Source organism: Chiloscyllium plagiosum, unplaced genomic scaffold (assembly GCF_037043375.1).
Source record: "Chiloscyllium plagiosum isolate Xiang-an unplaced genomic scaffold, Cpla_swu_hap1 HiC_scaffold_14, whole genome shotgun sequence".
Lineage (NCBI taxonomy): Eukaryota > Metazoa > Chordata > Chondrichthyes > Orectolobiformes > Hemiscylliidae > Chiloscyllium > Chiloscyllium plagiosum.
Genome location: NW_028270152.1, coordinates 86,924,419 through 87,068,597, shown reverse-complemented (window position 1 = coordinate 87,068,597; position 144,179 = coordinate 86,924,419). Strand labels below are relative to the sequence as shown.

Genomic DNA, 144,179 nt, shown 5'->3' with positions numbered 1-144,179 from the left:
ATTTATCTGCTTATTCAGAGCAAATGCTGAAAGCTGCCTCTAAATTTACCTTAGTGTGCTTTCTATTCACTAATGTTCTCACGTTAATTACTCCTCAATTTCTTCTTCAATCTGAAACAAATCTCGAAAATCTGAACACAACAAAAGTTATATCAATTATATATTAGCCTGTACATTTGCATAAAAAATGAATTCCTTCCAAAAAAGACTCTGCACATCTCTGACTCTTTCAATTCATAATCCTGCAACTAGATTATAATTGTCTTTTGATCTCTCTTAAAGAATATTTAATCAATGTCACTGTAAACTGATTAAAAATATTGAATTGTTTTATTTGTTAAAATGATTTAATTATCAATTAATTATCAATTCATTGTTACAACAATAAGTGAACCACATTTTATCTATTCACTGAGGTCGAGTGAACTGTGCCCCGTACGTGAACATTCTAAATATTCCTGCAGCTGGAGAATTCGGAACGAAAAAGTGTCAAATTAAAGCAAACAGTAGGAAAAATAAATCAGCTCCAGAAAACAGTGGAAACCCAGGTCAAAAATGTCACAACCAGCCCGAGAGTTGTGTATTAGAGAGGTTGAAGCAGATTTCCTGACAACTTGACTACCAGCCAGTGCCTCCCTTGACAATGACAACAAGTGAAGGGTATTTTGCATAAAACCCATCGGATGCTTCGAATCTAGAACTTTGTCAAAATGTTGTTAAATATTTTCCAAATCATGAAAAACATCTCAACACTATTGAAAGCGAAGTACTCATAATGGTCTTCAAGACCACCTTATTAGTGTTCGTGAAAAACTCTTTGTCAGAATCATATTGTTCTCAGGATGAATAACCACAGCAAACATCACGCTCTCACCAGATCCAAAATATGTAAGAGATACCTTCTTGTAGTTTACACACTATATCTTTCCCAACCCAAAAATCACACTTTATTACTTACGACTGAGTATGCTAATAGTAACATGTATCGAGGTGAAGAAAGTCCTTAATGTAGGCATGTTTCTTGCAGTTTCCAGTCCAATCATAACGACAAAAATGTAATCACAGCTCAGTACATCAGTAGCTGAAAATGTTTCAATCATATCCCCATTAAATTTGTTCATCTGCTTTTTCAGAGACAATATTGAAAATACTTCCTCTGTACATTCTGTTGACTGCATTTTTCTATGATCCCCATGTTCTTTATACATTTATTTTATTCATAATTCTGACTGAAATGTGTAATATGGATGACATGAAAATGACATGATATATATACTATATTTCTCCAAAAGAAAAGCAGACGCAGGAAGTACAGAAAACTTGAATATCCTAGAATTTTGAATGATAAATCAATTCAAATCAATAACCAGTGAATATCTGATATTTTTTCCAAGTCATCATGCCAGCATTTTAGTTCTCAGTTCACTGATCCTAATAAATATATAATAAACATCAGAGCAAGCCCGTTTGGAAATATTGTATCATTTCCTTTGCCAGAGTTCTGACATTTCTTACCAATTCAATGTCATTCCAACAGTCATACAGTAATTCAGTTTAGGATTTTTAACACACATCGCCAGATTTACATTTTAATTTAATCCATTATTTCTTAGTGCCAACATTACAGTCAAAAGTGGATCTTTTATTCCGGGTGAACACAGCCAGCAACCAACCTATGATTTCTCCTCCAACATTCACAACATGTATCTGATCTTTTCTCATTTGATTGTTCACAGAAATCATTGGATTAGTACTCGGCTTTCTAAACGAAGACACTGCGCATTGTTTTGCATTCCAGTGATTACTGTTCATTTGTATAAATAACGGACAGAAATATGAGATTTCTAGTCATTTTTTTAAGTTTGCTATAAACTATTTATAAGTCTAATTGATGCTTATATCTAATATCTAATCATTGCTCAAGTCCAATATATCCAGCTTTATGTGTGTAATTATGGGTCAGTGTCGGAATCATTTTGCAGTGTACCATTTACCAATGCTAGCGAATGCTGACTTACATTTTAACAGTGGTATCATAATTGATATGCTTTGATTAAATTTCAATTCAATACAAACATTTATTGTGTATCAAATGATCACGTTAAGAGTGAAATATTTTTCTGGTTAAAACTGTTTTAAATTTCTTTTTATTGTGTTCAATTAAACAATGGAGTTGCATCAATTTGTTGTTTATTTAAACTAGCATGAAATTTTGAATTTTTGGAAATACTACAATGTGGAAAAACGTTTAGTCGTCAGCTAGCATATTAAATGGAGCTTTGACTTTTAAAGTCATGTGCATCCCAAAATGATTTTATTTTCATTTTATTACAAGTAAAGATTGCTTTGATGATGTGAGCATTTTTAAAAACATTTTTATTGCAACGTTAGTTGACGATGAACATTAATCACACATTTATCAGAATTCCCTTTTATATCAAATGTCCTTGATGGCATTTTTTGTTCAATGGAATACTCACTTTCACTGTCTACTTATATCCTTCCTAATTCTGACACAAATGTCTAAACATTCATCATGATAAAAATTACATAAATTAAATACACATGTCTCCACAAGAAACTAGATCCAGGAAATATATGACTGCTATGTGGCCGAAATTTTTGAGCAGAAACAATTTTGGTCAATTATCGATGAATTGCTTTTTTTTTATATTTCTCTAGCTACCTTGTGTATATCATTTATCAGTTTATCAATTTGAATGAGTAACCGATTAACATCAGAACAAAGTACATTCAATATGTTGAATCAATTTATCCGGGAGGATTCTCAGACCAATCATAATTTCATCGGCATTAGAGTAATTACTGAAACTTTAAATTATTCTTTGTAACAAATGAACTTTTTTTACTTTATCGATTATTTCTTTGAGTCAATGCTACAATATAAATACCCGTTTTGTTTTCATGCCAACATACCCACAAAAAACATCAATGAATTCGATTTCAAGCCTCATTGTAAATATATGATTTTTAATCATTTGAATGGTCACAGTAATCTCAGCCTTATAAATTCAGAGAAAAGCATTCAATATTTCTACATATTGCTCAGGGAAGTAGCAACCTCATTCATCTTATTTTCACTCATAACATTTTAAAACTATATTTGTTGCTCATATCTAATTTCTAATAATTGTTCAATCCAGCAAGGTGTATAAATGTGGAATAATGTTTCCATCCAATAACTAATGTAAAGACATTGCAGTGTATAATCTCCCAATCATTGTGATTTTTTTTATTTTAAACGTGGGATTATTGTTGAATTGATTTGATCATATTTTACTTCAATGCTACCTTTTATTATGTTTCCAATCACAATAACATTTAACGTTACCTCATGTGATAATTACCCTAATGTCAATTTTTCAAAATACGCAAAAAAGAATCTACATCTCAGTTGTTCCATTTAACAATGACAGTAAATTTTTAATTCTTGGAAAATTTGGAATTTTTCGAAGGAACCAAAGTTGTCCTCAGCTGAATAGTCACATTGAATGACTACTTCATTATTTTTACCAGTTCACATGTTTTGCAAAAGCTTTTTAAATTTCTTTTCATCAAATGACAAACTGTTTTGAACATGTGGAATTATTTCATTGATTATTATTTATCAGTGTGCAGCAATAATGCAATTATGTCAAATTGTCTTTTCAGGAATTATTACAAATTTCATATGCAATTCAGGCATTTATTGACTCATTCCAATGTTATGGTGAATAACCCTTTACTTAATTCCCAATAGAATTATCTACTTAATTCCCAATAGAATTATTATGCTAAACATCAGATTTGTTTTCACTTGAGTAACCACAGTAAACATGTGATTATTGTCTTGCTCTTCCTGGGAACATTATGAAGGATTCCTGTGGAGATCTGGTAGTGTCTCTCCTACCAGATCAGGAGGCATGTTCTCAATTCCCATCTTCAACAGAGGATTTCCACAGCAGCTCTGAATGTTGACTAGAAAGAATCAAGAATTGAGTGAACTGCTTTTCAATTCTACACGAGATATGTTACCATCTGTTGTTCATTCCTACAATCAAAATATCTCCTGTGTATTTCCGTCAGGTCTCCAAAAAAATGTATACATCCATTTCCGCTCATTCGAAATTGCTTGGAAAATATTTGAGAATGTTGCTGTCTTAAAAATGCAAGAGTCGAAGTAATGATATTTACTGATATTATTTTTGTCCAAAGGGCATAATTCAAACAATTTCAACGCATAAAATCTTATGCTGCAATGTTATAAATCAGAAAAAAATGATTTATTCTTCAGTGTAATAACCATATGTCCTTCCTATTAAACATTAAATAGCTGATTTCCTACATTTATAACTAAATATTGTAATTTGTCTAATATTTTATACACTTTGATCAAAGTGAATATTCAATTATTGTTCAGTTTATGAATTGTCTGAAATTTGTTTTGACTTTTCCATTCACCTCTTGATATGAATTTAAGCTTTCAAAATATCAGAGAGTGCTCCTTTATAAACTTACTTTGCGTATCGCGCACAATCACTAATTGCATGATGCGTTTCACATAGCAATCCTGGTAAATATCAAAAATTGATTAATTTAAATCAGATCTTTGACATGCAGTTTTGAGTCTGTTTCTAATTCACATAAGGTATCTCAAAATGATTGAAATCAGTGATCACACAAAACACAGCATGAGGTGTAACAAAGGTCTTCACGAACATCTAATAACTGTTCAGTAGAATTACTTAAGTTTCTTATTGTTCTTGAGCACAATCACCACTGTGTTTGCATATTTTTCACCAATCTAACTTATTACACGATTGTTAAAGTGCATTTGACATAGCAATCTGCTTCTAATTCACATGAAATATTTCAATGCTATTGAAAATCAATGCTGACACAAAATACTGCGTGTAAAACGACAGAACTGTATCCATGACCATCTAATTACTGCTCAGTAGAAAAATCTGAGTAGCTATTTTATTGTTCCTGAGAGCAATCACCACGGTAAGCACTTGTATATGACTTGCCCCAAAAAATATAACAACTGGCCTCTTATATTTTAGTTCAGGAAGTACACACGATACTTGTTATTTATGGCTGATGATGCTAATTGTAACATGTTTCAGATGTAGAAAGTACTGAATATAGGCAAGATTTCCGATGGGTTTCCACTCTAAAAAGCACAATTAAAATGCAATTGTGGTTCCGTATTGTGAACAGACCCTCATTAAACTTATTTATCTTTTTATTCAGAGACAATGCTAAAACAATTTATTCGATAAATGTTGTTGACTGTGTTTTTCTCTGATACCCATGTTCCTTATCGACTTATTTTCTTTGCAATGATGACAAAAGTATAAATGTTGATGAATGAAAAATTGCATGAATCAAATATAATACATAATTTGTTCGAATGATACATAATATTTCTCCAGAAGAAAGACAAAGACATCAATTATAGAATTCTTGAATATCTCAGAATTTTGAATGAGAAATCAATTCTGATCAATGTTCACTGAACGTCATATGTCTTTTCCAAACCATCATGCCAGCATTTTAATTCTCAATTGCCTGTTCTTAGTAAATACATAATAAACATCAAAGCAAACCCGTTTGGAAACATTGAATCATTTACTTTGACAGAGCTCTAAAATTTATTTTTATTTCCGTGTCATTCAAAAATCAAACAGTAAATCAGCTCAGGTTTTGTAATAAACGTTTTCAAATTCACATTTTGATTTCATTTATCCTTTCTTATCGCGAATATTACAAAGAAAAAATGGATCGTTACCTCCAGTTCAACACAACCACAAACTAAACACTGATTCCCTAGTCAACACTCAAAGTAAATATCTGTTCCTTTATCATTTGAATGTTCACAAAAATCATTGGAATAATGTTCCACCTTACAAATTAAGACAGACCTGATTGTTGTATAATTACTGCCCAATAATTACTGTTCGTTTCTACACATTGGGGACAGCAATATGAGATTTCTAATCATTTTAAAGCTTACTATGAACTGTTGTAAGACTAATTATTGCTTATGTCTAATATTTAATAATTCATCAAATGCAGTATATCCAGCCTTAAGTGTGGAATTATGGCTCAGTGAAGTAAACATATATTGCACTCCTCAGTTTACTAATGGTAGCGAATGATGATTTTTATTAAAGTCCTGGAATCCTTTTTGATTTGCTGTTGTAGGGGTGGCCTGCCTCCTTCTGAAACAGAATGGTCCTTGTTGGCTCACACAAAATGCCCGACAAACAAAAAGAGGCAGCTACCTTAGAATTAAAATACGAGGTGGTCGAGGGGAAATACGCAAGACTAACATTCTGTTGTAGCATTTAACTTAAGAAAAGCAAGAACATTTTGAACTCCAAGGCCATGAATGCAGCATTCCAGACAGCTGTTGAAATGGACATTCATATCATTTGCCGGCACACAGACGAACGAGCAGCTCTGACCTTCATTAATGAAAGAATAATTGTCCAAGTGAATGAATAAACATCAGGTGCAGGATACAGCTCAGTTAATTCCCTAAGTCAGTATCGGGAAAACAGACTAGGGTCGTTTGTCAGAATTCATTATCATTTTAAAGTTACTCAAAACATAAAAGATAGTTCTAATTACAAATTGTTTAGAATCATAGCCTTAATTTGCAGTATAAAATAAATACATATTCCCAATGCTTAAATAAGATTTTATCGACAAGCATTATGCCTCGAAGTGACGTTAACTCGCTTCAGGTAATAAATTCAAGTTAGGTGGTTCACTGCTCATTAATAACAAAGTCCTGACAGTAAAAGTGGATGCAAGATTTTACACTGTTTCACTAACTTTATAATACAAGTTCATATGACTAATCTTACAACAAGTAAGTTAAAATTAACTTTATTTTGTATTTCTTTGTGCATGTATATTTCGGACAGTGGAAAATATGAGGAATAATTGACTGTGATAAAAAGTGCAACGATTAACAGAAAACAAAATGGTCTACACCTGAACCTGAGGGGCACCAGTATCCTTGGGGGGAGGTTTGCTAGTGCTCTTGGGGGGAGTTTAAACTAACTCTGCAGGGGCATGGGAACCCAGATTGTAGCTTCAGGGTGCAGGGCCTGGAGTGTAGGGAGGTTAGGAACATGGCATCAATTTCAAAGGAGGGTGCCTGTAAACAGGAAAGTGGCTTGAAGTGTGTATACTTCAATGCAAGAAGTATACGAAATAAGGGAGGTGAACTTGCAGCGTGGGTTGGTACCTGGGACTTCGATGTTGTGGCTATTACGGAGACATGGCTAGAACAGGGACAGGATTGGCTGTTGCAGGTTCCAGGATTTAAATGTTTTAGTTGGGTCAGAGGTGGGGGTAAAAGAGGGGGAGGTGTGGCATTGCTTGTCAAAGATAGTATTACATTGGTGGAAAGGACGATGGATGAGGACTTTCCATCTGAGGTAGTTTGGGCTGAGGTTAGGAATAGGAAAGGTGAGGTCACCCTGTTAGGAGTCTTTTACAGGCCTCCTAATAGTCCTAGAATCATTGAAGAAAGGATAGGGAAGGTGATTCAGGAGATGAGTGACAGTAATAGGGTGGTTGTTATGGGGGACTTTAACTTTCCTGATATTGATTGGGAAAGCTATAGCTCAAGTTCGTTAGATGGGTCAGTGTTTGTTCAATGTGTGCAGGAGAGTTTCCTGACACAATATGTAGACAGGCCAACAAGAGGTGAGGCCATACTGGATTTGGTTCTGGGTAACGAACCAGGCCAGGTGTTAGAATTAGAGGTAGGTGAGCACTTTGGGGATAGTGACCATAATTCGGTGATTTTTACTCTCGTGATGGAGAGGGATAAGTGTGTACTACAGGGCAAGAGTTATAGCTGGGGTCAGGGAAATTATGATGCGGTGAGGCATGACTTAGGATGTGTGGCTTGGAAAAGTAGACTCCAAGGCAAGACTGTAAATGATATGTGGAGCTTGTTCCAGGAGCAACTATTGAGTGTCCTTGATAATTATGTACCTGTCAGGCAGGGAGGAAAGGGTCGTGCGAGGGAGCCGTGGTTTAATAAGGAATTGGAATCCCTTGTTAAATGGAAGAGGGCGGCCTATCTCAAGATGAGACGTGAAGGTTCAATTGGGGCGATTGAGAGTTATAGGGTAGCCAGGAAGGACCTGAAGAGAGAGCTAAGAGCAGCAAGGAGGGGACATGAAAGGTCCTTAGTCGGTAGGATTAGGGAAAACCCTAAGGCTTTCTATAGGTATGTTAGGAATAAAAGAATGACTAGGGTAGGAATAGGTCCAGTCAAGGATAGTAGTGGGAAGTTGCGTGTGGAGGCGGTAGAGATTGGGGAGACACTGAATGAATACTTTTCTTCAGTATTTACTCAGGAACAGGGCATTGTCGTCGATGTGAATACTGAGTCACAAATAAGTAGAATGGATGGCTTTGAGGTATGTAGAGAAGAGGTGTTGGAAATCCTGGAAAAGGTGAAAATAGATAAGTCCCCTGGGCCTGATGGCATTTATCCTAGGATTCTCTGGGAAGCAAGGGAGGAGATTGCAGAGCCATTGGCCTTGATTTTTATGTCCTCTTTGTCTACAGGAGTAGTGCCAGAAGACTGGAGGATAGCAAATGTGGTTCCCTTGTTCAAAAAGGGGAGTAGAGATAACCCTAGTAACTATAGGCCGGTGAGTCTCACTTCTGTTGTGGTCAAAGTCTTAGAGAGAATTGTAAGGGATAGGATTTATGCACATCTGGATAGGAATAATGTGATCAAGGATAGTCAGCATGGTTTTGTGAAGGGCAGGTCGTGCCTCACAAACCTTATTGAATTCTTTGAAAAGGTGACGAAGGAGGTTGATGAGGGGAAAGCGGTAGATGTGGTATATATGGATTTTAGTAAGGCTTTTGATAAGGTTCCCCATGGTAGGCTACTGCAGAAAATACGGAGATATGGCATTGAGGGTGAGTTGGAGGTTTGGATTAGGAATTGGCTGGATGGAAGAAGACAGAGGGTAGTAGTTGATGGCAAAGTTTCTTCATGGAGTGCCGTCACTAGCGGTGTTCTGCAAGGATCTGTTTTGGGACCATTGCTGTTTGTCATTTTTATAAATGACCTGGAAGAGGGGTTAGAAGGTTGTGTGAGCAAGTTTGCGGATGATACGAAAGTCGGAGGAGTTGTTGACAGTGAGGAAGGATGTGGCAGGTTACAGCAGGATATAGAGAAGCTGCAAAGCTGGGCAGAAAGGTGGCAAATGGAATTCAATGTAGCTAAGTGTGAGGTGATTCACTTTGAGAAGAATAACAAAAAGATGGGGTACTGGGCTAATGGTCGGATACTTGGTAGTGTGGATGAGCAGAGGGATCTTGGTGTCCATGTACACAGATCTCTGAAAGTTGCCACCCAGGTAAATAGTGCGGTGAGGAAGGCATATGGCGTACTGGCTTTTATTGGTAGAGGAATTGAGTTCCGGAGTCCTGAGGTCATGATGCAGTTGTATAAGACTCTGGTGCGGCCGCATCTGGAATATTGTGTGCAGTTTTGGTCGCCATACTATAGGAAGGATGTGGAGGCATTGGAACGGGTGCAGAGGAGGTTTACCAGGATGTTGCCTGGTATGGAAGGAAGATCGTATGAGGAAAGACTGAGACACTTGGGGCTGTTTTCATTAGAGAAAAGAAGGTTTAGGGGTGACTTGATTGAGGTGTACAAGATGATTAGGGGGTTAGATAGGGTTGACAGTGTGAACCTTTTCCCGCGTATGGAGTCGGGTATTACAAGGGGGCATAGCTTTAAATTAAGGGGGGGTAGATATAGGACTGAAGTTAGGGGTAGGTTCTTCACTCAGCGAGTCGTAAGTTCATGGAATGCCCTGCCAGTAGCAGTGGTGGACTCTCCCTCTTTATGGGCATTTAAGCGGGCATTGGATAGGTATATGGAGGATAGTGGGTTAGTATAGGTTAGGTGGGCTTGGATCGGCGCAACATCGAGGGCCAAAGGGCCTGTACTGCGCTGTATTCTTCTATGTTCTATGTTCTATGTTCTAAAATGCCCCTACAGGTAAGACAGCCTGAAAGTTCCCAAAATGTGTAGCAAATAACTGTGAAATCCGAATGAATAAGATCAATCTAAAGATGCAAACGCCTGGAGTTTATAGTAACTGTTAAACAACATGAAACGTAAGGAATCTGGGACTAGTCTTTAGGTGATTAGGTGTATTACAGGATTGGCTATCTGTATGAGGAGGGAAGGGCTGTTAGCACAGTGCATATGACCATGTAATACAGAAAGTGTATAATGATACTTTACACGTTACAGTATGTCATGGACCTCCCTTCTGAGGTTCGCCTCGGGGGATGATACCTGTATTAACTGGTTGCAGCATGAGTAAACATCCTCCACTTGTCTGAGCTCTGCCTGCCTCCTGAGTCTTCATTCTCTGTCAGGGGAAATACTCCTACAGCTATGATGTAATTTCAATTCAACACAAGCATTTATTGTGTGTACAATCATTATGTTCAGTGATATAATTTTCATGATAAAATGGTTTCAAGTTTGCTTTTGTTGCGTGCAAAAAGACAAACGAGGTACATGCATTTGTTTCTTAATTTAACACTAAATTTTAAATTACTGAAAAGATACAATGGGGGAAAGTGAACTTATCTTCAGCTCAATTGTTACGATAAATGACTTTCATTTTTCCAAATCATATAACTTCTAAAATGACTTTGATTTTAATTTCATTATAAGAATAAAATACTGCTTTGTAAATGTTGAGATCTTTCCTTTTTTTCTTGCAACAGTAGTTGTCAATGAAACAGAAGCACACATTTATGAGAATTCCTTTCTGTACCAAATGTCATTGACTCCATCTTTTGATCACGATAATGCTCACTTTCACGGTCCAATTATTTTCCTCCTAATTCTGTCTAAATAATAATGTTTAACATTTTTCATGATAAAAATGACATAAATAAAATTGACATAACTCTATAAGAAAACTATTCGAAGAAAGCATATCACTCTTGCATTGCCTTAATTTTTGAATAATTAACAATTGTTTTCAATTGCTGCTGAATGTTTTTTTCCCAATTCAGAAAGCTACCTTTTCTATTTTAATTTTCAGTTTATCAATCTGAATGAATATTCAATCAACATCAGAACAAAGTGTTAACATAATATTAAATCAGTTCATCTGTCAGGATTCTAGAATAAATTATCAATTACAATAACAGCACTTTAACTTAGACTTTGGTACAAGCATATTTTAAAAACAAAACATTTTTTTAGCGCCAATGCTACATTATGAAAACGTGTTTGTTCAGGCCAATACATGCATGAAAACACCAACAATTTCTCTTGCAACATTCTTTGTAAATAAGCTGATTTTTGCTCATTTGAAACATCACAGTAATCTCAGCATTTGAGATCCAGGAAACTCAAATTACTGTTGTCTGCAATATTATTCTTTATTTCTACACATTGCTCCGTCGAACAGCAAGATGGGACATCTCATTATTATCACATTCATTAATGAAGCTTTTTAAATCAATTTGTTGCTAACATCTAATATTTAATAATTGTTCAGTCCAATCAAGATATAAATGTGGAATTATGGTTGGGTGGAATGACTAATGCAAGGACATTGCAATGTGCAATCTCTCAGTCAAGGTGAATACTTTAAACTTAGAAACATTTTGAAATTGATTTGTTTATAATTTGCTTCACTGCTAGCATTTATTGTGTTTCTAATCACAATAACAATTGATTATTTTTTATGTGCAAAATGATTTAAATTCACATGAATTTTTGTTGAAGTACACAAAAAATGGATTGCCATCTCTCTTGTTTCGTTAAACAATCACAGTAAGTAGTGGCTTCCTAGAAATCGTACATTTTCAGAAGGAATGAAAGTTGCCTTCAGCTGAAGAGACACATTGTCTGCCTAATATATCATTCTGTTCCAATTTGCATGTAATGCAAATTCATTTTAATTTCCCTTTCATAAAATGAGACACTGTTATGAACGTATAGAATGATTTTTTTTTATTTATCAATGTACAGTAATTACACAATTCTGTCAATTAGTCTTTCCCCAAATTATCATGGACTTCATATTTGATAAAGATATTTGTTGACTCATTTCACCATTTTTGTAAACTAATATTTCATTTTCAGTAAGGAACCATCTAATTAATTCCAATCTAATCATCACAATAACCGTCTGATTAGTTTTCACTTGAGTAACCACTTTGAGCATGAGATTATAGCCCTGGGAATATTCTGAAGAGATCTTTGCAGCTCTAATAGTGTCTCTGCTACCAGACAAGGAAGCACGTGTTTCAATTTCCACCTTGCACAGCGTTGTGCCAGAACAGCTCTGCAAGGTGATGAGAAAATATATAGCAATCGATTGAATTGTATTTCGATTCAACTTTAGATATGCACCATCTGTGTTCATTCCAACAATCACAGTATTTGCTATGCATTTTCTTCAGGTCACTAATATCAATATGTATCTTATTCCAATCAATCTGTTTTGAAGAGATTCAATCAAACAACACATACAACTTGATGCTCCAGTCCTGTAAATATGAGAAAAAAATCAATTCCTTCTTTCGTAAAATAAACAAATGCGTCCTCGTAGTATTTACCAATGTTTTATTATTGACCTGTTTATGAATTGTCCGAAGTTTGCTTTACTTTTCCAAACACCTATTTAAATTGAATGTGAGATTGAAATGCTTTGAAAATATCAAGTTGTGCCCATCTGAAAACTGACTTTGCATATCTCTCACGTATATCATTTATTTTTGAGGGTTGAAGCATGTTTCACTTAGCAATCCTAGCTAATATCAAAAAGTGTCATTCTGAAAATAAGATCTTTCACACTCAATTATCAATCTGTTCCTAATTCATGTAAATATCTCAATTTCATTGAAATCAATGTTCACACAAAACATTGCCCAAAGGTCTTAATGACATCTAACTACTGCTCAGAGAATAATGTCAGTTAGTATCTTATTATTCCTGAGACCTCTGACAACAGTAAGCATTTGTTTAGTATTCCATACAGTAAGTGCAATGCTATCTTATATTTCAGTTCAGAAGTTAAAGACGATTTATGTTGATTAAAATAATAATACTAATTTATCACAGATGTTGATTGTAATACAATCACACAAACAAGTAAACGTTTATCATTCTAAAAATCTTTAAGTTTTCTTTATTTTAATTTGGCTGCCAGAGAAATTTCAAATTACAACCATTTTTGTTGCATAATTCAACAAACACTTTTTTTTGTGAAAGTCCTCCAATTTTACAAGAAGGAAAATAATCTTAAGTTTTCTGACACATTTAGTGACTGCTTTTCCAAATCTTGTGCACTGCAAAATGATTAGTGGTTTAAATTAATTGTAAGAAAATAACTACGTTGAACATGATTGTTTTTGTCATTTCTATTCAAAATTTATTCATCATTGTATAATAAAGACCACAATTATTACAATCACTTGATATACGATATGTCGCTGACTGCATCGTTTGTTCACTTTCAAGTTCACTTTCATTATATATAAACTATCTTCATTATTCTGACACAAATATCTAAATATTGATTATAATATTAATTGTACAAGTTAAAGTAATGTCTCCACAAGGAAACCAGTGAATGGAAATTCATTATTCTGGTTTTACCTGCATTTTTGAGTAAAAAAAAAACAAGGATTTTGTTCAATAATCACTTAATGGCTCATTTGTTTTTCAATCCATGAAACTAGTTGCTATATGTTGTTCCTCTGTTTACTGATCTTTATAACTATCCAATCAACGTCACAATAAAGTGCTTTTGAAGTATTGTATCATTTCAGTTGTTCATATTACAACAATAATTATTATGTCGTTGTCATTACAATAATTGCACAATTATTTAAGAATACTTTTGAACAAGCATAGTGAGATTCACATTTAAATTTAATCCATTGTTTCCACATACTAATACTACAGTACGTAACTGCGTTTTTTTTTTCATGTCTTGTATCCCACAATGAAACTTCCCTTCCAACATGCATTGTAAAATATCTGATGTTTGCTGGTTTGAATGATCACTGTAATCACAGCTTTTAGTTCAGACAACTTTAATGATTTTTCAATGCTATAATTCCTGTTCGTTTCCACACGTTCCTCAGTGACATTGCAAAATGAGATATCGCATTATTTCTAAATTCATTAATAAAATTTGAGAATTCGATTGTTGCTGATATCTAATAATTAATCAGTCCAGGATGTGATATACATTTAGAATTACAGCTCAGTACATGAACTACTGTAAATATATTGCAGTGGACAATCACTCAATCATTGTAAATATTCAATTCTTATTTTACCCGTGGAAACATAATTGAATTAATTTAATTATGTTTCACTTCAATGCTGACATTTATTGCATTTATAGTTACAAGACTTAAGAATTTTTCATGCACAGAATCAAGTAAAATACATGTGTTTTTGAAGTCAAATGAAAAAGAATTAGCTTCTCTCCATTGTTTCATTAAATAATGACAATAAATTTGAATTTTGGAAAATTGAACATTTTTGGAATGAAGAGATGTTGTTTGCAGCTAAATACTCGCATTGAATGGCTAATTCACAGTATCTGCTGTTTATTCTCTTCGAGTTACCAAGAAAAGAAATTAACCATTTCAGATGGTTGTATATTCCTGGAAAATCATTTCAAATGTTGTGATCTTAAAGATGAAATGGCAAGTTATCATACTGATTTAATTTTTTGTGTTTTAAATAGCTTAATTCAAACATTGCAAACACATGAATCGTTATTTTGTAGTGTTGCTAAGATGAAAAACAAGTCAATTTCATCATCTGTAAAATAAAGAAATGCTACTTCCTATGTTTCATTAGTCAGCTAATTGCCTACATTAATCACGAAACATTGTGATTAGTCGAAATATTGTTATGTCCTTTAATCAAATTAAATTTCTAATTGTCTTTCATTCGTGATTTGTCAAGAATATGTTTTCTTGTTTTCCATTCAGCTATTCTTATTGAATGTAAGATTGACGTGCTTAGACAATACTGCAGAGTGTTACCTGTTTCTCACTTCATGCTCAAGATAGCATGATAACTGCATACTGCTGCGTCAGAGCACCAGAGACCTGGGTTCGATTCCATGTTCAGTCGACTGTCTGTGTGGAGTTTGCATGTTCACTCCGTGTCTGCATGGCTTTATTCCGTTTCCTCCCTCAATTAAAAGATGTACAGGTTAGATGATTTGGTGACTGCTAAGTTTCCCATTGTGTTCAGGGACGTATAGTATAGGTGCATTAATCAGGAAGAAATGCAGAGTAATAGGGTTGGCAAATATACTAGATTAGATTACTTACAGTTTGGAAACAAGCCTTCAGCCCAACAAGTCCACACAGACCCTCCGAAGAGGAATTCACCCAGACCTATTCCCTTACATTTACCCCTTCACCAAACACTATGGGCAACTTAGCATGGTCAATTCACCTAACCTGCACATTTTCGCATTGTGGGAGGGAACCTGAGCACCCGGAGGAAACCCATGCAGATGCAGGGAGAATGTGCAAACTTCACACAGACAGTTGCGTGTTCAGTTGAAACTTGACTTTGCATGCCTCTCACTTCCTGTACAGGGTGGCATGGTGGCTCCGTGCTGAGTTTTTGTGGATCACAGTGCCAAGGTTTGGTTCTATCCTCAGGCACGTTCTCCCCATGTCTCTATGCGGCTTTGATCTGGTTTCCTCCAACAATCCAAAAATATACAGGTTAGGTGAATTGGCTATGCTAAATTGCTTGTTGTGTTCAGGGATATCTAGGTTAACGCCTTAGCCAGGGAGAAATGCCGAGTAGTAGGGTTGGAGAACAGACTTGACTGAATTATCATTTGGAAGGTCAGTATAACCTTGTTGGGCCAAGAGGTCTGGTTCCACACAGACCACATCCAATAATTGCATTTTGCTAAGCACAACTAACTGTTTTTTTTTTAAATGCTGACTTTATATAATATCGTTAACACTCGATTATCAACTTGTTCCTAAATCTTGTAATATATTTCAATGTTTTTGCAGTCAATGCTCACACAAAATACTGCACATAGACAACACAAAGGTCTTCATGACCATCTAATTACAGTTCGATGGAAGAATCACAGTAATTATCTTATTGTTCCTGAGATCAATCACTACTATGACAGTAAGGATCTGGTTATCATTCCCTCCAATGATTGCAATAGCTGTCCCTCTGCTATTTCAGTTCGGTAACTACACATGATACTGGTTGTTCAGAGCAGTGTTTATTCTTTATTATGAGTGGCCAAGGTTTCCAATGGTAAGAGATTCTGTTAGTTCTGATTTGTTAAATGTTCCAACAGGTGTTCCGTCTAATTATTGCAAAGAAATAGTGTAAATTTGGTTTTGTTCAACTGCCAATGCTTAAAAATTTTCAGTTCATTACCACTGAAAATATTTGGAGAAAGTGAGGAAAGCAGATGCTGGAGATCAGAGTCAAGAGTGTGGTGCTAGAATAGCACAGCAGGCCAGGCAGCATACGTGGAGCAGGGGAATCACCGTTTCGGGCACAAGCTCTTGAGCAGGAATCTTTCCTCACGAAGGAAATATGCCTGAAATGTCGATTCTGCTGCTCCTTGGATGCTGCCTGGCCTGCTGTGCTTTTCCACCACCACCCTCTCGACGTTAAACATATTTGTCTGCTTATGCAGATAACATGCCGAACGTTTCCTCTGTAAATTGAATTTACTTCGATTTGTATTCATTAAAGTACTCATGTTAATTGCTCTTCGTTTTGAATTATACATTATCATCCTTGACAAGTGAACCTATGGATGGCTACACTGAATTCTTGAGCAGCAGTGTTTATTCTTTATTATGAATGGCCAAGGATTCTAACGGTAAGAAATGTTGTTAGTTCTGATTTGGTGCATGTTCACAAACACGTTTTCAGTCAAATTATTGCAAAACAAGTGTAAATGTGGTTTTGTTCAACTGCCGATCCTAACATTTTGAGTTCACGTCAACGATCAATATTTGGAGAAAGTAAGGAATGCAAATGTTGGAGATCAGAATTAAGACTGTGGTGCTGGAATAACACAGTAGACCAGGCAGGATCTGAGGAAGTGGAGAATCGATGTTTTGGACATAAGCCGTTCTTCAGGAATCTTTCCAGATGAAGGACTTATTCCCATATCATCGATTCTCCTGCTTCTTGTTTGCTGCCTGATCTGCTGTGCTTTTCCAGCACCACCGTCTCGACATTTAAAATATTTGTCTTCTTATGTAGAGCAAATACTGAAAGCTGCCTCTGTAAGTTTCATTTACTGCGCTTTCTAATCACTAATATAATCGTAATAATTCGCTAAAATTAATGGTCAAACTCAAGGAAACAGTTACAGGAGTAAATCAGCTCCAGAAAACAGTATAAACCCATTTTGAAGAGGTCACAAAAGTTCAGGAGATCCAGCTACAACCAGTCTGAAAGTTGTGTATTGGAGAGGTTGAAGCAGACTTCCTGGCACCTTGACATCCAGCCAGTGCCTGAGCATTATACACCTCTCTTGGGAATGACAACAAGTGAAGGGTAGTTGCATGTAACCACTGGATGCTTAGAATCCAGAACTTTGCCAAAATATTTTCCAAATCATGGAAAAATGATTGAAATCACTATTGAAATCAAAGTACTTGTTATGGTCTTCACCTAATTACTGTTTAGTGAAAACTCTTTGTAATTATTGTTCTTATTGTTCTTTATTGTTCTAAGAATGAATAACCACAGCAAACATCACGGTCTCATCAGATTCAAATATATGCCAGAAATACCTTCTTATAATATACACATTGCATCTTTCCCAGACCAATACTCACACTTAATACTTATGGCTGAGGATGCTTATCGTACCATCGTTCAAGATGAAGCGACTCCCGAATATAGGCAAATGTTCTGATAGGTTTCTAGTACAACAGTAGTGATAAAAATGTTTTTGTGGTTCAGTACATTTTGAACAGATCCCCATTAAACGTATTCATCTGTGTATTCAGAGACAATATTGAAAAAAGTCCACATAAATGCTGATGACTGTATTTTCCTATGAAAAATGTTCAATATTGACTTATTTTCTTTATAAAGCGGACCCAAATGATTAAATATTGATGATATGAAAAATGCATGAATTAAACAGAATGCATAATTTGTTCTAATTGTATATTACATTTCTCCAGAAGAAAAGCAGAGAAGCCAAGTATAGAATTATTTAAGATCTGAGAAAATCGAATGCCAAACCAATTCTGATTCATGTTCACTGAATGTTTAATGTTTTTTTGTCGCAAACCATCATGCAGCATTTTAATTCTCAGTTGACTGATAATTATAAAAACCTAATCAATATTAGAGTCAGCCTGTGTTGAAATATTGAATCATTTACTTTGTCAGAGATCAAAACTTTTTTATCCATTCATTCTCATTCCAAGAATTACACAGGAATTCAGTTTAGGTTTTGTAACAAACATCGTCAAATTCACATTTTAATTTAATACATTACTTCTTAGTACAATATTACAAAGAATAATAGAACTTTATTCCAGGTCTACACAAGCAAAAACCAACCAATGATTCCCCATCCAACACTCGCACTTAACATTTATACATTTCTCATTTGAATTTTCACAGAAATCATTGGATTAATATTAATATTCAGCTTTACAAATTAAGATAGGTCTAGTTGTTTTACACTCCAGTAATTGCTGTTCATCACAGACACCAGCATGCGATTTCTAACCACTTTTTAAAGTTTGCTGTGAAAATTTATTAAGATTAATTGTTGCTTACACCGAATATTTAATAATTGATCAACTCCAGTATAGCCAGCTTGAAATGTGGAATTATGGCTCAGGGACGTATACATATTGGACTGTACAGATACCAAAGGTAGCGAATGCTGATTTCGATTTTAATACTGGAATCCTAGTTGATTTGCTGTTGTAAGAATGGCTTGCCACTATCTGGAACAGAATGGTCATTGTTGGATCATACAAAATGCTCGCCAAACAAAAAGAGACAGCCATCCTGAAAGTCTCGAAGGAGTGCAGCAATAACTTTGGAATCCGAGTGTATAAGATGCATTGAAAGATCCCAAAGCCTGGAGATTATAGTACCTGTTAAACAACATGAGGTGGTAGGACCGTGGAGCTATCCATTATAATAGCCATCTGAGATTATGTGTTTGGATTGGGTGCCTGGATGAGGACTGGAGGACTGTAACCACATTGCATGTGAACATTGTAATACAGAAAGAGCATAAAAATGCTGTTTTTTACTGTACACGTTAATGTGTGTCATGAATCTCCTTTCCGAATTTGGCCTCGGGGGTGGGTGGGGAGGTGGGGGGGGGCTGATCAACTGGTTCCAGGATGAGTAACATCTTCCACTTGCCTGAGGTCTGCCTGTCTCCTGAGTCTTCACTCATTGTCAGGGGAATACACTCCTTCAGCTATGATGGAACTTTAATTCAATATAAACATTTATTGTGTATGAAACGATTACGTTCAGAGGGATATCATTGTCATGACGCAATTGCTTTACATTTGCTTTTTTTTATGTGTGGAAGAAAACAGTGGAGTTACATCCATTTGTTCTTTAGTTCAACTAACACTGAATTTTAAGTTATTGAGACGACGACAGTGGAGGAATAAGAAATTAAATGACTGTCTCCTTTTTTTTCAAATCGTGTGCCCTCCAAAATGATTTTTATTTTAATTTCATTATAAGGAAAAAATAAAACCTGCTTGGAAAGGGTTGACAATTTTCTTTTTTCTGCAACATTAGTTGTCAATGGACAAGAATCACACAATTATCACAATTCCTTTCTGGGACAAATATGATTGACTCTATCTTTTGTTCACAATAATAGACACTTTCACAGCCTAATTATTTTCCTCCTAATTCTGACATAAAGCTCTAAACATTTATTATGATAAAACTTACTTTAATAAAATTATCATGACTCAAGAAAACTAATGGAAACAAGCATATAACTCTTGCGTTGCCTGCATTGTTGCTTTTTTTTCAATTCATAAAGTGACATTTTATATTTAATTTTCTATAAATCAGTTTTAATTAATATCAAATCGACATCATAGCAAAGTGCTTTCAAAGTAATGAGTCAATTTATCTGTCAGGATTTTTTAAAAATAAATTCTAATAATTATACAGCAAATTTAACTTAGACTTTGTAACAAACTTAATGTATTTTTTCTATTTCATTCATTATTTGTTATTGTCAATGCTGCAATATTAAAACCTGTTTGTTCAGGCCCATGCAAACACAAAAAGACCAGTAATATCATTTGTACAATCTTTGTAAATATATTATTTTTGTTCATTTCAAAGATCACAGTACTCTCAACCTTTGGAATTCAGAGAACACCAATTAATTTTCCCTGCAATATTACTCTTCATTTCTACACATTACACAGTCTAGTATCAATATGAGATATGTTGTTATTTGTTTAAAAAAACACTAATATAATTTTTACAATGCATTTGTTGCTATGATCTAAGATCAAAAAATTGTTCAATCCAGGAAGGGTTTCAAATGTGCAATTAATGTTTTGTGCAATAAACAATGCAAGGACATTCGCAATATACAATTTCTCTATCGTGGTGAATATTGCATTTATTTTAAACTTGGAAACATTTTTGAATTGATTTGTTTATAATTTACTTCAATTCTAACATTTACTATGTGTTTAATCACAATAGCATTTGACTATTTACCACGTGTAAATTTATTTGAAGTACAGAAAAGGATTGGCATCTCTATTGCTTCATTAAACAATCACAGGAAATGGTGAGTTCTTAGAAATCACACATTTTTAAAAGGAATGAAGGTTGTCTTCAGCTGAATAGTCACGTTGAATGGTGATTTCATCATTTTGTTCCAAATGACAGGGAGTGCAAAAACATTTTAATTTTTATTTCATAAAATGAGAAACTGTTATGAATACATAGAATAATTTTATTCATTTCTATTTATTAATGGACTGTAATCCCACATTTCTGTCAATTTGTCTTCCAACAATTATCATCAATTTCACATTTAATTAAGATATTTGTGAACTCATTCAATAATTATTACAATTAATATTTCTTTTTTCAGTCTACTACATACAGGGATCACCTAATTAATTCCAAACAAGTTATTACAATAAACATCTGATTAGGTTTCACTTAAGTAACCACATTGAGCATGTGCTTATAGCCCTGCCCAGCCTGGATGGGATCATTATGAAGGTACCTTGTTCATCTCTGTTAGTGTCTCTGCAACTAAACCAGGAAGCATATGTCTAAATGGTTTAAATTTCCAGCTTTCACAGAGTTGATTAGAATATTGATAAGAAAAAATCTAAGAAGCGAATGAATTGCCTTTCAATTCAACATTAGATATGCTTCCATTTGTTGTTCATTCCAATAATCACAGTATTGGCTATATATTTTCTTCAGGTCACTTATAGAAATATGTATCTAATTCCAATCAATATTCCTCGGAAAATATTTGAGAATGTTGTAGTCATAAAACTGGAATGTAAGAAGTAATCATAGTAATTAATTTTCTTTATTCTGATGAGGTGAGTTCAAACAGTGCATAGAACTTGATGCTTCAGTGTTATAAATATGAGAAAAATCAATTACTTCTTCAGTGAAATAAACAGATGCCACTTGTTATTATTTATCAATTTATAATTGTGGATCTGTTTATGAATGGTGTGAAATTTGTTTTGAGTTATCCATTCACCAATTTATTGTCACCTTGAACACCCCTCACCTCACTTCAAGGTCATCGACATCTGTACCCCCTCACACTCACTCCATCAGCCTCACCCTGCCCACCTCACACTCACACTATCACCCTCACCCTGACCCCCGCACACTCACTCATCACCGTCACCCTGCCCTCCTCACACTTACTTCATCACCGTCGCACTGACCCACTCACACTCACTCCATCACCGACACACTGACCCCCTCACACTGACGGCATCACGATCACCCTGACCCTCTCACACACACTCCATCTCCGTCACCCTGCCCACCTCCCACTTACTTCATCACCGTCACCCTGACCACCTCACACTTACTCCATCACTGCCACCCTGACCCCCTCACACTCACTTCATCACCGTCACACTGACTCCCTCACACTCACATCATCACTGTCACCCTGACACCCTCACACTCCATCTCCGTCACCCTGCCCACCTCCCACTTACTTCATCACCGTCACCCTGACCACCTCACACTCACTCCATCACCGTCACCCTGCCCACCTCACACTTACTTCATCACCGTCACACTGACCCCCTCACACTCACTCTGTCTCCGTCACACTGACCCCCTCACGCTCACTCCGGCTCTGTCACATTGACCTCCTCACCCTTACTCCGTCTCCGTCACACGGACCCCCTCACACTCACACTGTCTCCGTCACAGTGACCCCCTCTCACTCACTCAGTCTCTGTCACACTGACCCCCCTCACACTCACTCCGTCTCTGTCACACTGACCCCCTCAGACTCACTTCATCACCGTCACCCTGACACCCTCACACTTACTTCATCACCCTCACCCTGACACCCCACACTCTATCCATCACCATCACACTGCCCACCTCACACTTACTTGATCACCGCCACCTTTACCCCCACACACTCACTCCATCACCCTCACCCTGCCCACCTAAAACTTACTTCATCGCTGTCACCCTGACCCGCTCACACTCACTCCATCACCATCACCCTGACCCCTCACACTCACTCCATCACCGGAACCCTGTCAAAATCACACTCACTTCATCACCATCACCCTGACCCCCTCTGACTCACTTCATCACCATCACCCTAACCCCCTCACACTCACTCCATCACCGTCACACTGAACCGCTTCTCACCCACTCCATCAACATCAGCCTGACCCCCACACATTCACTCCATCACCGTCACCATGCAGACCTCACACTTACTTCATCACCGTCACCCTGACTCCCTCACACTTACTTCGTCACCGTCACCCTGACACCCTGCGCACCTAAAACTTACTCCGTCTCCATCACACTGACCGCCGCACGCTCACTCCGTCTCCGTCACTCTGACCCCCTCACACTCACTCCATCACCATCACCCTGACCCCCTCACACTCACTCCATCACCGTCATCCTGCCCACCTCACACTTACTTCATCACTGTCACCCTGACACGCTCACACTCAATCCATCACCGTCACCCTGCGCACCTCACACTTACTTCATCACCGTCACCCTGACCCGCTCATACTTACTTCATCAACGTCACCCTGACCCCCTCACACTCACTCCATCACCGTCACACTGCCCACTTCACACTCACTTCATCTCCGTCACACTGACCCCCTCACACTCACTCTGTCCCCGTCACACTGACCCCCTCACACTCACTCCGTCTCTGTCACACTGACCCCCTCACACTCACTCCGTCTCCGTCACACTGACCCCCTCACACTCAGTCCGTCTCTGTCACATTGATCTCCTCACACTTACTCCGTCTCCATCACACGAACCCCCTCACACTCACACTGTCTCCGTCACAATGACCCCCTCACACTCACACCATCACCCTCACCCTGACCTCCTCACACTCACTCCACCGCCGTCACCCTGACCCACCTCACACTTACTTCATCACTGTCACCCTGACACCCTGCGCACCTAAAACTTACTCCGTCTCCGTCACACTGACCCCCGCACGCTCACTCCGTCTCCGTAACTCTGACCCCCTCACACTCACTCCATCACCATCACACTGACCCACTCACACTCACTCCATCTCTGTCACTCGGACCCCCTCACACTCACTATGTCTCTGTCACACTGACCACCTCCCACGTACTTCATCACTGTCACACTGACCCCCTCACACTCACTCCATCACCATCACCATGACCCCCTCACACTCACTCCATCAACGTCACCTTTACCCCCACACACTCACTCCATCATCATCACTCTGCCCACCTCACACTCACTTCATCACACTGACACCCTCACACACACTCCATCACCGTTACACTGACCCTCTCACACTCACTTCATCACCGTCACCCTGACACCCTCACACTTACTTCATCACCCTTACCTTTACCCCCACACACTCACTCCATCACCCTCACCCTGCCCACCTAAAACTTACTTCATCGCTGTCACCCTGACCCGCTCACACTCAATACATCACCGCCACCCTGACCCCTCACAGTCACTCCATCACCGGAACCCTGTCCAAATCACACTCACTTCATCACCATCACCCTGACCCCCTCTGACTCACTTCATCACCATCATCCTAACCCCCTCACACTCACTCCATCACCGTCACACTGACCACTTCACACTCACTCCATCAACATCAGCCTGACCCCCTCACACTCACTCCATCACCGGCACCCTGCCCACCTCACACTTACTTCATCACTGTTACACTGACACGCTCACACTCAATCCTTCAACGTCACCCTGCGCACCTCACACTTATATCATGACCGCTACACCGACACACTCACACTCACTCCGTCTCCGCCTCACTGACCCCCTCACACTCACTCCATCACCGTCACCATGCGCACCTCACACTTACTTCATCACCCACACCCTGACCCCCTCACACTTACTTCGTCACCGTCACCCTGACCCCCTCACACTCACTCCATCACCGTCACACTGCCCACCTCACACTCACTTCATCTCCATCACCTTTACCTCCTCGCACTCACTCCATCACCGTCACACTGACCCCTTCACACTCACTCCATGTCCGTCACCCTGCTAAACTCACACTTACGTCATCAACGTCACCCTGAACCCCTCACACACACTCCATCTCCATTACTCTGCCCACCTCACACTTACTTCATCACCGTCACCCTGACCACCTCACACTCACCCCATCAGCATCACACTGACCGGCTCACACTCACATCATCATTGTCACCCTGACCCCCTCACATCACTCCATCACCGGCACACTGTCCACCCCACACTTACTTCATCACCGTCACCCTGACCCCCACACACTCACTCTGTCTCCGTCACACTGACCCCTCACGCTCACTCCGTCTCTGTCACATTGACCTCCACACACTTACCCCGTCTCCGTCACACGGACCCCCTCACACTCACTCTGTCTCCGTCACACTAACCCGGTCACACTCACTCCGTCTCTGTCACACTGACCCCATCACACTCACTACGTCTACGTCACACTGACCCCCTCACACTCACTCCGTCTCCGTCACACTGACCCACTCACACTCACTCCATGTCCGTCACACTGCCTACCTCACACTTACTTCATCACCGTCACCTTGAGGCCCTCACACTCACTCTATCACTGTCACCCTGACCCCCTCACACTCACTTCATCACCGTCACACTGTCCCCCTCACACTCACACCATCACTGTCACCCTGACCCACTCACACTCACTCCATCACCGTCACCCTGCCCACCTCACACTTACTTCATCACCATTACACTGACCCCCTCACACTCACTCCATGTCCGTCACACTGCCTATCTCACACTTACTTCATCACCGTCACCTTGAGCCCCTCACACTCACTCTATCACTGTCACCCTGACCCCCTCACACTCACTTCATCACCGTCACACTGTCCCCCTCACACTCACACCATCACTGTCACCCTGACCCACTCACACTCACTCCATCACCGTCACCCTGCCCACCTCACACTTACTTCATCACCATCACACTGACCCCATCACACTCACTCCGTCTCCGCCACACTGACATCCTCACACTCACTCCATCTACGTCACCTGACCCCCTCACACTCACTTTACCACCATCATACTGACCCCCTCACACTCACTCCACAAACGTCATCTTTACCCCCTCACACTCACTCCGTCACCGTCAACTTGCCCACCTCACAATCACTTCATCACTGTCACACTAACCCCCCTCACTCTCACTCCATCACCGTCACCCTGCCCACCTCACTCTTACTTCATCACAGTTACCCTGAACCCCTCATACTCACTCCATCACTGTCACCCTGACACCCTCACACTCACTCCATCACCGACACACTGCCCACCTCACACACACTTCATCACCATCACACTGATCCCCTCACACTCACTTCATCACCGTCACTCTGACACCCTCACACACACTCCATCACCGTCACACTGACCCCCTCACACTCACTTCATCACCGTCACCCTGACACCCTCACACTCACTCCATCACCGGCACGCTGTCTAACTCACACTTCATCATCATCTTCCTGACCCCCTCTGACTCATTTCATCACCATCACCCTGACCCCCTCACACTCACTCCAACACTGTCACACTGACCGCCTCACACTCACTCCATCAACATCACCCTGAACCCCTCACACTCACTCCATCACTGTCAACATGACACCCTCACACTCACTCCATCACCATCACCCTGACGCCCACACACTCACTCCATCACCGCCACACTGATCCCCTCACACTCACTCCATCAAAATCACTCTGACGCCCTCACAATCACTCCATCACCATCACACTGGTCCCCTCACACTCACTCCATCACAAACACGCAGACCCCCTCACAATCACTCCATCACCAACACCCTGAACCCAACACACTCACTCCGGCACTGTCAACCTGCTCCCTCACACACACTACATCAACGTCACCCTGACTCCCTCACACTCACTCCATCACCGTCACACTGACCCCCTCACACTCACTCTATCACTGTCACCTGACCCCCTCACACTCACTTCATCACCCGTCACACTGACCCCCTCACACTCATGCCATCACTGCCACCCTGACACGCTAACACACACTCCATCACCGTCACCCTGCGCATCTCACACTTACTTCATCACTGTCACCCTGACCCCCTCACACTCACTTCATCACCATCACACTGGTCCCCTCACACTCACTCCATCACAAACACGCAGACCCCCTCACAATCACTCCATCACCATCACCCTGAACCCAACACACTCACTCCGGCACTGTCAACCTGCTCCCTCACACACACTACATGATCGTCACCCTGACTCCCTCACACTCACTCCATCACCGTCACACTGACCCCCTCACACTCACTCTATCACTGTCACCTGACCCCTCACACTCACTTCATCACCCGTCACACTGACCCCCTCACACTCATGCCATCACCGTCACACTGACACGCTCACACACACTCCATCACCGTCACCCTGCGCATCTCACACTTACTTCATCACTGTCACCCTGACCCCCTCACACTCACTTCATCACCAACACCCTGACCACCCACACTCACTCCATCACCGAAACACTGCCCACCTTACACTTTCTTAATAACTGTCATCCTGACCCCCTCACACTCACTCCATCACCGTCACGCTGACCTCCTCAGACTCGCCCCATCACCGTCACCCTGCGCACCTTACACTTACTTCCTCACCGTCACACTGCGCACCTCACACTTACTTCATCACCGTCACACTGCGCACCTCACACTCACTTCATCACCGTCACCTTTACCCTGTCACACGCATCCATCACCGTCACACTGACCCCTTCACACTCACTCCATGTCCGTCACACTGCTCAACTCACACTTACTTCATCACTGTCACCCTGACCCCCTCACACTCACTCTATCCCTGTCACCCTGACCCCCTCACACTCACTTCATCACCGTCACACTGACGCCCTCACACTCATACCATCAGTGTCACCATAACCCACTCACACTCACTCCATCACCGTCACCCTGCCCACCTCACACTTATTTCATCACCATCACACTGACCCCCTCACACTCACTCCATCTCCGCCACACTGACCCCCTCACACTCACTCCATCTCTGTCACACTGACCACCTCACACTCACTCCATCACCATCACCCTGAACCCATCACACTCACTTCATCACCATCACACTGACCCCCTCACACTCACTCCATCAACGTCACACTGACGCCCCTCACACTCACTCCATCACCGTCACCCTGCCCTCCTCACACTTACTTCATCACCGTCGCACTGACCCACTCACACTCACTCCATCACACTGACCCCCTCACACTCACTCCATCAACGTCACACTGACGCCCCTCACACTCACTCCATCACCGTCACCCTGCCCACCTCACACTTACTTCATCACTGTCACCCTGACCCGCTCACACTCTCTCCGTCACCGTCACCCTGACCCCTCACACTAACACCATCATCGTCACCCTGACCCCCTCATTCACTTCCTCACCATCACACTGACCCCCTCACACTCACTTCATCACCGTCACACTGACCCCTCACATTCACTCCATCAACATCACCCTGATCCCCTCACACTCACTCTATCACTGTCACCCTGACCCCCTCACACTCACTCCGTCACCATCACCCTGACCCCCTCACACTCACTCCATCTCTGTCACACTGACCCCCTCACACTCACTCCATCACCATCACCCTGACCCCTCACACTCACTCCATCACTGTCACACTGACCCTCTCACACTCACTTCATCACCATCACCCTGACCCCCTCACACTCACTCCATCACTGTCACACTGACCCCCTCACACTCACTCTATCACCATCACCCTGACCCCCTCACACTCACTCCGTCACTGTCACCCTGCTCCCTCACACTCACTACATCAACGTCACCCTGACCACCTCACACTCACACCATCACCGTCACCCTGCCCACCTCACACTTACTTCATCACTGTTAACTTGACATGCTCACACTCAATCCATCACCGTCACCCTGCGCACCTCACGCTTACTTCATGACCGTCACACGGACCCTCTCACACTCAATCCGTCTCCGTCACTCTGACTTACTCACACTCACTCCATCACCATCACAGTGACCCACTCACTCTCACTCCATCCCCGTCACACTGACCCCCTCACACTCACTCCGTCTCTGTCACACTGACCACCTCACACTTACTTCATCACTGTCACACTGACCCCTCACACTAAGTCCATCACCATCACCCTGACCATCTCACACACACTTCATCACCATCACACTGACCCCCTCACACTCACTTCATCACCGTCACTCTGAGACCCTCACACACACTCCATCACCGTCACACTGACCCCCTCACACTCACTTCATTACCGTCACCCTGACACCCTCACACTCACTCCATCACCGACACCCTGTCCTACTCACACTCACTTCATCACCATCACACTGACCCGCTCTCACTCACTTCATCACCATCACACTCACCCCCTCACACTCACTCCATCACCGTCACACTGACCCCCTCACACACACGCCAACGAAAGCACACTAACCCCCTCACACTCACTCCATCATTGTCACCCTGACCCCCTCGCACTCACTCCATCACCATTACACTGACCCCCTCACACTCACTCCATCAACATCTCCCTGACCCCCTCACACTCACTCCCTCACCATCACACTGACCCCCTCACACTCACTCCATCAACATCAGCCTGACCCCCTCACACTCACTCCATCACCATCACACTGACCCCCTCACACTCACTCCATCACCATCACACTGACCCCTCACACTCACGACATCAACGTCAACCTGACTCCCTCACACTCACTTCATCACTGTCACGCTGACCCCCTCACACTCACACTGTCTCAGTCACACTGACCCCCTCACACTTACTTCATCATCCTCACCCTGAGCCCCTCACACTCACATCATCAGTGTTACGCTGCCCACCTCACACTTACTTCATCACTGTCACCCTGACAGGCTCACACTCACTCCATCACCGTCACCCTGCGCACCTCACACTTACTTCATCACTGTCACCCTGACCCCCTCACACTCACTTCATCACCGTCACCCTGACACCCTCACACTCACTCCATCACCGACACACTGCCCACCTCATACTTCATCACTGTCACCCTGACCCCCTCATACTCACTCCATCACCGTCACCCTGCGCACCTCACACTGACTTCATCACCGTCATCCTGCCCACCTCACACTTACTTCATCACTGTCACACTGACCACCTCACACTCACTTCATCACCGTCACCCTGACACCCTCACACTCACTCCATCACCGGCACACTGCCCACCTCACACACACTTCATCACCATCACACTGACCCCCTCACACTCACTTCATCACCGTCACTCTGACACCCTCACACACACTCCATCACCGTCACACTGACCCCCTCACACTCATTCCATCACCGTCACACTGACACCCTCACACTCACTTCATCACCGTCACCCTGACACCCTCACACTCACTCCATCACCGACACCCTGTCCTACTCACACTCACTTCATCACCATCACACTGACCCGCTCTCACTCACTTCATCACCATCACCCTCACCCCCTCACACTCACTCCATCACCGTCACACTGACCCCCTCACACTCACGCCATCGAAAGCACACTGACCCCCTCACACTCACTCCATCATTGTCAACCTAATCCCCTCACCCTCACTCCATCACCATCACCCTGAAGCCCACACACTCACTCCATCAGCGTCACACTGCTCCCTCACACTCACTCCATCACCATCACCCTGAACCCCACACACTCACTCCGTCACTGTCACACTGCTCCCTCACAATCACTAAATCAACGTCACCCTGACCCCCTCACTTTCACTCCATCACCATCACACTGACCCCCTCACACTCACTCCATCAACATCTACCTGACCCCCTCACACTCACTCCCTCAACATCACACTGACCCCCTCACACTCACTCCATCAACATCGGCCTGAACCCCTCACACTCACTCCATCACCATCACACTGACCCCCTCACACTCACTCCATCACCATCACACTGACCCCTCACACTCACTACATCAACGTCAACCTGACTCCCTCACACTCACTTGGTCGCCGTCACCCTGACCCCCTCACACTCACTCCGTCTCAGTCACACTGACCCCCTCACACTTACTTCATCATCCTCACCCTGAGCCCCTCACACTCACATCATCAGCGTTACGCTGCCCACCTCACACTTACTTCATCACTGTCACCCTGACCCCCTCAAACTCACTTCATCACCGTCACCCTGACACCCTCACACTCACGCCATCACCAACACACTGCCCACCTCACACTTACTTCATCACCATTACACTGACCCCCTCACACTCACTCCATCACCGTCACCCTGCCCACCTCACACTTACTTCATCGCTGTCACCCTGACCCCCTCACACTCACTTCATCACCGTCACACTGTCCCCCTCACACTCACACCATCACTGTCACCCTGACCCACTCACACTCACTCCATCACCGTCACCCTGCCCACCTCACACTTACTTCATCACCATTACACTGACTCCCTCACACTCACTCCGTCTCCGCCACACTGACACACTCACACTCACTCCATCTCTGTCACCCTGACCCCCTCACACACACTTCACCACCATCATACTGACCCCCTCACACTCACTCCACCAACGTCACCTTTACCTCCTCACACTCACTCCGTCACCGTCACCCTGCCCACCTCACACTCACTTCATCACTGTCACACTGACCCCCTCACTCTCACTCCATCACCGTCACCATGCGCACCTCACACTTACTTCATCACCGTCACCCTGACCCCCTCACACTTACTTCGTCACCGTCACCCTGACCCCCTCACACTCACTCCATCACCGTCACACTGCCCACCTCACACTCACTTCATCTCCATCACCTTTACCTCCTCGCACTCACTCCATCACCGTCACACTGACCCCTTCACACTCACACCATGTCCGTCACCCTGCTCAACTCACACTTACGTCATCAACGTCACCCTGAACCCCTCATACACACTCCATCTCCATTACTCTGCCCACCTCACACTTATTTCATCACCATCACCCTGACCACCTCGCACTCACCCCATCACCGTCACACTGACCCGCTCACACTCACATCATCATTGTCACCCTGACCCCCTCACACTCACTCCATCACCGGCACACTGTCCACCCCACACTTACTTCATCACCGTCACCCTGACCCCTACACACTCACTCTGTCTCCGTCACACTGACCCCTCACGCTCACTCCGTCTCTGTCACATTGACCTCACACACTTACCCCGTCTCCGTCACACGGACCCCCTCACACTCACTCTGTCTCCGTCACACTAACCCGGTCACACTCACTCCGTCTCTGTCACACTGACCCCATCACACTCACTACGTCTACGTCACACTGACCCCCTCACACTCACTCCGTCTCCGTCACACTGACCCACTCACACTCACTCCATGTCCGTCACACTGCCTACCTCACACTTACTTCATCACCGTCACCTTGAGGCCCTCACACTCACTCTATCACTGTCACCCTGACCCCCTCACACTCACTTCATCACCGTCACACTGCCCCCCTCACACTCACACCATCACTGTCACCCTGACCCACTCACACTCACTCCATTACCGTCACCCTGCCCACCTCACACTTACTTCATCACCATTACACTGACCCCCTCACACTCACTCCATGTCCGTCATACTGCCTACCTCACACTTACTTCATCACCGTCACCTTGAGCCCCTCACACTCACTCTATCACTGTCTCCCTGACCCCCTCACACTCACTTCATCACCGTCACACTGTCCCCCTCACACTCACACCATCACTGTCACCCTGACCACTCACACTCACTCCATCACCGTCACCCTGCCCACCTCACACTTACTTCATCACCATCACACTGACCCCATCACACTCACTCCGTCTCCGCCACACTGACACCCTCACACTCACTCCATCTACGTCACCTGACCCCCTCACACTCACTTTACCACCATCATACTGACCCCCTCACACTCACTCCACAAACGTCATCTTTACCCCCTCACACTCACTCCGTCACCGTCACCCTGCCCACCTCACAATCACTTCATCACTGTCACACTAACCCCCTCACTCTCACTCCATCACCGTCACCCTGCCCACCTCACTCTTACTTCATCACAGTTACCCTGAACCCCTCATACTCACTCCATCACCGACACACTGCCCACCTCACAGACACTTCATCACCATCACACTGACCCCCTCACACTCACTTCATCACCGTCACTCTGACACCCTCACACACACTCCATCACCGTCACACTGACCCCCTCACACTCACTTCATCACCGTCACCCTGACACCCTCACACTCACTCCATCACCGGCACGCTGTCTAACTCACACTTCATCATCATCTTCCTGACCCCCTCTGACTCATTTCATCACCATCACCCTGACCCCCTCAAACTCACTCCAACACTGTCACACTGACCGTCTCACACTCACTCCATCAACATCACCCTGAACCCCTCACACTCACTCCATCACTGTCAACATGACACCCTCACACTCACTCCATTACCCTGACACCCACACACTCACTCCATCACCGCCACACTGATCCCCTCACACTCACTCCATCAATATCACCCTGACCCCCTCACAATCACTCCATCACCATCACCCTGAACCCAACACACTCACTCCGGCACTGTCAACCTGCTCCCTCACACACACTACATCAACGTCACCCTGACTCCCTCACACTCACTCCATCACCGTCACACTGACCCCCTCACACTCACTCGATCACTGTCACCTGACCCCTCACACTCACTTCATCACCTGTCACACTGACCCCCTCACACTCATGCCATCACTGCCACCCTAACACGCTCACACACACTCCATCACCGTCACTCGGCGCATCTCACACTTACTTCATCACTGTCACCCTGACCCCCTCACACTCACTTCATCACCAACACCCTGACCACCCACACTCACTCCATCACCGACACACTGCCCACCTTACACTTTCTTAATAAGTGTCATCCTGACCCCCTCACACTCACTCCATCACCGTCACGCTGACCTCCTCAGACTCACCCCATCACCGTCACCCTGCGCACCTTACACTCACTTCATCACCGTCACCTTTACCCTGTCACACGCACTCCATCACCGTCACACTGACCCCTTCACACTCACTCCATGTCCGTCACACTGCTCAACTCACACTTACTTCATCACTGTCACCCTGACCCCCTCACACTCACTCTATCCCTTTCACCCTGACCCCCTCACACTCACTTCATCACCGTCACACTGACCCCCTCACACTCATACCATCAGTGTCACCATAACCCACTCACACTCACTCCATCACCGTCACCCTGCCCACCTCACACTTATTTCATCACCATCACACTGACCCCCTCACACTCACTCCATCTCCGCCACACTGACCCGCTCACACTCACTCCATCTCTGTCACACTGACCCCCTCACACTCACTACATCACCATCACCCTGAACCCCGCACACTCAATTCATCACCATCACACTGACGCCCCTCACACTCACTCCATCAACGTCACATTTACCCCCTCACACTCACACCATCACCATCACCCTGCCAACCTCACACTCACTTCATCACTGTCACACTGACCCCCCTCACACTCACTCCATCACCGTCACCCTGCCCACCTCACACTTACTTCATCACTGTCACCCTGACCCCCTCACACTCACTTCATCACCGTCACACTGACCCCCTCACACTCATACCATCAGTGTCACCATAACCCACTCACACTCACTCCATCACCGTCACCCTGCCCACCTCACACTTATTTCATCACCATCACACTGACCCCCTCACACTCACTCCATCTCCGCCACACTGACCCGCTCACACTCACTCCATCTCTGTCACACTGACCCCCTCACACTCACTACATCACCATCACCCTGAACCCCGCACACTCAATTCATCACCATCACACTGAACCCCTCACACTCACTCCATCAACGTCACATTTACCCCCTCACACTCACACCATCACCATCACCCTGCCAACCTCACACTCACTTCATCACTGTCACACTGACCCCCCTCACACTCACTCCATCACCGTCACCCTGCCCACCTCACACTTACTTCATCACTGTCACACTGACCCCCTCACACTCACTCCATCACCGTCACCCTGCCATCCTCACACTCACTTCATCACTGTCACCCTGACCCGCTCACACTCTCTCCGTCACCGTCACCCTGACCCCTCACACTAACACCATCATCGTCACCCTGACCCCCTCATTCACTTCCTCACCATCACACTGACCCCCTCACACTCACTTCATCACCGTCACACTGACCCCTCACATTCACTCCATCAACATCACCCTGATCCCCTCACACTCACTCCATCACTGTCACCCTGATCCACTCACACTCACTCCATCACCATCACCCTGACCCCCTCACACTCACTCCATCACTGTCACACTGACCCCCTCACACTCACTCCATCACCATCACCCTGACCCCCTCACACTCACTCCATCACTGTCACACTGACCCTCTCACACTCACTTCATCACCATCACACTGACCCCCTCACACTCACTCCATCACTGTAACACTGACCCCCTCACACTCACTCCATCACCATCACCCTGACCCCCTCACACTCACTCCGTCACTGTCACCCTGCTCCCTCACACTCACTACATCAACGTCACCCTGACCACCTCACACTCACACCATCACCGTCACCCTGCCCACCTCACACTTACTTCATCACTGTTAACTTGACATGCTCACACTCAATCCATCACCGTCACCCTGCACAACTCACGCTTACTTCATGACCGTCACACTGACCCCCTCACACTCAATCCGTCTCCGTCACTCTGACCCCCTCACACTCACTCCATCACAATCACAGTGACCCACTCACACTCACTCCATCTCCGTCACACTGACCCCCTCATACTCACTCCGTCTCTGTCACACTGACCACCTCACACTTACTTCATCACTGTCACACTGACCCCTCACACTAAGTCCATCACCATCACCCTGACCATCTCACACACACTTCATCACCATCACACTGACCCCCTCACACTCACTTCATCACCGTCACTCTGACACCCTCACACACACTCCATCACCGTCACACTGACCCCCTCACACTCACTTCATTACCGTCACCCTGACACCCTCACACTCACTCCATCACCGACACCCTGTCCTACTCACACTCATTTCATCACCATCACACTGACCCGCTCTCACTCACTTCATCACCATCACCCTCACCCCCTCACACTCACTCCATCACCGTCACACTGACCCCCTCACACACACGCCAACGAAAGCACACTAACCCCCTCACACTCACTCCATCATTGTCAACCTGACCCCCTCACACTCACTCCATCACCATCACCCTGAAGCCGACACACTCACTCCATCAGCGTCACACTGACCCCCTCACACTCACTCCATCACTGTCACACTGACCCCTCACACTCACTCCATTACCATCACCCTGAACCCCACACACTCACTCCGTCACTGCCACACTGCTCCCTCACAATCACTATATCAACGTCACCCTGACCCCCTCACACTCACTCCATCACCATTACACTGACCCCCTCACACTCACTCCATCAACATCTCCCTGACCCCCTCACACTCACTCCCTCACCATCACACTGACCCCCTCACACTCACTCCATCAACATCAGCCTGACCCCCTCACACTCACTCCATCACCATCACACTGACCCCCTCACAGTCGCTCCATCACCATCACACTGACCCCTCACACTCACTACATCAACGTCAACCTGACTCCCTCACACTCACTTCATCGCCGTCACCCTGACCCCCTCACACTCACTCCGTCTCAGTCACACTGACCCCCTCACACTTACTTCATCATCCTCACCCTGAGCCCCTCACACTCACATCATCAGCGTTACGCTGCCCACCTCACACTTACTTCATCACTGTCACCCTGACACGCTCACACTCACTCCATCACCGTCACCCTGCGCACCTCATACTTACTTCATCACTGTCACCCTGACCCCCTCACACTCACTTCATCACCGTCACCCTGACACCCTCACACTCACTCCATCACCGATACACTGCCCACCTCATACTTACTTCATCACTGTCACCCTGACCCCCTCATACTCACTCCATCACCGTCTCCCTGCGCACCTCACACTGACTTCATCACCGTCATCCTGCCCACCTCACACTTACTTCATCACTGTCACACTGACCACCTCACACTCACTTCATCACCGTCACCCTGACACCCTCACACTCACTCCATCACCGACACACTGCCCACCTCACACACACTTCATCACCATCACACTGACCCCCTCACACTCACTTCATCACCGTCACTCTGACACCCTCACACACACTCCACCACCGTCACACTGACCCCCTCACACTCATTCCATCACCGTCACACTGACCCCCTCACACTCAATTCATCACCGTCACCCTGACACCCTCACACTCACTCCATCACCGACACCCTGTCCTACTCACACTCACTCCGTCTCCGTCACACTGACCCCCTCACACTCACTCCGTCTCTGTCACACTGACCACCTCACACTTCCTTCATCACTGTCACACTGACCCCTCACACTCAGTCCATCACCATCACCCTGACCCCCTCACACACACTTCATCACCATCACACTGACCCCCTCACACTCACTCCATCAACGCCACCTTTACCCCCACACACACTCCATCATCATCACTCTGTCCACCTCACACTCACTTCATCACCGTCACTCTGACACCCTCACATTCACTCCATCACCGGCACCCTGTCCTACTCACACTCACTTCATCACCATCACACTGACCCGCTCTCACTCACTTCATCACCATCACCCTCACCCCCTCACACTCACTCCATCACCGTCACACTGACCCCCTCACACTCACGCCATCGAAAGCACACTGACCCCCTCACACTCACTCCATCATTGTCAACCTGACCCCCTCACACTCACTCCATCACCATCACCCTGACGCCCACACACTCACTCCATCAGCGTCAAACTGACCCCCTCACACTCACTCCATCACATCACACTGACACCCTCACACTCACTCCATCACCATCACCCTGAACCCCACACACTCACTCCGTCACTGTCACACTGCTCCCTCACAATCACGACATCAACGTCATCCTGACCCCCTCACACTCACACCATCACCATCACACTGACCCCCTCACACTCACTCCACTAACATCACCCTGACCCCCTCACACTCACTCCCTCACCATCACACTGACCCCCTCACACTCACTCCATCACCATCACACTGACCCCCCTCACCCTCACTCCATCACCATCACACTGACCCCTCACACTCACTACATCAACGTCAACCTGACTCCCTCACACTCACTTGGTCGCCGTCACCCTGACCCCCTCACACTCACTCCGTCTCAGTCACACTGACCCCCTCACACTTACTTCATCATCCTCACCCTGAGCCACTCACACTCACATCATCAGCGTTACGCTGCCCACCTCACACTTACTTCATCACTGTCACCCTGACGCGCTCACACTCACTCCATCACCGTCACCCTGCGCACCTCACACTTACTTCATCACTGTCACCCTGACCCCCTCACACTCACTTCATCACCGTCACCCTGACACCCTCACACTCACTCCATCACCGACACACTGCACACCTCACACTTACTTCATCACAGTTACCCTGACCCCCTCATACTCACTCCATCACTGTCATCCTGACCCAATCACACTCACTCCATCTCTGTCACATTGACCTCCTCACACTCTACTCCGTCTCCGTCACACTGACCCCCTCACACTCAATCCGTTTCCGTCACTCTGACCCCCTCACACTCACTCCATCACCATCACAGTGACCCACTCACACTCACTCCGTCTCCGTCACACTGACCCCCTCACACTCACTCCGTCTCTGTCACACTGACCACCGCACACTAACTTCATCACTGTCACACTGACCCCTCACACTCAGTCCATCACCATTACCCTGACCCCCTCACACACACTTCATCACCATCACACTGACCCCCTCACACTCACTCCATCAACGTCACCTTTACCCCCACACACACACTCCATCATCATCACTCTGTCCACCTCACACTCACTTCATCACCGTCACTCTGACCCCCTCACACTCACGCCATCGAAAGCACACTGACCCCCTCACACTCACTCCATCATTGTCAACCTGACCCCCTCACACTCACTCCATCATCATCACCCTGACGCCCACACACTCACTCCATCAGCGTCAAACTGACCCCCTCACACTCACTCCATCACTGTCACACTGACACCCTCACACTCACTCCATCACCATCACCCTGAACCCACACACTCACTCCGTCACTGTCACACTGACCCCCTCACACTCACTCCAACAACATCACCCTGACCCCCTCACACTCTCTCCATCACCATCACACTGACCCCCTCACCCTCACTCCATCACCATCACACTGACCCCTCACACTCACTACATCAACGTCAACCTGACTCCCTCACACTCACTTCATCGCCGTCACCCTGACCCCCTCACACTCACTCCGTCTCAGTCACACTGACCCCCTCTCACTTACTTCATCATCCTCACCCTGAGCCTCTCACACTCACATCATCAGCGTTACGCTGCCCACCTCACACTTACTTCATCACTGTCACCCTGACACGCTCACACTCACTCCATCACCGTCACCCTGCGTACCTCACACTTACTTCATCACCATCACACTGACCCCCTCACACTGACTCCATCAACATTACCCTGACCCCCTCACACCCACTCCCTCACCATCACACTGACCCCCTCACGCTCACTCCATCAACATCACCCTGACCCCCTCACACTCACTCCCTCACCATCACACTGACCCCCTCACACTCACTCCAACAACATCACCCTGACCCCCTCACACTCTCTCCATCACCATCACACTGACCCCCTCACCCTCACTCCATCACCATCACACTGACCCCTCACACTCACTACATCAACGTCAACCTGACTCCCTCACACTCACTTCATCGCCGTCACCCTGACCCCCTCACACTCACTCCGTCTCAGTCACACTGACCCCCTCACACTTACGTCATCATCCTCACCCTGAGCCCCTCACACTCACATCATCAGCGTTACGCTGCCCACCTCACACTTACTTCATCACTGTCACCCTGACACGCTCACACTCACTCCATCACCGTCACCCTGCGCCCCTCACACTTACTTCATCACCATCACACTGACCCCCTCACACTCACTCCATCAACATCACCCTGACCCCCTCATACCCACTCCCTCACCATCACACTGACCCCCTCACACTCACTCCATCAACATCACCCTGACCCCCTCACACTCACTCCCTCACCATCACACTGACCCCCTCACACTCACTCCAACAACATCACCCTGACCCCCTCACACTCTCTCCATCACCATCACACTGACCCCCTCACCCTCACTCCATCACCATCACACTGACCCCTCACACTCACTACATCAACGTCAACCTGACTCCCTCACAGTCACTTCATCGCCGTCACCCTGACCCCCTCACACTCACTCCGTCTCAGTCACACTGACCCCCTCACACTTACGTAATCATCCTCACCCTGAGCCCCTCACACTCACATCATCAGCGTTACGCTGCCCACCTCACACTTACTTCATCACTGTCACCCTGACACGCTCACACTCACTCCATCACCGTCACCCTGCGCCCCTCACACTTACTTCATCACCATCACACTGACCCCCTCACACTCACTCCATCAACATCACCCTGACCCCCTCACACCCACTCCCTCACCATCACACTGACCCCCTCACAATCACTCCATCAACATCACATTGACCCCCTCACACTCACTCCCTCACCATCACACTGACCCCCTCACACTCACTCCAACAACATCACCCTGACCCACTCACACTCTCTCCATCACCATCACACTGACCCCCTCACCCTCACTCCATCACCATCACACTGACCCCTCACACTCACTACATCAACGTCAACCTGACTCCGTCACAGTCACTTCATCGCCGTCACTCTGACCCCCTCACACTCACTCCGTCTCAGTCACACTGACCCCCTCACACTTACGTCATCATCCTCACCCTGAGCCCCTCACACTCACATCATCAGCGTTACGCTGCCCACCTCACACTTACTTCATCACTGTCACCCTGACACGCTCACACTCACTCCATCACCGTCACCCTGCGCACCTCACACTTACTTCATCACCATCACACTGACCCCCTCACACTCACTCCATCAACATCACCCTGACCCCCTCACACCCACTCGCTCACCATACACTGACCCCCTCACACTCACTCCATCAACATCACCCTGACCCCCTCACACTCACTACATCACCGTCACCCTGACACCCTCACACTCACTCCATCACCGACACACTGCCCACCTCACACTTACTTCATCACCGTCACCTTGACCCTGTCACACTCACTTCATCACCGCCACAATGACCCCTTCACACTCACTCCATGTCCGTCACACTGCCCACCTCAACTTACTTCATCACCGTCACCTTGACCTCCTCACACTCACTCCATCACTGTCACCCTGCGCACCTCACACTTACTTCATCACCATCACACTGACCCCCTCACACTCACTCCATCAACATCACCCTGACCCCCTCACATTCACATCATCACCGTCACACTGCCCACCGCACACTTACTTCATCACCGTCACCCTGACCCCCTCACACTCACTTCATCACCGTCACCTTTACCTTGTCACACTCACTTCATCACCGTCACACTGACCCCTTCACACTCACTCCATGTCCGTCACACTGCCCACCTCACATTTGCTTCATCACCGTCACCTTGAGCCCCTCACACTCAATCTATCACTGTCACCCTTACCCCCTCACACTCACTTCATCACAGTCACACTGTCCCCCTCACACTCACACCATCACTGTCACTCTGACCCACTCACACTCACTCCATCACCGTCACCCTGCCCACCTCACACTTACTTCATCACCATTACACTGACCCCCTCACACTCACTCCGTCTCCGCCACACTGACGCACTCACACTCATTCCATCTCTGTCACCCTGACCCCCTCACACACACTTCACCACCAGCATACTGACCCCCTCACACTCACTCCATCAACGTCACCTTTACCCCCTCACACTCACTCCGTCACCGTCACCCTGCCCACCTCACAATCACTTCATCACTGTCACACTGACCCCCCTCACTCTCACTCCATCACCGTCACCCTGCCCACCTCACACTCACTCCATCACCTTCACCCTGACTCCCTCACATTCACACCACCACACTCACCCTGACCCCCCTCACACTCTCTTCATCACCGTCACTCTGCCCTCCTCACACTTACTTCATCACCGTCACACTGATCCCCTCACACTCTCTGCATCACTATCACCCTGACCCCCTGACACAGACTCCATCTCCGTCACCCTGCCCATCTCACACTTACTTTATCACCGTCACCCTGACCACCTCACACTCACTCCCTCACTGTCACTCTGACCCCCTCACACTCATTTCATCACCGTCACACTGACCCCCTCACACGTACATCATCACTGTCACCCTGACCCCCTCACACTCACTCAATCACCGCCACCCTGCCCACCTCACACTTACTTCATCACCGTTACACTGACCCCCTCACACTTACTCCGTCTCCGTCACACTGAACCCCTCACACTTACATGATCACTGTCACCCTGACCCCCTCACACTCACTCCATCACCGCCACCCTGCCCACCTCACACTTACTTCATCACCGTTACACTGACCCCCTCACACTTACTCCGTCTCCGTCACACTGAACCCCTCACCCTCACTCTGTCTCTGTCACACTGACCCCCTCACACTCACTCCGCCTCTGTCACATTGACCTCCTCACACCTACTCTGTCTCCGTCACACGGACCCCCTCACACTCACTCTGTCTCCGTCACACTGACCCCCTCACACTCACACCATCACCCTCACCCTGACCTCCTCACACCTTACTCCACCACCGTCACCCTGCCCTCCTCACACTTACTCCATCACCGTCACACTGATCCCCTCACACTCACTGCTTCACTATCACACTGACCCTTCACACTCACCCCATCACCGTCACCTGGAACCTCTCACACTCACTCCTTAACAGTTACACTGACCCGTCTCACACTTACTCCATCACCATCACACTCATCTCCCCACACTCACTCCATCACCGTCACCCTGACGCTCTTACACTCACTCCGTCACAGTCACACTGACCCCCTCACAATCACTACGTCACAGACTGCCCTAAACCCCACTCACCCTCACGCTCACACCACTCACCACACCACAAACACACGCGCTGCCACACAACCCCCACCGTCACACACTCACCCACTCACTCCACCACCATCACATGTACTGCCCCACTCCACCCTCACCCCCACACATCCCACCACCGTCACACACTACTCCCCACCTCCCTCACCGTCACACTCAACCCCACACATTCTATAACCCTCTCACACACTGCTCCACACCACCCTCACGGTCATGCTCACCCCCATACATTCTAACACCAACATCACACACATTGACCCATACAAGCTCCCCTGTCTCACACACATCCACACACTCTACCACCATCACACACACTGCCTCACACCACCCCCACCGTCACGCTCATGCACTCACACTCCACCACCACCACACACTGCCCCACACCACACACTGCCCCACACCACACCCACCGTCACGCTCATCTCGACATACTGCACCACCATCACAGAACCTGGCCCACATCACCCTCGCCGTCACGCTCACGATCAGACACACCACCACCCTCACACACACGGCACCACAACACCCCCACCATCAGACACACACCCACACACTCCACCACTCTCATACACACAGCCCCACACCACCCCAACCATCAATCTCATACCCCCACACTCCACAATCATTACACACACTGACCCACACTACCCACATTATCACACTCACCACTACACACTCCACCACCATCACACACACACATCACTCACCGTCACGCTCACCACAACACACTTCACCACCTTCACACTCACTGCCCCACACCACCCCCACCGTCACGCTCATCCTGACACACTGCACTAACATCACACACACAGCCCCACACGACCCCCACCGTCACTCTCACCCCCACACAATCCACCACTATCAAACACACTGCACCAGACCACCCCACACTCACCACCACCATCACACCCTGCACCAGAGTAATCTCACCATCACTCACTACCTCAGACACACCACCACGATCACACTCACTGCCCTACACCACACCCACCGTCACGCTCACCACCACACACTACACCACTATCGCACACACTGCCCCACAACACCCCCACCATCACGCTCCACCCACACACTCCACCACCATCACAAACACAGCCCCACACGACCCCACCGTCAATCTCACCCCACAGAATCCAATACTATCAAAAACACTGCACCAGACCATCCCCACCGTCATGCTCACCAACACACACGCCACCATCATCACACACACTGCCCCACTCCACCCTCACCATCACGCTCATCCCCCACACACTCCACCACCATCATACATACTGCACCACTCCATCCTAACTATCACGCTCACCCACATACACTCCATCACCATTATACACACTGCCACACACCACCCTCACCGTTACGCTCACCACAACACACTTCACCACCATCACACTCACTGCCCCACACCACCCCCACCGTCATGCTCATCCTGACACACTGCACTAACATAACACACACAGCCCCACACCACCCTCACAGTTACGCTCACCTCCACACGCACCAACACCATCACAGACACTGCCCCATACCACCCTCACCATCACGCGCACCCCCCACAAACCACACCATCACACATACTGCCCAACACCACCCTCACCATTCCGCTCTCCCCCGCACACTCCACCACCATCAAACACGCTGCACCACACCAGGTCCAGCTTCACGCTCATCCCCACAAAAACGCCACACCCTCACACACTGCCTCACACCACCACCATAGTCACGCGCGCCCCGACACATCCCACCACCATAACAGACAGTGCCCCACCCCTCCCCCAATGTCACGCGCACCATCAGACACTCCACAGGCCTCACACACACTGCCCCACAGAAACCCCACCGTCACGCTCACCCACACACACTCCACCACCCTCACACACACTGCTCCACACCAACCTCATTGTCATACTCAAGCCCTCGCACTACACCACCATCAGACACACGGCCGCACACCACCCCCACCGTCACGCTCTCCCCCACACACTCCACCACCATCACACTCACTGCACCACACCATCCCCACCATCACGCTCACGCCCACACACTCCACCACCATCATACTCACTGCACCACACCATCCCCACCGTCACACTCACCCCCACACACTCCACCGTCATCACACACACTGCCCGACAGCACCCCAACCGTCACACTCACCCCCACACACTCCACCACCAACACACACAATGCCCCATACAAGCCGCACAGTCACGCCCACACCCACACACTCCACAACCATCACAGACACTGCCCAACACCACCCCCTGTGTCACGCTTTCCCACACACACTCCAGCACCCTCACACACGCACTGCCCCATACCACCCACAGCGCCACGCTCTCCCTCACATAGTCCACCATCATCACACATACTGTCCCACTCCACTCCCACCCTTACGCTCACTCCCACACACTCCACCACCATCACACACACTTGCACACACCACCCCCACTGTCACACTCACCCCCACAAACTCTACCACGATCACACACACTGCACCACACCAATCTCACCATCACGACTACTTCCACACACTCCACCATTATCACACACACTGCCCCACACCACACCCACCATCACGCTCACACCCACACGCTACACTACCCTCTCACACACTGCCCCACACAACCCCCACTGTCACGCTAAACCCCACACACACCAGCACCATCAAGCACAGTGCCCCACAACACCGCTACCATCACGGTTGCCACCACACACTCCACCACCCTTGCAAACACTGCCACACACCACCCCCACCGTCATACTCACCCCCACACACTCCACCATCATCACACACACTGCACCACACCACTCCTACCCTCACGCTCACCCCCACACACGCCACCACCAACACATACAATGCCCCACAGAACCCCCACCTTCACGCCCATCCCAACACACTCCACCACCATCACACACCAAACAGTAATCACATGCACTGCCCCACAACATCCCCACAGGGACGCTAAACCCGACACGCTCCACCAGCATCACACACTGCCCCACACCACTCCCACCGTCACGCTTACCCCCATACATGCCAGCACCATCACCCACTGCCCCACACCACCCTCACAATCATGCTCACCCCCACACATTCCATCACCATCACGCACAATGCCCTACACCACCCACAACATCACGCTCATCCCGACATCCACACACTCACTGCCCCACAAAACCCCCACAATCACACTAACCCCCACACACTCCACCACAATCACACACACTGCTGCACACCATCCCCACCATCATGCTCACCCCACGTACTCCACCACCATCAAACACACTGCCTCACACCAAACCCCGGCGTCACGGTCTCTAACACACACTCCACCACCCTCACACACACTGCCCCACACAACACACAACATCACGCTCATCCCCACGCACTGCACCACCCTCACACATGCTGCCCCATGCGACACCCAAAGTCACACTCAACCCCACACACTCCAACACCATCACACACACTGCCCCATAGCACCCCCAGCGTCACACTCTCCCCAAACACTCCACCACCATCATATAATCTGCCCCACACCATTCCCACCGTTACACTCAGCACCACACACTCCACCACCATCACACACTCTGCCCCACACCACCACCACACTCACACTCACTGCCCTACACCAACACCCGTCACGCTCACCACCACAAACTATACCACTCTCACACACACACTGCACCACACCACCCTCACCGTCATGCTCCACCCACACACTCCACCACCATCACACACACAGCCCCACACGACCCCCACCGTCAATCTCACCCCACAAAATCCAACACTTTCAAACACACTGCACCAGACCACCCCCACCGTCATGCTCATCACCACACACGCCACCATCATCACACACACTGCCCCACTCCACCCTCACCATCACGCTCACCTCCACACACTCCACCACCATCACACTCACTGCCCCACACCACTCCCACTGTCACGCTCATCCAGACACACTGCACCACCATCACACACATTGCCCCACATCACCCTCACAGTTACACTCACGCCCACACGCACCAAAACCATCACACACACTGCCCCATACCACCCTCACCGTCATGCGCACCACCACACACTCCACCACCCTCACACTCAATGCCCCACACTACTCACCGTCAAACTCACCCCCACACACTCCACCATCCTCTCACACACTGCTCCACACCACCCCCACCATCACGCTCACACCCACACACTTCACCACCCTTACACACACTGCCCCACACCACCCCCAGAGTCACGCTCACACCCAAACACTCCACCACCATCACACACCAAACAGTAATCACACGCACTGCCCCACAACACCCCCACAGTTACGCTACACCTGACACGTTCCTCCAGCATCACACACTGCCCCACACCATCTCCACCGTCACGCTCACCCCCACATACTCCACCACCATCACACACACTGCTCCAAACCACCCGCACCATCACACCCAGCTCCACACATTCCACACCATCACACACATTGTCCGACACCACCTCACTTCACACTCAAACGCACACACTCCATCTCCCTCACACACACTGAACCACACCACCCTCACTGTCACGCTCACACCCACACACTCCACCACCATCAAACACACTGCCCCATACCACCGCCACCGTCGCGCACATCCCGACACACTCCAACACATCACATACACTGCCCTACACAACCCTCACCGTCACGCTCACGACCACACGCACCACCACCATCACACACTCTTACCCACAACACCCCCACCATCACGATCACCACCACATACTCCAAAATCATTTCACAAAGTGCCCCACACCACCCTCATTGTCACGCTCACGCCCACACACTCCACCACCATCAAACACACTGCCCCATACCACCGCCACCGTCACGCTCATCCCGACACACCCCAACACATCACATACACTGCCCTACACAACCCTCACTGTCACGCTCACGTCCACACGCACCACCACCATCACACACTCTGCCCCACAACACCCCCACCATCACGCTCACCCCCACACACTCTAAAATCATTTCACAAAGTGCCCCACACTACCCTCACCGTCACGCTCAGCCGCACACATTTCACCACCATCAGAAACACTGCTCCAAACCACCTTTACCGTCACGCTCACCACACCACACTCCATCATCCTCACACTCAATGCCCTACACCACCCACGCGGTCACGCTCACCTCCACACACTCCAACATCCTCACACACACACTGCCGGACACCACCCCCACCGTCACACTCACCCCCGCAAACTTCACCACCATCACACACACTGCTCCAAACCACCCTCATCGTCAATCTCACCACCACAAAATCCACCAGCATCACCCTCAACGCCCCACACCATCCCACCGTCTCGCTCACCCCTACAAACTCCACCGCCATCACACACACTGCCCACACCATCCTCACCGTCATGCTCACACCCACACACTCCAACACCCTCACACACACAGTGCCACACCGTCACGCTCACTGTCACGCTCACGCCCACACACTCCACCACCCTCACACACAGTGGCCCATACTATCCCAACCATCATGCTCATCCCCACGCACTCCACCACCATCACACACACTGCCGGACAACACACCCACCGTCACGCTCACACTCACACGCTCCACCACCAACACACACACTGCTCCAAACCACCTGCACGGTCACGCTCACCCCCACACACTCCACCACCCTCACACACACTGCCCAACACCAAACCCCCGCGTCACACTCTCTAACACACACTCCACCACCCTCACACTCAATGCCCCACACCACCTACAACATCACGCTCATCCCCACGCACTCCACCATCCTCACACACGCTGCTCCACGCGACACCCAGAGTCACACTCAACCCCACACACTCCAACACCATCACACACACTGCCACACAGCACCCCCAGCGTCACGCTCTCCCCAAACACTCCACCACCATCACACACTCTGTCCCACACCACCTCCACCGTCACACTCACCAGCACATACAACAAACCCCAATCACACACACTGCCCTACAACACCCCCACAGTTACGCTAAACCCCACACGCTACACCACCATCACACACACTGCCCCACACCACCCCCACCGTCATGCTCACCACAACACATTCCACCATGCTCACACACATAGCCCCATACCAACCACACCATCGCATTACACCACCATCACGCACACTGCCCACACCACCCCCAGCGTCACACTCACCCTCACACACTCAACCACATCACACACACTGCCCCATTCCACCCCCACGGTCACGCTCACCCCCACACATGCCACCACCCACACACACACACTGCCCCACTCCACCCTCACCGTCACGCTCACCCCCACACACTCCACCACCATCACATACTCTGCCCCACACCATTCCCACCGTTACGCTCAGCACCACACACCCCACCTCCATCACACACCCTGCCCCACACCACCCGCACCGTCACGCTCACCCCAACACACGCCACCACCATCACACTCACTGCACCACACCATCCCACCGTCACGCTCACCTCCACACACTCTACTTCCATCACACACTCGTCCCCACACAACCGCCACCATCACGCTCACCACCACTCACCTCACCACCATCACACTCACTGCACCACACTATCCCCACCGTCACGCTCAACCCCACACACTCCACCCCCAACACACACACTGCCCCACAACACCCCCACTTTCATGCTCACCCCCACACACACCACCACCATCAAACCCACTGCCCCACACCAACGTTACCGTCACACGCACACTCACACTCTCCAACACCATCTTAAACACCACCCCACTGCTCCCCCACCCTCACACTCACCCCCACGCAATCCACCACCTTCACAAACATTGCACCACACCATCCTCACCTTCACGCTCACTGACACACATTCCACCACCATCACACACATGGCCCGACACCACCCTCACCTTCACACTCAACCCCACAGATTCCACCACCCTCACACACACTGAACCACACCATCACCACTGTCACGCTTACACCCACACACTCCACCACCATCACACACACTGCCCCACACCACCCCCACCATCACGCTCATCCCGACACACTGCACCACCATCACAGAACCTGCCACACACCACCCTCACCGTCACGATAACGATCACACACACCACCACCCTCACACACACTGCACCACAACACCCCCACCATCACACACAAACCCACACACTCCACCACTCTCACACACACAGCCCCACACTACCCCCACCATCACTCTCATACCCCCTCACTCCACAATCATTACACACACTGCCCCACACTACCCACAATATCACACTCACCACTACACACTCCACCATCATCACACACACAGCCCCACACGACCCCCACCGTCACTCTCACCCCCATACAATCCACCACTATCAAACACACTGCACCAGACCACCCCCACCTTTACGGGCACCCCCACACTCACCACCACCAACACACACTGCACCAGAGCAATCGCAGAATCACACACAACCCCACAAACACCACACACTCACACACACTGCACCACACCAACCCCACCGTCACGCTCAACCCCACACACTCCACCACCATCACGCACACAGCCCCACACCACACACATTGTCACGCTCACAAACACACACACTCCACCACCCTCACACTCAATGACCAACACCACCCCCACCATCACGCTCACCCCCACACACTCCACCACCATCACTCACACTGCAAGACACCACCTCACCTTCACACGGAAACCCACACACTCTACCACCTCACACACAATGAACCACAACACCCTCACCATCACGCTCACACCCACACACTTCACCACCCTCACACACACTGCCCCACACTTCCCCCACCGTCACGTTCAACCCGACACACCCCACCACCATCACATACACTGCCCCACACTACCCCCACCCTCACGCTCACAACCACACACACCTCCAACCCCCCACACACTGCCCCAAAACGCCCCACCATCATGCTCACCCCCACACACTCCACAATCATTACACACACTGCCGCACACCACCCACAACATTACCCCACACATTTCACCACCATAACACACACAGCACCACATGACCGCCACCGTCACGCGCACCCCCACACGCTCCACCACCATCACACACACTGGCCCACACCACCCCACCGTCACACTCACCCCCATACTCATTGCCCTACGCCACACCCACCGTTATGCTTACCACCATACACTCCACCACCCTCACACTCAATGCCCCACACCATCCACAACATCACGCTCATCCCCATGCACTCCACCACCATCACACAGGCTGCCCGACAGCACCCCCACCATCACGCTCACACTCACACACTCAACCACCATCACACACGGCTCCATACCACCCTCACAGTCACGCTCACCCCCACAAACACTCCACCACCATCACACACACTGCCTCACACTACCCCCAGCGTCACGCTCTCCCAGAAACACTCCACCACCATTACACACACTGCCCCTCAGCACCCTCATCGTCAGGCGTATCCTGACACACTCCACCACCATCACACACTCTGTCACACACCACCCCCACCGTCACGCTCACCGGCACACACACCAAACATCAATCACGCGCACTGCCTCACAACACCCCCACAGTTATGCTAAACCCCACACGCTCCACCACCATCACACACACCGCCCCACACCTCCCCCACCGTCACGCTCATGGCTACACACTCCTCCACCATCACACACACTGCCCCGCACCACCCCCACCAACATGGTCACCCCCACAAACTCCACTAGCATCACACTCACTGCCCCACACCATCCCCACCGTCACGCTCATCCCCACATTCTGCTCCACCCTCACACAATCAGCCCCACGCCACTCCCACTTTCACACGACCCCTCCCACTCGAGTACCATAACACACACTGCCCCTCACCACACTCACAGTCACACTCAGCGCCACACACCCCAACACCATCACACACACTGGCCCGCACCATCCCGACATGTCACACTCACCCCCAAAACTTCATCACCATTACACACACTGCTGCACACTACCCGCACCGTCACACTCACTCCCAAAAACTCCACCACCATTACCCACACTGCCCCACACTACCCCCACCGTCACGCTCATCTCCATACACTCCACCACCACCACACACTGCCCCACACCACCCTTATCATCATGCTCACCCCCACACACTCCTCCACAATCACACACATCGGCTCACACCACACTCACCGTCACATTTACCGCCACACATTCCACCACACACACACACTGCCACACACCACACACACCGTCACACACACTGCCCCACACCACCGTCACAATTATGCATCCCCGCCACACAATCCACCACCCACACACACCGCCCCACACTACCCCCACCGTCACGTTCACCCCTCACACTCCACCACCTACACACACACTGCCCCACATCACCGTCACCGTTACGCTCACCCTCACACAATCCACCATCACACACACTGCCACTCACCACCCTCACCGTCACGCTCACCCCCACACACTCCACTACTATCACAAACACTGCCGGACACCGTACCCACCGTCACACTCACCGCCACACACTCCCCCACGATCACACACACCGCCCCACACTGCCCCCACGGTCACACTCAATCACACACACTCCACTACCATCACACACACTGCCCCACATCACCTCACCTTCACGCTCACCCCACACACTCCACCACCATCACACACAGTGCACCACACCACGCTCACCGTCACGCTATCCCCCACATACTCCACAACCATCACACACAGAACACCACACCGCGCTCACCGTCACGCTATAACCCATACACTCCACCACCATCACACACACTGCCCCACACCACTCCCACCGTCACGCTCACCACCACACAATCAACCACCATCACACACACGGCCCCACAACACCTTCACCGCCTCGCACTCCACACCATCACACATTCTGCCCCACAACACACCCACCGTCACGCTCACCCCCCACACACTACCACCATCACACACTCTGCCCCACAACACACCCACCATCACGCTCACCCCCACAAACTCCACCACCATCACACACTTGCCCCACACCACTCTCACCGTCAGGATCAACACCACATACTCCAAGGCCATCAGTCAATGCCCCACACCATCCTCACCATCACGCTCAGCCCCACGTACTGCACCACCCTCTTACACTCAGCCCCACGCCACACCCACTTTCACGCGACCCCACCCACTCCAGCAACATAACACATACTACCCCACACCACCCTCACCATCACAGTCAGTGCCCCACACTGCACCATCATCACACACACTGGCCCACACCATCCCGACTGTCACACTCACCCCCACACACTCCACCAACACCACACACAGCCCCACACCACCCTCACCATCACGTTCACTCCCACACACTCCACCACACACACTGCAATACACTACCCCCACCATCACACACACTGCCCCACACCTCCGTCACGATTACGGTCACCCCAACACAATCCACCACCCACACACACTGCCACACACCACCCTCATCGTCACGCTCACACCCACACACTCCACCACCATCACACACACTGCCGGACACCGCACCCACCATCACACTCACCGCCACACACTCTTCCACGATCACACACAACGCTCCACATTACCCCCACCGTCACACTCAATCCCACACGCTCCACTACCATCACACACACTGCCCCACACCAACTTCACCGGCATGCTCACACCCACACACTGCCGCACATCACCCACATTACCCCACAAATTCCACCACCATCACACACACAGCACCACATGACGCCCACGTCACTCTCACCCCCACACGCTCCACCACCATCACACTCACTGCCCCACACCATCCCCACCATCAAGCTCACCTCCACAAACTTCACCAACATCACACACACTGCCCCATACCATCCTCACCGTCATGCTCACCCCCACTTCCAGTACCAAACTCACACACACTGCCCCACGCCACACCCACTTTTACGAGCACACCGACCCACTCCAGCACCATAACACACACTGCCCCACACCATCCTCACCATCACGCGCACCCCTGCTTACTGCACCAAACTCACACACTCTGCCCCACGCCACACCCACTTTCAAGTGCACCCCCACACGCTCCACCACCATCACACTCACTGCCCCACAGCATCCCAACCATCACACACTCCCCAACCATCACATACACTGGCCCACACCACCCCACCGTCACACTCACCCCCACACTCTATGCCCTACGCCACACCCAGCGTTATGGTTACCAACATACACACCACCACCCTCACACTCAATGCCCCACACCATCCACAACATCACGCTCATCCCCACGCACTCCACCACCATCACACAGGCTGCCCGACAGCACCCCCACCATCACGCTCACACTCACACACTCAACCACCATCACACACACGGCCCCATACCACCGTCACAGTCACACTCACCCCCACAAACACTCCACCACCATCACACACACTGCCCCACACTACCCCCAGCATCACGCTCTCCCACAAACACTCCACCACCATCACACACACTGCCCCTCAGCACCCTCATCGTCAGGCGTATCCTGACACACTCCACCACCATCACACACTCTGTCACACACCACCCCCACCGTCACGCTCACCGGCACACCAAACATCAATCATGTGCACTGCCCCACAACACCCCCAGTTATGCTAAACACCACACGCTCCACCACCATCAAACACACTGCCCCACACCACTCCCACCGTCACGGTCACCCCCACACACTCCACCACAATCACTCTCACTGCCACACACCACCCTCACCGTCACGCTCACCTCACACTTCACCACCATCACACACTCTGTCACACACCACCCCACCGTAACGCTCACCGGCACACACACCAAACATTAATCATGCTCTCTGCCCCACAACACCCCCACAGTTATGCTAATCCCCACACACTCCATCAAAATCACACACACTGCCCCCAAACCTCCCCCACCGCTACGCTCACACCCACACACACCACCCCCATCACACACACTGCCCCACACCTCCCCCACCGTCACGCTCACGGCTACACACTCCTCCACCATCACACACACTGCCCGGCACCAGCCCCACCATCACGCTCACCCCCACAAACTCCACTAGCATCACACCCACTACCCTACACCATCCTCACCGTCACGCTCAGCCCCACATTCTGCACCACCGTCACACACTCAGCCCCACGCCACTACCACTTTCACGCGACCCCACCCACTCGAGTACCATAACACACACTGCCCCTCACCACACTCACAGTCACACTCAGCGCCACACACTCCAACAGCATCACACACACTGGCCTGCACCATCCCAACATGTCACACTCACCCCCAAAACTCCACCAACATTACACACACTGCCCCACACTACCCCCACCGTCACGCTCACCTCCATACACTTCACCACCACCAGACACAGCCCCACACCACCCTCATCATCATGCTCACCCCCACACATTCCTCCACAATCACACACACCGGCGCACACCACCCTCACCGTCACGTTCATTCCCACACACTTCCATCCACACACACCGCCCCACACTTCCCCCACCGTCACGTTCACCCCTCACACTCCAACACCCTCACTCACACTGCCCCACACCACCGTCACCGTTACGCTCACCCTCACACAATCTACCAACACACACACTGCCACACACCACCCTCACCGTCACGCTCACCCCCACACACTCCACTACTATCACAAACACTGCCGGATACCGCACCCACCGTCACACTTAACGCCACACAGTCCTCCACGATCACACACACCGCCCCACGCTGCCCCCACCGTCACGCTCACATCCACACACTCCACTACCATCACACACACCGCCCCACATCACTCTCACCGTCACGCACACCGCCACACATTCCACCATCATCACACACAGTGCCCCACACCACGTTCACCGTCACGCTATGCCCCACATACTCCACTACCATCACACACAGTGCGCCACACCGCGCTTACCGTCAGGCTTTAACCCACACACTCCACCACCATCACACATACTGCCCAACACCACCCCCACCTTAATGCTCACCACCACACAATCAACCACCATCACACACACAGCCCCACACCACCTTCACCATCACACTCACCTCCTCGTACTCCACCGCCATCACACACTCTGCCCCACAACACACCCAACATCACGCTCACCCCACACACTCCACCACCATCACAGACTCTACCCCACACAACACTCACGGTCACACTCATTCCCACACACTCCACCACCATCACACACTCTGCCCCACACAACACCCACGGTCACACTCACCCCCAAAAACTCCACTACCATCACACACACTGCCCCACACCAGTCTCACCGTCAGAATCAACCCCACACATTCCACGACCATCACACTCAATGCCCCACACCATCCTCACCGTCACGCTCAGCCACACGTACTGCACCACCCTCTCACACTCAGCCCCACGCCACACCCACTTTCACCCGAACCCACCCACTCCAGCAACATAACACATACTGCCCAACACCACCCTCACCGTCAAACTCAGCGCCACACACTGCACCAGAATCATACACACTGGCCCAAAACATCGCGACTGTCACACTCACCCCCAAAAATTCCATCACCATTACACACACTGTCCCACACCACCTTCACCGTCACGTTCACTCCCACACACTCCACTACCATCTCACACAGTGCCCCACATCACGCTCACCGTCACGCTATACCCCAGACATTCCACCACCTCACACACACTGCCCCACACCACCCTCACCATCACTTTGACGCCCACACACTGCATCACCATCACACACACTGTCCCACACCTTCCCCACCGTCACGCTCACCCCACACACTCCACTACCATCATACACACTGCCCCACTTCACCCTCACCGTCACGCTTTCCCCCACATACTCCAGCACCCTCACACACACTGTCCCACACAACACTCACTGTCACACTCACCCCCACACACTCCACCACCATCACACACACTGCCCCACACCACCCTCACCGTCACGCTCACTGCCACACATTCTACCACCATCACATACACTGGCACACACCACCCCCACTTTCACAGTCACCCCCACAAACTCCACCACCATCACACACACTGCCCCAAACCAGTCTCACCGTCACGAACGCCTCCACACACTCCACCACAATCACACTCACAGCCCCACACCACCCTCACCACCACGCTCACACTCACACACTCCACCAAAATCACACACAATGCCCAACACCACCCTCACCATCACACAGACTCCCACACAATCCACCACCCTCACACACACTGCCCCACACAACCCTCACCGTCACACTCACCAACACACACACCATCGCCCTCACACACACTGCCCCTGACCACCCCCACTTTGACACTCACCCCCAAAAACACCATCATTTTCACACACACTGCCCTAAACCACCCCCACCGTCACGCTCACCACCACACACACCATCGCCCTCATACACACTGGCCCACACCACCCCCACCGTCACGCTCACCACCAAACACTCAAGCACAATCACACACACTGCCCAGCACCATCTGCACCGTCACGCTCACTGCCTCGCACACCACCACTATCACACACTCTGCAACACACCACCCCCACAGTCACGCTCACTCCACACACTCCAGCATCATCACACACTCTGCCCCACAACACCCGCACCATCACACTCACCCCCACACACTCCAGCATCATCACACACTCGGCCCCACAACACCCCCACCGTCACGCTCACTCCCACACACTCCACCACCATCACACACACTGCCCCACTCCACCCTCACTATCACGCTTTCCCGCAAACAGTCCAGCACCCTCACGCATACTGCCCCACACAACACTCACCGTCACACTCACCCCCACAAAATCCACCACCATCACACACACTGCCCCACAACACCCTCACCATCACACTCACCCCCACACACTCCAGCATCATCACACACTCGGCCCCACAACACCTCCACCGTCACGCCCACAGCCACACACTCCACTACCATCACACACACGGCCACACACCTCCCCGACCATCACGCTCACACCCACACATGCCAAAACCATCACATACACCGCCCCACACCAGCCCCACCGTCATGATCACACCCACACACTCCACAACGCTCATAAACATAACCCCTCATCACCCACAACGTCACGCTCACACCCACACTCTCCACCAACATCACACACACTGCCCCACACCACACTCACCATCACGCTTACTGCCACACACTCTACCACCACAACACAGACTGGCACGCACCACCCACACGGTCACACTCACCCTCACAAACTCTACCACTATCATACATATGCCCCACAACACACCCACTTTCACACTCACCCCCACAAACTCCACCACCATCACACACACTGCCCCACACCCTCCTCACCGTCACGCTCAGCCTCACATACGACACCACCCTCACACACTCACTTTCATGCGACCCCACCCACTCCAGCACCATAGTACGTACTGCCCAACATCACCCTCACCATCACACTCAGCGCCACACACTCCACCACCATCACACACACTGGCCCACACCATCCCAACTGTCACACTCACCCCCAAAAACTCCACCACCATTACACACACTGCCGCAACTACCCCCACCGTCACGCTCACACCACACACTCCACCACCACCATACACAGCCCCATACCACCCTCATCATCATGCTCACCCCCACACACTCCTCCACAATTACACACACCGCCCCACACCACCCTCACCGTCACGTTCACCCCCACATACTCCACCAAACACACACAATGCCCCACACCACTGTCACCATTACGCAAATCCCCACAAAATCCACCACTCACACACACCGCGCCACACCATCCTCACTGTCACGTTCACCCCTCACACTCCACCACCCACACACACACTGCCCCGCTCCACCCCCACCCTGACACACACTGCAGAACACTACCGTCACCGTTACGCTCACCCTCACACAATCCACCATCAAACACACTGCCACACACCACCCTCACCGTACGCTCACACCCACACACTCCACCACCATCACACACACCACCCCACACCACCCTCACCGTCACGCTATCCGCCACACACTCCCTCACCATCATACACACTGCCCCACACCACCGTCACCGTTACGCTCACCCTCACACAATCCACCATCACACACAATGCCACACACCACCCTCACCATCATGCTCACACCCACACACTCCACCACCATCACACACACCGCCCCACATTACCCCCACCGTCACACTCAACCTCACACACTCCACTACAATTAGACACACTGCCCCACACCATCCTCACTGTCACGCTATCCTCCATACAATTCACTACCATCACACACACTGTCCCTCACCACCCTCACCGTCACGCTATCCCCCACACACTCCACTCCCATCTCACGCAGTGCCCCACACCACGCACACAGTCACACTATACCCCACACACTCCACCATTTTCATACACACAGCCCCAAACAACCCTCACCGTCACGGTCACCCCCACACACTCTATCACCATCACACAAGCTGCCCCAAACACCCTCACCGTCACGGTCACCTCAAACACACCACCACCATCACATACACTGCCCCACATCACCCTCACCGTCATGCTGACCGCCACATACTCCACCACCACACACACACACTGCCTCACACAACCCTCACCGTCACGCTCACCCCCACACACTTCACCACCATCACACACACACTGACCCACACCACCCTCTCCATCACGCTCAGCGCCACAGACTCCACTACCCTGACACACACTGTCCCACACCACGCTCACCGTCACACTCACTCCATCCCCGACACACTGACCGCCTCACACTCACTCCATCACCGTCACCCTGATCCCCTCACACTCACTCCATCACCGTCACCCTGACCCCCTCACACTCACTCCATCAGTGCCGCCCTGACCACCTCACACTCACACCATCACTGTCACCGTTAACCCCTCACACTCACTCAATCACCGTCACGCTGACCCTCTCACTTTCACTCCAACACCATCACCCTGACTCTCTCACACTCACTTCATCACCGTCACTCTTAACCCCTCACACTCACTCCATCCACATCGCACTGAACCCCTCACACTTGCTTCATCCCATCACCATGACTCACGCACATTCACTCCATCACTGTCACAACTAACCCCTTAAACTCACTCCATCACCGTCACCCTGACCACCTCACACTCACTCCATTGCCGTTCCTCTGACTCCCTCACACTCACTCCATCACTGTCACCGTGACACCCTCACACTCACTTCATCACCGTCACCCAGACCCCCTCACACTCACTCCATCGCCGTTCCCCTGACCCCTCATACTCACTCCATCATTCTCACCCTGATGCCCTCACACTCCCTCCATCACTGCCACCTTGACCATCTCACACTCACACCATCACCGTCACCCTGACCCCCTCACACTCACTGTATCACCGTCACACTGATCCCCTCACACTCACTCCATCACCGCCACACTGACCCTCTCACACTCACTGCATCGTCGTCCCCCTTAAACCCTCACACTCACTCCATCGCTGTCACCCTGACTCTCTCACACGCACTTCATCGCCATCACCCTGGCCCCCTCACACCCACTCCATCATCATCATCCTTAACCACTCACACTCACTCCATCACCGTCACTCTTAGCCCTCACACTCACTCCATCACCGTCATCCTGACCGCCTCACACTCACTCCATCACCGTCACCCTGACTCCCTCACACTCAATCCATCACCGTCACCCTGACATCACAGTCATACTGACCCCCTCACACTCACTCCATCACCGACACCCTGACTCCCTCACACTCACTCCATCACCGTCAAACTGATCCCCTCACACTCTCACCATCACCGTCACCCTGTCTCTCTCACAATCACTTCATCACCATCACCCTGACCCCCTCACTCTCATTCCATCACTGCCGTCCTGACCACCTTACACTCACACAATCACCGTCAACCTTAACCCCCCACAATCACTCCATCGCCGTCAATCTGACTCCTTCACACTCACTCAATCACTGTCACACTGGCCCCCTCAAACTCACTCCATCATCGTCAGCCTTAACCCCTCACACTCACTCCATCACCGTCACCCTGACTCTCTCACACTCACTTCATCACCATCACCCTGACCCCCTCACATTCACTCAGTCACTGTCACCCTGGCCGCCTCACAGTCACTCCATCACCGTCACCCTGACCGCCTCACACTCACTCCATCACCGACACCCTGACTCCCTCACACTCAATCCATCACCGTTAAACTGATCCCCTCACACTCTCCATCACCGTCACCCTAACCTCCTCACACCCACTCCATCACCGTCACACCGACCCTTTCCCACTCACTCCATCATTGCCACACTGCCACCCTCACACTCACTCCATCACAATCACCCTGACGCACTCACACTCACTACATCACTTTCACCTTGACCCCCCTCACACTCACTCCATCATGGCCACCCTTAAACGCTCACACTCACTCCATCGCCGTCACCCTTAACCGCTTACACTCACCCCATCACCCACACACTTAAACCCTCACTCTCACTCAATCACTGTCACCCTGACCCCCAAACTCACAATCCATCACCGTCACGCTGACCCCCACACACTCACTCCATCACCGTCACACTGACCCCCTCACACTCACTCCATCATTGTCACCATGGCCCCCTCAGACTCACTCCATCACCGTCACCCTGACCCCCTCTCACTGACATCAGCAACGTCACCCTTAACCCCTCACACTCACTCCATCGCCGTCACCCTCACCCCGTCACACTCACTCCATCACTGTCCCACTGATCCATGCAAACTCATTCTATCACCGTCACACTGAGCCCCTCACACTCACTCTATCACCGTCACACTGACACCCTCACACTCACTCCATGACCGTCACACTGACCAACTCAAACTCACTCCATCACCGTCACCCTGACCCCCTCACACTCACTCCATCACCGTTCCCCTGACCGCCTCACACTCACTCCATCATCGACAATCTTAACCCCTCACAGTCACTTCATCCACGTCGCAATTAACCCCTCACACTCACTCCATCACAGTCACCGAGACTGCCTCACACTCACTCCATCACCGTCACCCTGACCCACTCACACTCACTCCATCACCGTCACCATGACCCCCTCACATTCACTACATCATCGTCACCCTGACCCTCTCACACTCACTCCATCACCGTCACACTGACCCCCCACACTCACTCCATCGCTGTTCCCCTGACCCCCTCACAATCACTCCATTACCCACGCACTGAAACCCTCATACTTATTCCATCACTGTAACCCTAATCCACTCACACTCAATCCATTACAGTCACCCTGACCCCCGCAAACTCACTCTATCACCGTCACACTAACCTCCTCACACTCACTCCATCACCGTCACCCTGACACCCTCGCACTCACTCCACCGTCACCCTGATCCCCGCACACTCACGCCATCACTGTCAACCTGACCCCCTCACACTCACTCCATCATCGTCACGCTGACCCCCACACACTCATTTCATCACCGTCATACCGACCCTCTCACACTCACTCCATCACAGTCATCCTGACCCCCTCAAACTTATTCCATCACTGTCAACCTGACTCCTTTGCGCACACTCCATCACCGGCACACTGACCCACGCAAACTCACTCTATCACCGTCACACTGATCTACTCACACTCATTCGAGCTCAGTCACCCTTAATCCCTCTCACTCACTCCATCACCCACACCCTGAAACCTTACTCTCACTCCATCACTGTCATACTTACCCCCGCAAACTCACTCTATCACCGTCACCCTGACCCCATCATACTCACTCCATCACCGTCATACTGACCAACTCAAACTCACTACATCACCATCACCCAGACCCCCTCACACTCACTCCATCACCGACACACTGATTCACTCACACTCACTCCATCACCGTACTCTTAACCCCTCACACTCACTCCATCCACGTCACACTTAACTAGTCACACTCACTCCATCGCCGTCACCCTGACCCCCTCACACTCACTCCATCACCGTTACCCTGACCCCCTCACACTCATTCCGTCACTGTCACCCTGACCCTCTCACACTCACACCATCACCGTCACCCTGCCACCCTCACACTCACTTCAGCACCGTTCCCCTGACCGCCTCACACTCATTTCATCAATGGCACACTGATCGTCTCACATTCACTCCATCATCGTTCCCCTGACACCCTCACACTCACTCCATCACGGTCACACTGACCCACTCACACTCAAAAAAATCACCATCACCCTGACACCCTCACTCTCACTCCATCATCATCACACAGACCCGCTCACACTCACTCCATTGCCGTCACCCTGAACCTTGTCACACTCACTCCCTCACCGTCACACTGACACTCTCACACTCAGTCCATCATTGCCACCCTGCCCCCCCACACTCACTCCATCACCGTCACCCTTAAACCCTCACACTCACTCCATCACCGTCACCCTTAAACCCTCACACTCACTCCATCAACGTCACGCTGACCCCCACACACTCATTGCATCACAGTCATCCTGACCCTCTCACACTCACTCCATCTCTGTAAACCTGACCCCTTCGCACATACTCCATCACCGGCACACTGACCCCCGCAAACTCACTCTATCACCGTCACACTGATCTACTCACACGCATTCGAGCTCAGTCTCCCTTAACCCCTCTCACTCACTCCATCACCCACACCCTGAAACCCTTACTCTCACTCCATCACTGTCATACTTACCCCCGCAAACTCACTCTATCACCGTCACCCTGACCCCATCATACTCACTCCATCACTGTCACACTGACCAACTCAAACTCACTACATCACGATCACCCTGACCCCCTCACACTCACTCCATCACTGTCACACTGATTCCCTCACACTCATACCATCACGGTACTCTTAACCCCTCACACTCACTCCATACACGTCACACTTAACTAGTCACACTCACTCCATCGCCGTTACCCTGACCCCCTCACACTCATTCTATCACTGTCACCCTGACCCTCTCACACTCACACCATCACCGTCACCCTGACACCCTCACACTCACTTCAGCACAGTTCCCTTGACCGCCTCACACTCATTCCATCAATGGCACACTGACCCTCTCACAATCACTCCATCACCATCACCCTGACACTCTTACACTCACTCCATCACCATCACCATGACCTCCGCACACTCACTCCATCACCGTCACCCTGACACGCACACTCTCACTCCATCACCGTCACACTGACCCCCTCACACTCACTCCATCGCCGTTCCCCTGACCCCCTCACGCTCACTCCATCACCAACACACTGAAACCCTCACACTCGCTCCATCACAGTCATCCTGACCCACTCACACTCACTCCAGTACTGTCACACTGACCCCCGCAAACTCACTCTATCACCGTCACACTGACACCCTCACACTGACTCCATCACCGTCACCCTGACCCCCTCACACTCACTCCATCACCGTCACCCTGACCCCCACTCACTGGCTTCAACAACGTCACCCTTAACCCCTCACACTCACTCCATCGCCGTCACCCTCACCCCCTCACACTCACTCCATCACTGTCACACTGACCCATGCAAACTCACTCTATCACCGTCACACTGAGCCCCTCACACTCACTCTATCACCTTCACACTGACACCCTCACACTCACCCCATGACCGTCACACTGACCGCCTCACACTCACTCCATCACCGACAATCTTAACCCCTCACAGTCACTTCATCCACGTCGCACTTAACCCCTCACTCACTCCATCGCAGTCACCGAGACTGCCTCACACTCACTCCATCACCTTCACCCTTAAACTCTCACAGTCACTCCATCGCCGTCACCTTTAAACCCTCACACTCGCTCCATCGCCGTCACCCTTAAACCCTCACACTCTCTCCATCAGCGTCACGCTGACTCCCACACTCTCATTGCATCACCGTCATACTGACCCTCTCACACTCACTCCATCTCTGTAAACCTGACTCCTTCGCACACACTCCATCACCGGCACACTGACCCCCCCAAACTCACTCTATCACCGTCACACTGATCTACTCACACTCATTCGAGCTCAGTCTCCCTTAACCCCTCTCACTCACTCCACCACCCACACCCTGAAACCCTTACTCTCACTCTATCACTGTCACACTGACCAACTCAAACTCACTACATCACCAATACCCTGACCCCCCTCACACTCACTCCATCACCGTACTCTTAACCGCTCACACTCACTCCATCCACGTCACACTTAACTAGTCACACTCAGTCCACCGCCGTCACCCTGACCCCCTCACACTGACTCCATCACCGTTACCCTGACACCCTCACACTCATTCCATCACTGTCACCCTGACCCTCTCACACTCACTTCAGCACAGTTCCCCTGACCGCCTCACACTCATTCCATCAATTGCACACTGATCCTCTCACAATCACTCCATCACCGTCACCCTGACACCCTCACACTCACTCCATCACGGTCACCCTGACCGACTCACACTCACTCCATCACCATCACCATGACCTCCTCACACTCACTTCATCACCGTCACACTGACACCCACACTCTCACTCCATCACCGTCACACTGACCCCCTCACACTCACTCAATCACCACCACCCTGAAACCCTCACACTCATTCCATCACTGTCACCCTGACCCACTCACATTCACTCCAGTACTGTCACACTGACCCCCGCAAACTCACTCTATCACCGTCACACTGAGACCCTCACACTTACTCCATCACCGTCACCCTGACCCCCTCACACTCACTCCATCACCGTCACCATGACCCCCCTCACTGACTTCAGCACCGTCACCCTGACCCCCTCACACCCACTCCATCGCCGTCACCTTCACCCCCTCACACTCACTCCATCACTGTCCCACTGAGCCATGAAAACTCACTCTATCACCGTCACACTGACACCCTCCCACTCACTCCATGACCGTCACACTGACCAACTCAAATTCACTCCATCAACGTCACCCTGAACCGCTCACACTCACTACATCACCGTCACCCTGACCCCCTCACACTCACTCCATCATCGTTCCCCTGACCGCCTCATACTCACTCCCTCACCGACACTCAACCCCTCACACTCACTTCATCCACGTCGCACTTAACCCCTCACACTCACTCCATCACAGTCACCGAGACTGCCTCACACTCACTCCATCACCGTCACCCTGATCCCCTCACACTCACTCCATCGCCGTTCCTCTGACCCCCTCACACTCACTCCATCACCCACACCCTGAAACCCTCATACTCATTCCATCACTGTCACCGTAATCCACTCACACTCAATCCATTACTGTCACACTGACCCCCGCAAACTCACTCTATCACCGTCACACTAACCCCCTCACACTCACTCCATCACCGTCACCCTGATCCCCGCACACTCACTCCATCACCGTCACCCTGACCCCCTCAAACTCACTCCACCTCTGTCACACTGACTGCCTCACACTCACTCCATTACCATCACACTGACCCTCTCACACTCACTCGATCTCTGTCATCCTAACCCCCTCACACTCACTCCGCCACTGTCACCCTGACCACTTCACACTCACTCCATCACCGTCACACTGACCCCCTCACTCACACACTATCACCGTCACACTGGCCCTCTCACACTCACTTGATCTCTGTCATCCTAACCCTCTCACACTCACTCCATCAATGTCACCCTGACCACTTCACACTCACTCCATCACTGTCACCCTGACCCACTCACACTCATTCTATCACAATCACCCTGACTCCCCACACTCACTCGATGGCCGTCACACCGGCCCATTCACACTCACTCCATCACTGTCACGGTGACCCCCTCATACACACTCTATCACAGTCATCCTTTCTCTCTCACACTAACTCCATCACGGTCACACAGATCCCCTCACACTCACTCCATCACCGTCACCCTGACCCCTTCACACTCACTCCATCAATGTCATCCTGACCCCCTCACACTCACTGCATCACCGTCACCCTGACCCTCTGCACTCACTACATCACCGTCACCCTGACCCCCTCACACTCACTCCACCACCGTCACCCTGACTCTCTCACACTCACTCCATCACTGTCACCCTGACCCCCTCACACTCACTCCATCACCGTCACCCTGACTCTCTCACACTCACTCCATCACCGTCACCCTGACCACTTCACGCTCATTCCATCACCGTCACCCTGACCCCCTCACACTCACTCTGTGACCATCACACTGACCCCCTTACACTCACCCCATCTCCGTCACCCTGACCCCCTCTCAGTCACTCCATCACCATCACCCTGACCCCCTCACTCACATATGTCACACCCTCCCACAAACCACCCTCACTGTCGCGCTCGCCACCACGCCATCCACCACCATCACTCACACACCCACACAATCCAACACCATCACACAAACTGCCCCACACCACCATCACTGTCACGCTCACCCCCTCACACTCCACCACCCTCACACACACTGCTCCACACCACCCTCACTGTCATGCTCACCTCCTCACACTCCAAAACCATCTCACACACTGCCCCACACCACCCCACGTTCACGCTCACCCCCACACACTCCACCACCATCACACACACTGCTCCACACCACCCCCACCGTCATTCTCCCCCTCACACTCCACCACCATCACACACACTGCCCCTCACCACCCCCACCTTCACGTTCACCCCCTCACACGCCACCACCATCACACACACTGCCCCACACCACCCCCACTGTCATGCTTACCCCGTCACACTCACTCTATCACAGTCATCCTTTCTCTCTCACACTCACTCCGTCAGCATCACACCGGCCCACTCGCACTCACTCGATCACTCGCTCCCTGACCTCCTCACACTCACTCCATCAATGTCACACTGACCCCATCACACACACTCCATCTCCGTCAACCTGACCCCCTCACATTCACTCCCTCACCATCACACAGATCCTCTCACACTCACTCCATCACGGTCACACTGATCCCCTCGCACTCACTCCATCACTGTCAACCTGACCCCCTCACACTCACTCCATCACCGTCACCCTGACTCTGTCACACTCACTCCATCACCGTCACCCTGACTCTCTCTCACTCACTCCATCACCGTCACCCTGACCCCCTCACACTCACTCTGTCACCATCACCCTGACCCCCCTCACACTCACTCTGTCACCATCACACTGACCCTCTCACACTCACTCCATCTCCGTCACCCTGACCCCCTCACAGTCACTCCCTCACCGTCACACAGATCCTCTCACACTCACTCCATCACGGTCACACAGATCCCCTCACATTCACTCCATCACCGTCACCCTGACCCCTTCACACTCACTCCATCACCGTCACCCTGACCCCCTCACAGTCACTCCATCACCATCACCCTGACCCCCTCACTCCCATATGTCACACCCTGCCACACACCACCCTCACTATCGCGCTCACCACCACACCATCCACCACCATCACTCACACACCCACTCAATCCAACACCATCACACACACTACCCCACACCACCCTCACTGTCACGCTCACCCCCTAACACTCCACCACCCTCAAACACACTGCCCCACACCACCCTCACTGTCATGCTCACCTCCTCACACTCCAAAACCAACACACACACTGCCCCACACCACCCCCACATTCACGCTCACCCCCACACACTCCACTACCATCACACACACTGCTCCACATCACCCCCACGGTCATACTCCCCCCTCACACTCCACCACCATCACATACACTGCACCACACCATCCCTACCTTCACACTCACCCCCACACACTCCACCACCATCACACACACTGCCGTAAACATCCCCACCGTCACGCTCAACCCCTCACACTCCACCACCCTCACACACACTGTCCCACACCACCCTCACCTTCACGCTCAGCCCTCACACTCCACCATCATTACACACACTGCACCACACCACATTCACCGTCACGCTCAACCCCCCACACTCCACCACTCTCACAAACACTGCCCCACACCTCCCCACTGTCACGCTCACCCCCACAACATCCACTACCATCACACACACTGCCCCACACCACCCCCACCTTCACGCTCACCCCTCACACTCCACTACCATCACACACACTGCCCCACACCAGTCCCACCTTCACGCTCATCCCCTTACACTCCATCACCCTCACACGCATTGCCCCACACCACCCACACTGTCACGCTCATCCCTCACACTCCACCACTCTCACCAACAATGCCCCACACCTCCCCACTGTCACGCTCACCCACACACCATCCACCACCTTCTCACACATTGCCCCACAACTTCCCCACCATCACGTTCACCCTCTCACACTCCACCAACCTCACACACATTGCCCCACAGCTCCCCCACCTTCACGCTCACCCTCTCACACTCCACCACTCTTACACACATTGCCCCACACCTCCCCCACCTTCACGCTCACCCTCTCACACTCCACCACTCTCACATACATTGCCGCACACCTCCCCCAAATTCACGCTCACCCCCTCACACTCCACCACCCTCACACACATTGCCCCACACCAACCCCCACCATCATGCTCACCCCCTCACACTCAACCACCCTCACACACACTGCCCCACACCACCCTCACTGTCATGCCCACTCCCTCACACTCCACCACCAACACTCACACTGCCCTACACCTCCCCCACCGTCACGCTCACCCCTCACACTCCACCACCATCAGACACTGCCCCACACCTCCCCCACCTTCATGCTCACCCCCTCACACTCCACCACACTCACACGCATTGCCCCACACCACCCCCACCGTCACGCTCACTCCCTCACACTCCACCACCATCAGGCACACTGCCCCACACCTCCCCACCTTCACGCTCACCCCCTCACATTCCACCAACCTCACACACATTGTACCACACTTCCCCCACTTTCATGCTCACCCCCTCACACTGCACCACCCTCACACATATTACCCCACACCACCCCTACAGTCGCGCACATCCCCACACACTCCACCAGCATCACACACACTGCCCCACTCCTCCCCCACCGTCACACTCACTCCCTCACACTCCACCACCATCACACAAACTGCTCCACATTAACCCCACCATCAGCTCACCCCCACACACTCCACCACCATCACACACATACTGCCCCACACCACCCTCACTGTCACGCTCACCCCCTTACACTCCAATACCATCACACATACTGCCCCACACCACCCTCACTGTCACATTCACCCCCTCACACTCCACCACCATCGCACACACTTCCCCACATCACCTCCACCATCAGCTCACCCCCTCACACTCCACCACCATCATACACATACTGCCCCAAACCACTCTCACTGTCACGGTCACCCCCTCACACTCCACCATCATCACACACACTGCCCTACACCTCCCCACCGTCGCGCTCAACCCCTCACACTCTACCACCATCACACACTGCCCCACCCCACTCTCACGGTGACGCTCACCCCCTCACACTCCACTATCATCACCCACATTGCACCATACCACCGTCATCATTACGCTCACCCCCTCACACTTCACCACTCTCACGAACAATGCCTCACACCTCCCCACTGTCACGCTCACCCCTACACCATCCACCACCATCACACACATTGCCCCACACCACCCCCACTGTCACGCTCACCCACACACTCTCTACCAACCTCATACAGTGCCCCACACCATCCCCACCGTCACGTTCCCCCCACACACTCAACCACCATCACACAAAATACCCCACTCCACCCTCACCGTCACACTCACCACCACACAATCCTCCACCTTCACACACACTGCCCCACACCTCCCCCACCATCACGCTCATCCCCACACACTCCACCACCCTCAAACGCACTGCGCCACACCTCCCCCACCGACATGCTCACCCCACACACTCCACCACACTCACACCCCCGCCCCACTCCACACTCACCGTCACACTCAACCCCACACTCTCTACCAACTTCACACACTGCCCCATACCACCGCCACTGTCACGCTCACTCCCAAACACTCCACCACCTTCACACACTGCCCCACACCTCCCTCACCATCACACTCACCACCACACAGTCCACCAGCATCACACACACTGCCCAACACCACCCTCACCGTCACACTCACCACCACACACTCCACCAGCATCACACACACTGCACCACACCACCCCCACCATCACACTCATCACCACACACTCCACCAGCATCACACACACTTCACCACACCACCCCCATCGTCACACTCACCCCCAAACACTCCACCACCCTCACACACACTGCCCAACACCACCCTCACCATCACACCCACCACCACACACTCCAACAGCATCACACACGCTGTCCCGCCACACCCCCACCGTCACGCTCACCCCCAAACACTCTGCCACCCTCACACACACTGCCCCACACCACCCTCACCATCGCACTCACCGTCACACACTCCACCACCATAACACACACTGCTCAAAACCATCCCCAATCACACACTCCACCACCCTCACACAGACTGCCCACACCTCCCCACCGTCACGCTCACCCCAACACACTTCCCCACCATCACACACATTGCCCCACACCTCCCCCACCGTCACGCTCACCATCACACACTCCACCACCATCACACACACTGCCCTACACCACCCTCGCTGCCACGCTCACCCCCACGCACTCAACCACCCTTACACACGCTGCCCCACACCTCCCCCACCATCACGCTCACCCCCACACACTCCACCACACCACCCTCACCTTCACACTCACCTCCACATAATCCACCATTCGCCCACACAATCCCCTACCGTCACGTTCACTCTCCTGCACAGTCGCCCAGCATCACACTCACTCCCCCACACATTCCCCCACCAACACGCTCACTCCCTCGCACACTCCCCCAGCATCATGCTCACACGCCCATGCAGTCTCCCACCATCACACCCCTCACACACCTTAAACTGAGGTCCTGCCTGTGAACACCGACCCAGTTGATCCCCTCTAAATGACCTTTAACCCCATCCCCATTCTATTCCCTGAGTAACAGACAGTATGTCCCACACAATGTGTTCTGTTTGAGATATCCTGTTGTACCAGTGATGGAAATGTGTTGCTGGAAAAGCGCAGAAGGTCAGGCAGCATCTAGGGAACAGGGGAATCGACGTTTCGGGCATTAGCCCTTCTTCAGGAATGAGGAAAGTTGGTCCAGCAGGCTAAGAGCAAAGATAGGGAGGAGGGACTTGGGGGAGAGGCGTCGTAAATGTGATAGGTGGAAAGAGGTCAAGGTGAGGGTGATAGGTCAGACTGGGGTGGGGGCGGAGATGTCGGGAAGAAGATTGCAGGTTAGGAAGGCGGTGCTGAATTTGATGGATTTGACTGAGACAGGCTGGGGGGAGGGGAAATGAGGAAACTGGTGAAATCCGAGTTCATCCCTTGTGGTTGGAGGGTTCCTAGCCGGAAGATGAGGCGTTCTTCCTCCAACCGTCGTTTCGCTGTGGTCTGACGATGGATGGATGGACTCCTCCATCGTCAGACCACAGCGAAACGACGGTTGGAGGAAGAACGCCTCATCTTCCGGCTAGGAACCCTCCAACCACAAGGGATGAACGCGGATTTCACCAGTTTCCTCATTTTCCCTCCCCACAGCCTGTCTCAGTCAAATCCATCAAATTCAGCACCGCCTTCCTAACCTGCAATCTTCTTCCCGACATCTCCGCCCCCACCCCAGTCTGACCTATCACCCTCACCTTGACCTCTTTCCACCTATCACATTTCCGACGCCCCTCCCCCAAGTCCCTCCTCCCTATCTTTTATCTTAGCCTGCTGGACCAACTTTCCTCATTCCTGAAGAAGGGCTAATGCCCGAAACGTCGATTCTCCTGTTCCCTAGATGTTGCCTGACCTGCTGCGCTTTTCCAGCAACACATTTCCATCTTTGATCTCCAGCATCTGCAGACCTCACTTTCTCCTGTTGTACCAGTGTCAGCCACAGCCTACGGTGACACTCCACCTATTACCACCTAGTAACGGCTCATGTTCTCACACCCACTCTGTCCCCGAGCAATGGCGTTTGGCCCAAGCTCCATACTGTTGCCATGGCAATGGCCTGATATGCCGTCCCAATCTCTGTTCCCTCACATCGGTCTGAAGATCGACAACTCTCTTCTGTTCCCCCAGCACCGAAGGACTCGAGGAAGACAGTAACATTGGGAGGTTATGATCGCAAGATGGAGAGAGAGTGAATGAGATTGGGGAAGGCAAGGACAGTGGAATTGAGTGTGTAAATGGGAAAAGGAGAGAGAAATAGCAGTGCAGTGTGAGAGCAGGAGGGATATATGGAGGGAAAGTGACAAAGGGAGCAAGTTGAATTCTGCTGAGAGCCAAGTTGGAGTGGGAGACCCAGAGGTGAAAGTAAGGACAGAGGGAGTTAAACCCAGCTCCTGAGCTCAGAGCGCGGTGCCCGCCAATCCCCGAGGACCAGGACTTGGGGCTGAGTCTGTCTCTCTCTAGCTCAGCTTCTCCAAAACAAAGACACACAACAACATCAGTCACTCTGCTGCTCGGCACACTTTAATGATCATTTTTATTGTTTACAAATGGAAGTGATGGATACAGTCAGTGGGATGGTGCCTTTTCTCACTGGCCCCTGAGTTGTGAGAAACATTGAAATGTGTCCCTGTAACCTCCCTGTAGGATAAGGATGGACAAACCAGCGCTATCCTCAGCCTGTTTCCATAGTGACAGGCTGCTCCATCGCTGAAACACTGAACTGAAATGAGAAGATCCCGGATTCTGTGATTAATGAGGGAATTTGATGGATGGATGGATTTGGGTGAAGGGATATTTCAGCACATTCTTCAGCTGCTGCCTGAACTTAGTCTGGGTCACGGCATAAATCGCGGTGTTTGTGCAGCAACTGAGGAGCTGTAGCATGAAGCCCAATTCCTGCACAAAGCCATCGAGATACACAGACGCATGCCCAATCCAATACATCCGCATCCATATAGAATACAGCATTAACGTTGACCATAACAGGATGAAATTGGCCGAGATCACAAACAGTAAAATGATGGATTTTTTTCGGTTTCTCATTTCAGTATCAGACTGAGCGTCCCCATTGGCGTGAGCGCGGAGTCTCCTGCGGGCTCTGCTGGTCACTACAATGTGTCTGATGGTGAGAACATTGAGCAGCAGAATCTGGAGAAATGGGAGCCCCGGGGTTAGAATGTGGTGGAGGAACTCGATTGTGGCCCAGACACTGGAGTATGCAACAGCGGCTGGTACACCACAAAACCAGGGGGAGTTCCCCAGCCAATACCAAACTGTGAGCATAAAATACCAGGAAATGTTCTTTAAACAGCTCAGCACAGTCACTGCTCCCAGAACCATAGCCGCCGTTTTCTCACTGCAATATTTACTTTTCAGCTTCTGGCAACAAATTGCCACAAACCGATCAAAGGTGAAAGTGACGGTGAACCAGACAGAGCAGTCAGTGGCTGCATAAAGCAGGACGGCGTGGATATTACACACGGGGACGGAGTCCCTCAGGAAATAAAACTGTTCCTCATAAACAATGGGAATGTGTCTCAGGATCAGGTCGAGGATAATGACCAGGAGATCCGCCGCTGCCATGGCCCCCAGGTAACGTCTGACACATGGAGACAATCCACAATCTTTATAAAGCAGGACGTAGATGGTCACTACGTTAACTGTGAGGAAGGAAAACATACCCATTATCCATCAGCCTGGAGGCAAAGGGACCCGTTTGATCGGGGACCCAGTGAGATTTTCAAATGTATCCCTGTATTCAGGGATTTATTAAAGTAATTGGAGCTGGAATAACAAATGGGGCGGTTGGAATTACTGACAAAAATGTGACATAAACCACAAGAAACCCTCCCTCCCCAAATACACAGAGACACATCCATAAGGACAGATGGTTTCTAGAACATTCCCACACACTCGCTCACTCGAGAGCAGACACAGGTCACTCCTTCCCAGTTCCTAATACGGAGGATGGAAAAGTTGCTGTCCTGAAGGATTCTCTCCCAGTTTCCTGAAGACAAACGGAGTTTGGGAATTCGTGTATTTTGGTCTAAATTGTGGTCGATCCTGTGTCGTGGAGAAATGTAAACGTAGGGAAAACGCATTCACCGCTTTAACTGCCTGAGGGGCCTTTGGAACAGTGTCTCCTTCTCCCTGGAACGGGATCTCTTCCCTCGGGATCTTATCGTTTGTTCAATTCACTGACGTCCGGCCGTTCACAAACAATGTCAGGGACAGAACGTTCTGGGGAATGTCAGTTATAGAATGTCGGGGACAGAACGTTCCGGGGAATGTCAGTTATAGAATGTCAGGGACAGAACGTTCCGGGGAATGTCAGTTATAGATTGTCGGGGACAGAACATTCCGGGGAATGTCAGTTATAGAATGTCAGGGACAGAACGTTCCAGGAAATGGCAGTTATAGAATGTCGGGGATAGAACGTTCCGGGGAATGGCAGTTATAGATTGTCGGGGACAGAACATTCCGGGGAATGTCAGTTATAGAATGTCAGGGACAGAACATTCCGGGGAATGTCAGTTATAGAATGTTGGGGGCAGAACGTTCCGGGGAATGGCAGTTGTAGACTGTTGGGGGCAGAATGTTCCAGGGAATATCAGTTATAGAATGTCAGGGACAGAACATTCCGGGGAATGTCAGTTATAGAATGTTGGGGGCAGAACGTTCCGGGGAATGGCAGTTATAGACTGTTGGGGGCAGAACATTCCGGGGAATGTCAGTTATAGAATGTTGGGGGCAGAACGTTCCAGGGAATATCAGTTATAGAATGTCAGGGACAGAACATTCAAGGGAATGGCAGTTATAGAATGTCAGGGACAGAACGCTCCAGGGAATGTCAGTTATAGAATGTCAGGGACAGAACGTTCCAGGGGATGACAGTTATAGAATGTTGGGGGCAGTACGTTCCGGGGAATGTCAGTTATAGAATGTTGGGGACAGAACATTCCGGGGAATGGCAGTTATAGAATGTTGGGGGCAGAACTTTGCGGGGAATGTCAGTTATAGAATGTTGGTGACAGAACGTTCCGGGGAACCCCTTGACCTGTCCATCACCTTTACCCATTATCCACCCCACCAACATGATGTACTGTGCCTGGGCACACTGTAACATTAATGGGATGAGAGACGGAGGGTCCAATCACAGGGATGGAAACTAAAGACATTGCCAGATCAGCTGAAATGGTTAGATATACCACATTCTCAATAAACCTCACAGAACTAGCCCAAACACCATACACCCAGAGGAGATATCTGTTCACTGTGGAACACTGTCCAGACCAGACAAGCGGACTGCTCAGTACAACCCAGCAATCTGTCCAGATTTATTCATTACACTGGTCAATACAATCCAGTGATCTGTCCAGAGTGGAACACTGCGCAGACCACAATAGTGCATTGATCTATAAACCCGGACTAGATATCTGTTCAGCACGGGGAGCTGTGCAGACCACAGCAGTGCATTGATCTATAAACCCGGATTAAATATCTGTCCAGCACCAGGAGCTGTGCAGACCACAGATGGGCACTAATTTATGAACCTGAAATAAATACGCATCCAGCATGGGAAACTGCACAGACCACATCATTGCATTATCTATAAACCTCAACCAGATTGACTGACCAGCACAGCGATCTGTGCAGTGATCACCCGTGAATTAATTTGCAAACCAGGAGCAGTTACCCTCCCAGCATGTAGGACTGTCTACACCACCCCAGTGCATTGATCTGGAAACCAGGAGCAGTTACCCTCCCAGCATGTAGGACTGTGTACCCCACCCCAGTGCATTGATCTGGAAACCAGGAGCAGTTACCCTCCCAACATGTCGGACTGTGTTCCACACCCCAGTGCATTGATCTGTAACCCAGGAGCAGTTACCCTCCCAGCATGTAGGACTGTGTACCCCACCCCAGTGCATTGCTCAGTAACACTGTGTAGATCCCTGTCCAGCGTGGGGAAACTTACAGCCCGGGCTGGAAGTGACAGGATGTGCAGCTCCCATCCATTTACAGCTCCATATCTCCATTGTGCCCTGACAACGGGGTGCTGTGGGTGTGAACATCACTGCCAGGGAGGGATGGCGGGGGAATCAGTTTAAATATCATCACATGGGAGGGGTTTGGGAAATAGACAGAGATGAGGATACTGAGAGACAGTGTCTTGGAAGGATTTGTTTCCAGGTTTCAGAATGCTGAAATGTAGACACTTCAATAGCATCCTGTAACATGAGCCTGTCTTCCCTGGAAAGATGGGAAAACGTGATATTGGTGTGAGTTCAGATGATGGAGAGTTTTGGATGAGCATTTGTTCCACAGCTTTTTAAAGACACTGATGTCTTTAAAAGGCCAATGGGCACACGGTTGAGCTTTCTCAGTTTGGAGCTGCCCTGCATAGTTTACCCCGAGCATGACAGATAAGGGACAATTACACCACGGTTTGTCAGGGGCATGTAGGTCCTGGTGGATGGGCTAGTACAGAGGGGGATCATTCTTTTCCCAGAGGGGGCGACACCACCAGACCCACCGAGCATGGTCTGAGCTCACCACCCAGCTCAGTGCAGTTTCTGCGGTCTGAAGAAATGTCCAGCAATACAGGACAAGTATCAATAACCTTCCCCGCTCTGTCAGGATAAGGGTCACTGTATTCTCTCTGCTCCCTCACACTCACTGTATAACCGTTATAGCACCTACCTCCGAACAAGGCTCATGGTCCACCACTCTCACTGCCGCATGCTGCACCTTCTCTCTCTGTCTCTGTCTCTCTGTCTCTCTCTCTCTCTCTCTCCCTCTCTCTCCACCCCTCCCTCCACTTCACCCCCACACTAATAACACTGCATGGATACAACACTGTGTACTGAATCCCTGCGGACACCTCACCATGACCCCCTCTCCACCTACACTAACACTAACAGCAGGACCACCCACTCCCACCCTCACTCTCTCCCTCCCCTTCTCCCATTCCAAGAGAAACAGCCTGGAATAGGTCAGAAAGGGCCAAGCCATGTGATGGAGTTCCCGATATCCTTTCCCTCCCCCCCCCTCCCCCCGCCATGTGGGAGGACCCTGGTATGAGCCGGAGAGGACAGGGACAGGGATTCTGAAACATGCACGTCCCACCGACCGAGTAAGGAGCAATGCTCAGTGAAGGGCAATTCTCAATTTAAACCCACTGGCAGTTCCGTTTTCCCCCTGGCACAACTTAGAAGCCGTGGCCCTGATGCCATCTCCCTTTTGTTTTGCGCTGGTACAAATGGAATCCCGACGGTCTCGGTGGGCAGGAGAGTGGGCTCACAGCACATCGTCACCCCCACCTCCCAGGAAGGGAGCACCGAGACTCCCTCCTACACCTCCCCCTGTAAACAGCTCAGATATTGAAACTGATCTGTGATAATTACTGCTCTCCCCACTTGTCCTGACATCTTCAACAATCTGTGCTCATATACACCCAGGACCCTCTGCTCCTGCAGCCCCTTTATAATGGCACAGCCTGTTTTAAACTGTCTTTCATTGTCTTTCCTACCAAAGTGTATCACCTCAAACTGCTCTGCATTGATCCCCATCTGCCATAAAGATGAACACTACACCAACGTGTGATTGTCCTGTTAGAGTTCCACTCTCTCCTCCATAGACTTCAGAGTTCTTCCAGGTTCGGTGCCATCTTCAAACATTGAGATTGTTATAGCGTCACAGTCGCCATGAAGCAACTAAAATCCTGCCCCACACACATGAGTGTGAGCAATTGAAATACTGCTATATTCCCATGGACAAAGTAAAATAATGACATGCTGTCAATGGAGCAACAAAAGTCCTGACGCATAGGAGACGGGAGTGGATGAATTATTGACAAACCACAGAGCAAGGGAAATCCGGACAAGTTCCACTTATCTATATTCATCAGGGTATAATGTGATGAAGTTGAAAGTTGAAAGTGTACTATCCCTTCAAGAGAGAGGAAATGCTGTTCTGAACTGAGAGCTTACAAGCACCTGTGATACGAGAGGATGGCGGACCCAGACACAATATATTGCTATAGAGCTGGAGTCATGTAATAAGCAGTTAAGAGAAAGGGAGCCCCAGAGTTGTGCATAATTGGTGTAAAATGTTCACTTTCAGAGTGAAAAAATAAATTGATGTGTTTTATTTAAGCAGTGGAATTTGACAGATCTGTCCCTCATATTTTAACGTTTACAAGGCGAATTGAGTATTTCTTTATGTTTCATTTAAATTGCCAGATGAGCCTCACGCTGTGTCCTCACCATCGCTGTGTGTGTATCTGTGTGTCTCTGTGTGGGGCAGGTCTGGCAGTCTCTGTGGTGCTTAAATGATGCAATGCCACTCTCTGCTGGCCTCCACATGCCACTGCACATGCATTGGCAGAGGGTGAAAACCAACAGGGATTCATTCAAAGATGGGGCGGGAGAGGGCAGCTGCTCACAGCACCATCCAAACTGATGTCTTATCCATGGACTCATCTAAATGCCCTTTAAACGTTGTAACTGTCCCTGCTTTCACCACTTCCTCTGGAAGTTCATTCCACACACAAGCCAGCTTCTGTCTAACATAATTACCTCTCATGACTTTCGTAAATCTTTTTTCCACGCATCTTAAAAATCCCTCAGTATTGAATCCCCAACTCTAGAGAAAAGACATCAGTCCTTCAGCTTCTCTGTAAACTTCATTATTTTATAAACCTCTGTAAAGCTACTGCTTAATCTCATACTCTCCAGTGAAAAAGTCCCAGCCGATCCAGCCTCTTCTTCTCGCTCACTCCCTCCTTTCCCAGCACCATCCAGGTTAATCTCTTCTCCATCCTCTCCAGCTTAATAATATCAAGGTCAGTAATATCAAATTGAATAGTCAAGGTGTTTTCTAAGGTACGGGGAGACCAAAACTAGAGGACATAGGCTTAAGGTGAGAGGGGAAACATTTGGAAGTGTCCTAGGGGCAGCTTTTTCACCCAGAGGGTGGTGTGCCTAGGAATGAGCGGGCAAGGTGACCAGACTGGACACAGTATTCCAGAAGAGGTCTCACAAATGTCCTGTACAACCACAACATGATATCCCAATTCCGATATTCAAAGGTCTGTCCTATGAAGACATATGTGTTAAACACCTTCATAACCACACTATCTATATGAGATGCAAATTTTAAAGAATTAAACCTGACGGCCAAGGTTTCTGTTCTACAGCACTGCCAAAGGCTCTACTTTTAATTGTACAGGTCCGGCTGTTGTTTGATTTACCAAATTCAATACCTCACATTAATCGAACCTAAACTCCATCAGCCACACCTCAGCCCAGTGTATGATATTACTGTCACCTCACCCTCCCTCTTCAATTTTAAAACGCCCATCCGTCTCCAGGATGCCGACACACTCCGGCCTTGGTTTTCACAAAGACCCTGAGCTTTGCATGCCTTGTATGGTTAGGGGGAGGAGGGACAGGTTGCAGACACAGTCAGTGGGGAGGAGAGGCTGGACAGTAATCAGCGGCCTTGTGTCATTTCATGGTTTTAGGAAAAGGGGAGTCGCACGTGAGAGTTGGGTAAGAGTGATCGGTGTTTTGTGGTCAGAAATTAAGCTTCGTATCTGGTGTTCAGTAATAAATATCTATTTGAGACCCTTCATTGGGCAGACTGTGTATGCAGGATTTCTTTCCCTAATATTGCAGATTACAGACAATAGCAATTAAAGATGTTAATAGTTAATTTCGATAGCATAAACGTACACTCACTATCCTACAGTTGAGACAAATATCTTGCATTTGTTTAATAATACAAAGTGTTGTTTGTAATTCAGTAATGGTAACCTGATTATAATAAATCCACACCAAGATGAAAGTGGGCACGAAAATATGACCCAAAATCTGGGTATAGTAGTGTGGTGGGTAGTGTCCCTGTCTCTGAGCCAGAGCTCTGGATTTGATTCCAATTCCTGAACTTGTGTTGTAGTGTTCCTAGCTCTGGGCTAGAAGGCCTGGATTCAAGTCCTGTCTGTTGCAGCGGTATGTCCCAGCATGTCAGGATAGTCTGATGAACAAACACACAGGAGAATAATGTTACAGCTTTATGGGTATTGTTGAGTGATGATAGTATCCCTACCTCCGGGCACAAAGGTCCAGGCATAAAGCCCACAGAAGTGTCTCAGAATACATCTGAACAAACTGATTAAAATGTACGTAAAATTGTGACTTGATGGAGAAGGAAGAGGTGTCAGTATTGCATTTCAGAATTTAGACCCAGGATGACTGAAAGTACAGCCATTCGTGTTGATTGGGGTCACATATTGCAGCAGTAAAGGTTTATAAAATCAAAATGGCTATGGATAGGGTGAGTAGTCAGGGGTTTTTCCCCAGGTTAGGGGCATCCAAAACTAGAGGGCATTGGTTGAAAGTGAGAGGAGAAAGGTTTTGAGGAGGCCTAAAGGGCACCTTTTCACGCAGAGGGTGGTGTGCATCTGGAATGAGCTGCCAGAGGAAATGGTGGAGATGGTACAACTACAGCATCTGGGTACTGAGAGACCTGGCGAGCTTTCCCAGCAATTTCTGTATTTCTTTAAAAATGCATTCAGTTCAACACAGGTATTCTGAATAAACTAAACATTTTTATTTTTTAATGACGCAGGGACATATAAACATATCTTCAAATTGACCGATACCATTTTCTGCGAATGGTATGGCTCTGTGTATGACAGCAACAATGATGCACCACATGGAACAGGGAATGTGATGGAGACATAGTTTGGACAATGTACAAGGAAACCTCACATGGTCCAGTTTGGGTGAGGATGACATTACTGTGTGATTCAACTCAGAGAGGGAGAAAATGTAATCTGCCCGAGAAGAAACAGCCGATTGCACTCTCTCTCTTTCATTGTTCCTCATCACAGCAATGTGTGCGAGCTAACAAAAATCCTCTACTATCATCGTTACCTTTTTTATTTTTATAGTATCCCTGCAGTGTTGAAACATGCCCTTCGACCCAACAAGTCCATACCAACCTTCCCAACCCATTTCCCTATATTTACTCCTGACTATTGCACATAACCTAGAAATGCCTGAACACTACGGACCAATCCACCGAACCTACACAGTTTGTGGTAGGAAACTGGATCACCCATTAGAATCCCACACAGACAAGGGGAGAATGTACAAACTTCACACAGACAGTCACCCAAGGCTGGAATCAACCCCAAGTCCCTGGTGCTGTGAGGCAGCAGTGCTAACCACCGTGCTACCCTTTGGATGATACCTAACCAGAATTCACTGGAATCTACTCACTGCCTAAAGCAAAGGGAATTCAGCCAAATCCAACTCTCCCAGGATGAAATCCCATTGCTAGCAGCTTGTGTGAGTACAATATCTTCAGAAGCAGAGTAATGTTTTGGACAATCTCACAAGTTTTCCTTTGTCATGAGTTCCAATAATATTTGGACCAAGTTCTTTCAAGTTAAAATTGCAGAGATTTTGTGTGTGTGTGTGTGTGTGTTTATATATGTGTGTGTGTGTGTGTGTGTGTGTGTGTGTGTGTGTGTGTGTGTGTGTGTGTGTGTGTGTGTGTGTGTGTGTGTGTGTGTGTGTGCATTTTTAGAAATGGAAGTATTTATTATATAATTGCAATACCCAAACAGTTTGCCATTCATCTTTCCATCATAGTTTGAGTAACATTGCTCTGGATCATAAACGTGTTGTTTTAGCAGATTAAAGAAACTAGCCTGACTTTTTCCTAAAACTGACCCTGACCCAGCCTGAGACCGATATGATCGGCCATATCACCGACCTGGGTACATTTGACATTTGTTGTGAGTCGTGGAGGAGTGGGACTAGAAAAGGAAACAGTGACCCAAAAAGCTGGGGAACTATAGACCGCTGAGCCTGATGTCAGTGGTGGGTAAGTTGTTAGAGGGGATTCTGAGGGATAGCATTTACATACATTTGGGAAGGCAAGGGCTGATCGGAGTAGACAACGTGGCTTTCTGCATGGGAAATCATGTCTAATTAATTTGGTTGAGTTTTATGAAGAGGTGACAAAGAAGATTGATGTAGGAAATTTGGTAGATATTGTCTATATGGACTTCAGCAAGGTGTTCATTTAAAGAACAAAGACCAAAGAAAACTTACAGCCCAGGAACAGGCCCTTCGCCCTCCAAGCCTGAGCCGAACTTAATGTACTGTCTAAATCTGTCAGTCAATTCCTAAGCATCTGTCTCCCTCTGCTCCCCACCTACTCATGCATCTGTCCAGATGCATCTTAATGAATCTACTGTGCCTGCCTCTACCACATCTGCTAGCAACGCGTTCCAAACGCCCACCACCCTCTGTGTGAAGTACTTACCGCGTGTATCCCCCTTAAACTTTCCACCCCTCACTTTGAAAGCACGACCTCTCGCTATTAAATCCTTCACCCTGGGAAAATGCTTGTCTCTGTCCACCCTGTCTATACCCTTCATGATTTTGCAAACTTCAATCAGGTCCCCCCCCCCCCAATCTCCTTTTTTCTAGTGAAAATAAACCTAACCTACTCAGTCTCTCTTCAACGCTAGTATTTCATTCTGATTGGTAGACAGATTAGTAAGTTTCAATCACATGGGATACAGAAGAAACTAGTCACAAATGGCTTGAAGGGAGAGGGATATTTTCTAGACTGGAGGCTTGTCAGCAGCAGTGTGCTGCAAAAAACAGTACTGACTTCATTGCATTTCATCATTTATGTAAAGGATTTAGATGTGAATATTGGGGCCATAGTTAGTAAGTTTACAGATTACATCAGAAAGGTGGTGTAGTGGATTACCTCAGAGTACAACGAGACCACAAATAGATGGGACAAAGGGGCAAGGAGTGACAGATTAAGTTTAATTTAGATAAAGACGAGGTTTTGCAATTTGGGAAGGCAAATCAGGGCAGAAATTATACACTTAATGATAAGGTCCTGCGGAGTGTTGTAGAACAAAGGGACATAGGGCTGCAGGTACATTGTTCCTTGAAAGTGGAGTCGCAGGTCAACTTGGAGGTGCAGAACACATTTGGCACATTTGCCTTAATCAGTCAGAGCATTGAGTATAGGAGTTGTGGTAGCATGTTGCATCTGTACAGTATGTTGGTGAGGCCACTTTAAGAATACAACTCGGTTTTCTGCAGAAATGACTTAGACGGATGTTCCAGGACTGGAGGTTTGAGCTTTAGGGAAAGACTGATTAGTTTGAGGTGTTTCCACCTGGAGTGTCAGAGGGTGAAGGGTGACATTATAGAGGTTTATAAAATCATCAGGGGCATGGATATTCTGAACAGCCACGTTCTGCTTTCCAGGATAGGGGAGTCCAGAACAGGAGAGCATAAGTTGGAGGGGCGAAGGCGAATGATTTATAAGGGACCTGAAGTTAAATGTTTCACACAGAGAGTGGTGTTTGCACAGAAAGTGCTGTCAGAGGAAGTGGTGATGGCGGTTACAATCGCACATTTAAAAAATATCTGAAAGAGGAGGGATATTCACCAAACGCTGGCAAATGGGATTAAATCAGATTTGAGACGGGTCTGTGTCCGTTCTGCATGACTCTCTGATTCTATAAAAGGGATGATGAAAAATTCTGAAAGGGCCATTCAAGTCGGAATTCTCTTCACTGGAATTTTATCGTGCCTCTAAGTTCACATTGATTGAAAGTGAGTTAGGTAAATATTTGACAGAGAAGTGAGTCATGCACCATGGGACACAGACAGGAAAGTGGGGCTGAGACTACAACCTGATCAGCCACAATCTTACTGCCTGGTGGAGAAGGCTCAAAGTATCTAATGTCCCACTCCTGCTCCTCAGTCCCATGTTTCTGTGTTCCATTCAGCCCCTCATACCTGCTAGACAGGAACAGTTGGAGGCTACGTACTCCTATAATCTGATGCAAAGAAACAGAGGAGACCATTCAGCCTCTCAAGACTGTTACACATGCTTTGAGGTGATTTGAGAAATGCAATTGGAAAACACAGACTGGGTATGAAAGAGGCCTCATCTCTCTTCAGAGAGTTTTCCCTCTCTGCAACTTGTGCTTCATTTGTTGGTCATGTTGTAGACCCAGATTCACTGAGAATGCAGACACAATACCGCACCCAGCGATGGTTCACAAACTTCTCTGGGCTTCCTGAATGCAAAATTTAATAACAAACATTCATTAAAATAATTCCCACTAACTTTCCAATAACAGAATGGGAGAACATCAGAAGCAGGGGCAAGTCGTTCACTCCCCAAGCCTGCCTTGTCCTTCACTAAGATTGTGGCTGATCTGCTCTCGGTCTGAAATCCTCTTTAATGCCCAATTCCTCATAGCCGTCGCCTCTCTGACAGGTCAATATCTATCTACCTCCTCTTCAAATACTTTCAGTCATCTTGCTCCCCAACACTCTTGAGAAGAGAAATCCTGGCATCCAACACCACCTGTTTGAAGAAAACACTTACTGCTCCTGTATCATGGATTATTGATATGAACAAAAGGGGTTGACACACGGGTTCAGGTAAAAATGACCGGCCCTGATATCAAAGCAGTGGTTAACTTCTGTTGACATCAAGGAGCTTAACAAAACTGAACTTAATGGAAATCAAAGTAAACTCTCCAGTGTTTGGAGTCAAACATGGCACAAAGGAAGATGTTCATCATCTCAGTCCTGTGTCACCTCTGTGGGAGATCCGCAGGGTAGCTTCATCTTCACAAACATCTTCAGTTGCTTCATCAATGTCTCCCCGTCCCCAACCTCTCCACCATAAGATCAGAAGTGCGGATGGTCATTGAAGATTCCACAAGGTTCAGAACATTTTATGCCCTGTCAGCTCCTGAACTGGTTTGTGTCCATGTGCAGCAAAACCCAGACTCCATTGAGACTTGTGCTGTTCAAATGTCTGTAACATTCATGTAAAATCACTGCCTGACACTGCCACAGTAAAACAAGAGTTCATTAGCACCTAACGTTGGTTTCACAGGAATATGAGGAAGCCATTCAGCCCATTGAAACTATTGGAGAAGAAGAGGGACAGCCCATTCAGTGGCTGCAGCCTATTACTCAGTAAGGGAAGGAGTCTAGTGTGATGGGCCACACCAGAACCCCTCGAAAATATTTGAAGGCGGTAGCCTTGACTGTAATGTTTTCGTATTTTAAAGGAAATGTAAACTGTCTGTTCCAGATGTAATGTTACTGGTCAAACTACTCGGTGTGAAGCAAAACACCATTTATTTAAACACGGAAGATTAAATAAAACTAAAGAAAGAGGAATTTAGAATAACATAATTCGATAGGACAACTTAACAGAATAATAGATCTAGGAGCTATTACAAATGAACTAGTCCAACATAGGAAATTCCCATAAACACAGCCATTGGCAAAAGGAACATTCAGGAATTGGAAACAGCATCAAGAGAAAAGTCAGAAAGAGTAGCAGCCAGGAGACATTCCATGAAGCTTCCATCTCTGTGGAGACCACTATAGTTTTTGATGTTACTGAGAAACCAAAACCCAGTGATCCTAATCTGTGAGAGCTGGCCACACCCATTCAGGTTGCATAAAAATAAACCTAAGGACTTGCTAGCTGTTTACGCAAGTGGTCTTAACTAGCCAGCTTGGTAACGGTCGTTCAATCTCTCTCATAAAAGAAACCAGGACAAAACAAATCTCTTAAAGCTGCAGCACCATCACACTTGTCAGTACATCGAGCTGTCAAACAGGAACCAGGGAAACCCAGTCAGGCCCTTGGCCCTGTCCAATCTGACAAGGAAGAAGCCAATCAGTCCCTTTAGTCACTTATACAAGAACAGTGGAAGGCCATTCCCACTTCAAAACACTTACACGGGGGCAGAATGTGGTAATTGATCCTGATTCCTGATGAATGTCTTATGCCCGAAACGTCGATTCTCCTGCTTCTCGGATACTGCCTGACCTGCTGTGCTTTTCCAGCAATCGAATCACTACTCTGATCTCCAGCATCGGCAGTCCTCACTGTCTCCAGATTGTTGCTCTAACATGATGACCAAGTAGAGCAGAGGCTGCACAGACAGACTGCTCCACGTTGTTCCTCCTGGCTCCGTTGCTTATCAGACACACGTGGGACTTTAACATGGTTTTCTAGCGTGAGCAGGGAAGCCATATGTCTTGTGTGAAGTCTCAAGAAGGCATATTTCATCTCCAAGAAGACAGCCTGGTGTTCTCCATGCAGGGCGGAAGCTGGTGAGTATGGCTACCTATTCCAGATAGAAGGTATTTTGGCTGCTGTTGTGGATTGGGGCAACATGGTGTTCTATATGGCTTCACACGCTGACTGGACAGTAATGTGGGGAGAGTTAATTTAGGCATATAAACTATTAGGAAAGTCACATTAGACTAATAAATGGACTCTCTAAGTTCAAGTAATGCTGATCTTGTCGAGTACACGTCCTGTTCAGTGTAACCCATATGCCTTACTCTGTGTAAGCCTATTTCCACCTTATGATCTGTCTGGCCATGCTTACTATGATCTTCCTCCAGTGCTCATAAATAGTTTTCCCCTGTACTGAGGTACACGTGGCAATAGATCAAACCAATGAATCCTGGGTAAAGTATGGAATTTCTCTCCCTGTCAATGTATCTTTTGGAAATAAGTGATCGCTGCCACTTCTCGTGTTTCAGCATCACCATTTCTTCGTCTCTCACAGCTCTACAGATTAAACACTCAGCTTGTTTACTCTATCCTCATGTTACAATCATCCGTGTCTGTGGTAAGAAGATAATTCCTTACAAAGGAGACCAAATCTGTACAGAGTGACCCTAATACTCTCTCAGCAAGGCTCTACAACAGCATGAAGATAGCTATACTTATGTACTCGAATCATCTTACAATGAAGGACAGCATACCATTCACTGCACCCATTACATTCACAGGGTTTGATTCAGACCGGTCAGCATAAACTTGTGAGTGGGACATCATGCTTCCCAAATTAGTTAGAATCCTTTAGTGAAGTGACCAAGAAGATTGATGAGGGCAGCGCAGTAAACGTAGTCTCTATGGATTTCAGTAAGGCCTTTGATAAATTTCCACCTGGCAGGCTGGTCTGGAAGGTTCCATCACGTGGAATGCTGGGGGGACAGACCAATTGGATACATAGTTGGCTTGATGGTAGGAAGCAGAGTGTTTAGTGGAAGGATGCTTGTCAGTCCGGAGGCTGGGTCCATTGCTGTTTATTATCTATGATTTGGTTGAGAATGTACAAGGCATGATTAGTAAGTTTGCAGGTATCACTAAAATATTTGGTAACGTGATCCGTGAGGAAGATTATCAGAAATTGCAGCAGGTCCTTAATCAGGTGGGGAAGTGGACCGAGAAATGGCAAATGACATTTAATATAGATGTGTGAGGTCTTGCATTTTGGAAACGCAAATCCAGGTAGGGTTTTCATGGTGCCTGGGAGGCTCTTAAGGGGTGTAGTAGGCAGAGAGACCTTGGCGTTCAGTTGCACGGTTCCCTGAGAGTGGAGTCACAGGTAGACAGGTCAGTGAAAAAGGCATTTGGGACACTGGCCTTCATCAGGCAGGACATTGAGTATAGAAGTTGGGAATTTATGTTTCAGTTATACAGGACTTTGGTAAGGCCGCACTTGGAGTATTGTGTTAAGTTTTGTCAACTTGTTATAGGGAGGATATAATGAAATTAGATAGAGTGCAGAAGAAATTTACAAGGACATTGCCAGGACCCAATGGTCTGAGTTATAGGGAGAGGTTGGCCAAGCTGGGACCTTTTCTTTAGAGTGGAGGAGACTGAGGGGGGAACCTTATTGAGCTATATAAGATCATGAGGGATATGGATAGAATGAAAGTTCTCAGTCTTTTCCAAGGTATAGAAAATCTAGAACGAGAGGGGATCAGTTAAAGGTTAAAGGGGAAGGAATAAAAGGGAACCTGAGGGGCCACTTCTTAACACAGAGGATGATACGTGGATGAGCTGCCAGCAGATGTGGCTGAGGGGGGTACATTAACAACATTTCAAAAGCATTTGGATAAATATGTGGATAGGAAAGGACTGGAAGGATATGGGCCAACTGCAGTGAAATGGGGTTAGCGTGGAAGGACATTTACAAGGTGGAGTCAAACCCCTCTGTTAATTAAAACCAATCACCCAGAATAGCTCGCCTCACCTCATAATCTGTTAAAATATGAGTGACACAGATCTCCTACATTCCACTATTTAAACAAACTTTGCAAGTTAGTTTCTTAACTTTAATAGTGAACACTGAACAACAACTATTCACAAATCAAAGTCCCGCTTGTCTTAACTACTTACTATCTGACTCCAACTCTGTAAAAATATGCTGTTCCAACAACCCACATATTAAACATTACAATCTCAAGAGCACCCAGTCTTCCCCGCTATGTTCACTCTTCCAGCTGCTGATCTCCAGGGTCATTTTTTTTTACGCAAGCAGGTTTTACATGAACATGTATCTTTGATAGGGAGTGTTTGAGATGGTCAGTTAGCACTCCTGCTCTACAGCAGTTACTCTGCTGTTGGATGGCATGAACTAGTGTTCAAAATGCTGGGTTTATGTACTTCCCATGATACAATAATTCTCATAATTTGATTGATTTCCAGGAGTAAAAACAATAATATTCAAATTCCTTTGGTTTCTGGTATGCTGAGTATTATTTAAACTCCTTGATTGCATTTGAAGTGCTGTCAAAACAGCAATCAAAACTCAGGCTTCCGTTTCCCAGCTAATTGTTACATTTGGAACAGTCTGACCTTTAGCTGGCATCTGTGTCTGTAATTTTCTATTCAGCAAAACCTATTCTGTCTTAAAGTGAACAAACATGATTTCGGCTTCATAACAACTCTCCCTTCAGAATTAAAACGCGCCATCAAAAGATGGGTTCATTTCTTTTCCTCTAATTCTTAATCCCATTATTATGAAATACAAAAGTATTAATCTCAGTTATACCATTCTGCACACATATATAACACTGGAATAAGTCAAATCTTATCTACACTGTTTCCTTTAAATCCACAATAACACATCTGCTATCACATTTTTCGGGCCCACTGCATGTGCATTTTGTAAGTTTAAAGTCGGTAACATGAGACTCCAATGAAATGGTCTCATATTTTGGTCTTAAATATCCCAAAAGGTCCGAGAGGATTGTCGTTGTTGTCCACAACCGTCTCCGACAATTTGTCATATAAACATTAAAAAATTGTCAGGCCAGTACGAAACTAAATCAATCTTTTTCAATAATGGAGATTTTGTATTTTGTCTTGTGGATATTGCGTTTTTTCGACAAATAGCCAATTAGCCATTCAATTCCATCATCATCTTTCTGTAACAATATATCTACGACCCCTATATCCTGATCATCAGACACAATTTTCAAGAGATTTCAAAATATTTGGTGCAGTTAAAACTGGTGCGGTGATTAATCCTGCTTTAAAATTCTCAAATGCCTCCTGGCCTTGTTCTGTCCACCACAATTCTGTGTTCTTAGTTACTACATCCACCAGTGGTGCCAATACGCTGCTGGCATTTGGAACAAACTTATGATAGAATCCACTCAGTTCCAAAAATCAAAGGACTTCATTCTTTGAGGATGGTCCTGGAAGTTCCTCAGTGTCCTTCGTCTGTGTGTGCCATGGGATCAACCTCCCATGTCCAATGTAATGTCCTAAGAACATCACCTCTAACTTCGTGAATTCTGTTTTCGTTAAGTTTTTTTTTAGCCAAGTTTGCTTCTTGTAATCGTTCAACATGCTGTGCCAACTGTAACGTGGGAGATAGATAAGCTGCATAATTTGTTCATCTGGCCACAACTTTATTCCTGAGTCTTAAATGTGGCTGAAGCATTATTCATTCACATGACACACTCGATAACGTTTTTATCATATCCAGTATCGTTACCAGATAGTTTAACTGACTCAACTTTCTTTTTAATTTGAAAGGGGCCACTAAACCTGGCTTTGAAGGGATTTCGTACCACTGGTGGCGATACTAATACGTCATCCTCACAGGAAATCATCAAAGATTTAGAGTTTTTATCTGTCACCTGCTTTACTCTATGCTGTGCCCTGTTCATGTGCTGTTTCTCCAACTCACCTACTCCGTCTAATCTCTCCCTCACCTCACATACATAATCCAAGTGTGAGCTCCCCAACTTCGGTCCTGTCAATTTATATTTAATTAATTTCAAATGACCTCTCACTTCATGTACGAATATTAACTCAAAGGAAGTAAACTGAGTAGATTTATTAAGGACATCTCCAATGGTATTCAATTTAAAGGGATACCTTTATCGCAAGCATTCAGGCAATCGTGACAGTATGCTGTTAACATGATCTTCAGCATCTGATGCTAACTTTCTAAGATTCCATGGGATTCAAAATGGGACACACTTGATTTGAAGTGCTGTATGCCTAAGCTATCCATGATTTACTTAAACAGCTGAGCGGTAAAATGAGACCCTTGGTCTGACTGAATCTCTCTGGGCAGCCCACAGCGAGTAAAGAAAGCTACCAACTCCTTCATCTGCCTTTTTGTCTTAACACTTCGTAATGGAATTGCCTTTAGAAATCTGGTAGACACATCTATCATGCTCAGCAAATATTGGTTTCCACTTTTATTTTAGAAAGGGGAGCTGTACAATTAATCATAACCCACGTGAAAAGTTCTTTGAATACAGGAATTGGTAACAAAGGTGCTGGTTTTAATACTGCCCGTGACTTTTCTAATATTTGGCATGGATGAAGTACAACAAAAATGAACCATGTCATTGTGCATTCCAGGCTACAACAAATGCTTTTGTACCTTGGTCTAAGTCTTCCGTACACCTAGGTGACTGCCAGCAGTTATTTCATGTGCTACCCCTAACACTGTATGCAACCGGTAACACAATCTGGTGCACTTCGGCCCATTCCCCTTCTGCACTAACCTATTGTGGTCTCCATTTTAATTTTAGGATTCTATCTTTAAATTAATAACGCTTGACAATATGTTCTGATTCCTTTTCTGTGTGTGAATATGGTTGTAATTCCATTCGCCTTTCAGGACTAAACACCTCTGCCTGGCCATCTGCCTGGCCCTCTGCCTGTTCATGTTTTGTTTCCTGCACCGTGACATCAAACAGTGTGTCAGGTAACTGCACATCAGCTCCTTCGTCTTTTTTTTCGTTTTTCCTTCCTGCTGTAACTTATGACAATGGGATCGTGTTACTACACAGCCTGGAAAAATTCCTCGTTATTTTTCTTTTCACTCTCCAGTTCCCTCGTCTGCCATTGGCTTCTCCACCACAAGGGGTGACTCTCCCACCTTGGCTCCTGCTAAATCGTTCCCAAGAACAAACTGTATTCCTGGAACGGACAGTCTCTCACTCACTCGCACTGTCACTTCCTCAATCCTGATTTGGCACTCCAACCTGATGTTAGACAAGGGAATGCTTAATTTCTGTCTCCATTCCACAGATTATCACCATGTCAGGAAGAGTGAAAATACTTCTATCTCTTACTATTAGAAGCTGAGAAAAAGTGAGGACTGCAGATGCTGGAGATCCGAGTTGAAAAATGTGGCGCTGGAAAAGCACATCAGGTCAGGCAGCATCCGAGAGGTACAAGAGTTGACGTTTCAGGCACAAGTCCTTCACCAACAATGTGGGGGTAAGGGAGAGGAAAGGGGGCTAAGAAATAAACAGGAGGGTGGGGGTGGAGCTGGGTGGAAGGTAGCTTGGAAGGCGATAGGTAGATGCAGGTGGGGGTGATGGTGGTTGGTTGGCGAGGAGGATGAAGTGGGTAGGTTGTAGGACAGCTGGAACCCTCAAAATATACAGCATCAACATCGACTTCACCAATTTCCAAATCTCCTCTCCCCAACCTCATCCCAAATCCAAACTTTCAAATTAGCACCGCCCTCTTGAATGTTTTAATTGTCCATCTTCCCACCTATCCATTCCACCCTCCCCTCCGACAGATCACTGTCACTCCCACCTACAACTTCCCATCGCCTTCCCAGTGACCCTGCTGCCAGCCCAGCTCCTACCCTCCTATTTATCTTTCAGCCCCCCTGTCCCCCCACCACATTCCTGATATGGGTTTATGCCTGATATTCGATTTTCCTGCTGTTTGGATGCTGCCTGATCTGTTGTGCTTTTCCTGCGTCTCACTTCTCAACAATTAGAGACTGAGCAGATCCCGTATCTCGCAAATTGTAACCTCTTGTTTCCTCCCACCCCGCCGTCCTTTCTGAGTAATGTTTATCCACAGAGGCAAATTCTTTATAGAGATCAGGCACAGCCTCCATACCCAGACCCTGCCTCAGCTGAAAATTCTCCTGCAGCTCATCGGCTCTACTTGGGGTCTCCTTTACCAGTTTCACTAATGCCACTGGCTTAGCCTCTTTTACCACATCTTTTCCCAAAATATATTCCTTCAATGCCCAGTACTGTGTGTCCCAGCTTGCTGCAGTGAAAACACCTTTTCCCTGTGCCCTTCTTAAACCATCGGTACTGTAATTTTATGCGCTCCACTCACGACGAGTTAGAACTACTTTCGACCTCCTTGGACTTCTTTCTTCATCTGTGGTAAAGTATCTCCAGTGTGCTTTACTCTATGTTTTGCAGTGCAGGATCTCCCCTTCTCCCAATTTCTATCCGTCATAGGATGCAAAAACCTCCCAGAAGCTAAATTTCATCTCATGGACCAATGCATATTTACCTGCCATTTCTGCCGCGCTACTCACTTCTTGAACTTTCTATACATTCACATGAATTCTTACCATCTCTGGAAGTGAGTTCTTAAACACCTCCTTCGTGCCTCACAGGGCTTATCCATATATAAGGCCTGCTCCCATCTATCAAAATGACTGTGTTTAATTCTTTCAAACTCAACATAACTCTGATCTGGTTCCATCTCTATATTTCTGAACTTCCATTTATATGCTTCTAGTACCAATTCATAAGAACTCAAAACAGCGTGTTTGACATCTGCATAATCTGTTGATACCTCATCTGATAGCGCTGCACACACCTCACCAGCTGTGCGCACCAGATTAGTCTGAAGTAGCATTACCCACAAGTTCACTGGACATACCATCTGCCGAGTCAGTTTTTCGAATGAAATAAAAACGGTTTTGACATTTTTCTCACCGAAATATGGCAATATATTAACATAATTGTATACATCCCTACATCCTCCCTTTATCTTCATTCTGTTAATTTAACTTTCTTACGTAATTTCCAACTTCTGAATTTCAAATTCTATCTCTTTATTTTTCCTCTCTTCCTCTTTCTCTTTTCTCTCTCTCTCTTTCTATGTCTTTCCTTATCTTCTAAGGTCAGTTGCCACATTTGCAATTGAAGTTTTTTTCTCACTCGACTGCAGTTAACTGATACACCGAAGTGCTTGACCAACTCCATTACAATTTCAGCTTTCCTTTTGTCCCTGGTGAAATCCAATTCTAATCTACTTGTTAATTCTAAAAGTATGCCCTTCCTCTGTCTTTCTAAACTTACGTGGCAAATTTGGGAATCATATTCAAAACCCAGAAATTCTTTAGGAATGTTAAAAGCCATTTCTTTTAATTTAAACAACCACAAGGATACAAAATTAAATGAATTTTCTCTCCTGCTTTATTTGAAGATCTAGGTCACCAACTGCCAAGTGATGGAATCTGCTGGGACCTTTTGTACCCCAAATCTGTTAAAATCTGTCCTAATCCCATACGACAAGCCCTAAAGCTGTTATTATGTCGATGTCGAACCTCTCTGTTAATTAAAACCACGCACCCAGAAAAGCTCACCTCGCCTCGTAATCTGTTAAAACATGAGTGACAGAGAAGTCCCAAATTCATCTATTAAAAGAAAAAATAGCAATTTATAAGTATGTAAGTTAGCTCGCTGAGTTTGGAGGTGTGTTTTCAGATGTTTTGTTACCATGACTAGGTAACATAATCAGTTAGAATCTCCGGTGACCCACTGGTGATATTTCCCGGCTCTCCATTTATAGATTTTGGTTTCTTAAGTTGGGTGATGTCATTTCCAGTTCTTTTTTTCAAGGGAAAGTAGATAGGATCGAAATTGATGTGGTTATTAATGTACTTCTGGTTAGAATGCCATGCCCCTATGAACTTTCATGCGTGTTATTTGTTTCGCCTTTCCTACAATGTGTGTGTAGTCCCAGTCAAAGTGGTGTCCTTCTTTGTCTGTATGTATCGAAACTAGTGATAGTGGGTCATGTCCTTTGGTGGCCAGTTGGTGTTCATGTATCCTGGTAGCACGACAACAGGACAGTTTGAAATGGTGGAAAAATGATTTCATATACGCTGTTTAATCAGTGTGTGTTCAGATAAGGAAGATTGTTCATATGTGTACAACACATTATGAATGAACAATGGAGACACAGTTAACGAAAAATAGTGCACATGATGAATAACATTTATAAAGCATTAAAGCATTATTTGATCCTCATCTGAAGTGATATGTTCCCCTTATCTCAAAGTTCCCCCTATTTCTGGGATTCCTTAGTCTTGCCTATCATTCTTATCAGGATGTGTGTTATAAATCTTGCTTATGGTATCTCAACTTATTTCAGTTAATCCCCTTTCTACCAGGAATTCAATATATTGGCCTGCTGGGTCTTTCCAAAGCTACTGTCTGTCATATTATTGGAGAGAAATATTCAGGCATCAGACCCAGCATTTGAACGTATTCCTCTGTTGTAAATGCACTGTACAAAGGACCACAGCACGCGGGAATTGCCAAAACATTGAGGGATATATATCTAATTCTTTCAGTAATCTAGTTTTCTCATTTTTCTTATCTTCACATCTACATCCTATCTCTCGTTCTCTCTTTGTATCTAGTTAAGAAATCCACCAATTATTCTTTGTGTCCCATCTCTCAAAAGTCCTTCTTTCGGTTTATATCCATTGCTCTTTCCTTGATGTAATGTGATTATAATTGAGCAATTTACCTACAAAGACATTCGGGAGGAGATGGCCAGAGTTAATTGGAAGAGAAGCCGAGCAGGGAAGACCATGGAGCAGGAATCGCAGGAGTTTCTGAGGATAATTCGGAACATAATGAAATTCATCCGAAAAAAGATGAAACATATTCATGCGAGAACAAGGCAGCCATTAATGATAAGGCAAATAAGGGACAGCATCAAACCAAAAGAGAAAACATACAATATGGTGAAGATTATTGGGAATACAGAGACTTCATTGGCTCTGGAACGACATAAGGCTGGCTTCACTGACACGACCGAGCTCTTAATCATGGTCAGGGAGAGAAACAGAAGGAAATACATTCACTTTAAGACCGAAGATGGCATTAATGAAGGAAAAAGATTCAGATGAAATAAACAGTTGAATTAAAATCATTTAAATGCTTTTGTGGAATGTGTCAGATTGAAAGCATGACCCGGGGAGAGACCCTCAGCAGAATGAGAATTTTAGAAGATGGAAGTACTCCTACATCAGAAACCAGAGTTGGTCACTGAATACAGGGCTGATGGGTGAATGGGTCTCAGTGAGAATTGAGGGATAGGCAGCAGAATTGCATTGCAGATATTGCAGTTCAAAACTGCGTTTTCATATAGTGCTATAGACCCCAGGAGCAGGAGAAGCAGACCTGCGTTCGACCACAACCTGTAACTTTTTTGCCGAGGATAATCCTTCAGTCTGCCATTATCAACACGATCTATGGCTCAGTGATGAGTGTGGGTTAACATGTCAGGGTCAGAACCACGTGAACCTAAACCTGATGCTAACCCATTAAAGCTACCGCACTTGACCAACAGATCTGATCGAAGCTCTGCAGTCCTGCCACATTCAGTCACAAATGGTGATGGACGATTAAACAAACACACAGAGAAAGGGCTCCACAAACATCCCCATCCTAAATAACGGAACAGACCTGCACATCAGTGTAAAAGACAAGGATATAGTATCTGTACCGTCCTCAGCCAGAAGCGTTGAGTGCATGACCAACCTCACCCTCGCCATGATGCTCATAGAATCACAGATGTCACTCTTCAACCAACTAACTCTGCAGGGGCATAGGAACCTAGACTGTAGCTTTAGGGTGCAGGACCTGAAGTGTAGGGAGGTTGAGAACATGGCATCAATCTCAAAGGAGGGTGCCTGTAAACAGGAAAGTGGCTTGAAGATTGTATACTTCAATGCAAGAAGTATACGAAATAAGGTAGGTGAACTTGCAGCGTGGGTTGGTACCTGGGATTTCGATGTTGTGGCTATTGCGGAGACATGGGTAGAACAGGGACAGGATTGGCTGTTGCAGGTTCCAGGGTTTAACTGTTTTAGTAGGGTCAGAGGTGGGGGTAAAAGAGGGGGAGGTGTGGCATTGTTTGTCAAAGATAGTATTACAGCGGTGGAAAGGACGATGGATGAAGACTCGCCATCTGAGATAGTTTGGGCTGAGGTTAGGAATAGGAAAGGTGAGGTCACCCTGTTTGGAGTTTTTTACAGGCCTCCTAATAGTCCTAGAAACGTAGAAAAAAAGGATTGCGAGGATGATTCAGGAGAAGAGTGAAAGTAATAGCGTGGTTGTTATGGGAGACTTAACTTTCCTGATATTGACTGGGAAAGCTATAGCTCGAGTTCGTTAGATGCGTCGGTGTTTGTCCAATGTATGCAGGAGGGTTTCCTGACACAATATGTAGACAGGCCAACAAGAGGTGAGACCATACTGGATTTGGTTCTGGGTGTTAGGCCAGGTGTTAGAAGTAGAGGTAGGTGAGCACGTTGAGGACAGTGACCACAATTCGGTGACTTTTACTCTAGTGATGGAGAGGGATAAGTGTGCACTGCAGGGCAAGAGTTATAGCTGGGGGCAGGGAAATTATGATGCGGTGAGGCATGAATTAGGATGCACGGCTTGGAAAAGTAGGCTTCAAGGCAAGGGCGTAATTGGTATGTGGAGCTTGTTCAAGGAACAACTATTGAGTGTCCTTGATAAGTATGTACCTGTCAGGCATGGAGAAAAGGGTCGTCTGAGGGAGCCGTGGTTTAATGAGGAATTGGAATCCCTGGTTAAATGGAAGAGGGCGGCCTATGTAAAGATGAGGCATGAAGGTTCAATTGGGGCGATTGAGTGTTATAAGGTAGCCAGGAAGGATCTGAAGAGAGAGCTAAGAGCAGCAAGGAGGGGACATGAAAAGTCCTTAGTTGGTAGTTTTAGGGAAAACCCAAAGGCTTTCTATAGGTATGTCAACAATAAAAGAATGACTAGGGGAGGAATAGGTCCAGTCAAGAATAGGAGAGGGACGTTGCATGTGGAGGCTGAAGAGATTGGGGAGATACCGAATGAATACTTTTCGTCAGTATTCACTCAGGAACAGGACATTGTTGCCGATGTGAATACTGAGTCACAATTAATTAGAATGGACGGCTTTGAGGTATGTAGGGAAGAGGTGTTGGAAATTCTGGAAAGGGTGAAAATAGATAAGTCCCCTGGGCCTGATGGCATTTATCCTAGGATTCTCTGGGAAGCAAGGGAGCAGTTTGCGGAGCCATTGGCCTTGATTTTTATGTCCTCGTTGTCTACAGGTATAGTGCCAGAAGACTGGAGGATAGCAAATGTGGTTCCCTTGTTCAAGAGGGGGAGTTGGGATAACCCTAGTAACTATCGGCCGGTGAGTCTCACTTCTGTTGTGGGCAAAGTCTTAGAGAGAATGGTAAGGGATAGGATTTATGAACATCTGGATAGGAATAATGTGATCAAGGATAGTCAGCATGGTTTTGTGAAGGGCAGGCCGTGCCTCACAAACCTTATTGAATTCTTCGAGAAGGTGACTAAGCAGGTGGACGAGGGTAAAGCGGTAGATGTGGTGTATATGGAAGTTAGTAAGGCGATTGATAAGGTTCCTCATGGTAGGCTACTGCAAAGAATACGGAGGTATGGCATTGAGGGTGAGTTGGAGGTTTGGATTAGGAATTGGCTGGCTGGAAGAAGACAGAGGGTATTAGTTGATGGTAAAGGTTCATCTTGGAGTGCAGTTACTAGGATCTGTATTGGGACCATTGCTGTTTGTCATTTTTATAAATGACCTGGAGGAGGGGCTAGAAGGTTGCGTGAGCATGTTTGCGGATGACACGAAAGTCGGTGGAGTTGTTGACAGTGAAGAAGGATGTGTCAGGTTACAGCGGGATATAGATAAGCTGCAGAGCTGGGCAGAAAGGTGGCAAATGGAGTTCAATGTAGCTAAGTGTGAGGTGATTCACTTTGGTAAGAGTAACAAAAAGATGGGGTACTGGGCTAATGGTCGGATACTTGGTAGTGTGGATGAGCAGAGGGATCTTGGTGTCCATGTACACAGATCTTTGAAAGTTGCCACCCAGGTAAATAGTGCGGTGAAGAAGGCATATGGCGTACTGGCTTTTATTGGTAGAGGAATTGAGTTCCAGAGTCCTGAGGTCATGTTGCAGTTGTCTAGGACTCTGGTGCGGCCCCATCTGGAGGATTGTGTGCAGGTTTGGTCGCCATACTATCGGTAGGATGTGGAGGCACTGGAACAGGTGCAGAGGAGGTTTACCAGGATGTTGAGATGGTAGGAAGATCGTATGAAGAAAGGCTGAGGCACTTGGGACTGTTTTCATTGGAGAAAAGAAGGTTTAGGAGTGACTTGATAGAGGTGTACAAGATGATTGCGGTTTCGATAGTGTTGAGCATGAGAATCTTTTTCCACGTATGGAGTCAGCTATTACGAGGGGGCATAACTTTAAATTAAGGGGTGGTAGGCATAGGACAGATGTTAGGGGTAGATTCTTTACTCAGAGAGTCGTGAGTTCATGGAATGCCCTGCCAGTAGCAGTGGTGGACTCTCCCTCTTTATGGGCATATAAGCGGGCATTGGATAGGCATATGGAGGATAGTGGGCTAGTGGAGGTTAGGTGCGTTTGGATCGGCGCAACATCGAGGGGCAAAGGGCCTGTACTGCGCTGTATTCTTCTTTGTTCTATGTTCTAATTTGTTTCACTGCATGTGAGATGAAGAAGCTGAACACAGTAGATACAACAAAGGCAATGGGCCCTGACACCATTCCTGCAATAGGACTGAAGGCGTGTGCTGCACAACAAGCCGTGTCCCTGGGGAAGCGGTTTCATTCCAGCTCCAACTCTGACATCTCCCTGGCAATGCGGAAAATTACTCAGCTATGTCCACTCCCTTAAGAGAAGAATAATGGAAACCTGACCAATTACCACACCCTCAGTACAATCACGATAGTCAAATTGATGGGAGTTCTTTTTGACAGAGCTGTCAAGCAGCGCAGAAATAACCTGTTCAGTGTGGTTTCTGATAGGTCCCCATGTGGAGAAGGTGCTATTGTGGAAATGTCACTGGATTACTAATCCAGACAATGACAATGCTCTGGCACCTGGTGGAAGTTAAAAACAATTAATAAAATGTTGAGACATAACATCTGGTGTCAGTAATAGTTACCCTGAAGCCAATGTCGATTGTAAATATCAGTTTTCTTCTCCAATGTACTTTCAGGAAGTAAATCTCCCGTGCTTTCCTGGTCTGGCATAAAAGTGACTCCAGACGCACAGACATGTGATAAACTCTTCAATGGTCCCTGAAATGGCTCCACAATTATCATCCTTACTTGTAATCTGTCTCACCCTGTCAGAGTTTTATATATTTCACTGCTATATTTTGCTAAAGCACATGGAATATAGGTTCAGTCGACCCAAACTCTGCTCCCACAACAAGCCTGTCATCCCAGATATCAGTCTGGCCATCCTTCACTACTGTCCTGGAATGTCAGTCTTGTCCTTTATTAGGTAAGGAGACCAAAACTGCACATAATACTGCACAATGTTCGAGATGGGGTCTCATCAAGGGCCTATACAGCTGTAGTAAGACACCCTGACACCTGGACACAAATCCCCCTTTTCAATGTTACAGCTACCCAACTGGTGGGTCTATGTACACTAGTAAGTGTCCCAATGCCATTCCCAGTATTTTCTTCTGGCTTCAGAACTCACTACCCTGTATAGACGGCGGAGGTCGATGAAGAATGAAACAAAAAGAATCATAAGTCCCTTTATAGCGTAACATTTTCCAACCTTTTCAACTGGTAGGCTACCGTTCTCTTTTTCGCATCAAAGGGTACAACGTCATTGCTCTTCATTGCCCCGTATTTGCACAGACACTCCACTTGCCTCAGTTACCTTGGAGCTACTTTTACATCCTCCTCACGCACTCATAAACCGACATCGATTAGTGCCATCAGCAGGCTTGGAAATATTACATTTGATTCCCTCTAACAAACGTTTGGTGTGTATTTGAAATAGCTATGGCCCAAACACTGAATTCTGCTACACCCCCGAGTCCTCTGCTGTAAACAAAATCGATTTATTCCTACTCACTGTTTCCTGTTTGCTCTCCCATTCTAAAACCATGCCCTTCTGTTAGCCCCAGTCCCATAGGATTCGAATTTGCATAGTAGGCTTGGGGCTTTATCAAAAATCTTCCTGAAAATCCAATCGTATTGCATTGATTGTTTCTCCATACTTTTGCTAAAAGTCAGGTTCTCAAATATGATTCCCATTTGATAAATCTCTGTTGCCTTTGTCTCAGCCCACTACTTTCAGTTAAAGTACTTTCTCCATAACGTTTATTTGCTAATTGTATTCTACTCCCCTTTTCTCTCTCACCAGATTAAACTTTCCTTGTGTTGCTGGGCAGATTGATTTTTGGTTTGTTTTCTTATGTGAAGACATAACTGAAATGTTCGCTGCATAGTTCTGCCATTTTCCTCTTCTCCATTCTCCAACCAAGAATGGAAAATGGTAACAAACCTGCACTTTTTTTTCCCTTAATTTTGACATTGATGTACTTTTTGAAGCTATTACAAGTTCACTCTTATTACCCTTCTGCATATAGAATGTTCTGAAACCCATGAATTCCTGTCTTAAGCTTCTCAGTGATTGACCTTGCACAAAAATGTGCTGATCAAAAATACATCAGAAATACACACACGAGCCCCACTTTTCTTCACGAGCCCCATAGCTGGGAATGCTATGACAATTCAAGTGGTCGTCCAAGTAACAAATGTGAGATTACCCGTGACATGGCACAGTGGTTAGCACTGCTGCCTCGCAGCGCCAGAGATCCGGGTTCAATTCCCGCCTCAGGCGACTGACTGTGTGGAGTTTGCACATTTTCCCCGTGTCTGCGTGGGTTTCCTCCGGGTGCTCCGGTTTCCTCCCACAGGCCAAAGATGTGCAGGTCAGGTGAATTGGCCATGCTAAATTGCCCATAGTGTTAGGTAAGGGGTAAATGTAGGGGTAGGGGTAGGGGTATGGGTGGTTTGTGCTTCGGCGGGGCGGTGTGGACTTGTTGGGTCGAAGGGCCTGTTTCCACACTGTAAAGTAATCTAATCTAATCTAAACTCCCTCTTCGGTAGTGCATTCCAGACCCCAAAACCCTCTGGGAGAAGTATGATCCTCAAGTCCCCTCTAAATCTCAAACCCTTTACTTTAAGAATGTGCTCCCTTTGTTCTTCTCCCTCTGACTAAAAGGAACAGCTGTTGTATATCCACCCTGTCCATGTCCCTCATAATCTTCCTTCTGAATCACATCCCCCTCAGCCTTCTCTGCTCCAATGTAAACAAGGAGAAAGTGAGGACTGCAGATCTGGAGATCCGAGCTGAAAATGCGTTGCTGGAAAAGCGCAGCAGGTCAGGCAACATCCAAGGAGCAGGAGAACCGACGTTTCAGGCATGAACCCTTCTTCCTGAAGACGGGATCATGCCCGAAAGGTCGATTCTCCTCCTCCTTGGATGCTGCCTGACCTGCTGCACTTTTCGAGCAACACATTTTCAACTCCAATGTAAACAACCCGAGTTTATCCAGCCTCTCTCCATAGCTGATATGCTCCATCACAGGGAACATGCTGGTGAATCTCCTCTGCAACCCCCTCCAGTACAATCACATCCTTCCTGGAATGTGGCTCCCAGAACTACACACAGTATTCCATCTTGGCCTAACCAAAGTTCTGCAGAGCTCTTATAATCTGTGCCTCGATGAATGAAAGCTATGCTTACGCTCCCCTTTGCTTTCTGAACTTGTGTATTAACCAGTCCAGTCACATGCAGGGTTGTGTGGAGAAGCTCCCTCTGAGCTCCCTCGTGTGCTGCCATTCACTGAGTACTCCACTGTCTGGTTCCTTCTTCCAAAGTGCATCACCTCATTTTTATCAAGGTTGCATTCCATCTGCTATTGATCTGTCCATCTGACCATTCCATCTGTATCTTCCTGTAATATAAGACCTTCCTCCTCACTGCCAACCAACCGGTCATTCGTTGTATCAAACACAAACTTAGTTATCACACTCTCCCCACCCCTCGTCCATATTTACAGATGCACCATTTATGAATACCACAAATAATAAGGTTATATATCACACAACACCAGGTTATAGTCCAACAGGTTTATTCGGAGGCACCAGCTTTTGAAGTGCTGCTCTGTAATCAGGTGGTTGTGCGCTTTGAAAGCTCGTGCCTCCGAATAAACCTGGTGTGCATGAGTTTTAACTTTATCCACCCCAGTCCAACACAGGCACCTCCGAATCACAAATAATAAGAGTCACAACATAGATCCCTATGGTGCACCATTAGACACCGGCCTCCAGTCATACCAACAGGCTTCTACCATCACCCTCTGACTCCTACCACTAAAGTTGATTTAGATGCAACTTGGCAAGTCACTAATGACTCCTACCTATTCCCTGGTTATTCTGTTCGACATGACACACTTGTTGAATCCCTGGGGATTCTTCCTAAACTTGCTGTGCCAGCAGGTTTCCATCTCCCTGTATTAGTCAGTCCTCTCCGAGTCAAGAATTTCCTCCTTATTACTGTCTTAAATGGCTTGTCCTATATCCTGCCATTATTTGCCTTAAATGTAGAGTAGACAGCCAGAAAATCATCCTTATTATTTCCACCTTGTCATATGTTTAGTGAATTTTCTAAACTTCACTGCAGTCACCTCTCATTCTTTGAAACCCTAGAGAACACGGGCCGAGTTTCTGCATCAGACAATCTTGCCATCTGAAGGACGAATCTGAAGAATATCCATTGCAATTCCTTTGTGGTCAATATATTCTTTCTCAGATTAGGTCACCAAAACTGTACACAATATTCCAGATGCAGTCTCAGCAAAACTGTACACAATACTCCAGGTACAGTCTAACCAACCCTGCACACAATATTCCAGGTACAGTCTCACCAATACTATATGAAACTACTTCAGCATTTTATTGCATCGATATTCTGATTCCTTTCATTGAAGGTGAACCCAACTTTAACTTTCCACTTACATATATTCTTCCAAATACCCTTCAAAAAGTCCGAAATTATGAAGTGTGATTTCCTTTCAGAAATGTATACTGATTCTCTCCAATGTTGCTGTTAATTTCTAAATATCCAATATCGCATCCTGTCTCATAGATTCCAAACGTTTCTCTACAGGTGTCAAGTTAATTGGTCTGCATTTCTTCACACTATCACTTTTTCCGTGTCTAGATGCCTGAATCCATTACATTCATCTCCCTACCATGCTTGGATCACGTTTATTCCCTTCCATTTATTGACACTGGCTTTCCAGCCTCAAGAATGTACAGGAAAATAAAAGACAGTCATCGGCAGTGCAATTAATACTTCTATTGCTGATTTATTTCTGACACTTTGAAATGAATTACATCTGTTTCGTTAGACATGGCAATGCTCCATCCAGCTCCATGTTCAAGTATTACCTTGTTACTGATATGAATTGACTTTGTGTCTTTAGTTCCACACGTCCTATATGATCACTTAGTATTACTGGGTGATTTTCTGGATCTTCCTCCATGAAGATAGATGCAAAGTAACTGATTATTTTCTTGGCCATTTCCCTGTTCTCCACAATAACATCTCCTCTCCCGATTACAAATATCCACATTTGACCTTGCTTCTATTTTGTTTCCTTTGAAATACATATGTAGATGTATGCAGTCTTTGTGTTCCTGTTTGTTAGCACGCATGTTCGCTTTTTGATTTCCTTATCAGTTTCATGGCCCTCCTTTTCTGGACTGTAAATTTCTGACATTTCTCAGGGTTCCATAATGTCTGGAATTCTTCTGAAGTCACTTCTTATGATTAATATAATCTTTCATTTGTTATGTTAACCATCATTAAGTCACTTTCTCACTCTTAGGTGTTTTTTACCGTAAAGAAATTGACTTTTGCTTCAGACTTTGCAATATTTCGAGAAACAGGTATATCCAAGAACATTTCAAGAGGACAGAAAATAGATTGCGGGGGCCTGGCTGATATGTTTGCATCATCGCTGGCCATGGGTGAGGTCCCGGATGACTGGAAGAGAGGGAATGCTGTGCTCTTCTTCAAAAAGGGCTACAAAGAAAAACCTGGGAACTATAGACCAGTAAACCAAACATCTGTAGTTGGTAAGGTACTTGAGAAGATTCTGAAAGATAAGATAAACATACATTTGGAAAGGCAGGGTATGATTAGGAGCAGTCTGCACGGCTTTGTGTATGGGAGATCATTGCTGACAAATTTATTCGAGTTGTTTGATGAAAAGTGACCAGAAACGTTGACGAGGGCAGGGTGATATATGTAGTCCAATTGATTTCAGCAAGGCGTTCATGGTACGCTGCTCTGAAAGGTTAGATTGCATGGAATTGAGTAGGAACAGGGCAAATTAGATACAAAATTGTCTTGATGGTAGGAAGCAGAGAGTTATAGTGGAAGGATGCTTGTCGGACTGAATGCCTGTCACTAGTGGAGTGCCTCAGTGTTCGGTGCAGGGACCATTTCTGTTTGTTTTATGTATAATGATTTAATTTTGAATGTACAAGGAATGATTATTAAGATTGTAGATGACAATAAATAATGTGGTATCGTGCACAGTGAGGAAGGTTGTCAGACATTGTTGCAGGATCTTAATCAGCTAAGGAAGTGGGCCAAGAAATGGCAAATGGAGTTGAATGTGAATAAATATGAGTTCTTGCATTTTACAAAGTCAATTCAGGGTCGGCGTTTCATGGTGAATGGTTGGGCTTTAAGGGTTGTAATGGAACAGCCAGACCCTGGAATTCAGATGCACGGTTCTATGAAAGTTGATTCAGACATAGACAGGAGAGTGAGGAAGGCTTTTGGCACACTGACCTTCATCGGTCAGGGCATTGAATATCGAAGTTGGGGATTTATGTTACAGTTATACAGCATGCTGATGAGGCCATACTTGCAGCATTATATTCAGTTTTGTTCACTTTGTTAAGGGAAGGATGTTATTAAACTGGAAGAACTGGAAAGAGGAACTTGACAAGGGCTGTTGCCAAGGGCTCAATGGTCTGGGTTTTAATGAGAGGGTGGACAAGCTAGGACATTTTACTTTATCGTGTATGAGACTGAGGGGGAATCTGATGGAAGTGTATAAGATCATGGGAGGCATGGATAGTGAATGCACTCAGTCTTTTTTCCCCAATGTTGGACAATCCCAGACTAGAGGGCATCAGTTTAAAGTCAGACGAGAAAGAATAAAAGGGAATATGAGGGGCAACATTTTTTACACAGAGGGTGGTATGCATATAGAATGAGCTGCCAGCGGAAATCATTGAGGCAGGTACATTAACAACACTTAACAGGCATTTGGACAAATACATGAACAGGAAAGGCTGAGAAGGATACCGGGAAAGAGCAGGAAAACGGTGTTAGTGTGAATGGACATTTTGTCTGGAATGGACTACTTTGGGCCGAAGGGCCTTTCTCTATGCTGCAGGACTCTGTGACTCGAACAACCATTGCTTGTCTCTGACTGAATGTTATATTGTACTTTTCCAATTCACTGGAGCTAACATGACCCTCTCGCCTCCAGGCTTCCACGATGTTTGACTATAATGTTCAAAATTTCTATATTACATGCAGACAGTATGTAAAATGCAACATATTAATGTCTCAATTCCTCAAAGCTGCTTCAGAGCAAGGTTAGTAATTAGTCTTTCTGACCACAGAACACCAAATCCCAAATAACCTGCTCTCTAGTTTGGTTCACAAGATACTCTTCAACCCACCTGATACACACTTACGGAATTTATTTGTCACAACACTAGCAGTCACTTAGTTAACGCAGTTTCGATGCAACTTGATGCCATCCAGTATTACTGCAGCACCCACGATTATTTGTTACTCATTTACAGGATGAGGGCGTCGCATTTATAACCAGCATTTATTGCCCATGTCTGAAGGCTGTTAAGAGTCAACAACATTGCCTTGATCTGGAGTCACATGCAGGCCAGACCAGGTAAGGACAGCAGTTTCCTTCCCTGAAGGACATCAGTGAACCAGATGAGTATTTCCAACATTCGACAATGGGTTACTGGTCATCATAAACCCTTGATTCCAGATACTTATTGAATTCACATTCCACCATCCGCCATGACAGGATTCAAACTTGGTTCTCAGAACATTCCCTGGGTCTCTGGGTTAAGAGCCCAGCGATAATACCACGAGGCAATTTTTCCCCTTGCATATACTTGGATCTCCAATTTCCAGAGCATATGATGCAAAATATTTGTGCGACAGTTTTGGTCTCGATATATAACGCACCAATGTTTGCTTTTCTTTGCTATTTGTAAGATCCACCCAAACTGATTCTGTGGAATCTGAGGGACAGTGTCTGTGGCGTTGGTAGTGATCGACTTGGACAAGACATAAAGGGAGACTCGCCTCGATGCTGGGATGATATGAAGAATTGGTCAGCAATACAGGATATTCATCAACATCCTCTCCGCTCTGTCAGGATAAGTGTTACTATATTCTCTCTGCTCCCTCACACTCACTGTATACCTGTTATAGCACCTACCCCTGAACAAGGCTCACACTGTCTCTCCAAATAAGGCTCAAGCATGACCACTCTCACTCTTGAATTCAGCACCTTCCTTCCCCGAAATTTTCTGTCACTGACACAATAGCCCTGCACATTAATAACATGGCGTGGCTACAACACTATGGACAGTCTCCATCCTGACACCTCACCCTTCCCCCATCCACCTACACCAGCACTAACAGCAGGGCTACCCACTCTCACCCTCACTCCTTCCCTTCCTTTCTCCCATTCCTGGAGAAATAGCCTGTAATAGGACAGGAAGGACCAAGCCAGATGGTGGAGTGCCTGACATCCATTCCCTCATCCCCCTACTCCGCCATGTGAGGAGGACCCTTGTAGGAGCCGGAAAGGACCAGGAGGCCTTGTGTGGAAATTCTGAAACATCCACATCCCACCAAGCGAGTAAGGAGCAATAGTCATTAAAGAGCAGTTCTCAATTTAAACTCACTGGCAACTCCAACCTCATCTCTCTCACTCGTAAAAAGAACAGGTGCACAGAGATGCAGGCATTGAAATCCACAGAAATATTGGTAACCACCACAATATACTAACATGCACAGCGCATACAAGGAGATAAGCATACACACACACAGAAGCACACAGAGACATATATAGTCACTCACAAATAGACAGAAACACAGATAGAAACACACAGTCTGATACCCAGACAGACAGAGGTAGTCACAAAAATACACAGATAACAAGCACATAGACACACAAAGACACAGACACTAGTGTCATTAAGACACAAATAAATAAGTTTTTGATTGATAAGGAGATCAAGAATTCTAGGGAGAAGGTAGTAGAATGATGTTGAGAAACATGTAAGAAATAATTGAACAGCATGACAGACTTGATGGGCCGAATGGCCTAATTCTGTTCCTTTCTTTAATGCTTGTGTGGTGTTATTCTATCAGGTATTCTCTTCCTGAGACAGCAGCAGAGGCTGGGTTTGATAACTATTTGATTGGAAAGAATCAGTGGTATTGTGGAACAGAGCTGGATGCCGGAATGGTTTTATGTCTATTCATAGTTATCGTATCCTTTTATCCGAAAAGGGGCAGTCATTTGATGTGAGATCAAGGCAAATTTAAAATAATGGGTCCCACAGTGAAATCAGGATGTGCCCTTCCCTTTAGTGTTTTGCTCCCTGTGGTGTACTCATCCTCAGAGAGCAGTGAAGACTCAGTTATTGAAGATATTCTAGGCTGAGCTCGACTGATCTTTGCTGGACTGGAGAGTCAATGTTTGTTGGGAACAGACAGGAGAGGGATGGTTAGACACAATCGGATCTGCCATGAGCATTCCGAATGGTGCAGCCGAATGGCCAACTGCCGCCCCTACCCCATGTGTGGTTCCCTCAATCCAGCCCTCGAGTCTATTACAGGGTAGGGGACCACCCCATTCAGCTACACAGGTCGTTACAATGAGATGGGAAGAGACCATTCTGCTTGTCAAAGGAGTGACACAGGAATATAGATTGAAGTAATTCAGCTCGTTGAGTACATTTCACAGCCCAGGAGGAGGCCATTCAACCCGCCTAAACTCCTGCATAGGAACAGGGATGCTGTCCCTAACAGGAAATAGACAGTAGAAATAAATGAATATTTTTACCAATATATAGGTAGTTGGACGAAGGGATTGAATGGATATCATTCGATATATCTTCGAATGGAGGTAGTGAATCTGCATTGTGATATAGACAGGGAAGGTTAGTGAGCAAACCTTCAGCAGAAATAATATAACGTGAGATTTCTATTGTGGTAGGAAGGATAGAACAGCCGGAAACAATTTAAATGGAGAGAGATCACAGAACTCTGTGATGCAGAGTTTTTTCATATTCCTGGTACATGAATCATATGAAGTCTGTCTGCAGATGCTGCAAGTGGCTTGGACGGTAAGTGAAATGATGCTGTTTGTGGCCACGGGTATTGGGTTTAATCAGGAATGTTTTGCTTCATCTGTACAGGGCATTACTGAAACTACATCAGATACACTGGGTGCAGTTTTGATCCTTTAAACTAAAAAAACTGATATAATTCCTTCCTAAGATTTTCAAAGATGCTTCCCTTTACTCATTCCTGAAATGAAAGCCATTTGTTATCGGGGATGATCTGTTTGGGTCTTCGATGAGAAATCTTATTGAACCACGGTTTTCAGAAAAGTGTATCAGCTGGATACATATTTTCTCTTGCTAAAGAGACTAAAGCTGGAGATTATTTTTTACAAATGAGATGTATTGATATTAACACAAATATTATGAAGATATTAACCCATTTTTGAAAATTACGCAGACACATATAAACATGTCGTCAGATTATAAAGTGGGCACTTTTTTTTGCTAATGAAAGACACTGTGCATAACAAAAGCAATGATGCTGCATACAACATATATTCCAATACCATCCATTCCAGAGCGTGTTCATGGAGAGTACACATGGCCCAGTTTGGTGGTCAGTTGACATTATTTTATTTTTCCACAGAGGGAGGGAGAAAAATATTACCTACCTCAGAAGTAGAAGCCAATTGCTCTCTCTGTCTCTGACTTTGTTCTGCCTGAAATCAATGTATAAGAGCAGAAAATCCCTGCGTCATCTTTACCTCTCGTAGAGGATTCCTGATGAGGATTCATAGAAATCTCTCCACTGCCCGAAGCAAAGGGAATTCAGCCAAATCCAACTGTTCTGGGGAAAAATCCCATTACCAGACATTTGTGGGAGCAGAATAATTTCAATGGCAGAAAAACATTTGAGACACTCTGTCATTCTACCATTTGTTAAGAGTTCAACTTTGTGTGTCTCACACTTTTCTAGGAAATTACCCAGCCTGACACCTATATCATTGGACACATGACTAAACGCGTTACATTTGAAATTTGCTTTCACCCGGAGGTGTGGGAAAAGCATTAGAGACCCTCGAACATTGGTTAGAACATGAACAAGAGATTCTCAAAGGGCTGTTAAAGTGTGAATTCCCTTCCCCAGAAGTTTGTGATGCCTGGATATTTCCATTTATTAAAAATTGTGTATGTTAAACATTTGACAGACAAACGAATGTCGGTAAATGGCACACAGACAGAAAACTGTTGTTGAGACGATAATCAGAACTTATTCCTTGGTGGAGCAGTGACAAAGTGTCTCATGACAAACTCCTGCTCCTCAGTGCTATGTTCCTATGTTCCATTCAGCTCCTCACAGCTCCTGCAAGGAGCAGATGGGGGCCACTTGCTCCAAATACCTGGTCCACTGCAATACAGGATCTCACTCAATCCCTCGCAACTGTCACACACAGATTGGTATGGATTGGAAAATGTTATTTGGAAATGCAGGCTGGGTTCTAAAGATGTCTCTGGTCTCTTTACAGAGTGCCCCCTCTCTGCAACTTGTGCTTCATTTGTTGGTCTTGGTCTAGACCACGATTCATCATGAATAAAGCCCCATATCTCACTCAGAGATGACTCAAAAATGCTTTGTTCTCTCTGAGTGCAACACTCAATAACAGAACATCCAGGAAAATTACAACCGTTTACTTTGCAATTAAAGAAAATGAGAACATAAGGAACAGTATAAGGTAATTCGGACAGTCAAGCCATTGTATACAATATTGGCTGATCTGCTGTAAACATTAACTCCTCTTTAATGCCCAATTCTTCACACCCCTCAGCTCTCTGACAGGTCACCTATCCATCTACCGCCTCTTTAAATAGTTTCAGTGATGTAGCTCCCTTAACTCTCTAGCCCAGATAATTCCTGACAGTGATTACCCTCTATGAGAGGACAACACTCCCTGCAAATACGCTATCACCTATTGATATGAACAAGAGGTGAACATAGGGGCTCAGGAAAGAGTGAATGGCCTTGATATCAAGGCAGTATTTGACTGAGAATGTCATCGGGACCAACTACTTATTTGAGCTGAATGGGAATCAGGGGTAACCTCCCACTGGTTGGGGTCTTTCAGGGCACAGAGGAAGATGTTTGTGGGCGGTGGCAGACTATCCTCTCAATCCCAGATCATCTCTTCAGGAGATCCTCAGGTTAATTTCCTCAGTGCAAACATCTTCAGCTCCTTTGTCGACATCTACGCACCCGCACCCCTGGCACCCCACATCCCTCATGAGATCAGCGGCGGGGTGATCACTGAAGATCACACAATGTTTAGAACATTTTGTACCTCCTCAGCTCCTGAACCAGTCTCTGTGTCCATGTGCAGCAAGACCTGGACAGCATTCAGGTTTGTACTGTTAAAGTGTCGGTAACATTCATGTAACAGCACGGCCAGACACTGCATATTTCCACAGTTAAAAAAGGATCTCATTCAGCATCTCAAGCTGGTTACATCGATATGTAGAAGCCATTCAGCCCATCGAAATGACTGAACAAGAAGAGTGACAGCCCATTCAATCCTGCTGCCTGTTCCCCAGGAATTGAAGTGGTCTGGTCAGTACATTGAGCTGTTAAACAGGAACAGGTAGAGCCCAATCAGACACTTGAACCGATGGAACGAGGAGGAGGCCATTCAGTCACTCAAGATACTTATACATGAACAGGAGAGTGTCATTGATGCTCCAACCTGAATAACCAATGGAGCAGAGAATGCACTCATAGACGGCTTACGATGTTCCTTGTGGCTCCATGACCTGTGCAACATCTGGTACTTTAACGTGGTTTGCCGGTAGTGAGGAAGGAAGCCAGATGTTTTGTGCCAAGTCTCAAAGGGGCATCTTTCATCACCGTGAAAGATGGGCGGCACGGTGGGCGGCACGGTGGCACAGTGGTTAGCACTGCAGCCTCACAGCGCCAGAGACCCGGGTTCAATTCCCGCCTCAGGCGACTGACTGTGTGGAGTTTGCACATTCTCCCCGTGACTGCGTGGGTTTCCTCCGGGTGCTCCGGTTTCCTCCCACAATCCAAAAATGTGCAGGTTAGGTGAATTGGCCACGCTAAATTGCCCGTCGTGTTAGGTAAGGGGCAAATGTAGGGGTATGGGTCTGGGTCTGGGTGGGTTACGCTTCGGCGGGTCGGTGTGGACTTGTTGGGCCGAAGGGCCTGTTTCCACACTGTAGGTAATCTAGGTAATCTAAATCTAATTCAAATCCTGAGAAGACAGACCCGCGAAGGAGACTGAAATATCCTGAAAGTGGTCTTGGGCAGCATTGGTGAGTGGGGAGAATATGTAGAAATGTAAATCTGAATGGAGAGAAAAGGTCATGGAGATTAAGAACAGTCTGGTTTCTCCTCGTGTATTGTTGAGTAAGTTGTGAATAATAATGTGATAGTTATAATTTGAAAGGAATAACATTTTTGACCGTATCTGAAAATGATGACTTCCAAATTCTAAAATTTAAATATGAACAGCAATTCAGTTCAACTCAGTTTAATGGTCAGATGGAATGACTTACCAGGAACACCAACTATACTGAGGATGGGATAGTAACCACCTTGAATAATCCAAAGGATACCTTCGATCCGTGATGCTCATGATATCCAAGGCTGAGAAAGGTAGTAAAGACCCGAGGATAAACTCCTGTGTGGTGTAATGTTCTCAGATTCTGATCCATTATTGGAACATTCCAATCTAATGTTCTCAGATTCTGATCTCTTCTCCCTGTCTCTGGAGCTGCTGATCTCTGTTAGTCCAGTCGATGATGTTCCCACCCATACTGGGGTAACACATTGAATCAAGTCCTTAATTAATAGAAGAGGCAAACCCTCCAATGACACATTTACGATCCACAGAGACGGACATCAATCACAGTCACTGAACAAATAGCTCCAGCCAACGCCTTTCAATTCAATATTTTATTAAAATTCAAAACAATGATTCAAACATTCGCATTCTGGATGGGATATGTGAGGGTGACTTATGGACCAAATCTTGAAGCTGGTAGATGAATTGAGTGTTACCATTTAATCTGCCTTGGATGCAGGAGTAATGCCATAAGTTTATCAGAACGTAAACATGTTTCTCTGTTTATAAATGAAAACATACATTCTGTAACTAGTGATCAAGCATTATAATTTCAATAAAACATTGAGATAATCTTTATAGTTCATGATCGGAGGGGAATGTGTGTCTGAGAAACTTGGAGTTATAACGGACAAATGGCATGGATATGTTAACAGAGAATTGAACGTGACAAATGACATTCAGATTGTTATTCCAATTTCAGAGAGAGGCAGATGAGGCCTGTGCTATCGATGTTATCGATGTTAGTGAACTGTGATGAAGTGACATTTACTGGACTTCAATTACAGTGTGATTATAGCATTGTGGAGGAGACAGAAAACAGAGAGAATTGTGGGACATGGCAGTTCAGACTGGAGGGAGGGACAATAATATTCATCAGTCAACAGTATTGAATGTTACCCTTTATAACTCATATGAAGAACAGATTCAAAGATACATTTAAAGTGAGGAATGAGGAGTAAAATTTGATTATTGAACACAAAATACAGGAACAAAATGATTTTCTGTCCATACTAAACTATGGAAAGTACAAAGAGATAAGATACACTTATGATGTTGAGCTACATAAATTGAAATGTGTATTACAAAACCAGGGAATTGGTGTGCAATCTTTCTCAGTCATTATTTGGCCCACAGCTGAGATGCTGATTTCCCCTCTGTCAGTGATCCACCTCATTGAGATTCTCTGGCGCAGTATCTCAGTATCGAGCAGGATTCTCAGTTCCTGCTGCTGTTCACCCAGTGTATTTAAATTTAACCACCTTCTAATTGCAAAAACAAAGATCGCCTTTTGGGCTCTGTGTAACTGTCAGCAACTCAGCTCTGTGATATTATTGTAGATAAATGATCTGAGGCCGCAGCCAGTATCCGTGCAGTGCTCACAGGGTATGGTACTAGATAAAGGCCTTGCAATCCGCGAGAATTTCTAAATAAAACTTTCATTTTCTGTCTGTTCCTGTCTATCTCCCCTCATGCTGTCTTCTGATCTATCCAACACACCCTCGTTTAACATTCCTCCAATCACTCCCTGTTTCGAAATTGTGCAGTTGTACAACTTGATGTCCGACTGGGACAACACAACTATTATAGGACAAGTCAAACACAGAACAGCCAGGGAATTCCTCGAGGCGTGGCACTCATCCACAGATTCTATCAACAAACACATCGACCTGGACCCAATATACTGGCCATTGCAGTAGACAGCTGGAACTGACAACCGGAAGCGGCAGAGACAAACCACTACAAATGGCGGACGAAAGATCACAGAAGTGCTTCACAGGAGGCTCTCAAGCACTGAGGATGTCACCGAGACAGGGGACAAAACGTCTGCAACACAAATTCCCAGCTCGGTGAACAGAACCACAACAACGAGCACCCGAGCTACAAATCTTTTCACAAATGTTGTGGCCATTTTGGAGAAATGGATAGAGCAAGGACAGCTCTGATCGTTTGAGGGTCTGGGGTTTCGATGCTTCATTAAGAACAAGGAAGGTACTAAAAGTGGCGGGGGGTGGTGGCATTGTTAATCAAAGACAATATTACGTTGGCAGAAAGGATGTTTCACAAGGACTCGTCTACTGAGTTAGTATGGGACGAGGTTAGAAACAAAAACGGAGAGGTCACACTTTTGACAGTTCTCTATAGCCCTCTGAAAAGTTCCAGAGATGTAGAGTAAGGATTACAAAGCTGAAACTGGATAGGAGCGAAAATAACAGAGTAGTTGCTAGAGAAGACTTTACCTTTCCAAATATTGACTGGAAACGCTACGGTTCAATTACTTTATATTGGCCAGTTTTTGTCCAATATGTGCAGAATGGTTTCCTCACACAGTATGTACATTGGCCAACAAGGTACAAGGCCAAATTGGATTTGGTACTGGGTAATGAACCAGACAAGGTATTAGATTTGGAGGTAAGTGAACACTTGGCTGATAGTGACCACGATTCAGTTATGTTTCCCTTACCGATGGAAAGGGACAGGTCTATACCGCAGGGCAAGTGTTATAGCTGGGGGAAAGGCAATTATGATGCGATTAGGACAGGTTTATAGGATACATAGAATGGGGAAGGCAACTGCAGGGGATGGGCATAATTTAAATGTAGAGCTTTTTCAAACAACAGCTACAGCTATTGTCTTTGATCTATAAGATTATATCTGTCAGGAAAGAAGGTAGTGGTCAAGTGAGAGTGGTTTTTATGAAGAATTTGAATCTCTTGTCAAGAGGAAGAAGGGGGCTTATGTAAAGATGAAACGTGAAGGCTCAGTTCGGATGCTTGAGAGTTACAAGTTATCCTGGAAGGACTTAAAGAAAGAGCTAAGAATAGCCAAGAGAGAGCATGAGAAGTCTTTGGCAAGTAGGATCCAGGAAAACCCTCAAGCTTTCTATCAGTGTGTCACGAATAAAAGAATGACCAAATTAAGATTAGGGCCAATCAAGGAGAGTAGTGTGAAGTTGTCTATGTAGTCCAAGGAGATAGCACAGGCACTAAAAAATATTTGAATCAATATTCACAAGGGAAAGACAATGCTGTCGATGCCCATATGAAGTACAGGCTATTAGACTAGATGGGATTGAGGTTCGTAAGGTGGAAATGTGAGCAAACTCTAGACAGTGTGAAAAGAGATAAGTCACCTTGGCCATATGGAATTAATCCTAGGATTCTCTGAGACGTTAGAGAGGAGATTTCACAACCATTGTTTCTAATCTTTACATTGCCATTGTCGACAGGAATAGTGCCAGAAGACTGGACAATAGCAAATGTTGTCCCTTTGTTCAAGAAATTGAGAAGAGACAACCCTGGTAATTATATACCAGGCTTACTTTGGATATGGGTAAAGTGTTGGAAAGGAGTATAAGAGATAGGATTTATTATCATCTAGAAAAGAATAATTTGATTAGGTATAGTCAACACGGTTTTGTGAAGGGTATGTCATGCCTCACAAATCTTAATGAGTTCATTGAGAAGGTGACCAAACAGGTGGATGAGGATAAAGTGGGGTATAAGGATTTCAGTAAAACATTTGATAAGTACCCCATGTTAGGCTATTGCAGAAAATATGGCGAGTGTGGTGTTGGAAAAGCAGAACAGATGAGGCAGCGTCCAAGTAGTAGGAGAATCGATGTTTCATTTGTAAGCCCTTCATCAGGAATCAGTGTTCTGGTCTCCAGCATCTGCAGTCTTCACTTTCTCTTAGCTCCTCGAATGCTGCCTGACCTGCTGTGCTTTTCCAGCACCACACTTTCGACTCTGATCTCAAACATCTGTAGTCCTTACCTTCTCCCAGAAAATACGGGGACGTGGAATTACATAGAACATAGAACAATACAGCACACGATATTGTGCCAAACATTTGTCCGAGCTTAAGCACCTATCCATGTACTTATCTAATTGCCGCTGAAAGGTCACCAATGATTCTGACTCCGCCACTCTCACAGGCAGCGCATTCCATGCCCCCACCACTCTCTGGGTAAAGAACCTACCCCTGACATCCTCCCTATATCTTCCACCCTTCACCTTAAATTGATTTCCCCTTGTAACACTCTGTTGTACCTGGGGATAAAGCCTCTGACTGTCTGCTCTATCTATTCCCCGATCATCTTATAAACCTTTATCAAGTCACCCCTCATCCTTCGCCGTTCCAATGAGAAAAGGCCTAGCACTCTCAACTTATCTTCGCACGACCTATTCTCCATTCCAGGCAACATCCTGGTAAATCTCCTCTGCACCCTCTACAAAGCTTCCACATCTTTCCTAAAATGAGGCGACCAGAACTGCACACAGTACTCCAAATGTGGCCTTACGAAAGTCCTGTACAGCTGCAACATCACCTCACGACTCTTGAATTCAATCCCTCTGCTAATGAACGCAAATGCACCATAGGCCTTCTTACAAGCTCTATCCACCTGAGTAGCAACTTTCAAAGATCTATGAACATAGACCCCAAGATCTCTCTGCTCCTCCACCTTACAAAGAACCCTACCATTAACCCTGTATTCCGCATTCTTATTTGTCCTTCCAAAATGGACAACCTCACACTTGGCAGGGTTGAACTCCATCTGCCACTCCTCAGCCCAGCTCTGCATCATATCTAAGTCCATTTGCAGCCGACAACAGTCCTCCTCACTATCCACAACTCCACCAATCTTAGTATCGTCTGCAAATTTACTGACCCACCCTTCGACTCCCTCTTCCAAGTCATTATTAAAAATTACAAACAGCAGAGGACCCAGAACTGATCCCTGCGGAACTCCACTTGTAACTGAGCTCCAGGATGAATATTTACTATCTACCACCACTCTCTGACTTCGACCGGTTAGCCAGTTTTCTATCCAACTGGCCAAATTTCTCTCTATCCCATGCCTCCTGATTTTCCGCATAAGCCTACCATGGGGAATCTTATCAAATGCCTTACTAAAATCCATGTACATTACATCCACTGCTTTATCCTCATCCACATGCTTGGCCACCTCCTCAAAGAATTCAATAAGACTTGTAAGGCAAGACCTACCCCTCACAAATCCGTGCTGGCTGTCCCTAATCAAGCAGTGTCTTTCCAGATACTCATAAATCCTATCCCTCAGTACCCTTTCCATTACTTTGCCTACCACCGAAGTAAGACTACCTGGCCTGTTATTCCCGGGGTTATCCCTATTCCCTTTTTTGAACAGGGGCACAACATTCGCCACTCTCCAGTCTTTGGCACCACCCCCGTTGACAGTGAAGGCGAAAAGATTATTTCCAACGGTTCTGCAATTTCCTCTCTTGCTTCTCACATAATCCTAGGATATATCCCGTCAGGCCCAGGGGACTTGTCTATCCTCAAGTTTTTCAAAATGCCGAACACACCTTCCTTCCTAACAAGTACCTCCTCGAGCTTACCAACCCATTTTCATACTCTCCTCTTCAACAATACGGTCCCTCTCATTTGTAAATACTGAAGAGAAGTACACATTCAAGACCACTCCTATCTCTTCCGACTCAATACACAGTCTCCCACTACTGTCCTTGATCGGACCTACCCTCGTTCTCGTCATTCTCATGTTTCTCACATACACATAAAATGCCTTGGGGTTATCCTTGATCCTACCCGCCAAAGATTTTTCATGCCCTCTCTTAGCTCTCCAAATCTCTTTCTTCAGCTCCCTCCTGGCTTTCCTGTATCCCTCCAACGCTCTGTCTGAACCTTGTTTCCTCAACCTTATGTAAGCCTCCTTCTTCCTCCTTACAAGACATTCAACCTCCCTCGTTAACCAAGGTCCCCTCACACAACCATCTCTTTCCTGCCTGACAGGTACATACATATCTAGGGCACGTCGTATCTGTTCCTTGAAAAAGATCCACATTTCAACGACATCCTTCCCTGACAGCCTATGCTCCCAATTTATGCTCCTCAGATCCTGTCTTGCAGCATCGTATTTACCCTTTCCCCAATTGTAAAACCGGCCCTGTTGCACGCACTTATCTCTCTCCATAACCAAGGTGAAAGTCACAGAATTGTGGTCACCATCACCAAAATGCTCACCCACTAACAAGCCCATCACTTATCCCGGTTCGATACCAAGTACCAAATCCAATATGTCCTCCCCTCTGGTCGGACAATCTACATACTGTGTTAGAAAAGCTTCCTGGACACACTGCACAAACACCGCCCCGTTCAATCTACTTGATCTAAAGAGCTTCCAATCAATATTTGGGAAGTTGAATTTTCCCAAGACCACTACCCTGTGGCTTCTGCACCTTTACAAAATTTGTTTCCCAATCTGTTTCTCCACATCTCTGCTGCTATTGGGGGGCCTATAGTAAACACCCAACAAGGTGACTGCTCCATTCTTATTTCTGACTTCAGCCCATACTACCTCCAAAGGCAGATCCCCCTCGAACTGCCTTTCTGCAGCCGTTATATCATTTCTAATTAGCAACGTCACCCCCTCCTTTTTTACCACCTCCCCTAATCTTACTGAAACATCTGTAACCAGGAACCTCCAACAACCATTCCTGTCCCTCTTCTATCTACGTTTCCGTGATGGCCACCACATCATAGTCCCAAGTACCGATCCACGCCTTAAGTTCACCCACTTTATTTCTGATACTCCTTGCGTTGAAGTATACACACTTGAGCCCATCTCTGTGTCTGCAAGTATTCCCTGTCAGTGCTACCTTCTCCACAGCCTCCCTTCATTCTTGGACATCCTGAAAAACAGCTAACCTCCTTGCTGGACTACAAGTCCTGATCCAATCCCCCTGCCAAATTAGTTTAAACCCCACTGAAGAGTGCTAGCAAACCTACCTCCCACGCTATTGGTGCCCTTCTGGTTCAGGTGCAACCCGTCCTGCTTGTACAGGTCCCACCTTCCCCAGAATGCAGTCCAATTGTCCAAATTCCTGAAGCCCTCCCTCCGACACCATCTTTGCAGCCACGTGTTCAACTGCACTCTCTCCCTATTCCTTACCTCAGTGTCACGTGGCACCGGCAACAACCCAGAGATGACGACTCTGTCCATTGGAATTGAGGGTGAATTAGCGGTTTGGATCAGAAATTGGCTAGCTGAAAAGAGACAGAGTGTTGTAGTTGATAGGGACTGTTCACCCTCGAGTTCAGTTGCTCGTGGTATACTGCAAAAAACTATTTGGGGGCGACTATTGTTTGTCTTTTTGAAAATGACCATAATGAGGGAATGGAAGGATGAGTTTGTAAACTTACGGTTCGCAGTAAGGTCAGTGGAGCTGTGGGCAGTGCTGAAGGATGTTTCAGGTACTGAGCTGTAATGTTCTATGTTCATGTACCTACAAGGGGCTGAATAGCTTCCTTCTGTGATGTAACAATTCTGAGGTAGTCTGACCCACAATAAAAGCTTTAGGTGCCTGGAGAGACAAGCTGGTCCAGTCAAGGACACCCACTGCACAAACATCCATCATCTCTTCCTGTTCTCTGATATGCAGCGGCCTCAAAAATATCTGTCCAAACAAAATAGATTGATTAAAATTCAAGCAGTCAGGAGGACGTTCACCCAAGGGGATTGCCATCAGATGATTTAATGAATAATGAGATTTCAGAATAATACAAATAATAAAATAATATCACAGCAGCATAACAATTGGCAGCAGAGAAAAAACTTACTGTTGCAAATAGTTCCAAGTTCAACATTGTGTTCAGCTTTTGTCACCTTGCTATAGGAAGGATGGTATTAAACTGGAACTTTACAGCGACTTTGCCAGGACTCAAGGGTCTGAGTCATAGGGAGAGGCTGGATAAGCTGGGACATTTCTCTTTCGAGCGCAGGAGACTGAGGGGGGCATGAAGTGCTTCGAGAGGCCAGTCATAGCCCACATCAGTTCCAGTCTCCCAGCCTGCCTCGATCTCCTACAATTTTCCTACCAGTGGAATGAGTCCATAGCGGATGCCATATCCCTGGAACTTCTGGATAACAAGGACACCCACGTCAGATTCCTGCTCAGTGACTATAGGTTCACCTTCAACACCATTATTCCCTTCAGACTGGTCACAAAACTCCCTGACCTTAGTCTTGGCTCCGCCCTCTGAAATTGGATCCTCAGCTTTCTGACCCACAGTGCACAATCAGTGAAAATAGTTAAGTGTGTCTCTTCCATGATAACATTCAACACTGAAATCCCAAAGGATGTCTCCTCCGCCCCCTACTATACTCCCTGTACACCTACGACTGTATTGCCAAATTTTGAACGAATGCCATCTACATGTTCACTGATGACACCATCATAGTAGGACACATATTAAATGATGGCAAGTCAAAATACAGAAGGGAAATAGAGGGTTTTGTGATGTGCTGCACTGAGACCAATCTCTTTTTCAACATTGGCAGAACTAACCAACTGATCAATGACTTCAGAAAGAAAGGAGGAGAACATGCCCCCATCTTCATCAATGGAACTGAAGTTGAAATGGTGGACAGCATTAAGTTCCTCGGAGTGACGATAACTGACATCCTGTCCTGGACTTCCCAGTTAGTTGTGACAGTCGAGATGGCACAACAACGCCTCTTCATTCTCCCGCAGCTCAGGACATTTGGCATGCCCTCAAGGATCCTCACCAATTTCTACAAATACACCACCGAGAGCAAACCATCCGGGTGCATAATGGCCTGGTGAGGCTACAGCCCAGCCCAGAACAGAACGAGAAATGACAGAATTTTGTGTGCACAGCCCATGCCATGAAGGAAGCCAGCTTCCCATCCATTGAATCCATTTACTCGGCTCGTTGCCGCGGAAAGACTGGCAACCAAAAACCCATCGCACTCTGTATCACCTACAATCTCTTCCATCAGGCAGACTGTACAGAAGCAGGGAGAGTACCAAAGGATCTTCCTCAAATCTGGCTTTGACATGAGAGGCAATGGTTTCCTTAATCCTCAGCTCAGATCAGAAGAGAGTCGCTGCTCCCAGTTACCTGGAGCTATGGGGTGGTGAGTACCTCCTGGTTTTCACCTGGTGGAAGGTTGTCTTTACCGGTCACCTCAGAGGGTTCGTCGTTTCCTGTTTGGGAGGTTCTGCCCTCCTTTCTCCCCGCAGCGCGCTGTTTCTCCTGATGATCACCCTCTCTGAGCCCATCTTTGATTAGCTTAGATTACTTAGTGTGGAAACAGGCCCTTCAGCCCAACAAGTCCACACAGACCTGCCGAAGCGCAACCCACCCAGATCCATTCCCCTACATTTACCCCTTCATCTAACACTACGGGTAATTTAGCATGGCCAATTCACCTAACTTGCACATTTTTGAATTGCTCAATTAATATGCTGATTTATTTCTGACATTTTGATGTGAAGTACATCTGGCCCATCAGACTTAGCAATGATCCATCTCGCTTCACTTTCAAGTACTATCTTGTTGCTGATATCCATTGACTTTATGTCTTTAGTTCCACGAGACCCATGTGACCACTTGCTATACCTCAGAGATTTCCTGGAGTTTTCTCCATGAAGACAGGTGTGAAGTAACTGGTTTATTTATCTGCCCTTGTCCTTTTTCACCACAATAAATTCTCTAATACCTTACAAATTTCCTCATTTGACCTTGCTTTTGTTTCCTTTAGTATATAGATCGTAGATGTAAGCAGTCTTTGTGTTTCCTGTTTGTTTGTATTCATGTTCTTTTTGATTTCCTTAACACTTCCTCCGTCCTTATTTTCAGAAACGTAAATCTGTCAGAATGTTCAGGTTTCCACAATATCTGGAATTCTCCTGAAATTGCTCCATTTGATTTACTGCAATCTTTACTTTCTTTCATTAACCATCATTGAGTCACCTTCCCTTTCTTTGATGTTTGTAACTTAGTGATATGTATGTATTTTTCAGACATTGCAGTATTTCTATCAATAACAGCCATTATTTGGCTCACACTAAATGTTATATTGTATTTTTACAATTCACTTGACCCTCTCATCCCCGTGCTTCCATGTTATTTGAGTGTAATGTTCAAAAATTGTATATTGCTTGCAGCCGCCGTGTAAAATGCAGCATATTAATGTCACGATTCCTCAAAAGCTACGTAAGAGCAAGATTATTAATTAGCCCTTGTGACCACACAACACCACGCCCGAAATTACCTGCTCTCTAGTTTGGTCAACAACATACTCTTCAATCTACCTCATTTACTTTTCACAGCATGAGCAATATTTAGTTAACGCAGTTTAGATGCAATTTTAGATCATCCAGTACTACGGCAGCACCGATAATATTTGTATATCTAATACTAGAGCATAGGATGCACAATCTTTGCACATCAGTTTTGGTTTAGATATGTAAGGCACCAATGTGTGTTCCTCCTTGTTGTTTACAAGATCGACGCAAACTGATTCTGAAGAAGCTGAGGGATGTGGTCCGTGCTGTTATTAGTGATAGACGTGGACAAGACATTTGGGAGGCTCACCCCGATGCTGAGAGGATCCGAAGAAATACCCATCAATACAGGACATGCATCAATAACCTTCCGCACTCTGCCAGGGCAAGTGTTTCCGTATTGTCTCTAGTCCCTCACACTCACTGTGTTTCTGCTATATTCCTGATGAAGAGCTTTTGCCCGAAACGTCGATTTTCCTGCTCCTAGGATGCTGCCTGCTGTGCTTTTCCTGCAACACTTTCATGTAAATCTTGTTTCCAGCATCTACAGTCCTCACTTTTGCCATATCTATTATACCACCTAGCCCTGAACAAGGCGCTTGCTCCGCTACTCTCACTATTGCATGCAACACTCTCTTTCCTTCACTCTTTGTGTCACTGAACGCAAATTGAGTTTGAATTTACTGTTTTGCCAACATCGAACCAGTAAGGCGATATAAAACGCAGACATCTTGAAAATTGGAGAAAGAGCAGATGCCATCGAGACGGAAGAAGCATGTGGATCAATCATCTTGCTCTGCAAGACATTAGGAAATACTCACTATCAAAGATATTTTTTCATATGGAACATATTCACAGTAAACAGAAATATGACGACACAGGGAATTCAACAGCCAAGAGTGACGTCACATTGGACAGCAGTGGCTGTGTGGTTTTGAAATTAAGTTGATGTAAACTTCATAAATGTATTATTGAAACAGCATATAGTTTATGAGTTGGAGGCAGATAATACTCAGTTGTGTGGGGGCTAAATTTGTGAGTAGTTGTTGTGTAATGTTCACTTTTAGAGTTTAAAAAATAAATTCACATTATTTTCTTTAACTAATGAAATTTAAGAGTTCTCTGTCACTCATATTCTAATAGACTACGAGGTGAGATGAACTTTCCTGGGTGTTTGGTATAATTAACAGAGGGTTTCACCGCCATGTCTTAACAGTTGCAAAGATCAACAGAGAGCAACGAGAAAAGAAATAAAGATTGAGAAGATTAAATATGAGGGTAACTGAGCCAATCATGTAAAGAAAGACTGTAAAAGCTTCTTTCGATATATAAAAGGCAAATGAGAGGCAAGCATTGGCATTTGATCGCAAGAAATTGACACAAGAGAGATAGTAGTGTGGAACAAGGAAATGGTTGAGGAGCTGAATAATTACTTGGTGTCAGTATTCACGGTGGAAGATACGAGTAATATCCCAAAAATTGAAAAGAGTGAATGGACAGAGGTAGGCATAGTGGCCATCACCAAGGAGAAAGTACTGGAAATGAAAACTGAATGGCCTTGAAGGTAAGTGAATCACCTGGACCAGATGGACTCCAATCCAGAGTTCTAAGGCAGATAGCTGATAACACAGTGACGGCATTGGTAGTGATTTTTCAGGAGTTGCGCGAATCAGGGAGATTCCCAGAGGACTGGAAAATCGCTAACGTGATACACCTGTTTAAAAAGGGAGTAAAGCAAAATACGTAAACTTACAGACTGACTAATCTAAACTTGGCTGTGCGTAAGATCCTGGAATCCATTGTGAAGTATGAGATTTCTGAATACTTGGAGGTGGATGGTAAAGTAGGACAAAGTTAGTATGGTTTCATCAAGGGGAGGTCATGCCTGGAAAATCTGATAGAAAACCTTGGGGACGTAATGAGCAGCTTCAAACAGGAAAGTCAATGGACGTCATCCACCTGGACTTCCATAAGGTCTTTGACAATGTGCCGACAGGAGGCTACTGAGTCAGGCAAGGGGCATTGTGTTAGAGGAGAAAGTTAGGACTGCAGATGCTGGAGATCAGAGCTGAAAATGTCGATGTTCGGGCACGAAATGTCGATTCTCTTGTTCCTTGGATGCTGCCTGATCTGCTGCGCTTTTCCAGCAACACATTTTCAGCATTGTGTTAGAGGCAAGGTGCCAGCATGGGTAGACGTTTGGCTGTCTGGCAGGAAGCAAACAATGTCGATAAAAGTATCCTTCTCAGGTTGACAGTCGGTGACAAGTGGTGTTCCATAAGTCTCAGTGTTGGAACCATAAGTTTATGCATTAACGATCCAGATGAAGGAACTGAAGGCATTCTGGCTACATTTGAAGATGATAGGTATAGGGACAGGTAATGTCGAAGAGGCAGGAAGGATTTGGACAGGTTAGGATAATGGGCCAAGAAGTGGTGGGTGGAGTACAAAGTGGGGAATTGTGAGAACATGCACTTTGGTCGGAAGAATACAAACATGGACTTCTTTCTAAATGTGGAGAAAATTCAGATATCTGGAGTGCAAGGAGACTGGGAGTTCTACACCAGGATTCACTCAACGTAAACGTGCAGGTTGAGTCAGTAGTTAGGAAGGCAAATGCAATGATGGCATTTATTTGAAAGGATTTGAATGTAAAAGCAGGGACGTACTTCTGAGGCTCTATAAGGCTCTTGTCAGACCATATTTGGAGTATTGTGCGCTGTTTTGAGCCCCATATTTCAGGAAGGATGTGCTGGCCTTGGAATTGGTTCAAAGGAGGTTCACGAGAATAGTCCCAGGACTGAAAAGCTTAACATATGAGAACGTTTGAGGACTCTGGGTCTGTTCTTGATGGAGTTCAGAAGGATGAGGGGGGGGAACCAATTGAAACATACAGAATACTGAATGGTCTGGACAGTGTGGATGTTGAGAAGACTTCCATTGGTAGGAGACTCTAACACCCAAGGACAAGCCTTAGAGTAAAGGGAAAACCTTTTAAAATTGAGATAAGGAGAAACGTCTTCAGCCAGAGAGTGGAGAATCTATGGAATTCATTTTCACAGAAGGCAGTGGATGTTAGGTCATTGAGTATATTTAAGACAGAGATAGATAGGTTCTTGAGTATCAAAGGGATCAAGGGTTACAGGGAGAAAGCAGGAGAATGTGGTTGAGAAACTTGTCAGCAATAATTGAATGGTGGATCGGACAAGTTGGGCTGATTGGTCTAATTTCAGTTCCTACGGCCGATGGTCGTAAGCCGCAGTAGATTGCTTCCTCTCTATCACTTTGACCCTCCTGATAGCAAAGTGCGAGAGTAAAAAATCCCTGAGTCATCTTTACCAAACATGGAGGATTCCTGTTGAAGATTCATGGGAATCGCTACACTGCTTGAAGTAAAGGAAATTCTGCCAAATCCAACTGTTTCAGGAAGAAGTCTCATACCTGCAGTTTGTTTGAGTAGAATAATATCACAGACAGAATAGAAGTTGGGACACATCATCACTTTTCCATTTGATATAAGTTCAACTACTATGAAACTCTGGAAACCTTTCCTTATTCTTTTTCGTCTTAAGACATGCGCATTTGTGTATGTGTCTGTATGTGTGTGACTCTGTGTCGCACATTTTTCGGGAAAATGAATTAGGTTACACATCAAATCTGTTATAACCAGTGGAGAAGTGGGGCTGGTAAAGGAAACAGTGACCTTCCAACTGTGGTCGGAGCAGGAATGAGTAATTCTCACGGAGCTGTTCAAATGGGAATGCTCTTTCCCCGTAGTTTCATCCCAAAATCGAAGCTCATCACCACCACTTCCAGTGTAATTACACATGGTCCATAAATATTGGCCTATCAACAGCTGCCACATTCCATGAACAAATCAAAAATGATAAACTACAGCAGAATTAATTGGATAGGAACAAGACTGATAGATAAATGTCTGTTGCCTTCCAGAATTGTGCTGTGTGTACTTTGACTTTGTGCAGTTTCCTAGTATTTATTCAAAGTTGAGTTTATTCAACATTTGACAGACATGTGAATGGAGGGAAATTGTGGACAGACAGAAAAGTGCTGCGGAGACCACACTCAGATCATCCATGAACTTACTGTCTGGTCGAGCAATCACAAAGTGTCTAATGACCCACTCCTGCTACAACCACCTGAACAGGAGCAGCTAGCGAGAACTTGCTCCAAATACCTGGTCCGCAGTAACACAGGATATCATTCAGTCATTAACACTGAGTGGTTTGGTGTGGGTTGGAAAATGTGATGGGAAATCCAGGCTGGTTACGACAGAGTCCTCCCATCTCTTCACAGATTGTCTCCTCACTGCAACTGGGGTTTCATTTGTTGGTCATGCTGTAGACCCAGACTCACTGTAAATATTTGGCCCACATCTCTCCCAGAGATGGCTCACAGAATACATGTCTCTTACTGACATTGCTGACATTCACTACCCTCTGTGAGAAGAAAACACTCTCCAGACAGACACCATACTATTAACATTAACAAAAGGGGTTAACTGATTTGCTCAGGTATGGGGGATTGAGCAGGATATCAAGGCAGGATTTGATTGAAGATATTATCCTCAGTGGCACTTAAATATCCAGAATCATGCATCCCGATAAAATAAAAAAAAAACAAGCAATGGCATTTATCACCTTCTCAGTGTCTGTGTAGAACATAACAAGTGATTGTCCATCACCATCACGTTTCAATGCAATGACCTCTTATTCTCTGGCAGTGCTACAGATTAACCTTCGCTCACTCCTCTTTTACCATCAGCCCAGGAATTACTCTGGTGGAATTCCTTTACACTGTCTCTGTTGCAATGAGATCATTCCTTTTAAAGGACAGAATATCTATCCACATTATTAGATTAGATTAGATTACTTACAGTGTGGAAACAGGCCCTTCGGCCCAACAAGTCCACATCGACCCGCCGAAGCGTAACCCACCCATACCCCTACATTTACCCCTTTACCTAACACTACGGGCAATTTAGCATGGCCAATTCACCTGATTTGCACATCTTTGGACTGTGGGAGGAAACCGGAGCCCCCGGAGGAAACCCACGCAGACACGGGGAGAACATGCAAACTCCACACAGTCAGTCGCCTGAGTCGGGAATTGAACCCGGGTCTCTGGCGCTGCGAGGCAGCAGTGCTAACCACTGTGCCACCGTGCCGCCCCGCATTTGGGGACATCGCAGGCGTCAGCACATCCGAAGTGCAATGGGATAGCCTCGTCCTGGGAGAACCACCTTGGTGATCATGGTATCTCCCCTGCCAGGTATCCCAAATACTGCCTCAACAACAATCTCAGCGATGATCATAATAATTCCTTCCCCTCACTTACCGGTCTCCATTTCTTTATTATGATGTAAAAACCCATTCCTTCTCTATGCACAGCCACTGACGTGGAATTGAAAAGTTTCTTACATCGGTATGTCAACATCAGTAAAACCAGCACCAGACGTGCCCGTGGAGATGACCATCACTCTTAGGGAGAGACTCAGTCAGAAAGATTGCACTTGCAATAGGGAATGGTCACCTAGCTGAATGGAAATGAAGTGTAGTAATAAGGAAAGCAGGCACAGGAAGGGAGCTAACTTTACTTTTGTACTTCCCTCACGGGATCTGGCAGCCCTGGCCAGGCCAGCATGTTATACGGATCTTGAACTGAGTGACTGAATGAGCTATTCCACAGGACAGTAAAGAGTAAAACACATTGCTGGGTGTTTGCACAGACCTGACTGGGGAAGGATAACCCATTGATTTCTTTGAAGAACATGAAGTAAACAGATGGGCTTTCTCTCACAAATGATGATAGTTTCATTTCAATTGCACCAATGTCCTTCATGAGATATCAACAGATTATTATTCTGTGCCTCTAGATTATATGCAATGACTTAAGCAGCATGCAGTGCCTGTCTGTCTGACGGATTCTGTGCAGTGAACAAGTTCAACATACTCAAGAGCAATTATCCTGTAATTAACATGTGGTTAGAAGGGACCAGATTTAACAAAGGTACAATTGATGGTTTATTCAGAAGATGCACTGAGGCTGAGGAGGAGATGGAGATATCATGATGGTGGGATTGGACATTATTGGTGAATGGGGAGGATATGGATATGTACATCTGTGCAGGGCTAGAAGGATTATGGAGTTTGAGATCAGTCTGGTTCTTCCGTGCATATTGATGAGTAATCTGTCATGAGTAATTTGCTCGCTATAATTTGGGTGAACTAGAATATTTCATTGGAATTGAAAATGTTGATGTCCACCTTTCTAAATTTTAAATAATATGAGCCGCAATTCAGTTTAACCTGGCTTAATGAACAGATAGAATGACTTACCAGGAACACCAACTATAGCGAGGACGGGATAGTAACCAGCTTGAACAACCAGCAGAACATGATAGATCCACCATGTTAATGATATTCCAGGTTGGGAAATCCAGTAAATACCATCCGATAAACTCCTGTCCATTGTTAGAACATTCCAGTCTAATGTTCTCAGATTTTGATCCATTGTTGGAACATTCGAGTCTCATGTTCTCGGATTCTGATCCATTGATGGAACATTCCAGTCTAATGTTCTCAGATTCTGATACATTGTTAGAACATGCCAGTCTTATGTTCTGAGATTATGATCTCTCCACTCCCTCTCCCTGGAGCAGCTGATCCTTGTTAGTGCTGTCAGTGAGCTCCTGCTCCTACTATGAGATAACACATTGAACCGAAACCTTAATTAATAGGATTCCCGTGACACATTTAGGATCCACGGAGACTGGCATCAATAACATTCACTGAACTAATAGCTGCAGTTAACCCGTTTCAATTGAATACTATCTTATTAAAATTCAAAATAATGATTAATATTTACACATTCTGATAGGGATATGTGAAAGTGACTGAGGGAACGAATGTTGGGGCTGGTAGGTCAATTCAATTCAATCTGCCTTGGATATGGGAGTAATGCTGGAGATTTATCGGAACATGAATATGTTTCCATGTTTATTAATGTTTATAAAACCTGTAACTGCTGCTCAGGCTTTACAATATCAATAAAATATTGAGAGAACTTCTATCATCCATGATCTTGAAGAAAATGTCCCTTAGACTATGTGCGTTTACAACAGACAACAGCATTATGTTCACAGAGAATTGTACCGAAGAAACAGTGGGGACTGCAGATGCTGGAGAATTCAGTGTAGATAAAGTGTGGTGGTGGAAAAGGCACGGCTGGTCAGCCAACAACCGAGGAGCAAATCAGTCAACGTTTCAGTCAGGACCCTTCTTCATGACTGGGGAAGGGGAAGAGGGCTGAGAGAAAACGGGTGGTGAGGTGAGGCTGTAGAAAGGTAGGAGATACGTGGATGAAGGTGGGAGGTGATAGTGATAGGTCGAGGGGAGTGTGGAGCGGTCGGTGGGAAGGAACATGAACAGATAGGTCCCCGAGAGGGCGGACCTGAGTCCGAGAGTTGGATTGGGATCTCGGTGGGTGAGGGTGATTTGGAAACTGGTCAATTCAATGTTCATGCCTTGTGTTTGTAGGCTCCCGAGGCAGAAGATGAAGTGTTCATGATAACAACCTGGTAAATCTCTTCCCAACCCTCTCCAGCTTAATAATATCCCTCCTATAACATCACGACTAGAATTGCACACAGTACAACAGAAGAGGCTTCATCAATGTTCTGCACAACCTCAGCATGACTCCTCAACTTCTAATCTGAGCAATGAAGTAACCTTAAACACTCTGCATTACAAACTTCAAAGAATTATACCTGTGCCCCGGGTCCCTCTTCTCTATATAACTACCAAAGCCCAGCATTAATTGTACAAGCCCACCCCTTGTTTGATTTACCAAAATGCAATACCTCGCATGTATCCAAGTTAAACACATCAGCTCAGTGGGTGATAATACTACCCCCTTTACATTCCCCCTTCGGACTAAAAGGATACTTCCCTCTCCAGTAGGTCCACAAACAACAGCCTTGACTTTCCTAAAGTCACAGAGCTTGGTTTGCCTTGCGCGGGCAGAGGGAAGAGTGGGTAAGGAGAGTCTGGAAAGGAAACAGTTATCTTGTAACACTGAATGATTTTAGGAAGAGGGAAGCCACATGTTAGATATTTGAAATAGTGACCGGTGTTTTGGGCCCAGAATTATGCTCTCTCCACGTCTCTGGTGTTCAGTATTGATATCTACTCGAGATCCTTCATAGTGCAGAGTGCGTTTGCAAGATTTATTTCCCTGATATAGCAGACTACTGGTAATCGCCATTTAAACCGGAAATCATAGAGAGCTCATAGTTTATCTCAATGGCACAGCGAATGCACTCAACATCCTATAGTTGAGGCTAATAAATTGTACTTATTTTTCAATGAGAAATGTCCCCTGCATAATTTGGTAATATTAACCAGAATTTAATAAATCCATATACTTAAAATAAGACCCAAAATCTGGGCATGGTTTAGGCCTTGTGTACTGGGTGGTGCCCACGTTTCTGAGCCGAAACTCTGGATTCGATTCCTGTCCATGAACGTGCGGTACTGCCCTTATCTCTGGAGAAGGTGGTGTGTATTCATGTCCTGTGGAAGTGTGTCACAGCGTATTAAAACAGGCTGAAGAACAAACACACAGGAGCATCATGTTGCAGTTTTAGGGGCTAATGCTGAATGATGGTAGTGTCCCTATCACTGTGCCAAACATTCCCGTTTCAAATCCCACAGAGCAGTTTCATAATATGTCTGAACAAGTTGATTAAACTGTTTTGGAATCGTGCCTTGATGGAGAAGGAAGAGGTACGACTACTGAATTTGAGACTATAGACCCAGGATGGCTGAAAGCGCAGCCAACCGTCTTGATTGGAGTCACATTTACACTTTCGACAGGTTTATAAAATTATGAAGGGCGTGGTTAAGGTTTCTTCCCCCCAAGGTAGGGGAGTCTAAAACTCGAAGGCATAGGTTTAAGGTGAGAAGAGAAATATTTGAAAGACAATGAAGAACAACTTCTTTTCCTGCAGAAGGTGGTGCTTCTGAGAAATAAGCTGCCAGAGAAACTGGTGGAGGGTGGAACAATTACAGCATTTAAAAGGCAACTGGATGGCTTTATGATTAGTGGGACATGGGCCAAATGCTGGCAAAAGGGAATGGATTAATTTAGAATAATCGGATGGCATGAACGAGTTGAAGGGTCTGTTTCCCTGTTGTACATCTCTATGAATCATTGATTTAATTAATGAAGGTCTCTTTGTAATCTTCTGTTGTTCACCATTATACAAACACTGTCCACTGTACACGCAAACTTGACGTCATCCGCAAATTTGCGAAATATACTTTCTATAACTCTCATCTAAATAATTTATAGAAATGACAAACAAAAGTGGACCCAACAAATTTGCCGCTGGATCATCGCTGCCCACAGGCTTCCATTTCAAAAAAAAAACATCCACCGCAACCCTGTCTCCTGCCATTAAACAGATATACCCAGAAACACACACGAAATCACACTCACATACAGAGATACGGACGCAACCATGTATTTAAGACAAAGGTTAGATTAAAACAACGATCGAGAGTTACAGTGAGAAGGCGGGAAATTTGTATTGAGAAACACACCCGATAGGAACAAATAGCAAAGTAGACTTGATGGGCCAAATGGCCTAATTCCAATTTCTTATGCTCTTGTGGCCTTAAGGTGTCAGGATTATTTTCCAAGGGTGTAGTAGAAGCTAAGTTTGATAAATACTTGACTGAACAGTCAATGTGACTGTGGGATACGTTTGAGGGGCTGAATGATATATGTTTGTTCCTGTTTGCTGTGCCTTGTTTCTGAAAAGAGTAGGTGACTTGCCGTGAGGTTAACACGCTTTAATATAAAAGGGGTCTCCCATTTCCATTTGAGATAACGTTGCTCCTTTCTCCTTTGGATTATGCGATCTGTGGCGTTCTCATCCCGAGGACAGTGAAGTCTGGGTCATTGAGGATATTCAAGGTTGACCTTGACTGACCATTGATGGACAGGAGGGTCAATGTTTATTGGGAACTGACAGGAAATGGCTAATCAGTTACAATCAGACAAGCCATTGTCTAAACTGAGCAGCAAGTTGGAGGGGACGAATGACCAACTGCCGCTCCTACCTCGTCCGTTGTTCTGTCAATTCACCCCCAAGGCTGTTACAGAGGGAGAGAAAGATCCCATTCAGCCAGTCAGCATCATGATAATACAGCAGGGGAAGGCCATAATGCACCTCAATGGGGTTAGACAGGAATAGAATGAAGTATGTTAATCATGTCAGTAAATTACAAAGCGCAGGAGGACGTCATATAACCATCCCAGGCTGTTACGCAGGAACAGGGCCACCTTGGGCAGCATCAGGAAATACAGAGAAGAGATCATTACTCATTTTGTTTTTGGCAAGCTGTAACTAGTGGAATTCTTCAGGGACCTGTGTGAGGTCATCAACAAATTATAATCCACACCAATTAATTGGATGAAGGGGATGGAGCTCAGTTTGCTCATACATCAGGATAGTTGATCAATAAGATGTCAAATGGAGACAGAGCATCTCCAATGAGATACAGACAGGGGAGGGCAGAGCGTCTGCAATGGGATACATACAGGGGGAGGGAAGAGCATCTGCAATGAGATTCGGATAGGGGGACGGCAGAGCGTGTGCAATGGGATACAGACGGGGAAGGCATAGCGTCTACAGTGGAATACAGACGGGGGAGGGCAGACCGTCTACAATATGATACAGACAGAGGAGGGCAGAGGTCTGCAATGGGATACAGACAGGGGGAGGGCAGAGCGTCTGCATTGGAATACAGACGGGGAGGGCAGAACGTCTGCAATTGGATACAGGCAGGGGGAGGACAGAACGTCTGCAATGGGATACAGGCAGGGGAAGGGCAGGGCCTCTGCAATGAGATACAGACAAGTCGGAGGGCAGAGCGTCTGCAATGGGATGCAGACAGGGGAGGGGCAGAGAATCAAGCAATGGCATACAGACAGAGAACAGTTTTGAGCAAACCTTCAGCAGAAAAAAAAGTACAACATTTCTGTGATGGGAATTATTCTGTTTTGGTGAAAAGACAAAACAGCAGAAAATTATTTAAATGCAAGGAGAATGCAGAACTGAGTGGTACAGAGGGATCTGTGTGTCTTAGTACATGAACCACATCAAATTACTCTGAAGATGCAGCTGGTGATTTGGAAGTAAATTGAATTATTCTGTTTCGTGCAAGGGGTGATGTGTTTGATCTTAGTGATGATTTTTGCATCAGTACAGGGCATTGCTGAGATCACATCTGATGTATTATGTGTTGTTATAATTGCCTTAATTGATAAAAACAATATTGCTTTCGAAACGTTTCAAAGATTTTTCTCTTTACTCATTCTTGGGATGAAGGCATTACGTTACGAAAAAGGAACAGTTCGACCTGAGAATAAGAGATGTTTTATTGACCGTATAACATCTTGAGAAGAGTGTAGTTGGTGAATACCGGATGGATATTTCTTCTTATGTGGGAGAATAAAATTGGGGAAATAATTTAAGAACAAGTCAGGTTCAAAGGAAAAGTCATTGGACCGAAAAATTAAACTCTGGTTTCTCTTCATATCTGATGCCAGACAGGCTGAGCTTTTCCAGCAATTTCTGTATTTGTTTAAGAATAAAACATATTCATCTTAACACAGATATTGTGCAGTCATCAAACGCTTGCGTTTACATTATACAGGCACATATTAACACATCTTCAAAACAAGTAGGACCATTTAATGTTAATGAATTGATTCGGTGTGCGACAAAAGCAATAATGCACTGACCTGGAGTCGAGAACGTGATGGAGTCATATAGTTCGGACAATGTTCAAGGAGAGCTCACATGGTCCAGTTTGGGGCCTGATAACGTTACTGATTTAGCTTACAGATGGAAAAATGTAGCCTATCTGTGAAGGAACAGCCTATTGCTCCTTTTCTGTTTCCCTGTCGCTCATCACAGCACTGTGTGGGAGTGAAAAAAAGCCTAGTCGTCTTTTCCATTCAGGGAGGATTCCTGATGATGATTCATTGGAATCTCCCCACTGCCTGAAGCAAAGCAATTCAGCCAAATCCAACTGTGTCAGGAAGAAATCCCATTGTCAGAAGGTTATGCGAGATGAATAACTTCAGAAGTAATTATTCAGACTTGATATGTGCGGGGATCAGACAAGAGATTCTATGGCTGCAAATGGGAATCCAAGATGATGTATAGCCTCCTACGTGCCAGGGTCCAGGATGTCTTAGAGCGGCTGCAGAACGTTCTCACCGGGGTGGGGGGAGCAGCCAGAAGTCATTGAGCACATTGGTACAAATGACACAGGTAGAAGTAGTGATGAGTTCATGCAGAGTGATAATAGAGAGCGAGGAAAAAGGGTAAAAGACAGGGCCACGACAGTTGTAATACCCGGTTTACTTTCAGTGTTCCGTGTTAGTGAGGGTAAGAACAGGCGGACATGGCAGAGGAATGCGTGGCTAAATAATTGGTACAGGAGTTTTAGATCACTCGGATCTTTTGTGGGGCAGAGGTGACGTGTTCAGGAAAGACGGGTTGTACCTGAATTGGAAGGGGACTAATATCCTGGCAGGCAGGTTTGCTAGTGCTACAAGGGAGTGCTTCAACTAGATTGGCAGTCGTGGGGGACGGCGTGGGATCCTCAACAGCAGGGTTGCACGTGCGAGGCTGGAAGGAGATACCGTAATCACAAACAATAAAGTGCAGAGATAGGTTAGGCAGGAACACGACAGGGAGCAAGGAATGCCTGTTGGATTAAATTGCATCTGTCTCAATGTAAGATGGCTGACAGGTAAGGCCGAGGAACTCAGTGCGTGGAGAGGTACGTGGGACTGCAATATTAAAGCCATTACAGAAACATGGCTAAGGGAGGGACAGGACTGGCAACTTAATGTACCAGGGTACAGGTGCTTTATGCGAGACAGAGTTGGTGGAAGGAGGTGTGGAGAGTTTCATTTTTGATTAAGGCGAGTACCACAGCAGTAATCAGAGATAAAATAACTAATGGATCATCCAGTGAGGATTTGTGGGGGAAGCTAAGAAATAAAAAGGGAATGATGATATTATTTGGGTTGTACTATAGGCCCCCTAATAGTAAACGGGAATTAGAATAATTAAAATATGTAGAGAGATTGGGGAGACTTGCAGGGCCAATAGGATTGCCATAGTCGTAGATTTTAGTTTTCCTAACATTGACTGTAAATTACACAGTATTAAGGACTGAGATGGGGTACATCTATTAAGTGTGTTCAGAAACGTTTCCTCAAGCAGTATGTAGAGGGTGCAATTCGGGAAGGGGTAAAACTTTACCTACTCTAAGAAATACGGCAGGACAGGTGACAGAGGTGACAGTGGGGGAGCACGCTGAGACCAGTGACCATAGATTTAAAATAATTATGGAGAAGGACAAAACTGACCCGCATGTTCAATTTCTAAATTGGGGGAAGGCGAACTTTGATGGAATTAGATAGGAGCTTATAGGTGTTGGTTGGCGGAGTTAGTTTAGAGGCGAAGGGACCTCCGGCTCGTGGGAGACCTTTAAAAGTGAAATGGCTGGAGTTCAAGGTCTATATGTTCCTTTGAGGGTAAAAGGCAAGGTTGGCAGGAAGAGAGAACCCTGGATGTCAGGAGATATTGAGGTTTTCACGGGCAAAAAGGAGGCGTGGCAGAGGTCCATGCAGCTGGTATCAACGGAATCCCTGGCGGTGTACGGGGAATACAGGAGTTTACTGAAGAAGAAACTCAGAAGGGCGAAAAGGGCGCACACGATAGCATTGTCTGAGAAGATTAGGGTGAATCCAAAGAGGCTCTTTAATTATATTAAAGTTAAATGAATAACTACATGAGAATATGACCCCTCAAGGTCCAAAGTGGACATTCATGTCTAGAACCCTAGCAGATGTGTGAGATTCTCAATGAATATTTCTCCTCTGTCTTTACTGTGGAGAAATACAAGAAGACTTGGGAGGTTAACAAAGGTTGTGTTGATATCTTGGGGGTTACTCAATATCACAGGAGAGGACGTGTTGGATGCATTAGAATGTATGAAGGTGGATAAATCTCCTGGTCCTAAACAGATGCATCCAAAAATACTGCAAGAGGCTACAGAAGAAACTACGGGGACCTGGGTGATATTTTTGCATCATCGTTAGCCGCAGGTTAGGTTATAGAATATTGAAGTGTAGCAAACGTTGTGCCATTTTTCAAGAAGGGGAGCAAAGAAAAATCTGGGAACTATAGACCGGGAAGCCTAACATCTGTAGTAGGTAGGTTACTTGAGAAGATCCTGAGGGATAAGATATGCACATGTTTGGAAAGACAGGGTTTGATTAGAAATAGTTTATTTTTTTCAATTTTCTACAGTATGGAAACAGGCCATTTGGCCCAACAAGGCCACACCGACCCTCTGAATAGCAACCCGCCCAGTCCCATGCCCCTAATCTATATTTATCCCTAACTAATGCACATAAGGCTGTTGCCAATTCACCTGACTTATACATCTTTGGATTGTGTAAGGAAAATGAAGCTCCCAGAGGAAACCCACACAAACACAGGGAGAACGTGCAAACTCCACAAGAGAGTCACCCGAGACTGAAATCAAACCCGGATCCGTGGCACTAAGAGGCAGCAGTGCTAATCACTGAGCCACCATGCCACCCTTTTTTTTTCAACGCAGTTCAATGACACAGGTACAAAATCTATTCTGCCCTTCACCAATGATGCACATTCCAATGCCACAAACCATGGATAATTTATTGTCCACTGAAAATGTCATGTTGCTATTATTTATTATTGTTTGTTGTTATTTATTTTAATAATTATTATTAATAGTTGTTTTTAGACTGGAACGATTGCATGACTTTGTGAGTGGGAGATCATGCCTCACAAATTTGTTTTGAGTTCTTTGATGAAGTGACCAGGAATGTTGATGAGGGCAGCGTGGTAGACATAGTCGTATGGTTTTCAGTAAGGCCTTTGACAAAATTACTCTTGATAGGCTGGTCTTGAAGGTTAGAATCGCATGGATTCCAGAGGGAGCTGACAAATTGGATACACAATTGGCTTGATGGTAGTAAACAGAGTGTTATTGTGGAAGGATGCTCTCGGACTGGAGGCCTGTGACGCATGAAATGCCTCAGGGGTCAGTGCTGGGCCAATTGTTGTTTATTATCTATTTCAATGATATTCTTCAGAATGTACAAGGCATGATTAGTAAATTTGAAGGTGAACTAAAATTGGTGGTATTGTGGACAGTGAGGAAGGTTATCATAAATTGCAGCAGGATCTTGATCAACTGGAGAAGTGGGCTGAGGAATATTTTTTGCAAACTTAGATCAATGTAGGAGTTTCATGGTGAATGGTAAGGCCTTAAGAAGTGTCGATGAGCAGAGGGACCATGAAGTTCAGGTCCACCGTTCTATGAAAGTGGAGTCACAGGTAGACATGGGCAGTGAAGAAGGCTTTTGGCTCACTGGCAGTCAACAGTCAGGACATGGAGGAGAGAAGTTGATAAGTTATGTTACAGTTTTACAGGATGTCGGTGAGACTGCACTTGTAGTGTTGTGTTCAATTTTTGACACGTTGCGATCAGAAGGATGTTTTTAAATTGAAATGTGTGCAGACGGAATTTACAAAGATGTTGCCAGGACTCAATAGTATGAATTATAGGAAGAGGTTGGACAAATGAGAACTTTTTTTCTTTAGAGCATAGGAGACTGAGAGGGATCTTATAGAAGTGTCCAAGATTATGAGAAACATGGATAGGGTGAATGGACTGAGCCTTTTTTCCCAGAGTTGGGGAATTGAGGACGAGAGAGCATCAATTTAAGGTGAGATGGGAAAGAATAAAAGGGAAACAGATGGAAACTGTTTTACACAAAGAGTGGTATACAAAGGGAATGAGCTGCCAGTGGAAGTCGTTGAAGTATTTATATTAACAATATTTAAACGGCATTTGGACAATTACATGGACGGGAAAGGACGACAAGTGACATGTGCTGGGAAAAGAGGTTAATGTAGATGGATATTTGCGTCAGCATGGACCAGTTTGGGCCAAAGGTCCTCTCTCCATTCTGTAGGACTTGATGACTCCACAAGTAGAATAGCATTTGGGACAAACTCTCATTCTTCCTTTGGTCATGAGTTCGAATAATACTTGGACAACGTTCTTTCTAGATAACTTTGCAGAGATTTTCCTTTTCAGTTTGATATCAAACAGACGTATGTGTGTGTGTGTGTTTGTGTGTGTATGTATGGATGTGTGTGTGTGTGTGTGTGTATATGTGTGTGTGTGTGTATGTATGTGTATGTGTGTGTGTGTGTGTTCTGCAGTATTTTTCAAAGGGAAATATCAATGTACATATTTGCAATATCCACTCGTCATTCTTCTTTCCATCATAGTTTGAGCAACTTTGCTTTGGTCATATACATGTTGTTTTATCAGATTAAAGAAATCTGTCTGACTTGTTCCTAACACTGACCCTGAAACACTCTGAGGACTATATCATTGGCCATATCACCAATCTAATTATAATTACTTTTTGCGGCTAGTGGACGATTGGGACTAGAAAAGGGAACAGCGATCCAAAAACACAGGAAATTATCGTTTCAGTCAGCCTAATGCCAGTGTAGAGGAGAATTTTGGAGGGGATTTTGAGGGATAGGATTTACATGCATTTAGAAAGACGAGGACTTCTTCGGAATGGTCAACCTGGCTTTGTACGATGGAAATCATGTCTCATTAATGTGATTAGTATTTTGAAAAAATGACGAAAAAGATTGAGGAAGGCACTGTTGTATACATTGTTCACACAGACTTCAGCAAGGCATTTAATAAGGCTCCCCATTGTACACAGAATACTAAGGTTAGGTCATATGGAATTCAGGAAAGGCCAACCAATTGTATACAACATTGGATTGAAGGTAACGTGTTGTTTTCCAGACTGTAGGCCTGTGGGCGGGGGTGCGCTGAAAGAATCAGTGCTGAGCTCAGTGCTTTTTATCATGTATATAAACAACTTGTATGTGATTATCGGAGGCATGGTTAGTAGGTTTACAGGTAACATAAAAAAAAGTGGGGCAGTGGTCAGTGATGATTATTTCAGAGTACAATGGCACCCTTGATAAACAAAGGGCCAAGGACTGGCAGATAGAATTTAATGCAGACATTTGTGAAATTTTGCATTTTAGTAAGTTAAAGCAGGGTAGTACCCTGGGAAATGTTGCTAAACAAAGAGACCTACGGATGCAGGTTCATAGTTACTTGAAAGTGGAGTAGCAGGTAGTCAGAGTATTAATGTTCAGTCAGAACATTGAGTAGAGGAGATGCGGTGGCATATTACGTTTCTACAGGACGTTGGTGAGGCCACGTTAAGAATACTGCGTACAATTCAGTTGGCACTGCTAAAGGATGGATGTTGCTAAGCTTGAGAGGGTGCAGAAAAATTTACAAGGACGTTCTGGAACCTGAGGAATTGAGCTGCAGGTGAGAATGAACAGGTTGAGGCTTTTCCCCCTGGACTGTTGGAGGCTGAATATTGACATGACAGAGGCTTATAAAATCCTGAGGGCCATTTATAGTCTCAATGGCCAACATCTTTTTTCCCAATGTAGGGACTTCCAGAACTAGACGGCATAGGTTGAAGAGGACAGGGGAAAGATTTAGACGGAACCTGAGGGGAAACGTTTTCAAGCAGAGACTGGTGGGTGCACGGAAAGTGCTGTCAGAGGAAGTGGTGAAAGCGGGTACAATTACATGTTTAAAATATATCTGGATAGATACATAAATAGAAATGGTTCAGAGGGATATGGACCAAATGCTGGCATTGGGACTAGGTCAAGTTAGGATGTCTGATCATCATGGAGAATTTGGACAAAAGGATGTGTTTCCATGCTGTATGACTCTCCTATTCTATCACAGGGATGAGGAAAAATGCTAAAAGGCTTTTTGAATGGGAATTCTCTTCCCCAGAAGTTTGTGGTGCCTCTCTGATTGCAAGTATTCACAGTTGAGTTAGTTAAAGATTTCACAGAGACTGTGTCATAGCTAATGGGATACAGACAAGAAAGTGGGGCTGAAACCAAACCTGATCAGCCACAATCTTAGTGCCTGGTGGAGAAGGCTCAAAGTATCTCAGGACACAATCCTACTCGTCAGTCCCGTGTTTCTGTGTTCCTTTCAGACCATCAAACCTGCTGGATCTGAGCAGTTGTAGGCCACTTACTGCTATCACCTGGTGCACAGAAACAGAGGAGAACATTCACTTCTCATGACTGTCACACTCGGTTTGGGAGATTTGGAAAATGTAATTGGAAAACTCAGGCAGGAAATGAAAGCGGTCCGTCATTTCTCTTTACAGAACTTCCCCTTTCTGCAACTTGTGCTCCATTTGTTAGTAGACCCAGATTCACTGTGAATACAGCCCCCACACCTCACCCAGAGATGGCTCACGAAGTCCTCTGGGCTCCTTGACTGCAACATTCCATAACAGACCTTCCAGGTACCTTCCTGTAAGTACTCTAATCTAATCTAATCTAATCTAATCTAATCTAATTTTCCAATAATAGTATGTGAGAATATCAGAAACAAAGGCAGGTCGTTCACCTCCCAAGCCTGCCTTGCCTTTCCCTAAGATCAGGGCTTCATAGCCGACATCTCTCTGATACAACAAAATCCCTTTCCAACCTCTATGAGCACGTCCACACAACACAGAACAAAGAACAGTAGACCACAGTACAGGACCTTCGGTCCTCGCTGTTGTACCACCCGTTTATCCTACTCTATGATCAGACTATCCTACATGCTTCCGTTCACGTTCTTCCATATGCCTATCCAAGTTTCTCTTAAGTTTCCCTCACGTAATTGACTCTACTTCCACTGCTGGCAGTGCATTCCATACACACACCACTCTCTGTCTAAAGAACCTACCTCTGATATCTCCCCTAAACCTTCCTTCAATTACCTTAAAATTATCACCCCTTGTGATAGATATTTCTGCCCTAGGAAACAGTCGCTAGCTATTCACTCTGTCTATGCTTCTCATCATCTTGCACACCTCTATCAAGTCACCTGTCATCTTTCTTTCCTCCAATGAGAAAAGCCCATGCTCCCTCATGCTTTCTTCATAAAACTTGCCCTCCAGTCAAGGCAGCATCTTGGTAAATTTCCGGTCTAAAGCTTCCACATCCTTCCTATAATCGGGTGACCCGAAGTGAACACAATATCCTGGTCTATCCAGGGCTCGATACAGCTTCAGCATAACCTCACGGCTAATTAAAGCCAACACACCATATGCCTTCTTAACCACACCATCAACTTTTGGAGCATATTTGAGGGATCTGTGGACACGGACCTCAAGGTCGCTCTGTTCCTCTACACTGCCAAGAATCCGGTCCTAAACCATGTATGCTGCATTCACATTCGAGCTTGCAAAGGCATTCACTTCACACTTGTCCAGTTTGAACTCCATCTGCCACTTCTCAGCCCAGCTCTGCATCCTGTCAATGTCCCGTTGCAACCTACAAAAGCCCTCCACATTCTGTACCACACTAACAACCTTTGTGTCATTGACAAACTTGCTAACCCACTATTCCACACCCACATCCAAATAATTTATAGAAATAATAAAGAGTAGGGGTCCCAGAGCCGCTCCCCGCAGAACACCACTGGTCCCTTTCAGTGATCTAGCTCCCCTAACTTTGTTTAAGAGAATTCCTGACATTCACTACCCTCTGTTTGAAGAAAACATTCTCTGCTTCTCCATCATGACCTATTGATATGAGCAAAAGAGGGAACACAGAGGCTCAAGTAAGAGAGACTGTTCCTGAACTCTAGGCTGTATTTGACTGAGGATGAGATCAAGGAGCCTGAGGAAAATCACACTTATTGAGAATCGATTGTGACCTCTTCACTGTTTGGAGCCATTCACGGCACAATGGAAGATGACTATCAATGGTGGGCATCAATCATCTCGGCCATGGGTCATCTCTGCAGGAGATCCTCAAGGTAG

At 46.8% G+C, this 144,179-nt stretch overlaps 2 pseudogenes; both read right to left on the bottom strand.

Annotated features, from left to right (window-relative positions):
* Positions 1-74,398: 74,398 nt before the first annotated feature.
* LOC148148011 (putative G protein-coupled receptor 139) lies at positions 74,399-130,685 on the bottom strand (annotated as a pseudogene).
* Positions 129,251-129,405, bottom strand: LOC122552460 (U1 spliceosomal RNA; annotated as a pseudogene).
* Positions 130,686-144,179: the final 13,494 nt, after the last annotated feature.